Source organism: Pagrus major, chromosome 12, assembly GCF_040436345.1.
Source record: "Pagrus major chromosome 12, Pma_NU_1.0".
NCBI classification, from domain to species: domain Eukaryota; kingdom Metazoa; phylum Chordata; class Actinopteri; order Spariformes; family Sparidae; genus Pagrus; species Pagrus major.
This window is the reverse complement of record NC_133226.1, coordinates 4,714,400-4,847,384: the sequence shown is the minus strand read 5'-3', so window position 1 is coordinate 4,847,384 and position 132,985 is coordinate 4,714,400. Positions and strand designations below refer to the sequence as shown.

General features: G+C 41.0%; 6 protein-coding genes and 2 non-coding genes across 9 annotated transcripts; 6 read left to right on the top strand and 2 right to left on the bottom strand.

The window, feature by feature from the left end:
* Positions 1-917: 917 nt before the first annotated feature.
* On the top strand, positions 918-999 carry trnas-uga (transfer RNA serine (anticodon UGA)). Its single transcript has one exon. It is a non-coding gene; the product is annotated as a tRNA-Ser (tRNA).
* Positions 1,000-25,336: 24,337 nt separating this feature from the next.
* LOC141005866 (E3 ubiquitin/ISG15 ligase TRIM25-like) lies at positions 25,337-27,519 on the bottom strand. The gene has a single exon (XM_073477917.1). It carries the CDS (start codon positions 27,514-27,516, stop codon positions 25,849-25,851), a length of 1,668 nt encoding a protein of 555 aa, XP_073334018.1. The 5' UTR covers positions 27,517-27,519; the 3' UTR covers positions 25,337-25,848.
* Positions 27,520-31,607: 4,088 nt separating this feature from the next.
* On the top strand, positions 31,608-31,690 carry trnas-uga (transfer RNA serine (anticodon UGA)). Its single transcript has one exon. It is a non-coding gene; the product is annotated as a tRNA-Ser (tRNA).
* A 2,302-nt stretch (positions 31,691-33,992) lies between these two features.
* atp8b1 (ATPase phospholipid transporting 8B1) lies at positions 33,993-69,233 on the bottom strand. The gene is made up of 30 exons (XM_073478646.1): positions 68,945-69,233; positions 55,159-55,340; positions 54,779-54,876; positions 51,955-52,068; positions 51,552-51,650; positions 50,723-50,784; positions 50,497-50,569; positions 49,701-49,771; positions 48,909-48,991; positions 47,780-47,938; positions 46,972-47,060; positions 46,314-46,504; positions 45,929-46,013; positions 45,197-45,320; positions 43,386-43,429; positions 42,904-43,060; positions 42,462-42,650; positions 41,057-41,169; positions 40,737-40,901; positions 40,100-40,211; positions 39,835-39,910; positions 39,212-39,344; positions 38,910-39,038; positions 38,649-38,805; positions 38,317-38,540; positions 37,866-37,949; positions 37,096-37,341; positions 36,671-36,809; positions 36,246-36,376; positions 33,993-35,678 (listed from the first exon to the last, which is right to left on the bottom strand). Exons 2-30 carry the CDS (start codon positions 55,319-55,321, stop codon positions 35,445-35,447), a joined length of 3,744 nt encoding a protein of 1,247 aa, XP_073334747.1. The 5' UTR covers positions 55,322-55,340; positions 68,945-69,233; the 3' UTR covers positions 33,993-35,444.
* Positions 69,234-71,417: 2,184 nt separating this feature from the next.
* txnl1 (thioredoxin-like 1) lies at positions 71,418-79,256 on the top strand. Its single transcript, XM_073478696.1, has 8 exons — positions 71,418-71,671; positions 73,861-73,957; positions 75,340-75,513; positions 76,524-76,646; positions 77,014-77,083; positions 77,259-77,431; positions 78,778-78,882; positions 78,976-79,256. The coding sequence occupies exons 1-8, from the start codon at positions 71,574-71,576 to the stop codon at positions 79,003-79,005; spliced, it is 870 nt and encodes a 289-aa protein (XP_073334797.1). The 5' UTR covers positions 71,418-71,573; the 3' UTR covers positions 79,006-79,256.
* A 2,303-nt stretch (positions 79,257-81,559) lies between these two features.
* On the top strand, positions 81,560-83,306 carry LOC141005687 (tripartite motif-containing protein 16-like). The gene has a single exon (XM_073477639.1). It carries the CDS (start codon positions 81,560-81,562, stop codon positions 83,207-83,209), a length of 1,650 nt encoding a protein of 549 aa, XP_073333740.1. The 3' UTR covers positions 83,210-83,306.
* A 1,200-nt stretch (positions 83,307-84,506) lies between these two features.
* On the top strand, positions 84,507-96,953 carry nars1 (asparaginyl-tRNA synthetase 1). 2 transcript variants are annotated; one of them, XM_073477637.1, is made up of 15 exons: positions 84,507-84,705; positions 86,580-86,662; positions 87,172-87,237; positions 87,520-87,612; positions 87,818-87,907; positions 88,579-88,657; positions 88,852-88,922; positions 89,315-89,401; positions 90,927-91,148; positions 92,329-92,528; positions 92,776-92,911; positions 93,021-93,134; positions 93,731-93,862; positions 94,886-95,017; positions 95,236-96,953. In XM_073477637.1, the coding sequence occupies exons 1-15, from the start codon at positions 84,663-84,665 to the stop codon at positions 95,365-95,367; spliced, it is 1,680 nt and encodes a 559-aa protein (XP_073333738.1). In that variant the 5' UTR covers positions 84,507-84,662; the 3' UTR covers positions 95,368-96,953. The 2 variants fall into 2 exon arrangements, with proteins under 2 accessions (XP_073333738.1, XP_073333739.1); XM_073477638.1 differs by having other exon boundaries at positions 84,516-84,684.
* A 3,309-nt stretch (positions 96,954-100,262) lies between these two features.
* Positions 100,263-116,177, top strand: fech (ferrochelatase). The gene is made up of 11 exons (XM_073477859.1): positions 100,263-100,412; positions 102,351-102,441; positions 104,973-105,092; positions 106,392-106,540; positions 106,992-107,126; positions 108,908-109,014; positions 109,348-109,446; positions 110,356-110,463; positions 112,324-112,488; positions 113,648-113,707; positions 114,986-116,177. Exons 1-11 carry the CDS (start codon positions 100,373-100,375, stop codon positions 115,121-115,123), a joined length of 1,212 nt encoding a protein of 403 aa, XP_073333960.1. The 5' UTR covers positions 100,263-100,372; the 3' UTR covers positions 115,124-116,177.
* Positions 116,178-132,985: the final 16,808 nt, after the last annotated feature.

Sequence of the window (132,985 nt, the reverse complement as noted above, 5' to 3'; positions counted from 1 at the left end):
CTTAATGGTCTTTAGAATACAGTTCACTTCAAGGGTGACAATTTTTCTGTGGTTTTGTTTCCAAAGTGCTGTTTTCCTTTAAAAAGCAGGAAGGAACCAGTCAGGGACATTTTCATCTGTCTCCACTCCTGATTCTTTTACTGAGCTCTTCTCTTTTTTCCATTTTGTACCTCCTCATCTCCTCTCTCCTCTCTCCTCATCTTCTCATCTCCTCATCTCCTCTCTCCTCTCTCCTCATCTCCTCTCTCCTCATCTCCTCTCTCCTCTCTCCTCATCTCCTCTCTCCTCCGTCCTTCTGCCTGTGACCTGGAAAAGCGACCTCAGCGTGCCATATTGAAGGATTTCTCAATTCCTGAATGGCATCTTGAGCAGAGAGGAGCGAGGAGAGAGAAGGCTTGCTGGAGGAGCTATGAGTGAGGGTACACAGGTGTATCCTCTGCAGGAGTTTTTCAACAGCCGTGACATAACAGACCTGTGACACACAGCTGGAATATACAGACCATGGTGGGAGCAGGGCTCTACAGATCTGTTCCTTAGTTATAATAAGTGCTTTAACTTTTTTAAGATGATCAAAATGTGATCAGACTTTCTGCCCTTCACTGTTCTAACATCACTCCTTTATGACATTTTACTTTGATGTTATTAACGTCACATTATGACAGCTTGTCAAATGAATTAAAGCAACATTATGTAGAAATTGGCAATTTGTGCATTTTGGCGTCCCCCACAGTTTCTGAGTGTAACACCACTGTCATAAATACAAATACCAGGTCTGTAAACATCTGACAGACATAATGTAGGTGCTAACTACAAACAAAACCCATTACATCATAACAACGTTATGTGTTGAAAACTTGTATGTTGAAGTAAACATGTATGTAACCCTGTGATCCTACCCTCTCACTAAAGTTATATAAGCTGTGATGGCCGAGTGGTTAAGGCGTTGGACTTGAAATCCAATGGGGTTTCCCCGCGCAGGTTCAAACCCTGCTCACAGCGATGTCTCTCTTTACTCATGTGTCTGTATATGTCCACCCCCCAACTGTATATTGCTTAATATAATACAGTCAAAGATGCACATTTCTTTGGGCGTAGAGCCAGCGTCTTGTTAGTCTGAAGGTCGCTGGTCAAGTGTCCTTGATACTGAACCCCAAACTGCTCCTGATGTGCAGCCACCATGGCGGTGGCTATAGTGTATGAATGGACGTTGAATTACTGTAAGTCGCTTTGGACAAAAGCGTCTGCTAAATGTACATAGAGCAGAAACAAGTGCCAGAGACACCATTCACCCTGTTACAAGACACTGTAGCATCAACATGATTTTGAAGCTGTTATTTTAAGGTTAAAAAGTTACATAATATCACTTCAAAAGTAAACGTATAAATTGCTGTGAACACCGTTATCTGCGCTCATCTAACAGAGATTATAAAATACAGCAGAAGACTATGACAAAACAATGGACAGATGATGCAGCTGTGCCACAACTCAAATTTAATTCAAATTCAGCTCTGAAGCAGAGACGTCTCATTTTGTTAAATGCCTGTCACCTTAACTTCTCTCTCCTCGTGTCTCTTCCTTGCGTCCTCTGCTCACATCTCAGGGGGAAGGGATTGACACGAGGAGGGAGGGAGAGGGAACTGAGGATGTACAAACTGAGAAATGACAAGTGGAGACTGTTTACCTTTGTTGAATTTGTTTTGGTGTCATTTCTCACCACCAGGTGTCGCCCTTGGATTAGTTTTCCCTCGGTGACAGCTACAGGCCTTTTTCACAGCTGTTACAATGGAATGAAGCCCTGTTCTGTTCTCTTCAAGTGTCCCAGTAATAATCTGATGTTGTCTTGACAGTCTGACTGATAACTAAATCATTTGACAGTACATTTGACTTTTTATCACAGTCAGCACCAAAATATGTGTAACGACTGCAGGACTTTATTAAAAAAAAATTTTTAATTTTTTTTGTCTGTACTTGTGTTCTTGTGGACTTCTAAATCATCAGTCACAGTCCAGGTACTTTCCCAGTTCAGAGTCCTCCAGCCAAGTGTGCTTCAAATGATGGGAAGTGGTCTTGTGTTGTCCATTTAGTGGAGGATCCTTCAGAAGCTGACTTGTGTGTTCAGAGTTTTACTGAAGTAAAAGTTCTAAAACCAAAGTGTGAAAGTACTCTGCTACAAGTAGGAGTCTAGCAGTCAACACATTACTTGTGTAAAAGTATGTTAACATCATCAACAAAATGTACTTTAAGTATGAAAAGTAAAAGCACTCACTAAGCAGTAAAATGTTCCCTGTCAGGGTTTTACCAGTATATCTGATTTTCTTTACTGCTGCATTCATGTGTATGTTTCATTTTACTACTCTATATGTTTAAGGTTGAAGTAATCTAACTACTTTATGTACTGTTTATGAGGTCAGGAAAACTGTCTGCTTTCTGCTTTGTGACAATGCATTTTCCAGAGGAAAGTCCCGGTTTTTCCTTGGTCGATCTCTGTAAGATAGCTGTGTTGTGCTAATGTTGCTAACCGTGTATGCTGTGTCAAGTAGCCTGCCTGCTATTGAGTTGGTCGATGCTAGCGGCCTAGCTGCTAAAAGCAAGCAAAATGGTAATGTTGATGCTGCTAATTAGTTAACTTAACAGTGTTATATGAGAAGGGGGTATTGAAATACCATGACATGTTCATTTTATTGTGTTATTCTTTTGAAGATGTGAATGGTTAAACATTTTACTGTGAGAGATGTGAGTTATGTAAATGTATTTGTATTTGTATTTTCACTTGAGAGTGGGCACTGCAAATGTCAGCAGAGCCATATGTGGCAGGTATACGGCTTATAATCTTTACGGTAGAATACAGTAACATATGCTGATTGTATAATATTACTGTGCATTGTTTAGATATTGATTGAGATTCAAAGTTGTTGAACTGAAGTGTAATGAAAGGCCTTAAAATGTAATAATTAAGTATTATACTGTATGTTATGCTTAGTGTTACATTGTTGTTTTGCTTTGGAGTGATAGTTATTTACAACAAATAGATTAGATCAAATGTTAAATTCCTGTTTGTAAAACAAAACAGGTCAGGTCTTGTGGACGGAGTGAGAGCTTCTTCAGGAGATCCATTCCATACATTCACTCATAACCCAAGAACATTCATAAGAACACTGAACACTTGAATATTAAGGAATCTTCAGACGGAGGATTTGAAAGACATTTTACTGTCACAGTGATCACAGTACACACAGACTTTATTGACTTTTTGACAGACCAGATTTATTATTTTAAAGGGCCCATTTTTATTTCATTGTCATTCATCTGTTATTCATGATGTGTGAATTATCACATGCAAGTTCACTTTACTAAACATTCAGTTGCAACCTACCTTGTCGTCTGTGTACTTTCCTGTATGGTTATTGCAGTCCTTTCCCTTAGCTCCTTACGAACCTAGATTATCAGTGTATTAACCAGGAGTGGGTTACATGGAAAAACTTGGCGAGCTAGCCAGGAGCTTTGTGGACAGACTGCAGTCATACATGAATCTCACCTGTAACTTGAGTCACAGATCAACATTTTGATCTGAATTGCAGTATTTTGTTGCATATTGGTGTTTATTTTTCTGGTCAAAAAATATAAAACTTCAGATTTAAATAGAGGTTTTGAGTGATACACTTTAAAAATGGAGATTGTTGAGACAGAGAATATCAAAATACCAAACTCGCTCATCATTAGTGGGCTGTCTCACACCTCTGTAGATGAGGAGATTGCTGATTACCTAAAGCAGTATGGGGTAATTACAAGGATAGTTGGTATTGATAACCCTAAGGGCGCGGTCCCACCAGCCTTGTTTAGTCCGGTTAAACCGAACCGTGGAGCGTTTGCCCCATGGTGCGGTTCGTTTGGGTCGGTGTGAACGCTGGCCTCGAACTCTGGTGCGGACCAAACAACTGCACCCTGGTCCGCCTCGTAGAGGTGGTCTCAGTTCGCTATCAAGCGAACTCCAGAGCGGATTATTTCTGGTGTGGACCACATCCGCACCAATAACAAGAAGCGCACCGTTTTACGCGTCATTTCCGGTTCTGGCAGCGGTAAAGTTAGCAACCAGCAGCTAAAATGACTGGCGGCAGGGGACAGACATGGAGCTACAGTGAGGTTAGATGCTTGCTTGACATTTGGCATCTTGAAAGTATTTCATCGCTGCTCGAGAAGGTCCATAAAGATACAGAAGTATTTAAAATTTTCAGTGAAAAAATGAAAGAAAAGGGATTCAACCGGACAGTTGAACAGTGCCGCGTCAAGGTAAAAAAACTGCGTCAGCAGTAAATTAAAATCAGAGACACTCTGCAGAAAAGTGGTAGCTCTTCGGATGTTAAAGATAAATTTGTGTGGTATGATGACCTTGACACTATTCTTAACCCTCTAGGCGCCAAAGTCGCATTATTGCGACAGGCAACATTGCTCATTAAAACAGCCCATATCTTTAACCCTCTAGGCGCCAGAGTTTATTTAGGAAAATATTCCGTTTGGATTGTAAGATTTCAAAAGGCTGTAGCTTGGAAGTGGTGAGAGATAAATCCATAGTGTAAATGAGAAAAATATTCATAATGACCTAAAGTTTGTGATGGGAGTAAATTTAATCATCTAATTTGCATATTGTGACGTCACCAGGTGACTGAAAGTAACTTTCAGTAAAACTGATTTTTGAACATATTTACACAGAAAAAAAATATTTATATTGTCATCTCATCCTCAAAATAAAGGAACAGGAGTTTGATTGGAGTAAATTTACTAATCTAATTTGTATGTCACCAGGTAAAATTCAGTAAAACGGAATTCTGAACATATTTACACAGTAGATTTTTTTTTTTTTCATCCTCTCATCCTCAGAGTAAATGAACAGGAATCTGATAGGAGTACATTTCCTAATCTAACTTGTAAAAAGAAAAGAAAACTCTCGCCGTGATCAGCGTGTGTTGCTTGTGTGACAGTGTGCGCAGCTGCAGCATCGTCAGTCACTCGTCTCTGACGAGCGATCGTCATCAGAGGGCAAATCATCCCCTTCTGAATCGCGATCAGCAAAGATCTGTGCAAGCACCTCATCCACACTGTAAAGTCTTTTGGGCATTTTGTTTTTTATTACAAAAATCGCTATCTGTCTCTCGATCTGTCCAGCACACTTCCGCCACCGCTCCGCGGCTCTCTCCTCTCCCACTCTGCCCGCTTAGCCGCTGCCGCTCCGACAGCGGGTGTCGGGTTTCAAACTTTTTTTTCTCAGGTATTTTGCATAGAAACACACCCCCAAATGACGTCAGGATTGAAGCTGAATCTATTGGCTATCTAGTGGTAGCAAGCAGTAACAGCACAAGGCAGTAGATTTAAAGATATGGGCTGTTTTAATGAGCAATGTTGCCTGTCGCAATAATGCGACTTTGGCGCCTAGAGGGTTAAATCTACTGCCTTGTGCTGTTACTGCTTGCTATCACTAGATAGCCAATAGATTCAGCTTCAATCCTGACGTCATTTGGGGGTGTGTTTCTATGCAAAATACCTGAGAAAAAAAGTTTGAAACCTGACACCAGCTGTCGGAGCGGCAGCGGCTAAACGGCAGAGTGGGAGAGGAGAGAGCCGCGGAGCGGTGGCAGAAGTGTGCTGGACAGATCGAGAGACAGATAGCAATTTTTGTAATAAAAAACAAAATGCCCAAAAGACTTTACAGTGCGGATGAGGTGCTTGCACAGATCTTTGCTGATCGCGATTCAGAAGGGGACGATTTGCCCTCTGATGACGATCGCTCGTCAGAGACGAGTGACTGACGATGCTGCAGCTGCACACACTGTCACACAAGCAACACACACTGACCACGGCGAGAGTTTTCTTTTCTTTTTACAAGTTAGATTAGGAAATGTACTCCTATCAGATTCCTGTTCATTTACTCTGAGGATGAGAGGATGAAAAAAATCTATGAAAAAATGAAATGAAATGAAAAAAAATCTACTGTGTAAATATGTTCAGAATTCCGTTTTGCTGAATTTTACCTGGTGACATACAAATTAGATTAGTAAATTTACTCCAATCAAACTCCTGTTCCTTTATTTTGAGGATGAGATGACATAAATTTTTTTTTTCTGTGTAAATATGTTCAAAAATCATTTTACTGAAAGTTACTTTCAGTCACCTGGTGACGTCACAATATGCATATTAGATGATTAAATTTACTCCCATCACAAACTTTAGGTCATTATGAATATTTTTCTCATTTACACTATGGATTTATCTCTCACCACTTCCAAGCTACAGCCTTTTGAAATCTTACAATCCAAACGGAATGTTTTCCTAAATAAACTCTGGCGCCTTGAGGGTTAACACACGACCCATGGTGAATCCGGTGGACGGAGTCATATGAGGAGGAGGGGTCCCAGAGCACAGCATGCACCAGCTCATCACTGACCCAGGAGAGCCACAGTTCCTCGGTCGATACGGATAGCTGCGGCTCCTCGGCTAATGCTGAGGACTCGGATAAAAGTGGTAAGTTTATGCCTGGATTCATTCATTATATTCGCACATTCATTCTTACAAACACAGCACATTGCCACATACACACACTGCTCTGTTAACACATACCCTATAATCTGCTGCTGTTCACCTGTAAATATCATGAAAATGCTTATACACCTATTTCTTAGGGAAGCACACACACGCGCACACACACTCCACTCAGGGGCGGTTCTAGGGGCGGGGCCACAGGGGCATTGGCCCCATCTGAATGAATGCAATTCCACGCTCAACCATTGGTGGCAGTAATGCCACAAGGGGGCCGTTGTGCCTCCCCGTGCGTGCACAGAAGAAGAAGAAGAAGACCAAAACAAGAAGACGGAGAAGACCGGAAAAAAAGACCGACCGACGACTGACGACATTTGGAAGATATCCTTGGTAAGTCACAATTGTCCATAGCTTGTGCTGTTAATGTTTGAAAGAACATTATATTAGTTGCTTGCTGTCCAGCTGAAGTCCGACAAACACTAAATTAAGAAGCAGCAGAAAGCTATAAGCATGTTACTGTTAGCTCACTTGACTTTACCACACTGTCTATGGCGTTTGTACTGAACGTGAATTTGCTCATCAAAGTACTCTCTCTGCATGTTTGTGTTAACGTAAACAATGTTCCGTAGCAGCTTAGAGTATGAAAAGAAAGGGCCAGTCTCAGGCGGGTATTCAGAGGTTTTTGGCCAAACGTACCTGTGTACCAGAGCCTGAAAATCAGGGAGAGAGCAACAGAGGACCGTGACGGTCCACCAGTGGCTGGTCATGTTCCAGAGCAGGGCAGTGAAGAGCCTTCACTAGGTCAGAAGTAGAGATGGGATTTATGGCTCTTTGAGGGGAGCCGGATCTTGGTGAGCCGTTCCTTTCAAAGAGCCGTTCAAAAAACTGGCTCATTTGACTGATTTTTATATTTATTAAGTTTTAAGAAGCCAGCCTGGTGGTAACTCATTTTATCTTGGAAATAATCACTGGGAGGTATGATGGGGTGAGATTTGGATTTGGATTAGATATCCCACCAATATCTGAGTTTGAATTATTCTGAAATATTGATTATAACCTCATTTGACATGTGTGGACTAGATTTTAAAGTCTGATCTGGATTCATTGTAAATATTCCACAAGGTTGCACCATATCACTGTCTTCCACAAGTGAAAAGTGCATCCAAATGCTGCTCCGTTTCCTTTGGCTCATTTTGTCCAAACCACGACGTCACGACACACGACAGACTGACTGTCCTCCTCCTAATTAAGACCGCTGCAGCTGCTCTGCTCTCCGAGGCAGGGGCAGTCACGTGTTTCTGTTTTCACGCAAAGGCAGCGTGCACAACTCAGGTGGTGTCATGCTACATTTGCATATCTAATAAGCACCGTGCAGCTGAGCTGCGCTCCTCCCCATGTAACTTTTTTCCCTCCTGTTCTCTGTCCCACTCAGGGGAGGAGCAAAGGAGGAGCTTGTGTGTGCATCTGCGTGAAACACAGTGATATATATATATATATATATATATATATATATATATATATATATATATATATATAAAAAGAACGGTTCCCAGCTGCGACTCGGTTCCCATCGTTCATGTTAATGAGCCGTTCAAAAGAATCGGTTCGTTCGTGAACGTCACAACACTAGTCAGAAGTTGTCTATGCACAGCAACAACAACAACAACAGTAACTCTATTGTCTGGTATTATGGTCTGATGATATTATGAAACGATACAAAAGCTATTGCTTTTCTTTTTTCAGAGCTCATGTTCATATTAAAAGGGTTGCATACAAGTTGCATACACATTTGTGACACATATTTTTGTTTTAGCTACAAACTGGGATGAGGACGGCTCTGAAGACGACCAAAGTGAGGCTTACCCCCATTCTGCACAGCCACCAGAGACACCACACAGTGCTCCTCCTGCAAGATCTGATGGTAAGCAGTTATCAGGGAAGATAATTACTGTTTGTCATTGTGAGAGTATGCTTATGAATTTCTGATTATTTTTCACTTGCTGCTTTCAGACATCACCCAGTGCAGTACACAGGGTCCTTTGCAGCAGTCAAAGAATTATTCTGCTCCAGCAGGACCTGATGATATGCTCACCTTTTCATTCTGTAAATGTTCTGTAACATTCATATTTTATTAATGAATGCCAGTTGTTGAAAGTTAAGGGGCATTAACAATTAAGTAAGTTATACATTTCATTCATACTTTACATTTGTTCCTCTTTAGACATTTCCCAGTATAGAGCAGTGGGTCCTGTGCAGGAAGCAACATGAAATGGCAACTCAAACAAATTCATGTATAATAGATTCAATCAACAAAGAGAGAGAAAAGAAATTAAGGAGAACCAGGCATATATCAAAACCATTAGAGAGGTACTGTTATTAACTGCCACACAGAACATTTCCCAAAGGGGACACAGAGAGTCTGAGGACTCCAATAATAGGGGCAACTTCTTAGCTATTTTAGAAGAAATAGCAAAACATGACTCTTTCATAGAGAAGCGTATGAATGCACATGGAAATGCCAAGTACACCAGCAAAAACATACAAAATGAAATGTTGGAATGTTTAGCAGAAATGGTACAAGAGGAAGTAATAAGTGAAGTAAAACAGAGTCAAGTGTTCAGCATAATTGCTGACGAAACCAAAGACCTTCAGAAGAAGGAACAACGGTCACTGGTCATCAGGTATTTCTATGGTGGGGTGGTACATGAGAGTTTTCTTGACTTTGTGAAGGCTGACAGTCTAGACGCAGCAGGGCTCACTAATTTGATCATTAACTCATTTGCGACGGGAGGCGACGCGACGTGGGAGTAAATACCCCCTTTCCGCCGGCAGGGGCGCATGTGTGTTTCTCCCTTTGACGCCGGGAGAGACGTAGACGTCACTCTGGTGTTTCCCGGGTTTGGGGCTTTTTTTCCGGACATGTGAACCAATTCCTGCATCGTAATTCGCTAGAATAGACATGTGGGAATGTCGAAATGCATTGTGGGTGTGGTAGTCCGGTGTGCGCACACACTTTGAACAACTTTTCATGTGACAAAAGAGACGAGAGAGAAGAAAAATACGAAAGAGACGAGATGGGAGATTTTAGTGATGGAAGTGACATTGACGATGCTGATTACAGCTTTGAAGAGGAAAATGGTATTGACCCGAATTATGAGCCACCACCAGAGCCACTACTCAAGGCACAGTGGATGTTTTATTTGTTCCAAAATGACGACGACGACAGTTTGGCGGATTGAATTTCAGGAAACGTGGAAAACCTCGCGGTACCACCAACGCAGAAAAAAATGTTTTACACACGAGCCAGGACTGAAGATCGACTTGCCTGAGGATGCAACACCATTTCAGGTGTTTTCAAAACTCTTTACTGAGGAGCTTTTCATGCATCTTGTAACTGACACAAACAGATATGCACAACAATGCCGCGGTGACGAGCCGCCTGGGGGTCGGACAAAATCCAACAGATGGACACCTGTGACACTCACCGAAATGAAAACATTTATTGGGATGTGTATTGCAATGGGGATCATGAAGCTGCCGGTGAGAAGGGACTATTGGCGACAGAAGAGATGGCTGTTCCAGACCAATCTTCCACAAGCAATGTCAAGGGACAGATTTGACATGATTTGGAGGTAACTTATTATTATTATTATTATTATCATTATTATTGTAATTACAGTTAGAGTCGTTCTTGTTCTTGCTGTTACTGTCTGCTATATACTGTATTGTTAAAATGATGTAATTGCAATGATCATAATTGTTGTTGATGATGACGAAGTGTAAACAGTGCAATATAACATACTGTATGTCTAAGCTACATGTACAGTGCATAATAATTCTGTATGAATAATGTATGAATTATATATACATATACACACACACACACTCACACATATATACATATTATATACACATATATATACATATATGCACATGATATATACATATATACATATTATATGTATATATATGTATATATATATGTATATATATATATATATATATATATACATACATATATATATATATATATACATACATACATATATATATATATATATATATATATATATGTTTTATATATTTGTTTTCATCCAAAGTAACTGACTATGCATTCTCATTCTCAGGTATCTCCACCTCCAGGACAACGAATGTGGTGATGTGGACCATTCCGACAGGTTGTGGAAAATGAGGTGGTTTCTGAATTACCTCACCACTCAGTTCCAGGCACTACGAGGTTAACTGCTTTATCACCATTGATGAGAGCATGGTAAAGTTCAAAGGAAGACTTGCCTTCCGACAATATCTTCCCCTCAAACCCACGAAATGGGGCGTGAAGGTCTGGGTAATGGCTGAGAGCACCACAAGCTATGTCACAAAGTATACACAGGGCGTGAGGAAACACAGGAAAAAGGTCTGGCACACCGTGTTGTTATGGACCTAACAGCACCCTACTTTACGGTGGCCCAGAGGTGTCAGGCCAAATACAAAAGCCACAACACAAATAAAAAAGCCACAACACAAATACAAAAGCCACAAGGGAAGTGAACTACAACGGAAGTGACCTACAACACAAATACAAAAGCCACAACACAAATACAAAAGCCACAACGGAAGTGAACTACAACGGAAGTGACCCACAACGAAAGTGACCTAAAACGGGTCCGTGCATGAAGTATAATGAATCTGCATTGTTTACGTTGTATAATGAAATTCCTATTTCATTGTCGTAAGACGTGTAACGCAGCTTGTTTCTTTATCCGACTTGTACAATGAACATTGAAAAAGGAAGTCGAGTGGTGGAAACAGCCTTTTAAGTAAAAGTTGGGCGTTTTGAAGCATGTTGGCCGCAGCTGTCAGTTTAAGGAGAGCGAAATGAAATAAATACAACCTAACAACAAATAGCCTTAATAATTTAGATAATTCATAACTGTTATACAGTGATATTTCCGCCACTTTCCCACAACTGAGAGAGATGATCACCGGGATTTTCAACGTAAACACACCGTGTTGAGACGGAGACTGAGCCGCTGGACTGCAGTCGTCCTGAAGTACCGGTAAGTCAAACTTTTTTGTTGTTGACCTTATCCACCAAACGTCTCCAACCAAACACTGTTTAAATCTGTTGACCTGCCAGGAACGTAGTTAGCTGTTAACTTCAGAACATAGCCAATGCTAACAATGCTATTTTGTTTGCAGGTAAAGTTGCTAGCTGTTGTAGCTAAACAGCTGTTGTAACGTTATGCTAACGTCACTCGTTTGTTATCAGCTGTTTTGCACGTCATTTTAATATTTGTCCATCTAAGTCTGTGTGAAATGCCTACAGTTATGCTAGAAGTGAGTTAACTGGACCCTGCCCAGTCATATAAGTAAGGCTGAGGGGTGTTTTGATATTAATTTTGATGAATTAAACTGTAGTGTAGTCTGTGTTCACAAATGTATGTTACCAGTAGTGTTTGTGCATGCAGACAGACTGCAAAGTAAAGAAATATTCTAAATAATATAATTAATGTCATGTATCCCTATAATTAGTGAGTAAAAACTAAAGCTACAATTAATACACTGTCCATCTGTGGATGTACAGTTGACACCATCAAAATAAAGAGGAAAGATGAACCTCGGCCATATATTTTCTTTATGCAGTCTTTATGTAAGACATCTGTTTTTAAACCTAACAAAATATGTATAATAATAATATGTATAATGTTAAATGAGTGTAATAGCACTAGACTCTCTAGTGTATGGTTTCTTTCATCAATTTGAAATAAACTTGACATCTTTGTTGTTATTGTCATTACAGCTGAAATGGAAGGTCCTGTGTTGGCCCTGTGCCTGACACTGCTCACTGCACTGGGTGTATTTATAGATGATAGCCAAGGGTGTAAGCTTTCAAATGTTTTTTATTTCATCTTTCTATCTGTTACAGAGCCTGAGAAATTACATTTTTTGTAAACGTTGGCACTTTTTCAAAAATTTTCAGAAAACCTTCAGGTTTTAGAGAGTCATTTATAGAAATGTTCATTCTCATGGTGTGTGTGATTTGGTTATGTATATATAATGATGATGTTTATTCATAGTATTTAACAGTTTTTGTTTTGTTGTTTTTGGTCAGTTTTTATTATAGTGTAATATGTGGCATTCATGTTAAAGCAACAACCCTTGTATTATGCTATTTTGAGCCTAGCTCCACTCTCTTCTCTATTACATTCTCACTCACTCACTCAAGAGCAGTGAGATAGAGGTCAAATCTGAAAAGGTAGTTCATTCTCATTGTGTGTTTGTGTGATTTGGTTGTATATAATTGATGTTTATTTACAATACTTAATAACATGATGTTATTATAGTATACTATGCATGTTAAAGCAAAAAAAAATAGATTATATTTGTCAGATATATTCAGTTTTCCTGTTAGTTTTTTTCATACAATTGTGTTTGTGATGAGATATATTTACACCTTATCATAAATGGGACTGTGCATGTATGTGTACAAATACTTGGCCCCTCTATGAGAAATGCGGCCCCTTAATGGCCCCTTACTTAGAAAAATCCTAGATCCGCCACTGACACCACTCCATATCCTGGTAATTACATCACCAGTATGCTCACCTTCTTAACAACCATTTAATCACTGATCATAATATCTCACTGTCATAGACCTAAACTATAATATATGTTTTACCAGCAGGTGAACGAGCTGCAGACTTCAACAAAGACTGTGGATCGCCCCCTGTGCAGAGCACAGACCAGTCTCAGCAGAGCACAGACCAGTCTCAGCAGACAGGAAAGAGATGGGCCATTCCCGGAGCTACACCCAGGGAAAAAAAGGCAAAGACTGGTCTGGAGAGCAGAATGAAAGAATATATGGCTGAGCAAAAGAAACAGCTTGATGCCTTGATGGAAGCTGAGCAGAGCCACCAGCGGCAGGAGTCAGCAACATTTGAACATTTTCTGAGGGCACAGCAAGAGGCAGAGGAGCGGCGATTCAAGGCTTTACAGCAGCAAAACCAAGAAAATAATCAAATGTTTCTACAGCTCATTGGAACTGTTGTAAATGCCATGACAAGCCAAACATCACGCCCACCTCAGCCTGACTGGATGTCAATGCAAACGCAGACAGCATACTCCATGCCCCTGCTGCTCAGATCCTGGTTTAAAATCTCAAGTTTGGGCAATTTAGGACTTATTTTCTTGTTTTTCTGCTCAAAACAAATTCAAAAAGGAAAAGTTTGACATTGCTGCTCAGATCCTGGTTTAAAATCTCAAGTTTGGGCAATTTAGGACTTATTTTCTTGTTTTTCTGCTCAAAACAAATTCAAAAAGGAAAAGTTTGACATTTCATGTGGGGCATGTCACCACAGTCCATGCCCCACCTCCCCACTCAGTCAACCCTGCTCACTCCACCTTTACACACCCCATCCATGCCCACTCCACCAGCTATACCAACTTCCTCAGCCATGCCCACTGCTTCACCCAGGTCGACGACATCTTTGCCCACTGCTTCACCCAGGTTGTCTCCATGTGTGAACCAAGAGTGCCAGCCCATACCTCTGACTGTTATCCTCGAGGAAAAAAATGATGGTCCAAGTATTTCCTTTAGTTAGAGCATGAGGTCAAAGGCAACATGCCCCAGTTTACAACCAATGTTTGAAAGGCTTAATGTTCTGCCATGTTGAAAAGTTACTGTTGAAAATGTTGAAAAGCTTTATTTTCAGGTACAAATATCAGCACATACATTTAAATGTTCTGCCTTATTGAACTTTGCTACCTCGAAACAGTGAAGGTTGAATTGAATGTAAGTAGTACTCCTTAAAAGATTTGCCATTTTCTTTAAATTGATAAGGATTTTAACAAAACATTAATGCAATAGTTTTGCACTGTCTTACCTCAAAATGATGTAGCATTTTTTTTCTTACTTATTAAGGATTTGCTATGTATTATGCTACCTCAGTTTTTACTTTATACTGTAGCAGTTGTTTGCACATTGTACTAGTAACTTCATATTTTTGCACTTTGCAAAATAAACATTATGTTTAATCAAAACATGATGTGAATTAGTTTGGTGAAGAAGATTCATCAGTAATTTCTAGAAGTCACAAACACACAACCAAAATGAAGTTGAGAGTACAGTCTGGACAAAAACAAAGCATTCTGAACTCCCTTTAACAAGTTAACTAACGACATGAACCAAATCATGAATCAAAACAAAAGTGAATCAATGTGTTACATTGTATTAACTGGATTGATTCTTTGATAAGCAGCTACCTCATTATTAATGTGACCAGGAGCTCTGTCCACACATCTCCTCTCTCCTAACCTCTTATCCTCTCTCCTCACTTTTCACCTCTCTTCTCCTCCTCCTACCCTGAGCTTAAACTCTAGAGAAATAGGCACAAAGGGGATTTCTAATGTCACGGCCAGCATTGGCCTGATTCCGCTGTACTGCTGCATCATCCTCACCTCCAGTCTGAGCAGCCTCTATAACTCTTCCAGAAACATCCTGTTCCTTATCAAAATATTCATTATGTAGTTCACAAAAATTATGAAGTACACAACAGGCCATTATTATTCTGCTGACAAAAGTGATGTGTGTGTCATTTCTCTTGAGTAGGCACCTCCACCTCCCCTTGAGCCTCCCAAATGCTCTCTCCACTGTCATCCTGGCCTGACTGAGCTGATGATTGAACTGGACTTGTTCAGGTGTAATGCCTCTCCCCTCAGGAAAGGGCTTCATGAGCCATGGGAGGAGAGGGTAAGCAGAATCCCCCAGGAGAAGGAGAGGCACATCCACACCCTCGAATGTTTCTGTCCATCCAGGCAACAGGGTTCCAGCTTCTTGGCCGCGGCAGTAGAGTGAGGAATTAGCAAATACTCTTGCATCATGGACTTTACCTGAGTAGTGTCAGGCCGAGACTCAATACAGGACTCAATTGCTGAGGTGTCAGTGAGCAGTTTTTATTGAGTTTTAGACAAGGCTCTCGCGAGAGTGATTTCAAAACAATAGTGCTATGAAAATTACTCTAAGAGAGTCTATCGGGAGGGAAAAAACTTGGCTAAAACAAAAATCACTCCTAGGGAGGAAAACTGGCTATCAAAATCAAAATCACTCTTAAGGAGGAAACTCGAAGTACAAAGTTTATCAAAATCAAAATCACTCACAAGGAGGAAACTCGAAGTACAAAAACTATCAAAATCAAAATCACTCACAAGGAGGAAACTCGAAGTACAAAAACTATCAAAATCAAAATCACTCACAAGGAGGAAATCAAAAGGCTTCAAAACATTAACCATAAACACAATGAACGGAAAATCACTCACAAAGGAGGCTGACAAAAGAACTGAACTAATGACTATGAAACTTTAACAGAAAATCACTCACACGAGGAAACAACAAAAACTCACGAATACGCTGTGGCTTTGATACAGGACTATGGTTAGGCTTCTGTGGTCGGACATGGAACGAGACACTTTGGCACAAGACAAAGGGGAACGCAGACTTTTAAACACATGAGGGAAATGGGACGGCCGCCCAGATACGTCGGCAACGGCGGATCATGGCATGGGCGGAGGGCACCGACACCTCCGGTTCCTGGTCTGCGAAGACAGGTGGCTCGTAACCATATACACATTTGAAAGGTGAGAAACCTGTGGCTGAGGTGGGGAGGGAGTTGTGGGCATATTCGACCCAGACCAAGTGCCGGCTCCAGGTCGAGGGGTTTTGGGACACCAGACATCTGAGACCGGTTTCCAGCTGTTGGTTGAGCCGTTCGGTCTGGCCGTTGGCCTCCGGGTGATAGCCTGACGTGAGACTAGCCGTGGCCCCGATGAGCCGACAAAACTCCTTCCAGAAACATGATATGAACTGGGGCCCCCGGTCAGAAACGATGTCCCTAGGAAAACCGTGGATTCTGAAGACATGGTTAATCATAATTTCAGCTGTCTCTTTGGCTGAAGGTAATTTGGGCAAGGCTATGAATCTTGTCATTTTAGAAAATCTGTCCACCACCGTAAGAACCGTGGTGTTACCTTGGGAGACCGGGAGCCCCGTGACAAAGTCCATGGAGATGTCGGCCCATGGTCTGGAGGGGATGGGGAGCGGTTGTAGGAGCCCCATCCGTGGCCCGGAGGACGTTTTATTCCTGGCGCAGACCGAACAAGCCTCGACGTACTCCTGGACCTCTCTTTCCATGGACCGCCACCAGAACCTCCGAGAGATGGCGAACACAGTCCGCCGAACCCCCGGATGACAGGAAAGCAGCGAGGTGTGAGCCCAGTGGATCACCTGTGGGCGCAGCTCAACCGGGACAAACAATCGATTTTCAGGGCACCCACTAGGTGGCGGACTCTCACCGTTTGCCTGCTTAACCTCCTTTTCTATCTGCCAAATTACCGCTCCAACCACACAGGTTCGTGGAAGGATTGGCTCTGGTTCTTTGGCAACAGGCTCGGGGTCGTAGAGACGTGACAGGGCGTCGGGTTTGACGTTCTGGGACCCCGGCCTGTAAGAGAGGGAGAAAGAGAAGCGGTTAAAAAAAAGCCCCCACCTTGCCTGGCGAGAATTTAGTCTCTTGGCTTTACGTATGTATTCCAAGTTTTTATGGTCAGTCCAGACGATAAACGGGTGCTCAGCTCCCTCAAGCCAGTGCCTCCACTCCTCCAGGGCCAGCTTGACCGCCAACAGCTCCCGGTTGCCGACGTCATAGTTCCGCTCCGCTCGGGACAAACGCCGCGACAGGAAGGCGCAGGGATGCATCTTCCCGTCCTGTGCAGACCGCTGGGACAGGACCGCTCCAATCCCCTCGTTGGAGGCGTCCACCTCGACCACAAACTGCTGCTGGGGATCAGGCATCGTGAGGATGGGAGCCGTGGTGAAGCGGGTCTTGAGGTGCTGGAAGGCTGCCTCCGCCTCCGGGGACCAGAGGAAGCGCACCTTCGTAGAGGTGAGTGCATGGAGCGGAGCTGCTATTGCGCTGAAGCTTCTGATAAACCGCCTATAAAAGTTAGCAAAACCGAGGAATTGCTGGACCTTTTTGCGGCTATCAGGCGTGGGCCACTCGGCCACAGCGCTCACTTTAGCCGGATCCATCTGCACCTTTCCAGGGGCTACGATGAAGCCCAGGAAGGAGATGGTGTCGGCATGAAACTCACTTTTTTCTGCCTTAACATAGAGCTTGTTTTCTAGCAGACGTTGGAGAACCTGAGATACATGATTTTTGTGAGTTTCTAGATCTGGTGAGTAAATGAGAATGTCATCCAAGTAAACATAGACAAATCGGTCTAAAAAGTCACGGAGCACATCATTGATCATGGCTTGGAACACGGCTGGGGCATTAGTGAGTCCGAAAGGCATGACCAAGTACTCATAGTGGCCGCTAGGAGTGTTAAACCCTGTTTTCCATTCATCCCCCTCTCTGATCCTGATTAAATGGTAAGCATTGCGTAAATCTAGTTTTGTAAATACCTTGGCTTGTTGCAGTTGGTCGAAGACTGATGTCATGAGAGGCAGGGGGTAACAGTTTTTAATAGTGATAGCATTTAGGGGGCTGTAATCGATACAGGGCCTAAGAGAGCCGTCCTTTTTCCCCACAAAGAAAAATCCGGCCCCCGCTGCTGACGAGGAAGGACGAATAAGCCCCGCCCTCAGTGATGAGTCGATGTACTCCTTCATGGCTGCCCTCTCCGGCCCGGAGATGGAGTACAACCGGCCCTTGGGAATGGGGGAGCCCGAAATCAGGTCTATGGCGCAGTCATAAGGCCGGTGTGGGGGAAGTGACATGGCCTTAGTTTTGCTAAACGCCTCACGGAGGTGGAGGTAGCAGGGGGGCACGGAGCTCAGGTCGGAGGTCTCAGAGTCTGTGGCAGAAGTGACAGAAAAATGATTAATTGACGTTATGTTGTTTCCCTGGACCGAAACAGGTCTACAGTGATCCACACAATCTTCCCCCCATCCCATGATTGTCCCTGTTTTCCAGTTTATGTGGGGGTTGTGTTGACATAACCAGGGGTTTCCAAGGACTAGAGTCTGAGAGGGGGATTTACATAAATATAAGTTCAGGAACTCCCTATGTTCTTGGATCTGTAGTTCCAGTGGTTCTGTAGTGTGCGTGATCATAAACAGTTCCTTGCCGTTGAGGGCTCTGGCCCTGATGGGGCTGACCAGGGGCTCCGATTTTAACCCCAATGTCTCCGCCAAACCCCAGTCAATTAAGCTCTCGTCAGCTCCGGAATCTATGAGTGCTTTAATGTCAATAGTGGTGGCATGGTGCGTTACCTTAACAGGTGTCAGGCCGCGCGGAGCGGGGTCTGTGGCTGGGGGTTGACTCACCTCCCGGGGTCTTTTGGCCGGACAGGCGGCGACGAGGTGGTCAGTCTGGCCGCAGTAAAAACAGCTGCCCTCCTGTTGGCGTCGTCGTCGCTCCTCCGGGGTCAGCCGCGTCCTTCCCAGCTGCATGGGCTCCTCCTCCCTAGCGATGGGGAAGGGAAGGCGGTGCTCGGGCGGAGAATAACGGGGAACCTGCCTGCCCGGGGCAGGGGAACGTGGATACCTCTCCGTCGTCGGGCCGCTGCTCCGCGATTGCCGGAGCTCACGGACCCGGTTGTCTGTCCGGATGGCGAGGGAGATCAGCGAGTCCAGGTCTGCCGGCAGATCCACTGGCAGCAACAGCTCCTGGATGTGAGCCGCCAGCCCCTTCAGGAACACGTCGTACAGGGCGGCGTTATTCCACCCACTCTCCGCCGCCAGGGTGCGAAAGCGGATGGCGTAATCGCACACCGAGTCCCTGCCCTGTGTCAGTCTGCTCAGCTCCCTGGCCTTTTCTCTGTCTGTAGACACTGGGTCAAATGTTCTCGTGAGAGCAGTTTTAAAGTCTGTGAAGGATGAGCAAAGCGGAGAGTCACGAGCCCACTCAGCGGTGGCCCAAGCTCTGGCTCTCCCCGTCAGGTGGGAGATCATGAATGCTATTCTTGATCGATCTGTGCTGAATGCATGTGGGAGCTGTTCAAAGTGTATCGAACAGTCGATAAGAAAAGCCCTACATTGTCCTGGTTCCCCAGAGAAACGCTCCGGGGAGGCCAACTTGATGCCCATCCCGGTCATGGGAGCACCTTGGGTCGGAGCCGCTGCAGCGGCTGGAGACTCCGACGCCGCGGGCGGCCGGGCTGTCTGCCGCAGATGGTCCGCCAACTCCCTCACCTGGGATGAAAGCTGACCCAGCTGAGCCACCATCACCGTCTGAAAATCCTCCTGACGGGAGATGCGGGCTTCCTGAGCCTGTAGCGTAGCCGCCCACTGGCCAGCCTCTGCTGAGTCCATTCTGGCCAAAGTGTACTGTCAGGCCGAGACTCAATACAGGACTCAATTGCTGAGGTGTCAGTGAGCAGTTTTTATTGAGTTTTAGACAAGGCTCTCGCGAGAGTGATTTCAAAACAATAGTGCTATGAAAATTACTCTAAGAGAGTCTATCGGGAGGGAAAAAACTTGGCTAAAACAAAAATCACTCCTAGGGAGGAAAACTGGCTATCAAAATCAAAATCACTCTTAAGGAGGAAACTCGAAGTACAAAGTTTATCAAAATCAAAATCACTCACAAGGAGGAAACTCGAAGTACAAAAACTATCAAAATCAAAATCACTCACAAGGAGGAAACTCGAAGTACAAAAACTATCAAAATCAAAATCACTCACAAGGAGGAAATCAAAAGGCTTCAAAACATTAACCATAAACACAATGAACGGAAAATCACTCACAAAGGAGGCTGACAAAAGAACTGAACTAATGACTATGAAACTTTAACAGAAAATCACTCACACGAGGAAACAACAAAAACTCACGAATACGCTGTGGCTTTGATACAGGACTATGGTTAGGCTTCTGTGGTCGGACATGGAACGAGACACTTTGGCACAAGACAAAGGGGAACGCAGACTTTTAAACACATGAGGGAAATGGGACACAGGTGGACACAATCAGGAATCAGGGGAGACGGGCAGGTGACACAAGAGGAAGGGCAAGTGATCTGAAACGAGAGGAGAGTTAGATTTTCAAAATAAAACAGGAAATGACCAGACAATAACCCAAGACGAGACAACCTCACCGCGGTGTGACAAGTAGCCTATGTTTATGTCCCAGAACATCATGCGATGATCCACCACACCTTGCAGTAGCACAGAAAAGAACCCTCTACGGTTGAAGTAGTCAGCAGGGCTATCACTCGGAGCCTGGATCCCAGTATGAGTCCCATCAATGGCTCCAGCAACTTGTGGGAAATGCCACTTGTCCCGGAAGGTTTGCACAGTGGCTCTCAGCTCAGCTGCAGATGGAGGTTTTATGTAGTTCTGCCTCATTGTGTTGTTGATGGCTGTGACTACTTCTTGGGTGATCATGCAGGCTGTGGACTTTCCTACCCCAAATAGGTGGGAGAGGGACCTGAACTCTAGGTTGGTGGCCAGCCTCCACAGACTAATTGCAACCCGCAGCTCAACAGGGACAGACTGGCGGTAGTGGGTGTTGTTCCTGGTGAGACTTGGCCGCAGGAGGTCACACAAGTGTATAAATGTGCCCCTTCTCATACGGAAGTTTTGCAGCCATTCCCTGTCAGTCCAGGTCTCACTCACATCCTGCCACCAATGACAGGTTTGTTGTTGAACCCATATGCTCCTGGGGCAGGGATGAAAGGCACAATTGGTAGATGAAATATTAAATGAAAAAATGAAATATTATAAACATACTGTTAATACTCTTAACTTCTAGTTAATATCTAGGCCCATTTGATCATCTGATTTAGCCATTTACAGCAAAATATTGTAATATTATTTTACCAGCAACTTTGTATATAATTAATGTTTTATACAGCCATAGGGCCTTGTATGCATTAATTCACTAATTTATTGTTAAATAGGCATATGTTGTTGTTTTTTAGCCCATAATATATATTACTATTATTACTATATTTCTATGTAGGCTAATAGAATTTATTCTTGATGAAAGGGGAGCAACTTTTGAAGTACTGTTTTGTGTGTGTGTGTGGGGGGGGGGGGGCCGGGGTGTCTACAGTATAGGGGCATTCATTCATTCATTCGTTCATTCATTCAAGGAGATGCATGGATTCTAGCTGCAATTATGATGAGCCAACTTTGTGATTTTTACATGTTTGTGATTGTCTGCTTACCTCACTGGTCCCGCTACGTCATGGTAGGCCATCATTATTGCCTGTTGTCTACTCCGGTACAATCGTCGGATCGCATAGCATCTTCGGCGAAATGCATTGATCAAGACATTATTTAATGCCCGCTGCTCTATGAGGCGTTCGTACGCGCGGTCCATTAAAGTTTGCGTGTAAGCGCTCCAGATCAGCACTAATGTAAAAATAAGCAGACGCTCCATGATGTACAGTAGGCTACTGACCTGATGTATGAGTTGCATGCATGAGTTTTGTTTACAGATTTTGGACCGTTTGAGTTTGACCTTTGTGAACACAAACCGGACCGACTCAAAATTGAAACAATGTATCATCCTCGCGTTGGTTGAGATCATAAAACGGACCTTTCACGGACCTTGAGGTGTGAACCCGACCTTAGTCTGAATTTCACAAACAGGCTATTGTTGAGTTTGAATCAGGTGAAGCAATACAGACATTTGAAGCCATATTACCATTAGATAGGCCAAGTTCTGCAGACCCTAAGATCATTCACCATGTGCAAACCCTGTCTAGTGTCTACAGCGGTAAAGCAGGCACTAAGGTCACTCATACATTCCTATCTGAGCTTAAAGACATAGCCAAACTTGAGTGGAAAGTCCTTTGAGGACATTTTACGAGAGGAGCTAACTAGAATAACAGAAACTATTGAGAACCCTAACCAACCAGTGAGTGAGGAGTTAACGACTCCTTCTACAACTGCCATAGTTCCACCCAATCTCACACAAGCTAAAGAATCAAAACATACAACTGTTGAAACTCCACTTCAGGCTTGTCGAGAAGGCCCCATGGAGAGTTGACTGATTACAGTTGCTCTCAAGAGGAGAGTTTACGGATTCATGAGTTTACCTCACACCACCTGGCTCCTGTGGATGTAGTCAAGGCAACTTGTCAATATCACATTGTGGAACAGGACGAACCATCACTGTCCCCTTGTCTAATTGAGTCACTCGCTATTCATCCAGATGCTATTCCAGCTGCATTTGAAGAGGACTCCTTTAAAGGGCTTTCCACGTTTCCTAAGTACAGTGACACCGAGTTGGCCAGACTACAGCAAGCAGACCCCAGCATCAGTGGTATCATGAAGTTGATTCAGTCGGGAGAACCAGCACCTGCCCGTCTAAAGTCTGAGTCACTTGAGTTTCGGTTAATGCTGAGAGAGATGAGTCGGTTCGAACTGAAGGATGGTCTGCTATACAGGAGGCGACAATGTGACAACAGACCAGTGTATCAACTTGTCCTCCCACATGTGTTGAAGTCATCTGTGCTCACTAGGGTTGGGCACCGAGAACCGGTTCCAAATAGGAACCGGTTGCTAATGTCCTGTTCCGGAACCGTTACGAAGATGTTTGAATTTAGATTCTTTTTTTCAGTTCCTAAATGCCCGCACTAGTTTGTTTCTGGGGTTTGTATTACTCCGCCCGGCTTGCTCCGTTTGTTTACGGGGTTTGTATTACTCCACCCGGCGTGCTCCACTAGTAAGAAGAACATCACTCGTCTGAACATGGACCGCAAACTTATTACTGCCAAAGGAGGATGCACAACAAACATGACAAACACCTTCGCCTGCAGCATGGTATAATAATTAAAGAGTGTACAGTGTTTAACTCATTGCGCCGCTCTCCTGCTCCCGTCGCTTCCTCCACTTCGGACAGTCAACCATCAGCCAACAACTCCTCGTTGCAAATGGAATCAGGTACATGAAAATTATGATTGTCTTATTCTTAACAGACTAGCTAAAGTTATAGACTACCAATTACTAAAACTGTGTCAAATCTGTTCATAGTTGTTGAAAGCTTGCAGAGTGATGCTAATGTTAGCCAGTCTGAGCCTGCTGCTTCTGCTGCTGCTGCTGCTGCTACGTTAACCAGCCAGCGACCCCAGCCAGCAGAGATGTTTCTTCAACCAGCAGAGAAACGACGTGACACCCCATTCACTCTAGCAGCAAGGGGAAAGCTGTCAGCGGAGCAAGTCGAAGAGTGCCACAGAAAAGTAGCAGCTTATGTGGTGAAAAGGCTGCATCCCTTTTCAGATGTCGAATCACCCACATTTAGGTACCGTAAGCAAATAAGAATAACGTTAAGCTAACTAACTTAGCTGGTAGCTACTTGTTATCTACAGCAAAACAAGAACAAACAAAGGTTTGACATGCGGATGAGAGAGTCAAGTCTGGAGATAGGAGATAGAGTTCTGGTTCGTAATCTCCGCCTCCGCAGTAAGCATAAACTCGCTGACCGGTGGGAGACCACTGTTTATGTGGTGCAGCGGAGAGCAGGAGATTTACCTGTCTATACAGTATGCCCTGAAGGTCAGGATGGTCCAACACGCACACTGCACCGGGATCTATTACTCCCACGTGGATTCCTCTCTGAAGTAGAGGAAGAGCCTGAAAAGACCCACTATTAGGCCTAGAACGAGACAAACCCCCATCCAACCCGAGACCGCTGGACTCAGAAGAAGAAGACGACAGTCTGTTATTTTATCCAGTTGAAATGGTTGAGACAGAGGTAAGGGTCCTTGAGCCTGTCAGTATGACTTTGCCTGAGAGGGAAATAGCAACTGAAAGTAAAACAGGTCCTCAAACAAAACTCTCACCTAATCTGAAAAGTATACCTGAAATGGAACCAGGAAACTTACCTGTGAACTTACCTGAACCTTCAACAGCAGATGTGTTGAACTCACCTGTGGAAAAAGAAAATACAAACCTGACTGGAAACTTACCTGATTTGACTCTAAACAACTCTGAACCTGTGGAAAATAACCCAATGGAACAGGAACCTGAAAACAATCCCTGTGCTGAAACAGAAAAACACATTGATCAGATGGAGACACAAAACGATGCAGCTGAACTTCAAAGCTCAACTCATGCATCCTTATCAGAAATGGAAAGGGATTAACAACTAATTGAGAGAGAGCAGGAACAGTTAACCACTTCCAACAGTTCTCAAGAGCAGACTATTGTTGGAGCAGAAGGTACTCCTTTGCCAAGTTCATGTGACTTAGCCGATGCTCCTCAGACAGATCATAACCAGCCAGCTATCACTAAGGACCATGTTGCTGTAGAAAAAACAGATAGTGCTCTTAGTGATCAAAGTATGGACACTGTACGTAGATCTGAGCGTTCAAAGAGACTACGTGGGAAGTTCACTTACCCACAACATGGAAATCCCTTGATTTCCTTTGCTCAACTTAATAAATATATTATTTAAAGAAAAACCAACAATGGCACAGTGGTGTATAATATTAGACTTTGTATATTGTTCATATACACAACTTTGCTGATAACAGGTTTAGACAAGTGCTCAGGGAAAAGCTACTTAAGTGGACTGTTGAGCTGAAGTTATTCACAATTACATTTAAAAGAAGTCTCCACTGACTGAGCATTATGTTATTTATTCAAAGCATCCTTTATCTTATGAAAACCTTGGAGCCTGCTGCATATTACCCACAATGCAACAGTATATTACCAACAATGCAACTCAGTCTCAGGCATTCAGGTGTGTTATGCTAGTTTGTGGAATGAAATTAAGAGAAATACTTTGTTAGTTTTTGGGAGGAAAATCCACTTTATTGATTGAGTAATAAATCCTGCTGGAGCAAAATAAACATTGGCTCAGATCAACTACTTAGAAATACTATTTCTGCTCCATTAAGGGCCATGCAGTGGAACAGAAGGAACATCAAATATTACAGTAACACCAGATATATGAAACAAAAAAGTGATTATATGATTATATATTCATTTATCACCAGTAAAATATTCAGGTTATTTCCATTAAACACTCAGAAATTTGCAAACTCCAGAAATTCCATTATTTATAATGAAATGATTTTCTAACAACAGCTTACCATATTTATACTTTAATTCTATGTCCTTATATTTTCACTCTAAATAATACAGCTGCAAACTTCTAACACATTTCTGTTTCCAATAAATCAAATTCTCTTTCTTTACTCCTCTGGAATTATCAGGTTTCTTACTAACATTGTCTCAAAAATTCTTCGAGTTGTTCAAAGTGTAATATTAATTCAAAGATTCCAAGAGAAAAACCCTGAAAAACATTATATTCTTCATTTAATATTTAACCCACACTGAATGTATGTACATAGCCACAGAATTTCAACCCGTCTACTTGAGCTCACACAATTCAACAGACTTTTCATAACCATAAACATTCAGTCCAACATAGAGCGGCTGAGTGAAGGTGGTCTGGACTCTGTGGAGGAGAGTCATGGTGTCAGAGACACTGTAGAAGGACAGAATACCTGCATGATGATCCAGGTACACTCCTATTTTGGAGGACTGAGGGCCTGAGATGGAAGTGCTGATGTTGTTATGGCTGAATTCATAACTGTTGTCAAACCACTCCAACGCCCAGGACCTGTTGTTTTTTCCAAATTCACTTTCATCTCCTGTTCTGCTGATATCCTTGTATGTGACTGCTACAGCGTCACAACACCCTTGCCACTCCACCTCCCAGTAGCAACGTCCAGTCAGACTCTCTCTGCCCATGACCTGCTGGCTTTTGGTGAATCTGTCTGGGTGTTGAGGATATAACTGTACTTCTGTCATCACTGTTGCTTTTCTGTTCCCATCAGACAACAAAAGCTGTGTCTCTGCTGTATTTGGATCCAGTGTGACTTGACATGAATACTTTAAGAACTCCTCTCTGCTCTTTGGCTGTGCTTGTGGCAGGAAAACATCCACTGATGTCACTGCCAGTGAGATCTTGGTCCATACGTCACTCAGAATGTCCTGTAGTTTATCTCTGACCTCTGACACAGCTGCTGTCACATCCTCAAAGTACTGCAGAGGGTGGATATTGATGCTGGGTGAGTCTGTAGGTTCACTGATTTGAGACAGTGAGGGGTAACTGTGTAGAAACTGGATGTGATCATTTGTGTATGACAGCTGCTCCAGGTCAGCATCTTTCCTCCTCAGTTCAGTGATCTCCTGCTGCAGCTTCTCCTGAAGCTCTCTGACTCGACTCACTTCACTTTTCTGCTTGGATCTGATCTGCTGCTTCACATCAGAGCTTCTTTTCTCAATGAGATGGACCAGCTCAGTGAAGATTTTGTCACTGTTCTTCACTGCTTTATCAGCAGAGTTATTGAAAGCCTCCACCCCCTGCTGGAGCAGCTTCACTTCTTTCTCCCTGTCCTGGATTCTCTGCTGGATGTTTTGTCGACTCATTCCGAGCTCTCCCTGCCTCTTAGTACGTTCTGCTGAAGCTGAGACTGTGTCATGGTCTTTATGTTCATCCATGGAGCAGAGATAACAGATACACTGCTGATCAGTGCGGCAGAAAATCTTCATTACCTCATCGTGACTAGAGCAGATGTTGTGCTGAAGCTTCTTGGAGGGGTCCACCAGCTTGTGTTTTTCAAAGGCAGGGGATTCATAGTGAGGCTGGAGGTGCTGCTCACAGTAAGAGACCAGACACTGCAGACAGGACTTGACAGCTTTAAGCTTTCTCCCAGTGCAGACATCACAGGCCACATCTTCAGGTCCGGCATAGCAGTGATCAGCTGGAGCAGCTTGGAGTCCAGTCTTCTTCAGCTCCTCCGCTAAATCTGCTAACATGGTGTTCTTCACCATGGCAGGCCTCGGTTGGAAGGTCCGTCTGCACTGAGGACAGCTGTAGACTTTCTTCTGATCATCTTCTTCCCAGTAGCTTTTAATACAGTTCATACAGAAGCTGTGTCCACAGGGAATAGCAACTGGATCCTTCAGTAGATCCAGACAGATCGAACAGCAGAGTTTTTCCTGGTCCAGCTGAACTCCTTGTAGCGCCATTTCACCTCTCAGACACACTGAATGTCAAACACTTTCACTTTCTCATACTGGCAACAGGAAACACATTGACTGAATGAGATTGGCTGAACTTGAGAGCAGGAAGAGGAGGGAGGAGTTACCGTGCTTTATACACACCAGGAAGAAGAGTCATTCAAGCAAGTCTCTGTGTTCGTGTAGCTCCTCTTTAGAACATGAAGAGTTTCAGACACCAGACTGGATTCATTCCCTCTTAAAAATAAATGCTGCTCACAATACACAACCCAAGATTACCCTGATCAGATAATAAATCACTTTTAGTTTGATGTGTTGACCCAGTCGCTGACCTGTTAGTACACTTTGGTTTGTTTGGAGCAGCTGTGTGACATGATTTAAGAGCTCTGTTCCATAAACCACTCTCATTAAATATGAAGAGTGACTTGACCTGCTCAAAGAGGAGAATAAACACAATGTTGGTGCTGTTAGTGATCTTGCTTTGAACTCTTTATATTCTCCAGGGCTTATTATCACACCATGGACAGGAGAACAGGTTTTAGGACTTATTCAAAGAGTAACATTTATTCATTTCACTGGCAGAACACATGATATTCTTCCACCATATTGATGCTGAGTGCATCATCAGCAGAGAGAGCAGTCAGATGATGATACACAGAATCATTGAATGGTTTTTAGAATACAGTTCACTTCAAGGGTGACAATTTTTCTGTGGTTTTGTTTCCAAAGTGCTGTTTTCCTTTAAAAGCAGGATGGAGCCAGTCAGGGACATTTTCATCTGTCTCCACTCCTGATTCTTTTACTGAGCTCTTCTCTTTTCTCCATTTTGTAACTCCTCATCTCCTCATCTCCTTATCTCCTCTCTCCTCTCTCTTCATCTTCTCTCTCCTCATCTCCTCATCTCCTCATCTCTTCATCTCCTCTCTCCTCATCTCCTCTCTCCTCCGTCCTTCTGCCTGTGACCTGAAAAAGCGACCTCAGCGTGCCATATTGAAGGATTTCTCAATTCCTAAACTGCATCTTGAGCAGAGAGGAGCGAGGAGAGAGAAGGCTTGCTAGAGGAGCTATGAGTGAGGGTACACAGGTGTATCCTCTGCAGGAGTTCTTTCAACAGCCGTGACATAACAGACCTGTGACACACAGCTGGAATATACGACCATGGTGGGAGCAGGGCTCTACAGATCTGTTCCTTACTTATAATAAGTGCTTTAACTTTTTAAGATGATCAAAATGTGATCAGACTTTCTGCCCTTCACTGTTCTAACATCACTCCTTTGTGACATTTTACTTTGATGTTATTAACGTCACATTATGACAGCTTGTCAAATGAATTAAAGCAACATTATGTAGAAATTGGCAATTTCTGCAACTTTGCGCCCCCCACAGTTTCTGAGTGTAAAACCACTGTCATAAATACAAATACCAGGGGCCTCATGTATCAATGTTGCGTACGCACAAAAACGTGGCGTACGTCATTTTCCACGCCAACGGTCAGATGTATCAAAAGTGAAATGACCGTGGAAATGTGCGGTGCCCCACGCCAGCTTCATGGCTGGCGTACGCACGTTTCTACAGCTATTGTTCCTTTGGCGACACGTTGAGGTGATGCTGGGAAACTGTTAATTATGTGAAAACAATTAGTCCTCAGAGTAATGTGCACATCAGAGACACATTAATGGACAATTAACACACACGTGTTTGCAATCATATGGATGGATATAAAAGCATGCGCAAAGTGATGAAAAAATGGCTTAACAATGGCAGCCTTGGCCTTGTTAGAAGACATCGCAAATGGTAATGTCAGACGTGAGAGGGTGTTTAGAGAACGGGAAGATCTGTTGGCAAATGACGACAACTGGCTCAAGAGTCGTTTTAGGTTGCCGAGGCCAGTGTTACTGGAGCTGAATTGGGATCGTAAGAATGTCATCCAGGTACATCAAATTCCCATACAATGCTGTTGAACAGGCCAACATAAAAGCGCAATTTGCAGCAAGAGCCGGTGTCCGTAAATTTGTTTGTGTCAACAGGAAACATTTTCATTCAATTAATGTTCAAATAATATGTGATGCGCAAATGCAGCTCACCAACATCGTGGCAAGGTGGCCTGGTTCAACGCATGACTCGTTCATTCTTACCAATAGCATGGTTGGTAACAGGCTGGAGGCTGGCACGGTGCGCGATGGGTGGCTTCCCGGTGATTAAATAATGTATCCGTTTAATTGCGCCCCGAATGTAAACCAGCACAATGCCCATTTGGGCACGTGCATTCAAATATATGCATTTGTTTTTCCCTGGTGAAAATAGAGCGGCAGAGCTGTCTCACAAGCCCTTTATTGTCTCCTTGTGTTCAGTATTTGTGTCAATGAACGCATGCGTAAAGTTGGAAATGTCACACTGCAGTAGCCACGGCGCACTTCTGCAGTCATTAATATAAGTGCGATCAGTCTTGTCAATCCTTGTAATGAAGTTGTTTTGTCCTTCTGTTTGTCCCCACTAAAGGTAGCATATATATATATATATATATATATATATATATATATATATATATATATATATATATATATATTATTATTATTATTATTATTATTATTATTATTTATTTTTTTTCCAGTGAGTGTGCGCTGCTCCGACCCCACAGCGTTCACTGCCTCACACACAAGCTCCCACTCACATTTCTTTTTTTGGTGTTTATCCCTGACGAGAGGCTACCAAATGATACAGATCTTCGTGTCTCGACTTCATTTAATAACGTTTCGAGCTCAGACTCGATGAAGTTGCGCTTCTTCCCTTTACTCATGGTGTAAATCTGGCGGTGCAGAGAGGGGAATCCCCGGTGCAGGCCCTATTTAAATTGATTTGCATATTTAAATGGGGGCGTGGACAGGGAGGGGTTTAGCACTTCTACATGTGCGCTCAATTCTAAGTTGATTGGGATGTACAAAGGAAAAGTGCTTGGATCCATGCGTGCGCACACTTTGATACATCTGATTTTTTTTGTGCGTACGACAGTTTCTGGATTCTAGCGTACGCCATGTTTCAGTGGGAAATCCACGCAAGTCTTAGTACATGAGGCCCCAGGTCTGTAAACATCTGACCGATATAATGTAGGTGCTAACTACAAACAAAACCCATTACATCATAACAACGTTATGTGTTGAAAACTCCGAACACATCCTAACATTTTCCTAACAGGTCCGAACACATTCCTAATGAGATCAAAGAGTTTCAAACGAGGTCCAAACACAGTTCCGAACAAGTCCTAACAAAGGTCATGTGATGTAGGAGGGGGCGGGGTTATCTCTTTAGAATGTCGGCCATGTTTTTCACTGACACCGCATAACAGCCGAACACCAAACACGGAAAAAAGGTTGGAAAACTTGATTAATACTCATAAAAGCAACACCATGTATAAGCCGAATGTTAAACCGTGTGACAAAACAATATACGATTTAATTTCCCGTCCCGTTAGCACGTAATTCAACTTGTATTTCAACTTTCTTGTTACGTAGCCGTTTTGCTAACAGAGATTCTGCCCGTAATGGCGTCGCTGTACATATACTAGCACTGTGTGGCGATGGTGGGGATATTGGTGATATGACAGAATCAGAAGACCAATAGTAACTTATTTCTTTGTTTATTTGCCGTATAAACTCTGCCAATTTCTCGGGAAAAGCCTTAAGATGTGAAAGAATTGTGCCAAGTGTCATTGTCCATCAGTGGAATAGTAATATATCGGCTATCTGTGGCGTTTTCTCCCCTCCGGTAATGGAGCCTGGTTATGTGTTTGAGCAGAGCAGACAGATGTGTCCAGGTGTTTTAAACATGCTTAATTGTGCCAAGTTTAATTTTTTGTCGGCGGAATATTATTTTTACATCTGTCTGTGTAATAATAATAATAATCATCATCATCATAATAGTAATAATAATAATTATTACTCTATTTATATAGCACCTTTTAAAACATACATTTACAAAGTGCTTCACAACAATAATAAAACAGTAATGCAAAACATGCCTTCATACAGCAAAATGGATATAGTGTTCGTTTGCCCCCCCCCCCCCCTTCTTCTTCCCCCCTCCCGGGTAGTCCCTTTTGCCCCATTTTTGGCCGAGTGGTTAAGGCGTTGGACTTGAATTCCAATGGGGTTTCCCCGCGCAGGTTCAAACCCTGTTCACAGCGATGTCTCTCTTTGCCCATGTGTCTGTCCATCCCCCAGTGTATGTTGCTTTATATAACACAGATGCACATTTCTTTGAGCAGCTGTGGCTCAGGGGTAGAGCCAGCATCTTGTTATCTGAAGGTTGCTTGTCAAGTGTCCTTGGGCAAGATCCTGAACCCAAAAACTGCTCCTGATGTGCTGGTCGGCACCTTGCATGGCAGCCACAGCTACATTGTTCTCGTCTGTACTTGTGTTCTTGTGGACTTCTAAAACATCAGAGTCCAGGTACCATCCCAGTTCAGAGTCCTCCAGCCAAGTGTGCTTCAAATGGTGGGTAGTGTTCTTGTGTTGTCCATTTAGTGGAGGATCCTTCAGAAGCTGACTTGTGTGTGTGAACTTGGGGTAGACAACTGTACCAGCCATGGTGGAAAAAGTATTCAGAGTTTTACCTAAGTAAAAGTTCTAAACCAAAGTGTGAAAGTACTCTGAGTCCAGCAGTCAACACAATACTTGTGTAAAAGTATGTTAACATCATCAACAAAATGTACTTTAAGTATGAAAAGTAAAAGCATGTCTGGCTTGAAATATGTGGACTGAAAGGTATTCAGTGCAATTAAGAGCATAAGATAAGGGCTTATCAGATGAGACTTTGATTCCTTTCTGAAAGATGAATGGGTTTGACTTGGGTTGTGTTTATAGGCCCCATTTACAACACAGAGCAAAGATAATATTGTACATGACATTTGGCACAAAGGCGAAAACATACAGGAGGGACAGGTACGTGGCCTCTGCCCCTACCATTTCACAATCATCTGTTCCATCAACAACTCCATTCAACTGCATACAAGCAAATGCACTGATATTTAACTGAGGAGGAGAGATACTGCAAGTCCCTGTGTGTAATAGTGATGCACAGATCAGACGGGACAGGTCATAAATAATTAATTCTGATCAGTTGTGGGTGGGATGCAGGGGGGTGAAATACCTTAGGAAAATGATTGAAGACATTACCTGCAGTGATCCTCCATTAACAGAAACAATAAGTATATCTTGCTATTAAGAGATCCATGTATGCATTTGCATACAAGAAACAGCAACTTCAGTGATTATTTAAATCTCCTGACTGGCCGACAGGATCGATTAGCATTTCATGTTACTAATCTTCTGTGTTCTTCTACATGTCCAAAGGCTCACACACAGTCCAGATTCATACAGTAAAACTGTTTGGATTGAAGCAGCCAACCTCCTGATAAATCCATAGTTCCACCAGAAATGTCTCAAAATATTTATTTTTTTTAATCAAATAAAAGTTTAATTCTGTTTCCTCTGTTCTGTCAACTTTATAATTACAGCTTTTAGTTTGGCTGCTGAAATGTGCCGAGACATTTGCTGCAGTCACTTTACTGCATGCATGGAAATGTGCATGATGTGCATCTGACTATCTGAATAATGTGCCCTTTAAACAGCAGGAAAAATACTCAACTTTAGTCCGGCTTTATGTTTGGTCTATGGCGGAGTCGCTTTCTGCTGCTTAAAGATAGCAAAGCACCATCAATTCACCTAACCACAGCTGACTAACACACCCAGGGGTGCACAGATGGGCACATATACATTTGCTTCTTACCCAACAGGGGCTTAAAAATGACAAATGCATCAGACAGAAACTAGCAAACTTGTGCAGTGCCATGTGCCACTTAGCTCCGTGCCAAAGATAGAGCCCTATGTCTTTCGATCACTAATATTTATTCTTTGTAGTCTAATATCTACCTAGAACTGTAGTTATATGAGCTACTGCAGGATTAGCAAGTTAGCTTGCTGACTAAATAGGCTATGCTAACAAGGAGACTTTCCAATAAGCCAGAATATTGTTCACTAAAATTGAAGGATAAATATGACATAAGAGCTCTAATTTTACCGCATTAGCATACTTCATCATTAAAATAAACAATCATTTTGGACATTTGGATTTTTATATCCCAATCAAATCAATTTAGCAAGATTGCAGTGTAGTGTTCCCTCGTTGACCTTGGATAATTTTGTCATGTTGATCCTGGACCATCACTGCCATGTTGATCCAAGCAAGTAATCCAGGGTTAACATTGCAATGATGGTCCTGGACCATGAAACAGAAAGGTTTGGCTTAATTTGTTAAATGACAAACATCATGTCAAAAAACGTAAAACAGAAGTAGCATAAGGAGGCTACAACAATCATTTCGTTGTATAATCCTGGTTGTGTAAGGATTAGAATTAAAGTCACCACATTCATGCATAAAAGGAAAAGGCACGAGCCTCCGCAATAAAATAAAGACATATTTCAGATTGCTAAATGTGCCCTTGGCTTTTATTAACAACCACATGATAAAATACCATCATATGACAGAGACTACACTGTTGCTGGTACAATCAACAGCAGTCCTCATCCACTGCAGTCATTCATTCAGTAATAAAAAGACATTATCTGCAGACAGTAACAGTCAGAACAGGAATGGGTCAGTTTTGGCTTAGCGCTTTCTAGTGGATATCCTACATTTGAATATAGGAATGGAAAAACAAATCATTTTGGGGTTTATTGTAAACAACCAGTGACACACATGCAGAACATCCTCACTTTTTCACCACTTAAGATCGTGCAATTTAACTTCCAGGAAGTTGCAAAAATCAAAGAGAAAGGAACAAACTACTAAGACATCAACAAATGACGATGAACCAAGACCTTTCTGTGTGTTTTTCCCCATTTAAAGTAAGGAGCACTTAGATTTATATTCTGTAAAGTGAAAAGAAATGAAGAGACTGTTGTTGAAGGAAGACTGTGAGAGTGTTTGCATGAGGATACAGCTTGGAAAGAGGCATGTAAAAAATTTGAAGGTTGAAACATGTTTGCAGTCCCTCAAATTAGTAACTCCAACACCCATCAGTAAGGACACTTGGGACATTTGATACAGCAGAAGATCACTATTCACAACTTAGTTTTAAATTAAGACACATTTTATAATATCTGACCACCTTGCATAACGTGGCATGGAAATATCCCGCCATTATTTATAATAAAACATTAAAAGAGGACACCTTGACATGTTTAGTTTTAGCCCATTGTCTTAATGTGAAGGAAAATGTTTTGATTGCATCTCAACGGACAGAAATAAACTAAAGTAACAGATGATGCGGTTTGATTTCATGTTGCAAACGGATAAATTGACTGGAATATATATATTTTTAATTTAATAAAACACTTAACATATCAAGTGCTCCGCAGATACTGGGCTAAAACCGTAAATGTCAAAAAGCATCATGTTAAACAACATAGTTACATATCCAGCCACAGTAGTGGTGTGCAGGGACAAACTGACTAAAAATAAAGCTTTTATTTTAAAAAATCCTGAGTCAAACGACATTGTCAGTCACACAGTCGCTGCATGACCTCAAACCCCGGTAACGGAGGTCTCTTCGGTGAGCTTTTTTTTTCATTTGTTTTCAAGAGTCTGTGCATAGAGGAGGGACGAGAGGCAGTGGAGTCAGGATCACAGACTGGAGCAAAAAAGTAGCTCTAATTTCTAAAGGACAAGTGACTTTAGGAGCTTTTCAAGGCACTTAAATACCCCAAAGGAACTGTGCACTTCACCACCGACCAGGCTGTGGCTTCTGAGCAGAGCTCGAGATGTTGACCATTACAGCAGCGACTCACAGATGATGACGGGGATAAACCCACTGCTCCTCGCACCCAAATATTTACAACCCCTCTGGCTACAGTTCTGCTCCATCTCCTGCTCAGCCCCCATCAGATGTTTTCGGCCTCTCTGTGGGGAACCTCCCTGATGCTGTCCTGGGGTCCGCCACGGACCGGCGGGCGCCGCCGAATGCTCCGCCCAGACGAGATGAGGTCGGCGTAGCCACGGGAGTGAGAGAAGGCATAGGCAGAGCGGCGAGAACGCCGGCCGCGCTGGAAGGCCGATGGCTTTTTCTTCTCCTCCTCTTGCATCTCCATCTCATACTTCTTCCTGTTTCTTTGGACCTGGGGGCGATCGGAGATAAGGAGATTAGAGAAACACTGCTTTGGTGTTTTTTCCACGTTATGGGAAAGAAGGACGGTTACTTCTTTTCCAACTAATTGCATTTCATGACGACTTGTTTAAGAAGTAATTTACTTGAATTGCAGTTGGATTAAACATTAGACGTCTATTTTCATCCTGTCCTATCCAATTTGATTTAGTAATTCTAATTCCATATAGTGTAACAACACATAAGATATATGAACTGCAGACAGATAAAAGGGGCACTATGTAGTTTTGGAGAAGAAATTCAATTTCAGAATATTAATACAGTATTTACAATATAATGAGGTAATAATACAAACTCAAATATTTATCTTTTCCATATATGAATAAACAAGCTGTTCTCAGAGGAAAATAAGGTCCATAGGACACTGTTTAAAGCTGGAAAGGTGGCATCAATCATTGCTGAAAAGCAGCTCATGTGTGAGCCACATCTACATTTTCCTGATAATCTATAATTCCTCATATGGGTGATTATTAAGGCGAGTCCAGCAGCAGGTCTGCATGTTGACTCATGGAGGCCTCACCTTGTCTCCTACAGAGGGCCAAATGGTTTTATGGAGGAACTGTATGCAGATGACAGGCAGCAGGCTGATGCCCACCGTCAGGATGATGGTTAACCACAGGTAGGGCTGCCGCAGAGCGTTCGATGCTGCACCTGCAAACACATAATAATATACGTTAAGAGTTGTGAGGAGGTTGGGGTTTGATGGGGCGTTGCATCCAGGACCAGCTCCCTCGCAATTCATGTGACAGTCCTGACCCTGACCCAACAGCTAACCTGTAACTCCACAAAATAATCCCTCACAGTTCTGCTCTTTTTGGTATTGGAAAGACTAAAGACAAAAAGGGCACCGTTCTGAATTGTCCAGGAGACTCGTGGAACTCTGCAGTTCAGAAACAAGTCCAAATGTGGCTTTTGAAGAGACTGTGGTGATGGTTTGTTACTGACCGGTGAAGGTGAATTGTGAGGGGAAGATGACGTGGATCCCAGCACTGTGGATGTCAAACATGATCCCAAAGTAGATTGCTATGCTGCCCAAAACTGCAAAGCAGTTGACGAAGGTCCAGTAGGCGGTATCCAGAGAGATCTGACAAACAAGAGGCGGAGAAGATAACACCAGTCAGCAGAGGCACTCACGTACATGCACATCTTCTAAACCTCGAGTATCATATGTAGTCTGGATTTCTGAATCATTAAGGATTCAGAACAATTGTTCCTTGGTGAATCCGAGCTTCAATTGTAGCAGATTCAAATCAGCATGTCAATGTTAGCATATTAACATGTTCTTGTCTTATAGTTTATACCATGCCTGATAGGGCTGCAAATATCCCTCTGAAAAAAAAAAACCATCTAAACACTAATGTGCGACTGACCTGCAGGTTGACAGTAAAGACGAGTGACGAGGCAGTGACGACAGCCAAGGACTGGTAGTCGGAGGGGGCTTCTCCGTCTTGCCCCATGGTCTGAAGGAAGGCTCCGTAAGGGATAAAGAAGATGATGAGCGAGACGAAGATGCCGTGGAACAAGCTGATGAAAAAGTTCCTGTAGTTGAACAGCGACCCCTGCTGGCCAGGCAGGTAGAGCTTGGGGAATTTCAGGCTCAGTTTGTCGTTAACATCCTGAAGTGAGAGGAGGAGGAGGAGGAGGAGGAGCAAGGATCAGTTAACAGAGTTCTGGATGACTTATTTTTCTCTCATTGAGCAGAAGATAATGGAATGGATTTTTTTATTGACATAAATAATGTAACAATAAAGAAGGTAGAAGTTTGGGATCAGTTTTGGGGGGATTTATTGCAACATGACATGGGACACTATGAAAGAGCAGGACCATAAAGATAGTCAAAGAATAAAAGCAAAATAAGGCTATATTTCAGTATTAGTTATTAAATCTGTTAAAGAACAGTTTGGTCTAAGGTGTAAAGAATGGTCCATGGTTAAGTTTCAAACCTGAGAAGTTTAAATCACATCAACCTGAGTCTTAGCTACTATATTATACATTAACTTTCAGATCAACCTGTACAGTTTCAAATTCACTATTTATAACCTTTGCCATTTATTATATACAGTTAAAGAACAGGGATGTGGATATTTTTGACTAATATTTATGCAAAGTAAATGCAAAAATACAATATGGCTGTTTTTACCTGGTCAAGAAGTCCAACTAGTAGAACAGGTAAGCTGCTGTAACAGAGATTGTACAGAGTGATGAACCAGTCTTCATAGGCGACCTGCAGACGGGAAGAAACAATTATTCAGTATGTAAAGTAAACCGATGTATGCTGGGATGAGGCCACATGATATTATTGGGAGCAAACTGAGTGTCGGGGTGAATTATAGTCATAGTGGAGGACAACCAACGCAGCATCTAGGATGTCTCACATCCTGACCGAAAGACTTTCATGTTAAAACCTTTTAGACTTTTTCACAATCACATATATCCAAGGTTTTCTAGGTGGTTTCTTTGTCATTATATAACACATATTATAACACAGACATAGAACATATATAGTTATTTACATAAATAAACATGTAAACAGCAGCAACAACATGGTGTTGATAAAGTGGTCGGCATTAGCACGCTGCTGTGCTGCTGACCTGTGAGGAGTATCCGCTGAAGAAGGAGTACCAGAAGTGGACCAGTGTAAAGGCGAAGTTCTTGAAGAAGAAATAGCGCAGGAACTTGCACATTCGGATGTAGGACCAGCGTCCGTGCACCAGCAGGAGGCGCTCTAGGTAACGGAACTGAGCGAAGGCGTAGTCGCTGGACATGACGGCCTGCATCCCCTCCTGACCGCTGATACCAACACCGATGTCTGCGGCTGGAAGGACAGAAGGCGGGGAAGTTTAAAGTAGGTTCACTGGAACATACATCGCATGCTAGAGAAAATGTGTCCTTTAACGCGAGCCGAGAACACTCATGTCCTTACTCTTGATCATGTTGACGTCGTTGGCTCCATCTCCGATAGACAGTGTCACGGCTTTCTTGTACTTCTTCACCAAACTGACAACGTTAGCCTTCTGCTTGGGGGTGACACGACAGCAGATGACTGCCTCGCACTCACAGGCCATGTCCACAAAGTCAATCTGTAGAGACAAATTACCATCTTTGTTATTATGTAAAACGGTCAACACAATCAAATCTCACTTTGATACTTGAACTTTTAAATGTTTAATTCATTTCATTGTACCTGTCTCAACTCCTTCTCCAAGTCGTCCATGGGCTGTCCGTCCTGAGGGGTGGTGGGAGGCGGTCGTTTTCCCAGACGACGGAGACGCAGGCGACGCCGCTTCTTCTTCTTTTCATACAGAATCTCGTTCTAAGAAAATCCAAGCAGAATAAAATCAGCACAGTCTACCATGTTGACTTGTGGCAAAATAAGGATTTAGGGTGATCTTTTTCCACCAGGGCTGAATTTCCAAATATCATAAAAACCTCAAAACAAAAATGGATCACTTGTCATCATTTTAAAACAGTGTTGATGGAACCTACCAGCCAGCCTCCAGTGATGATGAGAGCGTTTTTGCCTGGTTCTGGGAAGAAAGGCTGCACAGGTTTCTTTTTGCCTATACGGACAGCTGGAGGCTCGTGTCTCCTCTGGGTCTGACGAATCCTCAGCTTATCACTGGAGACAGGAACAACAGACAAACTCTTCAACAACACAGTGTGACAGACTTGGATTTCAAAATTAAATTTACAACTTTCCTACCATCAAATGGTAATGTTGTCAAGTAAGTGGTTAAATGCTAACATTAACTGTTATTCAACAGCAGCTAATGAGTATCAAATATGTTTTTTCCACCTTTAAATATGTCCCTCATAATTTTCACTATTCATTGTCTTTACAGTTGCTGATCGATCAAGAGGGAGTGAAATGATAACGACTTTTGTCAGATTTAATCCATGTATAGGAAGCAGTGTGACGTTGAGCTTTCTACCCTGAGTGTGATGTCAGAGGAAAATGGTCACTGTGCTAATTTGGTCAATTCTGATTAACTTTACATTTCTATGAAAAATAATGTGCTCTTTCTTATTTACAAATAGTACATCGATGGAAAAAAGGAAACTTCGGCTGCATAACATGAAAACGAGATCTTAAGAGCTGTAAGACTCACTTGACGTCTTCTCCGTAGTGGATCTGCATGTCGTCTGTCAAAAGTGAACAAGAATATCCAATATTCTCTGCAGTTTCTGGGGAGGAAAGATAAAATACATTAAAAGTTAGCAGAAAAAACATTCTGTTACAGCAGCAGGGCAGTGTTTTTAAGATGCATCTATAAGTTCAAACTTAAAATAAACTTTAACCACCGTTTGGTTTTTTAATATCATCATATTGGTTGTTATTAGAACAGGTGGACTAACGGTATGACTCTGAAGTACCTTTCTTATCTCCAGTCAGGACCCAGATCTTGATGTCGGCCTTGGCCAGTGTGGCGATGGTCTCTGGCACTCCGTCCTGCAATTTGTCCTCGATGGCTGTCGCCCCAATCAGCTGGACAGAGGGGTACAGGTGCTTAGTTACAGCTCAGGGTCACTGTTTTAAACTTTTATGGACTTAAAGTAAAGGGCTTCACACTGCTTTTCAGTTGGATTTGTAAAAATATGTTGCCGTTTTTTGTTGTTTTATAATTTTGACAGTCATTTATTTATTAATTTCCTATTAAATCCTGTATATCTGTAGATGTCAGTGCTGTTAAACACCCAGTGTTGTTCAAGTGGAAATGGACAACTCTCTCCTCCAAGTGTTTCTAAGTGGTATTACTGTTTGCGCAGCTCTCACAAATATAACTGGATCGTTTTCACTTTCCTCAGGGTTGCAACTACCAACAACACAGGACAAAACGTGAGTTTATTCACTCATTTGGTCTATGATGGAGCCATGAATGTAGGTAGAAATGGTGGTCATTATTCTATAGTCATTACATTGTGCAATCAACGTTTAATTCATAATGATATATTAAAACTAAAAACTTGTCTATTGCCGGTTTAAGCATGAAAGTTTTTGTCTTCCTCTCACCAATAGGTTGCTCTCGATCTCCTCATACACGCGGTCGAGGGCCTCATCTCTGTCGACCATGGCCACCTGGGCGTCCTTGTGTTTCCTCGACCAGGCTGCGTACTCGTCCGCACTGATGTCTTTGTAACACAAGCACAGTGTCCGCAGGGTTGCATTGGCAAATTCCTGAAGCACAAAACGCAGATTGTTTGCTTCCACAGAAACAGGAGAAACAGTTCTGTACATATGTCATTGTTTCTACAAACAGTAGAGCCATGCTAAGACAGCACACAGCAGCGAAATACAACAGTACAAATAAGAATAAAGCCATAAAAGCTCACATCCAAGGCAGTCTGGGTAGTTTCTTTGTGTCTGGAGTTGGGGGAAAGTCGTTCATAGATGACAGTGTCGGCTCCTTTGCAGTAGAGACGAACACGACCATCAGGAAACTTCACTGAAAGAGAGAGAGAGACAGAAGCACAGAGGGTCAGAGGAGGGACAGAGTCATTGTTTTAAAAATCTTGACCGTTGGCTATGAATTCTTCAGGCATCTCCTCAGTCCAGACCAGTTTTAAACTTTGTGTTTCAAGTTCTAATCAAGTCATTATTGGTCTGTCTGCTGGTGAGCATCGTCAAACACCTTCCCCCTCCAGCTCAGGTGACATGGAGATTGGCTTCGTTGCCATTAAACATCCTGCTGCCAGTCATCTTTTGTCAGGGCTTAGGCAGCAGAATTCTGACTCCAGCCTAAGTAATGTGACACCTGTGGGGGTGACGTGCAAGACTGTGTTCATATTGGAAAGACTTTTAATTTAAAAGGTCCAGTGTGTAGGATTTAGGAGGATGTATTGATGTATATGTAATATTCATACTTAAATTCATCTGAAACTAACAATTGTTGTGCTGTTGTTACCTTAGAATGAGACTTTTATATCTACAGAGGGAGTCTTCTCCTCTACATTCTGCTATGCTGCACTGTTACTTCGCACATGTTTCTACAGTAGCCTAGAAGGGACAAACAAAACACTGGCTCTAGAGAGGGCCTTTTGGATTTTTTTTGCATTTTTAGCACGCACTATAGGGAAGGGTGAGATGAGGTTGCAATCATACACACTGCACCTGTTATTACTCTTCTGTAAAGCTTTGATAGCCTAATAATGCTTCAGCCTGTTTAAAGTTTGGAAAGTGTAAACTTTAAGTCTGAAGCTAGTCTTCTTGATTGATCGATAACTTATCGCAGGCAGGTCTGAAAAAGCTGACTTCTACTTGAAAAGATGAGGCTCAATTTATTCTGTACTTTTTCTTATGGTCAAAAAAGAAAAGACCAGTTTGTTTGTCAGTCTCTTGATACCATCTGTGGCTCTCAGTACCAGGCCTACTGTCTTCTACTGAGGACTAAATCTAACAGCCCTAAAAAATATATAGTTGTGTGGGTGTGTGCTCTATGGCACAGAGGATTAGGATGTATTAAGCTTTCATAAACACACAACGTTTGTGCTGGAGGATCAATTAATGGTTGTCTTTGGCATTTTAAAGCGGCATTTAAAGCGATTTGGCGCCCGTCCCACAGTTTCTGAGTGCAACACCACTGTCCACTGTAAATACAAATCCCAGGTCTGTAACAATTTGACAAATGTAATGTAACGTTTTTCTGTGAACTGACTTCTCATCTCAACTAATATACAACATGACCAGTGATGATATGTGTGTATGTGCAACAGTGTGTGCGTGTCTGTGCACTCGTACAGATGATAGACATGCGCTTGCGGTCGGAGTTGAAGTCGAGCAGGGCCAACATTTCGTAGGTTGTCTCGTGATCCATCTCCTTGATGGTGATGGTGTCCTGCGTGCGAGACAGAAACACGTAGCCGAAGTTCCTCGCTGCCGTCACCAGGGCGCCCTCATCAGGTGACGCAGCCTGGTACACCAGTTCACCTGAGAGAAAGGTAAGAACCCATACATTGAGGTCATGTCTAATGCAATGTCTGCAGTTTTATAGTAATACACCTTTCTATGCATGTTTTTTTTTTTTGTCATTTGATTCGGATGAGTTTTTTAGGGTATGTTTGGAGTAACTGACAGGTATGGCAGCCTGTGACAGTCAACCCTGGTGGTTGCTGTTTACTCATCACATCTTGGCTCCATCAGGTTTCTTCTCCTTTTTCCCAAATGAGGATTTTAAGATTACCGTCTTTGTTCTCCACCATGACTGTGTGGCAGAGCGAGAGCAGCTTGAAGAACTCCGTAACATCTTTATCCTTCTTGGATCGGATGCAGGCAACAAGGGAATGATCCATGAACTCGAACTTTCTGTCAGCGTGCTGGTTCCAGCTCCAGTCCACCGGCTAGAAATAGGGCAAACAGAAAAAATGGCTTAGAAGACTAGAGCAGAAATGATCTGCAATGATTCTGGTGACACTGCGGATGTGATTTTTCAGGTAACAGATCACCTGTTTTAATATTGTCCACCTAACATTTTCATTCAATATCTGGAAATCTGCTTTATTGAGCAACTTAGAATTTAGAGAAGATGTCAACTTTCATATGTTTAGAATCAAATATAATTTGGCTTTTCTCTTTCAAAATCAAACAATCACTGAATCTTAGCTAACGGTTTGTTTTACAAATTAATCCTCTGTCTTCTAAAGTTAAGTGTATTTGACATTTTACCCTTCCTCGGTCCAGCACCACTCCTTCAGCTGTGGTCGGTTCACCTGTGCAGAGGAGGGCAAAAACTTAATATGTATAAATACACACAAATGGATGGTGGCAAAATAAACAAACAGAAAAAAAAGACATCAGTAGCATGGTATCATGGGAGGTTTAGTCTTCACAGACAGATGGAGTCCCTTCCCTTCCTGTGTGCCCCATGGGACACTGTTGCAGAGAAATGTGTATGGTGCTTAATGGTGAAAGACAAATCATTATTTTATATTCTTTGAACTGTTTCATGAATGACACATAAATTATTAATTAAAAAAAGAAATTCAACTTGTGAAAGTCACATTTTATTGAAAAGATAGTGAACTGTCATTTAGTTTTGTGTGAAACTGCTCGGTGAACTACATCATCACACCAACAAGGCTGTCAGTAAAATTAAATTAAATTAAATAAATAAGATGAAAGTCATATGGACAGCTGCAGTCATGAGAAAGGAGAGTTCATCAGTTCTGTGAGCTAGCTAATATATACTGGCTGTTGAGTCCTTCTGATTACATATTCTCACAGTCCTACAGTTAAACAGTTTGTGACATGCTGCGACTTCCAGTTTGAAAGATTATCTTTTAAATTGCCAGACATAAGTATAATTCATGACACAATTGAAACAGGATCAAAATATTATTTCTCTCTCTCTCTCTCTCTCTCTCTCTCTCTCTCTCACTACTGTATATATATTTTCAAGGTCCTCTGGTGGTCCAATGGAAGGGGAGGGACTTTGCCTCTCTATTGTTCAACAGTCACCACTGCTGATGAAAGTCTGTCTACGTGAGTCAGGCAGAAATGTTCGCAGTTGTTTTAAAGTTATATTCATGTCATCTTTAGTCTTGTTCGCAGACTTCCTTCCTCGCTCTCTGACTCTCTCTCTCCTGTCTCTCGTGACAGGCGACCAAATGAAACACAGTTACCTTGTACAAAATGATATATTATATATAACAAAGATCTAGTCGTTAATGCAGAACATTTCTCAATATTATACCTTGAAGCAGAATCTGATTCTTTGATTCAGATCTTTGTTTTGAGACCAAATGAAGAATATTGCCTGGTCGTGGGTTGGTTCTTTTCACTGTATTTGTTTATTTTTATCTGCTGCTGATTTACCTGAAGTTTTACATGATTTTTTGTACCTGCTCTAACCAAGCAGTAGTGGCTGTTCTGCTTTTTCCTCTGTAAAGCACTTTTGTACAGCATCAGTCTGTAACAAAGTGAAGCCATTTGCAAACTTTCAACCTGCCTTTATATGTTTGTTCTGCTCTTATCTTAATTCCACTTCTTCCTGCTTCAGGGAACCAGTTTCCCCACAGGGATCATTACAGGCCCATTTTTCATCTTTCTGATAACACAACCTTGTCAATAGGTACGGGCAGAGATAAAACACTGAACCTTTTATTCCTGCAGACACTGGACATGTGTGTACAACACCCAATGTAAAATCCAGCATATTCAAGTGTGCTATTAACATTTTTGGTATCAAGATGATGGTTATCATTGCAATATAAGGCAGCAGGTGTCTCACTCTCACTGTCTTTTTTTGTCTTTACCTCCACAGCTACGTCTTACTGGTTTCCCTTCCTGTATCTTTCCATTTCCCCTCACAGGTTACTTTATGAAACAGAGGGTGAATTCCCATGAGCAAGGCCACAGGTAAGGAGAGGTTCAACACCTCTGAGTAAGGTACTAACACTGTCAGGGTTACAGTCTCAGTTCTCACTCGCACATGTATCTCTCTCTTTATGTTTGAGTGAAACAAAGCAGATCAGTACCGTAGCTGCGTCCAGCAATGGTGCACTTCTTGAACTGCATGACGTTCTGCGTTAAAGTTCCTGTCTTGTCGGAGAAGATGTACTCGATCTGACCGAGCTGCTCGTTCAGGGTGGTGGTTCGAGCCTGCACAGGGGAAAGAACTGAATGAATGGAAAGTTTGGATCTGGACTGTTTAAAGAGTGAATAAAGTTTGCTTGACCAATTATTTTCATCTCAAGGTCCTCTTACCAGCTTTTACTGAAACTTTAAACTGCACCCCACAGTCTTTATCAGCAAATGCAGTTCAGTTGTCATTACATAACCTCAGTATTGAATTTTGATTGCATGATTACAAAAGACTGAATATATGGAAAAACGCAATTTGCTAATGAATACCCAGAGATACGGTTAAAAGCCCTGAAAACAGCCATCAAGTGGACCGTGAGTTCAGATTTTGACAAAAAAGGGGTAAAAAAAGATTTTGTTCCCTTCTAGTTGAGAAAAGTAACATCATTAGAAAATAAACTGGTTGTAGATTATGAAATGAAGTATTTGGTAATACATTATACCATTTTAAGAAAAATATACAGTGTCTTTATCACATTAGTGTAGGCTATCTGCAAAATAAAAAATATATAAATGAACATGATCTTTACATTAATGACCTAAAGGTGTAATAAGTAAGAAAATCTAACAATTCAAACATTATAAGGACTAAAAAATAAAGAATGATAAAAGGAGTGCTGATGTACCTTAGCCGGTGTGTCTTTCTCTGCAAAATACATCTGCAGGTCCCAGTTGATGAACTTACTCTGGCCCAGACGAATCACCTCCACACTGAGCACACAGCAGACAGACATGAGATGATATGATATGAAGTTTCATTTTCATTTTCTCAAACCCAAACTGTGACCACATAAAGCTGTTCTGTGTTTGAGTCGGTTTGTTGAAAGTTTAAAGCTGCACTATGAAAAATCCTGAAACATGTTTTCCACACTGCCAGAACAAAGCACCATTGCATTCTCCAAGTCATAAAACATGATGCCTCTGGCCACAGCTATTGCTGGCTCGGAGGCGTAATAAAAACCAGATGAGTAGGAACAGAAAGGCTGAATATGTGGGTATGGTTTTACTGACCTGACATATAGTGAAATGGGCACCATGGTGTTGAGGACGATGATGTATCCCCAGAAGCTGAGGAAGCCTCTGTAGGAGGCGCCCTGGTCTTTGCCGTCGTACAGATACCAGGCCTTAGCGCCGATCTCTTCGTACCAGAAGGAGTGACCGATGGCCAGACCTGCCGCCACCAGGATTAGCAGCGCAAAGATCTACGAGGAGGGAGAACCGAAAAACAGATATACAATACAATAGAACAATGTCTTGATTTGCAAACAACAGTGTTATGAAGTGTTGCTGAGCATATGATAAAATATCTTTTCAAGGCTGCCCCTTTCATACCAAATCATCATACTATCACCTGTTACCAATGAACCTGTCCACCTGTGGAATGGTCCAAACAGGTGTTTTTTGAGCATTCAACAAGTCTTTTATCACCACTCTCCCAACTTGTTAGAAAAGTGTCGCTGCCATCAAATTCAGAATAGGCATATTTTTACAAAAATCAATGAAGTTGATGAGATTAAAACATTAGATATATTGTCTTTGCACTTTTTTAATTGAGTAAACGTCAAAAAGGATTAGCTGTTCTGTCCCAGCTTCTTTAGAATCAGGGTTTGTGTATGATGAGAAGATGAAAGGTGATAAGACAACTAAAATGCATGTGACTCAGACTTACTGTGTAAACCATGTAGTTCATCAGCTCGTCAATTTTGGTCCTCTTGAACCTCGTCTTCCCACCATTCCTCATGATTTTGGTGTCGGCTCCTATGGCATCATATCAAAATGGTGAATACAAGCCACTGCTATCAGTCATTGTTAGTTATCACTCATCAATAAGACTCTAAATAATTAACTATCACCATGAAATTTAATTTGGTACTGATGAGAAATTAATGTCGATTAGGACAGCAACTGACATTTGGTCTATTTTTTTTATTTGATAGATCGTAAAATGTGAGAGGATGATGATACATGTCCAATAAGATGTCCTCAAATGGATTCTTTTGTCTGACCAACAAACCAAAACACAAAGATATTCACCTCACTAACACGTCAGACAAAGAAACAGCAGATCCTCACAGAGAATGTTGGCAATGTTTTGCTTAAAGAATTTAAAAATCAAATAATTTATCAAAATTGCTTGCGATTCATTTTCGTTGATCAGTTATTCATTAACTGACTAATCCTTTCAGCTCTAACGTGGATTTCTTTTGCATTAGGTGTCATCTGATCCACATCCATATCCAAGTCTTTTCTTTTACACATAATGATTAACTTTAAATAAGATTTAGAAATTATTGGTTACATTAAATACATTTGAAAAAATTTCTTTTACTTTGCAATCAACTAAATTAGAGCCATGTATCAGTACAACAAAGATGATGTTGTTTATCCATATCTTCAGCATGCATTGCGAGTACAGTTTTGAGTCTGCAGTGGTGTGATCTCATGAGGAGCAGTGATGGGGTTCAAAAGGTTCACACCTGCGAAGATGACCAGTCCGTGACACTCCTCAGTGTTCCTGACCTTGCAGCCTCGGAGCAGCATATTATCCAGATCCAGAGGGTAGCGCTCCCTCTGCCATAGCATCGTCCCCGTGAACTTATCCAGGCGGTTGTTGGGCTCCTCACACTCGATCAGAGCTTCAGGAGAGAAGAAAGTACACGGGGAGGGCTTTAACTTAGGTCGAAAAGTCAAAACAATTCCTTAAACAGGAACTTTGCCCGTTTTTAACCAGCTTTGTATCACTGAAATGTTGGCAGTTTATATAAATGAATAATGTTAAACTTCTCTTCATTTTGCCTGCACATCGAGCCTTCTTCTTTAAGTCCCCTCTGCCACAGCACATCAACATCCTTTCGGCTACAGTGGCCTGTACCTCAACACTACAGTCATTTTTTAAAGATTTTTTCCCCCCATTTGCTTCAATACAGAGAAGAAATAATTGTGAAAAAGGGTATATTTAACAGTGAACTGTGTGGCTGTGTCCTTGCTGTACTGGCCCAGGGTTCGGTTCCAACCTGTGGCCCTTTGCTGCAAGTCATCCTCTCTCTCTCTGTTTCCTGTCCTATCAAAATAAAGCCATGAAAAGGCCCAAAGTTTACTTACTTACTTATCACAAATACCTCAAACTAAAAAACTGCCTTCTTAATTTCCAAAGTACAAAATTAAAACTGCCTGAAAAAAATCAGAACATTTCACCTGAAAACTGAAGTATCAAAGTTACAAAACACACCAGTGTTCTCTTGCATATGACATCATACACATTGCATAATGCAAACAATCATCTTAATTCTTATCTTCGACTACTGCCATTATCAGAGTGAGTGTGTGATTATCATTTATTCATTGGCACAAAAATGTCGTGTAGTTCCTTTTCACACTGGTGTAGATGAAGATAACGTCAACAAGTTCTTGAACTACTGTTATGATTACTATTCCTCTCAATAAACCAAGTATCTTTTTATTAAAAAACATATTTTTACAATCATTTAGATTTTAAATTTTCAGTTTAAAAATAAAAAAAGGCTTTTGTGCTCATGTGAGTCTGTTTGAGTGATAAAAAGTGATTGCGGTTTTGGCGAATACACTTGTAATGTGAACCGAGCTCACCATCAAACTCAGCCAGCTGACGTTCCTCCTGCAGCCCCTCATCGGTCACTCGAAGGCCCAACTTAAATTTCAGGTTAGTCTCTCTGCAGAGGAAAAAGTAACATACAAAAAGAACTGAAAAACCAAGACCAAAGGAAGGCAGAATCACAGCTAAAGAGGTTCAAGATCATAAAATGTCAAATGAAAACTGTTTGGAGGAAGGATTTCACATGTTCTTATGAATAACTTTGCCTGTCTGGATAAAGAAAATAGACTCAAGATTCAAGATGTTTGTTGTACACTTGTGTGATAATCTTTTGCTTGGAGACTACAGAAATGAAATAAATAAAAATAAAATAAGTCTGTGATCATTCTCTGATGTCAGTTTCAGGCCACACAGCTCTGAAAAACATGAAGACAGGAGATAGTGATCTATCAGATTAGCTGCCATTGATTGTACAATACCTCCATTACAGACAGCCGTGCAGGCCCGTCTGTTTGATTTAAAGGCGTTTCTCACTTAATCGCAGAACAAACAGTCACACAGGTCACATGGCTGTGCTTGGCTAAGATTGTTTAACTGTTGGCAAAAGCTCCTTACACATTTGGTCTCCTCTTATCAATGATTAATTTGTTGACGGAACTCTTGAGAAAAGACAGATCAAACAAAAAACTAATCAGAGTAAAGAGCGCTGCTCCAGCAGTCACGCTACAAAAGATGTAGTCCATTTGTCAAGCGATCAATACAGACACTACAGTTCAAAACCAAGTGGGAACAACACTGGAATATGGCAGAAAGTTAGAGAGCCTTACCCGTCGAGCTCTGCTGTTTCTACATAACACAGGCTGTTTGGGTTGGAGCTAGATAACAGCAGGATGTCAGCCTGAAGACAAGAAACAAATATTCATATCAAAAATTTGCATTTAACACTCAAACCTGGAACAAAATCTGCTTCTGGTGTCTGATGTCTTCAAAACTAGATTACTCTCATATTTAAATGACTGACCCAGTTTCAAAAAAGTAGTGTTACAAATCAGCTGATTCTAAAATTAAATGGTCAATTAAGTATTTCTAAATATTTATTTAAACATTTTTTTAATTATTTGTATCTGGGTTTGTACATCTTCAGAGTATAGAAACTGCTAATGAAAGTCACAGCTGATCTCTTCATGCCAAGAGATGCAGGGAGTCAATTTTAATCTTTCTGGTTGCTAACACAGCTTTTGACTTCATCAACTACAAATAGGTTTTGATCATTTAGAGCTTTATCATCGTGTCTTCACAACAAAAATTTTCTGGAGCTTTCAGCTCTTTTACCTCAGTTCATGAAAAAAACTTTTTGTTTACTTGATTATTTGTTACATGCTGAAGGAGAAGAAGAAGTAATACAAGAAGAAGAGTTTTTTTGTTTTTTTTTATCTCTGTCTTGTGTCGTCTCTGTATTTAGAAGATACTCAAGAGAGTTTTCTCATAGTTTCAATGTATACTATTGGGTCAGTGTGAAGTGGCAAGAGGTCACATATCCACATTTAATCTGTCAATGTGTGTCAGTCAGTCAGTCAGTCAAGTAACCATCACACAGTCCAGCATTAAGTATGCTCATCTCACCGGAACAAAGTCATTCTTCTTCAGACGAACCACATCTCCAACCTGGATGTTCCTCCACTTGGACGACTGAAACCTGAAGCAGACAGAGGACCCATCCTAGGTTTTATTCATTTGTGTTGTCATCGATTTTTCATGACGTTCAAGAAAGTTGGATTCATCAAAATTGTGTCAGATTTTAAAGATGGTGAATATCTTCCTACTAAGAGAAAACTAATTTTGCTCTGACCTGCCTTCCTGCAGCACCTCACACTTCCTGTTGTTGATCTCTTTGTCCATCCTGTGACGTGCCTTATTGAAAGAAAATGTAAGAGGTCAGTGCAAACAAGATAACACAATACTTAATGTATAATCCCATGACAATGTGCTGTGCTAAATGAACAGCAAACACCGATCTGTGTAGCACCAGGGGTGTGTGCTGCAGGCTGCACAAGTACCTTAAATGTGGTACACTGTTGAAAATGTGTGTGTGTGTGTGTGTGTGTGTGTGTGTGTGTGTGTGTGTGTGTGTGTGTGTGTGTGTGTGTGTGTGTGTGTGTGTGTGTGTGTGTGTGTGTGTGTGTGTGTGTGTCTGCAGCCTTCAAGGACGCGGCCTTTGCGGCCCACGAGGGCCGGGTCCTTCGGAGAGACCTTGAAGGCCACATCCACCGTTGTTAAATGGGACGGTCTAGCCTTCGGAGTATTTCCTGGTTGCGTCACCAGGAAATACTATTAACATATCTGGCGTTGGATGTTCAAATGAGTAAAAACCGAGTATAAACCCATTACTTAAATTTAAATGTCATGTCTGCGCTACTTGATGTCGCCATTTTCTCTTGCTTCCTCTTCTGTTTCGGGACTGAGCAGCGGTGCGCAAAGGATCTTGGGATATGTGAGGCCGCGAAGGATAGTAGCGGTGCGTCCTCCTAAACGAGGGTGGGGAAGGCTGCATTTGTGGGCTGCATGTGGAGCAGCCTTCGAATTTGGACAGCCTTCGCGCAGCGTTGTGACGTAATTGGCCTTCAAATGCGCCCTTCGTGGGCTGCAGCCTCTGAATTTGGACACAGCCCTTGTCTTACCAGGTCGTCCACCAGGTCTTTGATGGCAGTGACTCCCAGCACCACAACCAGAGGAATCAGCGTGGTGTACCAGGGCAGGGTGGAAATGTCTGGTATAATCTAACAAAAAAAAAAAAACAACAACAACAAAATAAATTTAAAAAATGATTATATATTTTATTTATATATATATATATATATATATATATATATATATATATATATATATATATATATATATATATATATATATATATATATATATATATATATATATAAATAAATGTTATAATTATATATAATATTAATTTTATATAATTTAATATATAATTTTATTTATTTGTTTTGTTTTTTTCCGCTTCTTGCTCCTTTTTTTTTGTACCACTGTAAACCAGAAGACAGATGGTTATATTTTTTGATGTACCTGTAGGATCAGCAGAGCCAGGAAATAGAGGTTGGCAACTCTCTTGAACTGTTCGTACAGGTTCAGGGGGATGAAGGTGAGGACGTTGTACTTGTACGTCTTGATGGCGTTTCCCTGCAGATGAGAAACACAAAGCAGCCAATGATAAGTGCAAGGTCAGCTAGGATTTGGTCCTTTGCTGTTAAAGTGCAGAGAGGCACTCCGGTGATTTACCAGATCAGGGTTATTGCTCATTAGGGGTAATATTCGACCTGTGGAAAAGGTTCCATGATGTCACCTGTGACTCTGGAAGAGCTTCTGAGAAAATAATCCTGATGATGTCATAGTGATGTCATCTGGGTTATCTCAGCTTATGCTTGGAGACAACAAATGCCAAAAATGTTTTGCTCTGTAATGTTTGGTTTTCCATTAGCAGTAAATTAATACAGCGATCTTCAGATCTTTTCTTGTAAAAAGTCTGGTGTACTGGGTAACAACGATGTCACAAACTTATTAGCTGGTGGGAAAATCGCATCACTGCAGCAACCCTACTACTAGAAACTAACTTTATAGTTCTGCAATTTCCTTGAGCTTTGAAATAAAACTCCTCTGCAGGTATCAGTCCAGTTATCATGGTGTCAGTACTAAGGCAGTGCTGTGTTTCAGTAGAGGATAACCATCTGAACTCCGTCCATTACATCCTGGTTTCCACACAGTGGTGAGTCTTGCCCTGCCACAGTGTCCTTGAGCAAGACACTGAAGCCCTACCAACTCTGTGTCTGTTCTAAGAGTTTGATTTCACAGAGTAACCTCAACTGTGCCATCTGTGGTCCAGTCTGCGTTTCACTTGATCTCAAAAGGTTGAGGTCAGGATGGTGTGCAGGCCAGTTAAGTTCTTCCACACCAAAGTGGAAAAACCCTTTCTTTATGGACCTAGCTTTGTCAATAGTGCATTGTCATGTTGAAACCAGAAAGAGTCAAACATAAACTGTACAAAGTTGGGTCACACTATAGTCTAAAATATCATTGGACAGTTTAGCTTTAACATTCCCCTTCATTGCAACTAAAGGGGGCCGGCCCAAAGCAGGAAAAACAGCCCCAGTATGTGAACATGGATTGGGGTTAGTGAGAATAAGTGGTTTCCAACTTCACAGTCGGTGTTCTGGTTGACTGTGCAAGCAGTGGCCCAGTTCATGGGGACATCAGTAATGTGACAGAGCTGCCTGTCATTATAGATAACCATCTGAACTCTGAACAGTTATAGCCTTGATTCTACAGAACAAACGGGTAGTCAAACATCCATCATCTGTTTCACCTTCTCTCCACCAGCTTCCTGTTAGATCTAGGTCTCTAACGTACAGAGGATCACTCTTTAAGTTGTCTCTAACACGTTCTGACTTCAGTCCCACTGAGACTTGCTGCGTCTAATGTGTCCATTAGACAGATACAGGTCGGCTCAGCTGGACGATCAGGTTTCAGCCTCCACAAAGACCGACGACACAAAGGTTCATAAACAAAACACTCCTCTGTTCACCAGCTGCTAAAAAAAACTGTCACACCAGCAAGTCACGACATTTGACCAATCAGCTAGAGCTTTAGATTATAGAGAGAATACTTTAAATTATAGGGCTCTTTTTCAAATGTAGGACAGACAAAGTTAACAAAAGATGAATGATATAAAAAAAAGAACAGAAATCAACAAAAGCCTTGATCTAATTAGGGTATGAGCTCTCCAATAACACACCCAGTTGACATTCATCCACATGCTGCCACGTCATCTTACCTTTCATCTACATCGTCATGCAAAAGAGCAGTGTACAACAGAACAGTGCTGTAATAGTATAAATGGCTCTTAACATATTTCAAACGTGACCTTTCAGCAGCTCAGTGAGCCCTGAGCCCTGTCTGCAATGACTCAGCAGAAACAGACAGATGACATGAGGAGGAACAAATACAAGGAAAACTATCAAGTAAACAAAACAGGCTTCCTTGTTGGTGTTGGAGCCTACATCACATTTTTCCATTTACCTGGGCTAAATGTTTTAAATGTTTCCACCGCTCACATTTTTTTACAAAGCATACCTTGAACCATAAAAGGTTATCTCAGGTGCAAGTGATTTTTTAGTTTAGATCGACCTACAAAAGACAAGACAACGGAGCAAAGCTCTTCTGCACCATTGAAACCTTTCCACAAAGAATCAGATTCAGTTCGGGTTTAGAGCAGGTTTGAGGTGGATTTCCTTCCTCCAGGGGGCCATGAGTTCAAATTTGTTTCTATGGAAATGTTGAGACTCTGCAAGAGAAACTAAATCATAGTGAATGACGGCACACCTTGGTTTTTGTCTTGAATCAAAGCTGCATGATCATCAAGGACTGTTTTTTAAACTCTTCTTCATTGGCACATCCAAGTGCTTGTTGGAAATTGTGTGACCGTACCCTCATAGACTTTTAACCATTAGTGAGGTGACTTACATTTCTTGACCTGCAGTCCTGCAGGCCAGTGTTTCCATGCCATTGGCTCTCTTAAGTAATCATACGATTAGACAATATAAAATTAGACACGATCATCCAGCCCTACTGCAGGTTAATCGTTGAGAGAAAAGAGGTCAACAGCCTTGAAGGAAGAAAATCAATCCAATGATAGTTGGTTGAGTCTAAGAATAATCAGCACGTTGAATAGCTCATCTAAAATATGTTAAACATCCTGCTCTTTGTCCAGGGTGTGTCACCTTCACTCAGCTATGTGCTCAGGATTAGTTTCTATCAGGACCAACAAGGAAGGTGGATAAAGGCACCTTCAGGTGAGTCCATTAACAAGCAGTTTCATGTAAACAGCTGAACTTACAGAGTATCTGCTCTTCTTGATACACAGGAAGACTTTTTTCTCGAACTCTGGCAAGTGGTGATAAGGTCGGTCATTGGCTTTCACCTTCCATCCCATCTCTGAAAAAAAAAAAAGTTTGTAAAATGGTTTACTTAACATAAACTACAGAATATATGATCTAATAATGTTGTCGTGGTGCTCAGCCAGCAGTTTCCACCTGCTTCCATTCTTTGTGTTAAGGACCCATCTCCATACTGGGTACACAAAAATGGAACTAATATGAAGCTTGTTATTGGACCTAGGGAAAGATGTCTTGAAATATGGGTTTCCCTAAATAATAATTTATTAAAATAATAATAACTTTAACGTAAGTCATTATTAGTATGTCTGTAGTCACTCACCACTGGGTTTAGTTTCTACTGGGGGTTGCGGGGCTCCTGGTGGCTCTTCCGGTTCCTCTTCCGAGCTGGCATCCAATTCGTCATCTGTCTCATCATCACTGTATGGCATGACCTCATCGTCAGGCCCCAGGGAACCCTGGGAGTCGACTCGTCTCCGACTCATCTTAGCGCCTCAGGTTTCTCTAAGAAGGAAGAAGAGTTTGAGTTGCTCAATAATTGGTGCATGAAATATTTGTTGATGAAGGTTCTCAGTCATCCAGGACCATCCAAGTCAACTATTTTACCAGAATGGTTCTAGGGATGGCAACGTTGGTCTGTTGAGTTGCCCACTGCAAAATCTGATAGACAAGTATTCCTGGGGGATGCATCCTTATAACTTTAGTGATGACATTAGTGACCCTTTAACCTTTCATCTTTGATCATGTCGAAAGAAAGATCAGTGGGGTCCAGCCATGAGGAGACTACAGCAACAGACTTTTTGCATCCAGCTGTTTTGGAACTAGTATTAACAATTCTGCCTTTGGTATTGGTCGGACCACACATCATTAGGACTGCACCTAACTGTTATTGTTTAATTACTCAATTAATATCACAACGAATTTACCCCCCAAAATAACATTTTAAAACTTGTCATTTTTTCAATAATTTTCAATCATCAACAAACAAATATGACAAAGTGTGCACTGCAGGGCGTTATTCCCAGACAAAAAATAGCCCAGTTTTAACTGGTAATCTGTGTAATCCCAACATATATTATGTTTGGGTGGAGACAAAAAGTAACTAGTAGTAGTAACGAGCAGCCAGCATGCTTAACCTACTGCGGCAGAGGCATGACCGGAGGTCATAAGCAGAGTAGAACGGGCTAGTAGCAGGGCATGTTATTTAGCATAGATACTAAATACTACAGAGGAACACAACAGATATTTCTCTGTGTAGCGTAAAGTTTCACTTTCACTTCGGTTCAGTTCTTGTCCCCCAGTTTAAAACAGCAATGATCTGCCTCATCCTGGTTGTTTACTATTATTTATAATCCGTCAAAGAGGACAACAACATAGAAGCCTCGTCTTTTGGCTTCAGTGGGGGTTCCCAAAACGTCACACACATGGACCATGGAGTGACACTGCCTCACCACCACACCAACCTGCGGCGTTTAGCCATTGAAGCATACTGATGCCCTCAGGATTATGTGGTTTTAGCACTGAGCATACAGTACACCTAAGGTCCAGCGCAATCATGTTTTTAAGGCCAGCAGATAAATGGACAAACTAACTCACCAACACTGTAATGGTATAGACTGAACAAAAAAAATAATGAAAAAAGGATCCAAAAACAAATGCATGCACAGTTTGAAAAACTGAACACTGGAGATGGATTAATGAATCCTCAGGCCTCAGATGCTCAAAAGGAAAGAAAAAAGGGAAAAGAGGCACTAATGAAAAGATATAACAGTTAACTGATGGCTGCAACAACAGTGAAATCAAGTCCAAAATGTTAAGAAATGAAACTACATGCATTTGTACTTTAACAACAAAAACTATCCTGAAATGTTTAACAGCAAGAAATTCATGTAGAAAAAAATAACAAAAAGAATCAACCCTGACCTATTGTGTTCCAATCTTCAATACTAGAATAGATACAGAAATAAAAAGCTGCAGTTCAAGTTTACGATCAGGTTTGACAGGCAAACCTCCTGATAATATGATGCATGTGGGATGATGCTGCAGCATGTGTTTGCGTGTATAAGTGTCACATGCATGAATATGAATATGAATATTCATGTATATGCATATTTGACTCTAAGGAATGTGACTACACCCTTCTGCTCACTGTCACTCTCTACTCAGGACTCGTGACAGACGACATGTTAGTGTGAACATGGAACCTAGTGTCCAGTTTAAGTTTGAAAGACTGAGAGAAACTCAGTTAACACACATTATAATGTCAACCTTTGATCAGGCTTACCAAAGTCTTTTGATTCTGGGATGGTACAAACCAAATCAACAATGACTGTGTCCTACTAACAAGAATTGTGTGTATCGAAGGCTGATATATCTTCTTCCTCTGTGCCATAGAGCTCCATTGTAGTCCATTAAAAGCACATCAGTGAGCCACACTGTTAGACTGTCCAACATGTTCTTACCATGAATACAAACATTGTAGTTGTGATGTGATCTTACAAATCCATCTTTCGAGGCTTCAGGTAATGCACTCATGGCCGAACACACCAGCATTGGACCAACTGGCGTGTGTGACAATCAGTGAGAGAAGCAAATTTTCGCTTGAAAGGAAACGATGGCCGCTTAAAGAAGTAAGCGTAGCTGCTAAAGCATCAGTTATATCAGAACTGAAGATAATATATCAATGAAAGATGAGCAAAGGATGCAGCTGAAGGCTTTTCTTAATGGAAAAGATGTTTTCGCTCTCCTCACGACTGGCTTTGATAAGAGTTTAATTTACCAACTGACTCAACTGGTGGTATCGCTCTCCAGCGGTTGCTTTGATTGGTTGAAGTTAGCCTGCGATAGATGGTGATCGACAGACGGTTCGTCAAATTACCTGCCAAGTATTTTAGTGCTTGCCCTTTTCCAAACAGTTTTTAACAGTGCCTTTCCAGATGGTTCTGTGCAACTAACCATCTAAAAGCTCCTGGTTAGCAGGTGCCAAGTTTGGGTTGGCACTTCCCATCAGCTTAATGTTTAATGATGTGGAGGAGTCCATTAGCACAGCTGATAAGCTTCATTAGTCTGGTTTCCTAGAACAAATTCACCTAAAAAGTGCTAAACAGGACTAGACAGAGACTTCAGGAGGACTGGGAAGGAGGGATACAGATAGTACAGACAGATATTTCTATGTCTGGGGTCTATATTAATTATACATTTCCCCCTCTGTTTCAGTCCATCTTCAGTCTCACTCATGCAACCATCTCATGGTTGGTTGAACATTTTATTTTTATCTTCAAAATCCATCTGAAAAAAAAGAGGGACATCAGACACTCCAAGAGGATTTTATTCGTCATTCGTATACAGTTCAAAATGTTGTATACAATACAATACAACTGTTGTATTGGACTGCATTAGTTTAAGCTGGGTGGACCAAAAAACAACTGAGTGTAAGGACTGTAAAGACTTGGATCCTGCACTGTGAGTATACAGTTGTTGTATAGTGTACGCCATCATTTTTGTGAGCTACACAAGGATGAAATCCAATCCACTTATTTGAAACTAGAACTACCACCTGTATGCCTCTGCCAACTAATCAGGTTGCAGTTTACACCCGCGTCTGTCCAGTCTCCTAATATAATGTAAGTAATGAGGAGTTTCAAGGAATGTAATAAAAAGGTATCAAGTGTAGTTGACGGTGACATGAAAGTTAACACAACATTGACTGAAATAATTCCCAAACATGTTTTCTTCTCTTAGAGACCATTCTCACAGGAGTACAGAGGACTGATGGAGAACTTAATCACATGGAACGACAATTACCTGAAGCTCAACATCAGGAAAACCAATTAGCTTGTGTTGGACTGCTGCAATTTGTCTATTAGTGCAAAAGTTCATTGAGAGAAACAAGAAACATCCAAATTCCTTGGATGTGTTCACATGTTGCAAACAAAGCTGATTCTGATAGAACACAACGTTGAAGCCATGAAAGTAGACTATGTTTCGTATATGGTTGTTCAAATTGTGAGAATTGGATTCTTCACACACATCTTTAACCCAGCAGCAAAGAACATCTCTAAATTCACCAAAGTTTCAAGGTGGACACCCAAGATGAGCATCACCAATTTAGTATCTGACCAAATGTAAAACATGGTCACAATCTGCCCTCTGTTCCTAAGTTGGTGGTGATGGCTGGTGTTGAATAACAGACAGGGAAGTGTTCATGCAGAACTTTATGATGCCTCAGTGAAGTTGACTCTTTACAAGTTGAATTCAAAATGCCATCACTTCATCATTTAGTCACTATTTATAGATTTATGGAGAAGCAATTAAACAGAAGTGGAACACGTGACTTCTACATGTTACATCATAATACCATTTTGTCAAGTTCCTGCACTAGAAAAGATGTCAGCAGGGCAGCTTGAACTTTTTGAAGGTATCAATGCAATACAAAACAATATTTTACATTGTTTGTCTATTTCACAAATGAACCCAAATATCACACACAAAGCAGCTGTAGCCAGAGGACATGCCTGTAACTGTTCCATTTCAAGACAGAGCGGTTTGATTGAATGAGCTGTTCACACACAAGTCTGCACATGAAAACTGAGTGAGGAGGGTGAGGAAAACAAAGACTTAGTAAATACTATGAGAGGAGAGAAAGAATGAGAGGAGGGAAACCTGAAGTGGTGAGTAAATAAGATGACGGCTAAACACTCAATATGTATTTTAAATAAGAAGTACTTCAAAGTCTCTAAACACTCACGTTTATAACCGTTTAAAAAACAGAAAATACTCCTTAGTTTTTTATCTTTGAGTCAACATGGAATAAAAAGTTCTCACAGATTTTTATTAAACAATGAGACAAAAACTCATAATTTCCTTCTCAAAAGGAAGAATATGTTCAAACTTCTAGATGACCCAAAGCTGTCTGCGTTCAGTCGGTTTTCTGATATCAGTGTGTCTGTCACAGTTTGAGTCACGATGGACTAAAGGAAACACCTCGACATCGGACATCTACATCTGACGGTAAATGTTACCATTGTCAACATCCTGTCGAACAACATGCCACACCAAATGAGTACACAACACGAACTAAAGTCTGCGTCATGCCTGCATTCATCCACAAACACTATTTAGAAACCTGTTATCACTGAAGGCATGCATACTATTTATAAAAAAGTTTCCTTGATTGTGAAACAGACAAAAGAAATGCGTCTTTTTACTTGCAATGAACTTGCTTGGCATGAATAAGACGGTTAATAAGACACCGTGTCCCGTCTGGTTTTTATGCCAAATGTTAAATGTTGTGTCTTAAATCATTGACGTGTAACTCACAAATCTGGTTGGCTCAAGATGTCAGGCAGTGCAGTCGTCTAGAGTAGTTTGTAGTTTGGGAGTTCTGTATTGCAAGACTGGTGACCCGACGGTCCTAAGCATCAGAAAACTATTTTAAAAATGAATTTTTAAGATGTGTTATAAACCAAAATGTGTTCTACAAGCAGCAAACTCCTTGAAGGAATAACTTGTGCATAACTTTAGCGAGTGTGTGTTTGAGAAAGACAGCCGCATGATGGTGAGTATGAAGTTAGCAGTATTGTTGTAGCTGTGAACGTAGCATCGCGTGAAAACATGCTGCGTCTCGTCAAGACCAAAGCCAAGTGTCATCTGTTAGCGGGGTCAGCGACAACTTCCACACAGGCTAGTTCTAGGTCTATTTTCTTTATTTTCGTTCTCCCTTCTTTAAAGCTGAATATTCCCTGGTTTAACTTAAGGGGATCTATAGGAGATAAAGTATAGGAACCACACCCCCACGCCCAGGGGACGTAGAGTAATTGCAGGGGAGTGGGGTGGGGGTTTGCATGACTGGAGGGGGGAAACCTGATGGATGTGGGAACAACATGTAAATGAGAGTGCTCCGATGTTGGCAGGCTATCAAGTTTCGGTTTTGCAAGAGTTATTCAGATAGCATACTGACACATATACAAGATGGCGAGAAAAACTGATCTTTATCCAGCAGACCTTTCAGTCAAATCCAGAATATGAAGTCTATCAACGGCACAGCATGAAAAACATGTTAAGAAAAGAAAAGTGTAGATTATATTCAGAACATTGTTAGTTTAGTTTGATCAATTTAACACTGGCTTCATTTTTCATTTTATTTAGTTTTACTAATCTTGTTAATCGAGTTGCAAGGCCGCTGATTCAGGAAGTGTTTTTTTCCCCCTCTTTTCTGTATTCTCAATTTCTTTCATTCAAAACAAAACCCAAAATCCAAACAGATCAACTTTAATCAAAACTTTAACATTTTGGTCAATACTTTCTCTGCTTGATTGGATGATTGGGTTTCAAAGACAATACTAAAAACAATGACAGATGGTCACTGTCATTGTCAACAATGAAGGGGGAAAACCTGTTTAAGAAATTTACTTAATTAAGTTTGACAAGACTTGTCTGCACCACTGCCTGAGACATCTATGCCTGACAACAGGCCCATTAGAAAAGACAAATTCATACATTTCCGGCCTGAGAGCTCAACACTCGCTGCCGTGCCCGCCTCACAAAAAACAACCAATCGGAGGATCGGTAGAGAGGATGGCACATCTCAGAAAACCAGTTTTGGTGTGCGGCCCAGGGCGTCACTGTGGCAACAACAAAGAGCAGGGAGGGCAGAGGGGGGAGGGATTCCCAGACTGGGTCAGAGGAGAACATACCTGGGTGACGACGGTGAAACCTGAGAGGAGGGAGGAGGTTCAGCTCTAACAGAGGTGAGGAGGAGGCTTTAGACAAACAAAACACAATGTAAAGAGAGGCTCCGTTTCTGCGCTTGTGATCAAAATACTAAAAAAAACACTGTGGATCTGTAGATATTTCTGTTTACTCTTCTATTGTCCTCTGTTCCAGCTCTATCCTGGATAAAAAAGAAGTCTATAAAATATATATATTTCATGTTTGTGGTAAGACTTTCCTGTGATCAAGGAAGGCCGCGATCTTTGCACATGCACACTAACTAACGAGCGCAGTACCCGATCAAATAGCCTCTGATATTGCTGCTTGCAATACTTAGCTAATTTGATAAGCCTTCGTTGTCACAGTGTGGAGTGTGATGTAGCTTGATGACATCTCATTAGGTATGACCTGCATTGAGGGTGAAGCCTACATGGTTCTAATCAAATAATATAACAATTATTAAATGTAATCATTTAATAAATCAATAATCTTTCAATATTTAATTCAACCATCTAATTACCATCATCTAATTTCCACATCACTGGACCTCAAATTCAAAAGATTGTTGTGACACGTAAATTAATTAAATCATTGAATGTCACAGAAACCCTTTCAATGAACTGAAAGGGTTGAACTTAAAATGGTTAAGACGTAGATCTAGTTTAACACTGGAGAAATACGCATTCAAGACAATCACTGCAAATGTTTTTGTGCGTCAGTGTGCGGCAGGAAAACAAGTGAAGCAGACCACAACTGTCTGTCATGTTAGTTTGAGCCATTTTCTCACTCATACGTGGTCGTTAAAATAAACAGAAAATATAAAGAGCCAAATTACAATGTTAGATGACACAAGGTGTAACATAATGTTACCATAACACCAGCGATGCAGAAATTAATAGTAATATGATGAGGGTACCTGTATATTTAAGTTTATTAATAAGGAACATATCACATGTATGTACGTACGTACGTACGTATGTGTTACAATATATCACTGCCTCCGCCTCGTTATTTCTATCCTGCATGCGCAGATTGTTCTTCTCAGGCAGTTTAATTAGCGCCTTTGTCCTACTCAGCTAGTGAGATCCCTGAAGCCCCGCCCCACTGTGATGTGACAGTGTTTATATCAAACCCCAAGCTGAATTGCATGCTGTTGGCCTGTTTATTCAAAGTATATTGACTTATTATTTATTTATTGTACAACATGTTGCGTGTCCAAACAACTTTGTGCCAAATGACCTGTTCAGAAAAACACCTGACTGGCTGCTGTATGTTGTAGCTATGTGTGGTGTTGTGCGGCTGCCATATTGGAGCCTTCAATGGTAAATGTTTTTCTTTTAATGATATCTTTAACAATTCTCATCCAAACAACTTCACACTCAACACTGTACATCCTGCAGTCCCCAGCAATGTGAAATGGCAATATGCAAGAGATATACAAACAGAAGGAGACAGACAGACAGAGATTTCTTCCTTTAAAGTCGGATCAAACTAATCCTGGCAGGAAAACTTTTTTTTCTCGAGTTCTATGTTTCTGTTTAAAAGGTGCTGTAAGCGATATACTTTTATTAAAATCAGTATTAAATAGCTTTATATTCCACAATGAATCACTGTTATAGAGTGTTTGTTCAATAACCCATGTCTCTCCTCTCCCTGCTCACGCAGTAGAAGAGAATAGAAATTTTCTGGTATCCCTGCCCAATTTATCCAATCAGGACAGAGAACTCCATAAAGAGGTGATCGTGTCTGCGTGGGCTACAGCAGAGTGCAGGATCCTCATGTTGTGGTACCTACACCAGCAACAGTGGAGCAGGGAAAGCTACCAATTCCAGCGCTCCCAGTGAAAAACAGGCCAAAAGAAAAGAAAGAGGCAAAGAGAGCTGCCTTGAAAAAAGGAAAGGAGTCGTGCAAGTGTGGTGACGTAGAGAGGAGGGACGGGATTGCCAACTACAAAATCAACAGGAAGTTAGCTCAAACGACGACAATGCTTCCAGTTGCTTTAACTCAAAATTCATCAGAAATGTGTATATTTGAGTCCTACTCTATAAGAACAGGAAAGTGTTGGTTTAATGACAAAAACTCATGGCCACCGAGTTACAGTCATTTTAATGAATCCTATTTTAGTGCCACCTATAAACAAAATGCCCTCAGATTTTACAGCATTGCATGCAGTAAGGATATGGATTATTTTCTGTTTATTTTTGTGTCTGGTTATGCAGTGTGGATCCTGCACAGGAACGCCACACACCACTGTCAACAATGAAAACTATTTATAGACAGGTGACACATTGAACGGCTATTGCCAAAGTAAATAGTATCAAAACTTCAATCTTAAGCAATATGCTTTTAATAATTTACCTATAACAGTGGAAATGAGGTTTGGAGAAACTGTCCTTTTTTCAATGCTCGTCTTAAGTTCTTGAACACAAAAGGTATCACAATCACACAAGCCAACACATGCCAAAACCCCCACAGTACCCAGAGGCATTTTTTCCAGGACATGGTAGAAGATTTTGGCAAGGGTATCTTTACTTGGAATAACAAAAATGCCTCTTCAGTGTATATGTTCTACACTGTACTACGTTTGGCTAAGATCAGATGACATTTGCAGGGGAAAAATTGTAATTAATCAAATTAAAATATCAGAAAATAAAGAGCATAGCCTACATGGACTGATTTCTGGAAAAAAAAAGATTTTTGCTTCTATAAAAAGGCTGTATGGCGGCTTGTTTCTTGTCTGTGGCTGAATTTTGAGCCAAATTTCTCTGAAATCTGTGAGACTGTTTTGAGATCTCCTGCTGACAAACTGAGCACGAGAAAAGAAAAGAAAAGAAAAGAAAACCTCTGGGGCAATTGTCACAGATGTCATAGCCTTTCTGAAGTGATGGTGAAAGTGAAAGATATTTTACTCATTCATTATTTTTTTGGAATCAGTTCATGGTGTGACAGAGGTCTGGGCCACAGCAGAGAGTATTTATGTCAGTTACCGAGCGTCCCGGCTTGAACTGATGCTATCAGTCAGATTAAGGCAGAGTCGGGTTTCTGCAGCACCTGAGGGGAATCTTTTTGAGCTGTCTCTGTAACAAACAGGTGGAAAACAAAAAGAAACAATAGCTGCCTGTTCTCTGCTGGACTGCCAATTAATACAGTGACTCTGCATGTAGAGCAGCACAAACCACAAACTATCCACTGCTCTCTGCTTACACCTGCATCACCTTCTACTGGTACTACTACTTCCCTCACAGCAGCTCACTTAAGTGATCACCTCCAACATATAAGTAAGTGTAGTATCAGTTTAAGGTGTGTGTGTGTGTGTGCGTGTGTGTGTGGGCTGTTAGTGGAGTAATTAGGGTTAATGAGTTGAGTGTAAATTGAGATTCTTCAGTCTTTTACTCACAGCTGGAGTCCAGACAGTGAATCCATGAACAGACAGCCAGTCCACGGAGATACCAGCTGCTATTTCAACATGTGACCCCCGATGAAGTCAAATCGTATTTGACTCCTAATTTGCCTATGTTGTATATCAAGTAGGTCTGAGTGGTGACTGAAACAGGTTTGTCAGAAGTGGTTGTGTCTGGATTGAAGTGTCACTGGTGGTATTATGGATCTATACTTAGATGACTGGGTCCTTTTTCTATCTATTTTATATAATTCTACAAGTCTTTCATTTCCTCTTGAAAACATACAAAACACCTTAATCTGGACAGAAACTCCTTAGTCCAAGATGAAAACCAAACCTCTGAGATGGAGCTCAAGCCATGTAGCTATACACTGCCTTGCTCCATCTCCTACCCATACACCAGTATCAGCCCCAACAATTACACAAAAGTCGTTTTGAAGGTTTTCTTAATGGTATTTTAGAGTGTCATTTGTCTGGATTATGATACAGGAATACAAATGTTGTGTCCATTAACGGTGTCTTAATACTTATGATGCTGTAACTGTTTATTCACTGATTTTGGTGAAAATGGATCATATTTTATGGATAAATATCTATATATATAGTTTTCTCTCTGCTGTCCTCCAGGCTGCTCTGCCTCAGCTGGGACAGATAGCTTTACTTGCTGCTAAAGTAACTGCTACCTACTAAACAGTAGTAGTTAGCTGAGCTGATAACTCGATGGAGGCCAGTTACAGAACCAAGGTGATTCATGGAATTTCTCGAAGGACAGATACTGGTAGATTTATTGCTAATATAACCACTAGCTGCTGCCAAATGTAGCTTCTGATAGGTAGTTAGCCTCAACTAGCATGCAGCTAAACCACCTTGGTTCTGTTCTCCCGGTCATCAAACTGACCCCCGTCCTCTCAGAGGCTGGTTTTCTCTCCCAGTCCGGCCATGCTCACTGGGAGCTGGCACTTTGGGCAGAGTCGGCGGACTGATAACTCCACGGCGTCGGGGCGTTGGTTAACGCACATTCAGCACTATTGGCAACTGCAAAGTCCTTCTCTAGCTGCCTGTTGTTACGGGAAACAATATGCCAAAGCCCTCCAGGAGCCGTTTCATGAGAACTGTATCACTTGTATTATTCACTTACGTTGAGCATGCAACTTACCCCGTTTCTATTATGGTTTGTGTTCGGGCTACACATGTTGATCAGTTATGTTATTAAGACAATTTCAGGATAAATGCATTTTAAAAAGGACATCTTACCTCATTAGGATACATTCAAAAACAGGCTGCAGTTGTAACAACACTTTCAACATGTGAATCAACACAAACTGGCATGCCAACAGAAAGCTACGGCCCAAAGCACAGCCAGTACCTGAACCTGTCGTGACGTCTGTATGGAATATATTCAGATTCTGCCATGATGCCTTCACCTCAGCGTGACCTTCAATCCATTTGCCTCTCAAGTCACAATTCAAATTCTCAGTCCTTGAGGTCAAACATTTCCATAAGGAGACAAACATTTCCCTAATCAAAAGGACTCAAACTTGCTTCGTCTGCAGAAGAAGAGCTTCACTGCCTGTTTATGGAAAAACAGCCATGGCTGGTTGGACACGCGTGACCAGGAGCGGCCCCTGTGTTCACACACAACACCAGCTATGACTGAGTGTATGTGGGTGTGTTTCACAACCAACCTCAATACTTACAAGCTTATTTTTTCCGTCACTCTTGTATGTGTTGAAAAGGTCAAGTGACACTGCACCTTAAATCTATTTTATGGCAGATATAGCCAACTGACTAGACGAATGGTGAAAAGTTTTCACAGCAGACAAAAGACTGAAACTTCTCAAACCACTCCTACAGGGACCCACTTCTCCAAACACTCATACTGCCACTAAAATCATTTTATAGTGTTGAGGCTTTTCTTTCCCATTTTTGATGAGTGGTCCAACTCGTAAGATGGGGTTTGGCTAAAATGTCACTATAATATTAACATTCAAGACAAACTGAGGTTTCAAGACTAATAAAATCTAGCTGCTTGACAAAAGTCTTAATCAGAAGGCACATGGTGGAAATATGTATTTGAAATTCAATTTGTGCTGATGTCATTGTGCATTGGTAATCAAAAAGCAATCGCATCATGGAAACTTATTCAAATGTAACCCTTGTATCGGACGGCGGTGGTTCCCACCCTTTTTTGCTTGTTTCCCCTTTAACCAAAGCTATGTCTTCTTGCAAACCAGATGTACAGTCAGTATTCTGCCTGTCTAACAGTTGCTACCAGTTTATCAGTAAAGAAACATCTTCGTCTTTGGTAAATTTAGATTAAAAAAAAATATATATATATATATATATATATATATATATAAGATAAAAAAACGCCATATAATACCAACAGAAATCATATATAGAAGCAGAACTGATACTGGATGTTGGGGCCAAAGCCCATACCAATGTTAGGGAGTGAAAAAAGTTTGATATTGATATATCAGCTGACACACACACAATAACAAAAAATTAGCTCAAGCATCTTTTTCTGCATAATGTTCTGTAAAAATATATATATATTTTTTAAAGTTTTGATATAGCCGCATATCAGACTACATATACACAGCTAACAATATATCTGTGATAGGCCAATATGATACATTAGTCGGGCTCTAATTTATTTTCCATGTTTTTATGGATTTTTTAAATGTCATGCAGACAAAGCTTTTATTCTGAAGGACATGGGTCAGAAGTTTTGCTGTTGTTGCTGGTATAGCACAAAAATAAAAATCAGTAAAAATCAAAAGCCAATGCAACACATTTTGTGAGGGAAAAAAAAGCAATATCTCTTCCCCCCCATCCCATCTAAAATATTTCCCTTCATGTCACTTTCCAAGCCTCCATACAAACATCCATTCATGTCACAGATGTTAAAGGGAAAACTGAGGGAGGTTTTCTTAAATATCAATAAATAAGTTTTACGTTAACATCCCTCAGTTTTGTATAACAGATCCTTATGTTTTGTGTTACTTTTTTGACAGAAATCTTCCTCAGTCATCATGGTGAGACACTTGATTATGCAATGGAAAGACGCAGACAGTGGTGAGAAGTACAGGGGGTGGGATGTGGTTGAGAAATGGGGAAGATGAGAGGGAGAAAAGCATCAGCCCCAAGTCGCGACATGTGTGTATCACTACTATTTCTGCACGCCTTTATGTACACTCATCAACAGGTGTATTTCACCCATCAAGCTAAAACTAATGAAGACTACTACAGCAGTCTTATAGTAAACCTCCTTTCATGAAGGTTAGAATATTGGGGTTTTGTTATAACTGTTTTAGAGAGGTGCTGATCCGACCTCATGATCACCATGTGGAGGGTGTAACCTGGCTTGTGCCGCCGCTGAATTTTAATAACTGAGGTGTTTCTAATATTTAGTCTACTGTAACTGATCTCAAATGTATGGACAAAATACAAGAAACTATTATCCTGACATAATGCCAATGAAGCACACACATTTCTCTGGTGATTTTATCGTGTGATGTCTCTATTGTTTTACTGTAGGCTATATTACATATAATAAAACTCCTGTTTTGAGTGTCTGTAACCCTCAACTGTGACTATAGAGACCTTTTTGTAGATGTGGCAGAGAGTCAGAAGAGTTTGAGCCGTTTTAAGGACTCTGGCAGGACTGAACTGGAGCACCTGGAAATCTTCAGGACATCAGGACTTTTTTTAACTACAGGGAACAGTCCAAAAGTTCTGAACAGAGGCAGAGCCCGGACACTGAGGAGAGTTTAAGTACCAGAACTACAACACGAGCTTTAAAGTGAACGTTTTGAGCTCATATCAGCAGTGTGTTCAGAGAGGAGAGCTGAGCTGAGCCCAGCCGCCCAGGTGAGCCACTCATCTGCTCGGTGTAGTATTACAAACACTATGAAGCCTCATAACTCACAGTGAAACACACTCAACACACACACACACACACAGGTACGTTTCTATATTTCATTAAACTTACCCCGTGTCCTTTGCAGAGTGATATCAAAAGATGAACCCTGTTCTCAGTCGGTGTCCGGGCGTTTTTGTCACCGCACCATGTTTCCTCTTCTTCCTGCTTGTAGAGAGCTCCGGCGGCGGCTCCCCGCCCTTTCTTCCCCCCGCAGCCTCACCTGCTCTGTCCCGCACAAACCTGCCGGACCGGTCCGACACGTCAAACAGTTAAAACAACAACAACCCAAAAAAAAGGAGCTCGTTAAAAACAACGCATGGCATCCAGGGAGGCTGTCTCTGCGGAAGTGGGCGCGTACGTGCTGTGGTCACGTGTCGCACAGGTAAAGGTGTGTAATTGGAATTGTTAATTGGAGCAGGTGGTCGTTTTATTTCAGTGTTTGTACCTTTTTAATCATCTGTGAAGAGCCTTTAGGTTTGTCATGGAAGTGAATCATCAGTCGTGTAAATATGTTACATAGCTAATTCTGTAAACTTTTAATAAGAGTTATTTAAAATGTGGAATCAATTTAAGGATGTTGCTAACTGTATATTATTATCAAACAACATCAGATAACATTGGATGCTCCTGAAATACTTTATGAATAGATAAAAATATAGAACTTCCTGCTTTAGAAGTAACAATACAGATTATTAAGACATAAAAGATGAGTAAAAGAGATGATAACAAGACACAATAAATAACTTCTGCAAGGAATGACAAGTTTAGTCATAGCCAAGATTCAAAATAGGCAGAGAAAATAAAAAATCCACTTTATGAAAGTGATGTGGGGGTACCCCAGTAGCTCAGTTGGTAAAGCTTGTGCTTCATGTACAGAGGCTGTGCTCTCGCCGCAGCGCTTGGGGCCCAAATCCAACCTTTACAGCACTTGTCACATTCACCCATTCACACACACATTCATACACTGATGACTGAGGCTGCCATGCAAGGTGCCGACTGCTCATCATAGGAGGAACTGCTGTAAGAAGTAATGTGATCCAGTCTGGATGGGACCCCTCCAGCTTTCTGGTCTCTATGACAAAGTCATTCAAAATTCAGTTCCGATGGACTCCGTACTCTATTTGTTAGCCAGCAGTGCCACCTAAAGATGTTTGTGCTGCAAGTGCCATTGTGAAAAACCTGTTGTGCTAGTTATTATAATGGGGTGTTTTTGGTTGAGATACAGCAGACGTGACGCGCCACACAGCAGTCAACCTTTGATGGAGCTTATTTAAAGTAAGTTTGGTCTGCCAGGGCCTTAAGAGGTGTGGATGGATAGATAGATAGATAGATAGATAGATAGATAGATAGATAGATAGATAGATAGATAGATAGATAGATAGATAGATAGATAGATAGATAGATAGATAGATAGATAGATAGATAGATAGATAGATGCAGAAAACTTGTTCTTAAACTTTTTTTAAAAAACAACCACAAACCCCCCCACACAACAGGTTCCATGCAGCTCGTCCTATGTACGTTTTTTTTTTTTTTACACCTCTTTTAAAGCCAAATCTTTGCTGTTGCTACTCGGATACAAGCTTTAGCTGGCACCCCATCTGAAGTAGATGCACAAGCTTTGACACTGGGTGTCAAGGGTGTAAGTTACATCTTTTTAAATAAATTTGGGATCTCTGGGTTTCTAGAGATACGCTGCATTGGCATGACGGTGAGTAGACAATCACAGAATTTTTCTTTTTTGGCTGAACTTTTCCTTTAAATTAAATGAACTAGACTGTGATAGCTTGGGATGCTCTCCTCTGTCACCACGGTGGAGAGGAGGTTGGTGGCTCGGGCACCACTTGGCGATGCATAGGCCTGCTCAGTCCTCTCCTGGATCCACACACTTGTATCAGATATTCTGTCAGTGCAACTTGTAAACAGTGATTTTGTTGTATTTTTCTGTACATGCGACATCTATTGCATGTCTGTCCATCCTGGGAGAGGGATCCCTCCTCTGTGGCTCTTCCTGAGGTTTCTTCCATCTTCTTTTTCCCCCTGTTAAAAGGGTTTTTATTTCTTCAACATGACAAGTTTTTCCTCACTCGAATCAAGGGTCTAAGGACAGAGGATGTCGTTCACTGTACACATTTTAAAGACCATTGAGGCAATGTGATTGTGATTTTGGGCTATATAAATAAAATTGATTTGATAGCTTACTATTGTATAAATCTTTACACAGAAAATATCCAGCTGGGTTATGAAACTGTTGTAGTCCTGAGAATGTCCAACATTATTTTTTCTAAACCTCAGGAAAGAAAACATTTAATGTAGTACAGTGTGAAAGACGGTTTCAAATTTTACGTGTGTCCAGTTCTTTTGTTTTTTAGAAATAGTGATTTTTTTTTTTTTTTTTTACCGGTAATGTCTTTCTTTATCCTGTGGAGGGCAGTGAAACGCCTAGAAGCGTCTAAACTCTCAAAAATCACAGAAGAAGAAGAAAACCCCGCCTTTCCTGTTGTCTATTGGCCAATCAGGAGCCCACATCCTGAAACAGCTCATTGTCACTGTAGTGTGGGTCAGAACGGGTCTGCTAGTTGGCTAATATACTGACAGAAAGCTAAAAACACAACACTTTATATTTGTTAGGTTCCCCAGTTTCCTGTGCTGAACATCACCAGGATAACCAGCTCGCACCACAGCCGCTAACTGTACCATGGTCGGTGTTAAAGTGATCGGGAGCGACCCGGACTTCCAGCCGGAGCTAGCGGCCGCCGGCTCCAGGCTCGCCGTGGTGAAGTTCACAATGGCTGGGTAAGCTTACTCAGCCGGTTTCGAGGCCGCGAGCTAGCCGGGCTTAGAATGTTAGTTAGTCTCTCATGTCAAAATATACTCGGCAATATTTAGAGCTCGTCATTTAACTGTTTCGTAGAGTTGACACGAGCTCAATAGCTACGTTATGGAGTAGATTTCAATGCAAGGAAAGCTAGGTTTGCATGCTGTCGTTAGCAGGTATTAGCTAGCTAACTAGCTGTGTTGCTTACAATGACATAGCAGTATTACAGTAACTTGGCTGCTGAGGTGTCCTAAGAGTTATCGATGCGTTTCGTTTATTGAAGTGAGTGCGGGCCTTCGCCTCTACTTTGCGATCGTATCCAGGAAAAATCAGCAGCATTAATACCGATAGAGCTGTAAATGTCAGACAAAAAAAAGTCTACTTTACTCCACACCAGCCAGCCAGTCCTCGTAACGATGTGTGTTTACTCTTTGATTTCACTTTAATCAGAGTCTGAAGGGCTGTAAAGTGGATGAAATGACAAGAAATCAGTGAGAGTTTTGAGAATTGGTTTGTTTTAAAACACCAGTCTGTGTGTATAGATTTGTGGGATTTCTGGTAGCTTGAAATATTGTCAACACAAAAAACCTTGTGGGAGAGTTAGTCAGAGAAATTAAACCTTTTCAAGATACAATTCTGAACTCTGGTAAGCTGTGATGGGCAAGGCATTTATCTAAAATAGTCTTTAATTTTATAGGCTGAATCAACCATGTTATAGTAGCCAAACCTTAGTGTGTGTAGCTGCAGTATGTCTTTATGGAACTGAGGAAGACTTAAATTAACACTTGAGAGGATCCAACTGTACAGCAGTAGCTCTTGGAAAGTTTTCAAAATATGAAACACAAATACCAATTGTAACTGATGTGTTGTCAGCCAATGAGTAGTAAGAAATATCTGTACAGAAATGCCTTATATGTATCTCTCAGTTACATAGTCCGTCCACCAGGGAGCACTGTCAAGTTAATTTAGACTGTATAGCATTCTGCTCAGTACATATCTTGGTCTTTATTTAAACCATCAGTAGAAGTGTTTTGCTGTAACTTATCATTACAAAGTAAATGTTCATTGCACAGTGTATTGGCTACAGAATAATGACACCATCGGCATGAAGACTGGTTCTCTATTGACCGGATCACAATTTTTTATCACAAAAGTTTGTTTATTTTTTATTATAATAACAAAACTTTTACTAACGTTAAGTTGGAGACCTAATTTATCTGATGGGCCAGAGGCTAATTAAAAGGACAGCTTGAGTCTGCCCAAAACTAGCAGTTAATCCAAGATTTCACTGTTGTGATAATATCAAAGAAGCCAGCAAAGCAACATGAAATGAGCTCAGCAAAACGTCAGATAGGTCGGGCCATCGTGTTTGACTATATTACTTTAAACTTTACAGTTATAGCTTAAAATGACAACAGAAATAAACAAGTCTCCACAATGGAAATCAACTGCCAGTTTTCTACCTGGAATCGTTTTAATAAAAAAACTCTCTTGCACTTTGCTATTTCATCTGCCACTGAGCATTAAAACTCCCAATATTTTGGCCTGAATGAGTAACCTCACGTTTTGTCCTGCGTTGTTGGAACTTGCTCTGAGGGGAAATGGAAAGCATTCCAGTTGTATTTGTCACAGCGGTGCCAATAATAATACAACTTAGAAACATGAAAAAAAGTCATCCTTATCAAAATGTTTGTCAATCCTCTGTGTTGATGTAGAAATGGATGAGAAACAGATGTTATCAGATGTTTTTTTGAAAGCATGCCTTAAGAAACAGTCAGTATGCTGTAGTTCTAGTATTTTTTTATGCAGTTGCTAAATTGTGTCCTTTTTTTAAATTGTTTATGTTTATTAGAGACTGTCAGATACTAAAAGCTCGAAAGACAGTATCTAAATATATATATTCTGTTATATATAGTTGTTTTTAAAAAAAAAATCTTTTACTTGATATTCATAAAATCACACCAAGAGGGCAGAAACCTCAAAATGTTCCGTTTACTACTACGATGTACAACAGAGACGAGCAGAAAATCCTCACATTTGCTCAGCTGGAACTAGTTTTGATGTCAATTTCTTTTAAGTTTAACAGACTTTTTGATCAACTGACTGATCGTGAGAGTACTTGAGAAACCAGCGCAGACCAGTAACACACTCTCCTCTGCCACCTCAGGTGTCGGCCATGTATCAGAATAGCTCCAGCCTTCAACATGTTGAGTAGCAAGTACCCACAGGTCGTCTTCCTTGAAGTAGATGTTCATGTCTGTCAGGTAAGCCTGATCTGCCACATCCACCACATGGTTTTCATCCAACATAGTCCCTGCATGACTGGACAAAAGATTCAGGAATAACAGTGGTTGTAAACTAAGGTGTAGCACTGATATTAACATTTATTATATTAGGATTGTATCATTAATCTAGCAGTGTCAGAACTGAGCTGAAGTCTGTTGGAAACCTTTTGTTGTTATACTAAGTAATATTAGTCTTTGTCATTACTGAAAACCTTTATGAACCAAAAACACAGTACTTAAACTTCACTCACTCATTGTAATCAAAGCAAGTTGTACAAGAAGCATAAAAGGGGAAAAATGTCATTGAAAGGTTGATTTCTTTTTTTCTTATGTGACTTTTTTGTCTATTAGAGACATATAGTATATATGATTGTGGTACCAATCGTCTCATTACATTTTGGCTAAGGTGACCAGTGGAGCAAACTCCCCCCAAAATGTTTTTGAGATAGAAGACAAGGCTGGTCTCAGTCAAAATGTTTCTTATTGTCAGCAAATCCCACGAAAAGACCAAAACCATCAGTGTGTGTTTGTCATTCATTACTTTGACTTTCTTACCGTCTGTGGTGCTGAGCTCAGTGTGTCATTTAAAAAAAAAAAATGCTCAGGCATTTCCTAAAACTGCTGGGCTATGTAGTTTTTATTAAATGTTCCTCACATATAAGGAAATAGTGCATATGTTGGGAACTATTTTCAGCAGCGGACAAATTCACGTTTGTATTAATGAGACTACTTGCTGCTGCAGGATTTGTATGTTAGGTTGAGTCAAAATGAACGACTGTGTGTGTGTTCATGGTAATGAAGGAACATGTCGCTCACTGCAACAGTGTGGCTGTTTGTTTTAACTGTTCTTGACAACAGTAGAGCTCTTCAGCACAGAGAAAGAATAAATATCAAGATTTACCTGCACCGACGAGACTTGTTAGTGAGATCACTTCATTGCTGGCTTTGGTCTTTTATTGATAATAAGAAAAAATGTAGAACTTCACTTGTCTCACAGTTTGAAAATAGACAGGAAGTTTTGACTTTACTAAGATGTTGCCAGCAATAAGTTGACATGGAAATTAAAATGCTTGGTAAGCTGCTAAAACAGTGAATGTTGCTGGAAGTTTGGCTTTGTGGAAATTGAGTACCAAAAATATCAATCTCCTGCTGCAGACTAAGTCAGAGCAACAGAAACCAATCTTCATGTGGAGACAGACATGTAAAATAGACACAGGTCACCACAGATGCTGGTTAAAAATGAGAAACAAGAAGCTGCAAGCCAGGAGACCCAGCACAGTTTTAAACCAACAGTCAGGTAGAGACAAGTTTTCCGTAATGCAGAGTTTATTTTACAAAACCATTTCTCATGTTTTCCACAGGCGACGGCTGCAGCCAACAACATCTCAGCCACACCAACGTTCTTGTTCTTTAGGAACCGGGTTCGGGTGGATCAGTATCAGGGGGCGGACGCTGCAGGTCTGGAGGAGAAGATCAAACAGCACACAGAGAACGACCCAGGAAACAGCGAGGACTCTGACATTCCAAAGGGATACGTGAGTAGAAAATAAAACACTGTCATGAAGTTGGAAACAGAGAAGGCAATAACTTTGTACAGCAGTGCTTCTCAAAGCCATTCCTCAAAGGTCCACAAATGACTTTTATTCAAGGTCAGTGGTCCAAAACAAAACAAACAGGACAACAAGAATATGGTTGGGTTTGCTGACAAGAAGAAAAACTTCTTTTTTTTTTTTCACAAGGTGTGTGTGTTCCAACAAAGGAAAATAAGAAGAAAATCTAAATCTCCCATTTTACACAACCTTCATGGTCATGTCAGGATAGATTTCTGAGTTTGAGGTGCACTTGAACACACCATGATGCCCCTGTCTATAATCGCTTCCCTGTACAAAGTGCTGTAGATTTCAGACAGCAGAGGAGAGACACATAAGAAGCTCACCTGTAATTGACACCAAAATGTAGCACACTCTAGGTAGAGTTTTCTTATACATGACTTATGACCTATATTTACCTGCCATTGTGGCGGAGAGTCTTCACAGATTTACAAGCTCAACGGAACGATACCCAGATTTGGGAGACTGTGTTTCTTCATAGTAGAAACTGTGTCGTGAAGAAAAACGCCGCACATTATGTACCTGCTTTTTTTTTTTTTTTTTAGAGGATAGCAGGTTCTTCGGTGTAACGTTTATGCATGAAATTGGCAACAACACACAACACTCTCTCCAACAGTTAACGGCACCACGACAAAGATGTAAATGACAGTGAAATAAGCCTCATTAAAACCACATTCAGCTGTTGACAGGATCATTGTAAATGATCTCTCCGTATTCAATGTCACTAACAATTACTAATGATTGACTTGCCTTTAGAACTGGATGCAGACCAGGATCCAGACTTTGAGAAGCCCTGATGTACCGTGTTTGTGCAAACTGTTGAGAATGTGAATGGGGGAGTCTCTTCCAAAGGACCTGTGTACTGTATATGTGAATGATGAAGGGAGGCTGAGATAGACAGGTGGTTGATTTTTGTTTCTTTACTTTGTTTTCAGATGGACCTCATGCCTTTTGTCAACAAAGCCGGCTGCGAGTGCCTCAACGAAAGCGACGACTGTGGCTTCGATAACTGCTTAATCAAAGACTCCTCCTATCTGGAGTCTGACTGTGATGAACAGGTATGAGATGTGAACTCTAATAACATGTCCCCCGCCCTGATGTGTGATGTTGTGTCATTTCTTTCTGCGCAATAGAGCAACCACCAACCCTTTAGTTACTTTTGCAATAGCTGTCAAGCTTTCTGTTCTTACATGGCACACATGCAGTTTATAATGATAACGATGGTAAATTTACACCTGAAGTTTATTCATCCAAGATTTTAGTCAGCGGGTGTACTCGGTTCTTCTCATTTGTAGCTGACAACTGTTGATCTAGCCGACAGAAACGACAACCGTCTGTGTTTTATCAGCTGAACTCCCCAGGTACCAGATAAGTGTAATTTGATGTAATCTGTCTAATATGTTGGTGTCCTCTTATCTTGTCTAGTTGCTGATAACGATCGCATTCAACCAGCCCGTGAAGCTCTTCTCTATGAAGATACAGTCCTCAGACTTTGGTGAGTTTTTTTTTATGCTCCTCCACCATTTGGTTATTTATCTGACTCTCATCTTTAGGAATTTCCTTATAGCTAAAATCCTGTCCTTTGCTTCCTTCCCTCCTTCCTGGCTTCCTTTCCTGCTCCTTGCCTCCTCCATCCTCCTCTGCTTCATTTTTCCTTCCGTCTCTGTCAGCCCAAGCCCCTAAGGTGGTGAAGGTGTTCATCAATCTCCCTCGGTCGATGGGTTTTGACGACGCTGAGCGGAGTGAAGCCACGCAGGCTCTGGAGCTGTCAGAGGAGGACTACAAAGATGACGGATTGATTCCTCTGCGCTACGTAAAGTTTCAGAACGTACAAAGTGTTACGGTAAGGACCACACAAACAACTTCACTGCTGAAACGTAGCCGTGGTTAGGCTTGAGACAAGATGTCATTGTATGCTCACATCAGCAGCAACAAGAGGCACGCTGTAGTCGGCATCATTTCAAAATGTGCAAATAAAATATTCACCTGCACCAGAAATCTGTGGGAGGAGAGAAATGTATATAGGAGAATGAGCTCATCAGAGGATTGTTTAAGATTTTTTTTAACACCTTGTGCAGAATGCAATAGAGTGAATACGCTCTCTTCATAACCCAAGGTCTTCACAACCTCACAGTGACAGAAAAAAATGCAGCTTTGCAACAGTAATGACAGTTACAACCGACAACTGCTGCAACGTGTAAAAAAACAGGCTGCATCCAGTCAGATTGAGGATTTATTTATTCATTCATATCATTGTAAGATTGTGCGATTGAATAGGGCTGATGAGGATATGTCACAAATCTGAATCAAATTACAGAACTGAGGATACTCAACTTTACCACCAGGTGTCACAAGTGACTCAGCTGCTCCTGGGTGGAACATAATAGGAGCGCATGAATGAATTTGTACCTGAAGAGATGACAGTAGCTACATGTTATGTGTGTATGGGAACCTTTCAGTTCAGTGAGTTTTCCACAACACACTCCTGCAATTGTTTCACAATAAAAGCCTTGTTAAGAAAAGTCGAGTTGCATTACTAATGAGAGTTTTCTTTTGTGGACAGTCAGAGTAGTATAGTGGCACCGTGTGCAGAACCCTCAACTCTGACACACCACATCAAAACAGGGAGGCCCCACCATGTTGCGCTGAGCTAAATGGCTATCCTGGAGCTCCTGCTAACTAGCTACACGCTGCTAGCCCTCTGCACCTACACCCGACAAATGCCAGTTCAGTCTGTTTGGATTAGGGCTGAACAATTAATCAAACGATTTATGAAATCACAATGAGGCTAACTGCAATATCACAATTGCAGGAGCTGCAATTTTGTGATAATGGTAAAATGTGTACCATTATAGATGAAGCATTGTTGTGGACCCAACCTTAGTACCCACCAGTATATGAAGTAGTTAAAACTACACTATCTCTCTCTCATCTTCAGTACTTTTTATTGTTAATACTAACAGTATTTTGTTGCTAATACTTGAAAACTCTGATGTATAACGTTTTTAGTGCCAGGTTAACTAAGTATATGAGGAATCCTGATAGGCTTGATAAAATGGGCCCTGATCATCCACCCCTCATGTCTGCTATGCTAACATTGTGCCAGCAGAGTCCTTAAGTGCTTAAAACGGGTTTAACTGACTTGGCTTGTTCATTGATGGTATTTCTCCTTTGTTTTTTCCTCATCAGATGTTTGTCAAGTCGAACCAAGGAGACGAGGAGACAACAAAAATCAACTACCTGACGTTTATAGGCACTCCAGTACAGGCCACCAACATGAACGACTTCAAAAGGGTACGGACCAGTCACAATAACCTTGTTTCTTTATGTTCAGGCTTATTTTTGTGTTGTACTCATAGATGATGATTTTAATTTGTTGCCATGTAGGTTGTGGGAAAGAAAGGAGAGAGTCACTGAGCAGGAGAAGCAAGGGGAGGACGGGAAGAAGAGGAAGAGGAGGCTACACATACATCCAAGGACTTTCCCCTCTGCCAAAGCTGCCACACACTCTGTTGTCACATACACACATACACACACACACAGCCTCCAGCTGACCTCCTCAAGCTCTGAATGAATTCTCCATCTGTGGAGAGTTGGTCTATAAATCGTTTGTATTGTAATTCTAATGAAAACCGCTGTAAATAAAACACGATCCTTTTTCAAAGGCATGTGCGTCGTGTCAGGTTTCTGTCGGAACTATAGGTGAAGGAAGAGTTGGAGTAGTGGTACTAGCAGCATCATGTGGCGCTGGTAACAGTTCCAGCATTGCATAAAGGCAGTAGCATGTGTAGACGTAGCATGGACATCTGTAACGATATAAGCCACAATAGCAGCAGTGTCGGTAACGAGACTGACGGAAGATGATTGCGTATGAGCACGTTACATGCAGTATTTGCATTTTCTTCATGGCATCCTGAACAGTGCTTACATTTCCTTGGCTGTTAATTTTACCACCAGAAGCTCAGTCTACTTGGGCTACACTATGGCATGTAGCAGGGAAACATGTACAACCCTAAATATACTGTCCATACTCAATAAAGTCCAATATCACAATTTTGCACCAAGGTTTTACACTCTTGTACAGTACAAGGAGGCATTTTTCTGTCCAACCTTCTGTCCAAGAAAGTAACTGAGCCCAAGTCAAACTAAACAAACTTTTTTACATCCAAACACAACTCAAGCCCGACGTAATGTAAGATGAATAACTGAGTTTACACAGATTAGACATTTACAGAGTAGATTACTATGAAAAAGCATAGTAAAAGTAGTCGTGGATGACTGTTTTTGGTTTTAGTTTTTTCAGTGGGTCCTCTTTCATGGGGTCGGCCATGTTTCTACAGTATACCAGACTGGATAAACCAAACACTGGCTTTTTGTGTTTTCCGTTTTTGTAGCGAGCACTGTAGGTTCTCCTACCTGCTTGGAAGAGGAAGGTAAGGGGAGGGACATTCGGTTGGTTTGCGATCTGCAACTTCACCCCTAGATGCCACCAAATCCTACACACTGGACCTTTAAGTTAGTTGAGCGCTATCGCCGTGGTCACAAGAAACCACTCCTCTTCCTCCCCTCGTGCAGGCTCTATTTTGTCAAGATGTTTCCTGCTTGAACCACATTCTCCACAGATCAGCAAGTAAAACTGAGAAGAGAAATTGTCCTGGTTTGGATCAGAGGGCAACTTTTATCAGGAAGTGAAACTATTTGACATTCAGTGTCTGAGCGGTGAAATGGCGCCGCAAGGAATTCAGCTGGACCAGGATAACTCTGCCGTTTGATCTACTAAAGGATCCAGTGACTATTCCCTGTGGACACAGCTACTGCATGCATTGTTGTGGGTTAGGGGGTAAGGGTAATTGACTTGTTTGCCAATTACTAGAGATCTTTACAAAAAAAAGCTCATAGTAACTTTTTTTTTAAATTATAGAATGTGAAACCTGTTTTAATGTCTATATCATTATTTTATCTGAGGTATATATTTCTATTGATGCTTTGATATTTTCTGCTGTTTCTATTTCAATGCATGGGTCTTATTTCAGCAGCAGTATACCTCTCCTAGTCCTCTCTTTTTTTTATCACAGCTTGGTAGTTGATCGCATGTTTATTTGGTTCCTGTTACTTTGCAAATGTGTTCAGAAAGTTATACTATATAATTTCTTTGATCATCAACAGGGGAAACCAGGAAAGGACAACACTTATGCTGTATCACAGAGACCATATATAGTGTCATATCACAATAACACGTCTATCTATATATTGCCCAGCACTACAGAATATTTCTACATGAGGTGAGGCGTCTGCACAGATCCCAAAGAGGCTTAAGGACAACACTCACTCCATCCACAGTCTGTTCTCCCTGCTGACATCTGGCAAAAGATACAGAAGTATCCACTGCCATACCACCAGACTACAGAGCAGCTTCATTCCTCAGGCTGTGAGACTCCTGACCTCATCCTCAACACTCCACTATAAATAGTTGATTTTTCTGGCTTGATTTTTATTTGATTAGTAAGTCTGAATAGTTTTTTTTCATTGTGTATAGCATTTGGGATTATAACATTATAACATTTCATGACACAGTCTTGTGTTGCATAATGACAATTAAATTAATCTTGAATCTTGACTGAGAGGTGTACAGTGTATATGTGGGTCCTGTTCCTTATCGAAAAATCATCATCATCTGCTTCCATTTGACTGCCATAAAGATCATTATGGCTACATATCCACATTTACTCTGCTAGAGGACAACATAATATGCATGTTGTCAATAAGGGCCAAAAAAACAGGCTGCCACCAGGCGGCTGCCACACTGAACTGCTCCTGTTCCTAGAATAAATCAAGCTGTCATAGCCCCTCCCTCTTCTTCCTGCTTTCAAGCCATTCCCCTCAGTCCACGTTCTCTCCACGTACACATGGGTGTAACTAACATGCTGTGTTATCCGGAAGTACATTTATTAGACTTTAGTCATCAGGTGAAATGGCGCAACGAGGAGTTCAGCTGGACCAGGAAAAACTCTGCTGTTCGATCTGTCTGGATCTACTGAAGGATCCAGTTGCTGTTCCCTGTGGACACAGCTTCTGTATGAACTGTATTAAGAGCTACTGGGAAGAAGATGATCAGAAGAAAGTCTACAGCTGTCCTCAGTGCAGACAGACCTTCCAACCGAGGCCTGCCCTGGTGAAGAACACCATGTTAGCAGATTTAGCGGAGGAGCTGAAGAAGACTGGACTCCGAGCTGCTCCAGCTGATCACTGCTATGCCGGACCTGAAGATGTGGCCTGTGATGTCTGCACTGGGAGAAAACTTAAAGCTGTCAAGTCCTGTCTACAGTGTCTGGTCTCTTACTGTGAGCAGCACCTCCAGCCTCACTATGAAGCCCCTGCCTTTGAAAAACACAAGCTGGTTGACCCCTCCAAGAAGCTTCAGGACAACATCTGCGCTCGTCACAGCGAGGTAATGAAGATTTTCTGCCGCACTGATCAGCAGTGTATCTGTTATCTCTGCTCCATGGATGAACATAAAGGCCATGACACAGTTTCAGTTGCAGCAGAAATGACTGCGAAGCAGAAAGAGCTCGAGGTGAGTCGACAAAACATCCAGCAGAGAATCCAGGACAGAGAGAAAGAAGTGAAGCTGCTTCAGCAGGAGGTGGAGGCTGTCAACGGCTCTGCTGATAAAGCAGTGAGAGACAGCGAGAAGATCTTTACAGACATGAAGCAGCAGATCAGATCTCGTCAGAAGACTGAAGTGACTCACATCAACAAGCTTCAGGAGAAGGTGGAGCAGGAGATCACTGACCTGAGGAGGAAAGACGCTGACCTGGAGCAGCTCTTACACCTCGAGGATCATACCCAGTTTCTGAACAATTACACCTTGCTGCCGCGTCTAAGTGAAGCTTCAGACTCACCCAGCATCAATATATGTTCTCTGTCTTACACTGAGGATGCCACAGCAACTGTGTCGGAGGTCAGAGATAAACTACAGGACATTCTGAGTGAAGAATGGACCAAAACCTCACTGACAGAGACTGAAGGAGATGTTTCACTACCACAGTCAGAGCCAAAGACAAGAAGTGAATTCTTACAATACTCATGTCAAATCACACTGGATCCAAATACAGCACATGCTTGTCTGTCTTTTAAAAGAAGCACAGCGTACCATGGCAGTCATCATTTATGCAATCAAGAATCTTGCAGACACCCAGACAGATTTATTAGCTGGTGTCAGGTTTTGTATAGAGAAAGCCTGAGTGGGCGTCACTACTGGGAGGTGGAGTGGAGTGGGCGTGGAGTTTTTGTAGCAGTGGCATACAAGGATATTAGCAGAGAAGGAAGAGAAAGTGTATTTGGGAACAATGTAAAGTCTTGGGCCTTACAGTGTTTCAACAATGGTTATGAATTCAGACATAACAGCATCAGAACCTCCGTCTCAGGTCCTCAGTCCTCCAAAATAGGAGTGTACCTGGATCATCCTGCAGGTATTCTGTCCTTCTACAGCGTCTCTGACACCATGACTCTCCTCCACAGGGTCCAGACCACTTTTAGTCGCCCACTCTGTCCTGGACTTAGTTTGTTTTACCATTCTGATCGCGCTGAAATCTGTAAAGCTTTAAACATAGAAGACTGAAAACGACGGAGACAGAGACACTTATTCAGAGGTTTTGTATACAGTGCTCTTTCTCTTGTGGTGACCACTGCTCACAGTAGCTGGTGAGTTTTCATCTCCTTTCATCTATAAAAATGTTATTGTTAATTATTCTTTAAAGTAAAATGTTTGTATAATATGTAAACAGTTGGAAAAATGAAGATCTTAATATAGATGGGTTAGAAAATAGGCTGAAAAATGCGCAAGGAATAATAATGCAAGAAATACACATTCATTATTTTATAAATTTGTGTAACTTTTTATGTTTTTTCCTGTAAATGATGGTTTGTTGTGAGAGACCTGTGATATTTGAAGGACAGCACAGCAGAACAGGATTTTAAAACCATGTCTTTGTGATAAATGACATAATGAATATGTACAGCATGTTTAAATGGACTGCTTTGACTTGTCAGATTATTAAGCACTTGCATGTTGTAATGATGTGCCTGTTGTGATTATTCAGCCTGTAACCTGTTGTGTATGTTTGTTTTCAGTTCTTTCTTTCTGTTGCATGCCTAAATGGTGTGGCACCAAGTCTTCACTTTTTTATAGGGGGCAACCATCACTAGGGGTGTCGCGTTTTAATACATAGAATAGTGAATAAATATTAAAACTTTCTCTGAGTCAATCAATATTTGTTTTTTATTTGGATTTCTCACACATCATATAGCCTACATATTAAACATAATCATCTTCCACCCTGATTTTTGTTGTAGTTCTATATATTATTGTCTCAAATTCTACGCTTCTTTGTACACCGTCCTTCGTAATTTGTTTTGTGTATTTATTCATTTTATTTTGCTAAAGGGGCACTATGTAGTTTTGAGGAAGAAATTTGTATCACAAGAGAAAGATCTTCATTGACTGTTTTGTTTATACCTCAACAAACTAAATAAACAAACTCTCTTCATTTTCACGACTGAATAAACACAATATCATACTAATTTTACTTTGTTTATATGTGGCGGACCCTGCCACCTTTCCAGCTTCAAACAGTGACCTTATTTTCCTTTAAGGACAGCTTGTTCATTCAGTTATGGAAAAAGTAAATATTTCTGAGTTTGTATCATTACCTCATTAATATTTGAATTTCTTCTCTAAAACTACATAGTGCTACATTACAAGATGTATTGTACGTGCTGACTGGCGTGAATGGGGATTTGTTTTTTAATTGACCAACCAGTGAATTGATAAGGAAAACTGCCAATCGGATTTCCTGTGTTGGAAGTGACGTTTCCACGCTGGCCAATCAGCGCTGGTGAACTGCAACTACCGCTTCCTCCTCCTCCTCCGTCGGTCCTTGAGATTACAGCGAGCAGCGGCAGGCTGATGTAAGGTTGCACCTCCGCAGCGGAGCAGACACCACCGGCAGTCTCTTCTGGGGTTTCATTACAACACGGTTATTTAGTTGGACTGGCGCAACACCTGGACTGACATGGCGACGGAGATAGCAAAAGGTGTGGAACAAGTCTCAGTGGGTAAGAGAAGATATTAGCCTAGCCTAAGCTAGTGAGCTAGCTCCCAGAGACATGTGTGTCTTGCGGATTGCATCAGTTGCTGTGATATTAGCAGTTAGCGTGCTAGCTAACGCTGGTATCTGTTTCCGTAGGTGTCTGGTTCGGTGTCCATTCACACGGAACATATTTGCACAGTCACTGAATGTATGTGCTGCTGCCGAATGATCGACAGACATTGATAAAAACTATGAGGACGATGGAGGCTAATATTTAGCCATGACAGCTGTCAGTCTACAATGCAGCAGCTAAGGGGCTGCGTCAGTCACCTAGCTAACCCAGCGTATGAAGCCGACCTCGCTGTGTAATTTTACTGTATTTTAAGGCAACAGACGTAAATGTAACATATTTCACTAATATGTGAGCCGTTATAAATACTGCATGTGCTTTCACTTTCATCTCCCTGCGTCACATTACACGCAGGGTCAAAATAGTCTGGTGTCTGTGTCCCAAGCAAAACGTCCAAGGGTGATGAGCATCAGTCCTTAAAAAAACGGAGAAACAATAAGTCTAGAGACATCTTCTAAAATGTAGAAAAGGCTTCCATAATGCTCTGATTTTCCTGTTTTTTGGGGGGAAATATGAGATGCCAATTGTGCTTTCAGTGAAAGCACACTGAAAGTGAAACAGTGAAAACACTGTATCAGAATGATAATGTCGCCATCCATAAAGAAATCATTATCCCAGTTTGGAGTGAGTGACCTTAACGCAGCCCTGGCATCAACCCCATCCAACACTTTGGAGGAACTGGAACACCTGCTGTGAGCTACACACCTCACTGATGCTCCTATGGGCTGAGGCTGTTGTAGCAGCACAGTTAACATCACATTTGGTTGGAATGTTCACATTGTCCATAAACTGTTTGACGAAGGCTCGGCTTAACTAGATGTCCAATAATCGTGAAAAATGCTCATCACAGTTTCCCAGAGCCCAAAGTGATGTGTTCAGATTGCCTCTTATGTTCAACTACATGTCCGAAACCTTGTGGACCTAAAGACCCTATCATACATGACAAAGCAAAGCGGCAAATCCAACAATTAAGAAGCTAGAACAAGCAAATGTTTGACAAATGTGCTTGAAAAATTACTGATTGGTTTGAAATATTTGGCTCTACCTGTAAACCAAAACTGGAGGCTTCAAACCTCCCCGCAGAATCCTATTCTGTATGTCAATAGCACTACATTCATATTATCTGTCTGTGTCCAGTCTGGGGATGCTGCAGATGAGTAGGCACTTTAAAATGTGTGTTTCAATCTTGCTTCAGGAGGCAAAAGTTCAGAATGTGACTCATCATCAGGCAGTCCCTTCTCTTTCACTTATCTTGCCAATTCGTGCGTTGGAAGGGGGGGGTCAGTGTACACTATTCTTGACTTGATGCTGTAAAGAAAGAGAAAAACAAGGAGAGCATTCCCATTTAATTATTTAATATTGCCACACGGACGTTTTGGGCAAGACACCCATCCTCAGTGTGTCTTCTGGCAAATTCCCAATCAATCTACACAGGTGTGTTAATTTTAGGTTACCACAATCAGCTCAACATGTACATCCCAATAGGGAGAGTTCCACTGATAATCAGTCACTCGCTGCGGTCGCAGAACACATGCTATGAAAAGCCAAAACCATCAATATGTCACTCTCTCACTACCGACTAACCGAACCTCAAGCTCAAGGTCTCCTACTGAATACGTAAATCTGTGATCTTTCCTAAAACAGCTTGATGCTGTAGTTTGTAGCAAATGTTCATACAGGAGTAAATGATAAAAGCCCAGGGTTCCCACCGGTACTCTCCATGACTGAGAGGGAGTGCTGCTGTGTCTCACTCTGCCTCTGTTTCACAGGTGAGCTGTATGTGTCGGACAAATGTGGCAGCGACCAGGACGGAGACGGCACGGAGCAAAAACCCTTCAAAACTCCTCTCAAGGTGAACCATCATGTGGCTTTAAGTACTTCTGTTGTTTAGTTCAATTGTATCCAGGCACGTGCTCTTTAAAATGCTTCATGCAACAGGATTTATTCTTCTCTCAAACAAACGAAAACAAAAAAGTGCCACACTGGCACATTGTATGTTGGGAAGCTGTAGGGCAGTCTGTTATGTGTTTGTATGTGTGTGTTGGGGAGCAATAAGGGGGAGTGGTTTAGAAATAATAGAAATGGCTGAAGGGGAAATAAGAGGGAGATAAATAATGAATGAATGAATGATAATAAATAAATTAAATTAAATATATTAAATAAAATAAAGTGGGGAGTGAAATGCGGAAGGGAAAAGGAGGGTAAGGGAAGACAGACAAAAGGAAATGTTTAAAAAGGAAATTACTTGGTTGAGTCTTGGTGGAGTTTTTTTAATTTATTTTTTTATTGATCCACTGTTTGATCCAGTTGCACTGATACGTCTATCAGCATCTCATTGTGTTTATGAACTAATCCTCACAGGCTCTGATGTTTGCTGGGAAGGAGCCATTCCCAACAATTTATGTAGAATCACAGAAGGAGGGAGAGGTTGGTATGATTTCTCATTCCTTTATTTGTCACTTGAGTTATTTTTCACATCTCCCTGCTACGTGCACACAAAAAAGTGGATGTGGAGAATTGTTACACACCGAGTTTGATACAGTAGACAAACAAGAGATCACCTGGATTAAACCTCAAAACACGTGATACACTTTTTCTGGATGGCCAATTTGAAACTGACCCCTTTTAAATGTTCCTCTTATTTGATGTTAATTAATTAGATATTTCGTAGTATTTTCATTTTTGTGTTTCTCATCTTTCATTTCTCAGCGATGGGCAGTGATCTCTAAGACGCAGATGAAGAATGCAAAGAAGGCCTTCAACCGTGAGCAGATAAAGAACGATGCCAAAGACAAGAAGGAGGTGTGTGTTGTACCATTCTCTTCACTTCAGCTCCTGTTAGAAACAACATAACACAGATAGTTTGGTTTTTGCCTTACTTAATGTTTTGTCCTGTTTTGTCCCCTCTATATACAGTTTCACATTGTGTTGTTCTAGTTGAGCTTTAATTCATACATCTATATGACCAGTAGGCATGTAACATGTTTGCTCCATGTTTGCTGTACAGGCTGAGGACACTGAGAGGAGAGAGAAGAACCTTGAAGAAGCCAAGAAGATCGTCATTGAGAAGGATCCCAGCCTGCCTGAGCCCGAAACGGTTGGTGTTTCACAGTTTATGTTGTTTCTGCTACTAATTCTTCCTTATAAACTCACTGGATGTTGGTGCAGATAACCACTATAACTTTTCATATAATATATACAATATATCATGTCAATAGATGGTTTATATTACGCTGTAACACATGTGGTTTACATTTAAGTGTTTAGGGTACTCCACATACATAAAAAGCATTTGTAACTGGTGTATAAATAGTTAATGAATGCTTCATAACACAAAACATAGTTTAGAAATGTTCTCATAACTCACTGATGTAATCACTGTACAATATTACAACTATGCTACATTGTCATTTAACACGTTACTGACACATTAATTCATCATAAGGGCTAGCCTAGTTCTGGAGGTAATAAAATCCTTCTATTAGCTTCCTTAATGCTCAGTAATGAACATGATACATCTTGTGTTTTAAATCAGCACAAAACACAAGCTGTCTAAAATTGGCCCTTTTTTTCTAAATGAAGAACTGTCTGAACAAACATTACACATCTGGCCAGAGTCGATGCCAACTATCAGTACTTGACATTTGTTTATTATCTGTGCAACAAGCATATTTTTGCAGTCCCAAATTAAAAGGACCCAACCTTAAAAACAGTTCTACCTGTTATGATGCTAATGACCTAAAGATGAGTGTTGACTGTGTTTTGCAGGTTAAAATCCATCAGCTGGAGGCCAAGAGAGGTCAGAGAGTCAAAGTGTTTGGATGGGTTCATCGCCTCAGGAGACAGGGTGAGGAGCCTCATACATGGAAATAAAAATACATCCACGTGTCTCACTTGTAGTTGGTCATAAGAATTTTCTTTTTTAAATGAATCCAAAGCAGACTTTGAAACAGTTTTTGTGGCAACAATTCATTTCAATATATATCTTTTGAACTTGATTGACACTAACTTTCCTCCTCTGTATTTTCTTGCCGCCTACAGGGAAGAACCTGATGTTCATTGTGCTGAGAGATGGAACTGGTTTCCTCCAGAGTGTCCTGTCTGATAAACTGGTACAGCGTAATAACTTTGCATTTGACACTTTATACAGGTTTGCACGTTTGGCTGGGCAAAACAAGTTTTTAATTTCCAGTTTTTGGACAACGCAACCATTGCAAAGCTACTCTGTCAGTAATTTTATGCTGGAATGGAATAAACTTTTGAATGAGAAATGTGAAACAATAAAATTCAACCCAAGAAAATCAACAACAAAAAGTAGAAAGTCCCTGCCACACTTTTCATCTGACAGAGCCTTCAATACTTCTATAATCTTAGAAGCTTGAGTTAAATTATTTAAGCTTAAATGTTTATTATGGTTATGATATAAAGCTTCATGTTGACTGTCATACTGTATTCTTCTTGCCGATGCTAACTAACACTGACTTGTTTTCTTTCTCATCTTCAGTGCCAATGCTACAACGGGTTGGTGTTGTCCACAGAGAGTACTGTAGCTCTGTATGGAACAGTCACTCCAGTTCCTGAGGGGAAACAGGTAAACACACCTGCTGCACGCTAGTAAAACCTGCAGTACATGTTCAGGAAATCACACAACGCACTCACATGAACTGTAGTAACCTGTTCACTGTGAGATACACATACAGCAGCTCAGTAACCTGATGTTTGTAAATGCACTTTAACAAGTTATGATACTTGTTTAACTTCAACGTGATACTAGTTTTTACTAACAGGGCAAATCTGCCTGAATGTTACAGTCTAATGTTCAGCTGTAGAAAGTGATTTCTCTAAATAACTGGCGACAAAAGTGGCAGTTTCATGGGATGTAATTAAGGATGGGATTGTAATTAGTGAATGTAATGATCTCTTTTTTCATCCCAATACACTTCTGTCACAAGTCTTTGTCCTGCACACACTCACATAAAAAAAAAGGTTGATTAGAAACCAGCACTCTCCAAGAGAAAAATTAGGTTTCTCCACTCCCCTACCACAAAAATGGGTGTATATTAATAAGAATTGTACAGAGGCAACTGATCACAAAACTGACAATTCAGAATGTATCCTGATTTTGAGTCACGACGGGGTCATTTTTTAGATCAGCAAAAAAACAAAATGGAGCAAATATAACTTTGCGTTCCATTAGGACAGAACTTCAAAAGGGATTTGTGGAGTTAAAATGCGTAAAAATTCTCCAAGTCTAAACTTTGTGTATATAAGAGTTTTTACTGTACTCCGACTGAACCACACCTTCTAAAAATTGAAGATATTAAGTGGTGATCTATGAGCTGTGTCACACTTGTGACAGGTTAGCTCTCTGGTAGCCTGTAAACTAAGCTAACACAGGATTGGTTTCTCCATGTTTTGGCTAACATAGCACAGCAGCTGTGCTCACTGACAGGTTATGCTACTGCTACTTAACACTACTATTCTTCCAGTGCATGCGTTGGAAATGGACTTGAGTGACAGCCACTAAAACACAGCACATTTAAGATACAGTTAAGAAGAATATGTCCTCACCACAAAAACACTGAGTCATCCCAACAAGCTTCACTGGCAGCTCTCAGATGTAGCGCACAGGTTTAACTGTGGTACAAAGTGTAAATTGCATCTCAGCATCCAGATTCAGGGAATTATGACTTTAAACAGTAACAGCACAAGTAAAACTGTATTTTAACCTATAATGGTTCAATTTTTTGCAATTAATCTACGAGTCACATGCAAGCCAAACAGTATGGGGAGGAATTATTACATTCTGTCACACCACTAGAAAATTGATTTGTGCAACAAAGCAAGCTAATTGAAGACGTCATAATTTTGATTGGCGTTTTCAACTTTATTGTAACTTAGTCAGAAAATAAGGTAAACAGACGATTTACCGTTAAATCGAAAAGATTAATTGATAATGAAAGATCATTTGTTGCAGCCCTAAATTGAACCACAACTTAGGAGATGGACTTGGATCTTGTTCCTGTTAAGATCTAACAGTTATATATCCAGAATGCTTGGCTGCGCTATAAAATCGTGTGGAAGGTCTTCAGTGGGCTCTCGTCTTCCTCTCCCAGGCGCCTGGAGGCCATGAGCTGCACTGTGACTTCTGGGAGCTGATTGGCTTGGCTCCGGCGGGCGGGGCCGACAACCTGCTGAATGAAGAGTCAGATGTGGATGTCCAGCTGAACAACCGACACATGCTGATCAGAGGAGAGAACGTCTCCAAGATCCTCAGGGTCCGATCCACCGTCACACAGTGCTTCAGGGACCACTTCTTCAGCCGTGGATACTATGAGGTGAAGCACGCAACCTGAATGCCTTTTTCATGTTCAGTTTACTTTTAAATGTGTGGTTTTTTACTTTTAATGGAAGAAAAACGTTTATTAGGGTTGCATTCTGATGCCAGGGGTCCTGTTGGATTCAGTTCCAGGTTGATAAAATAAGCAGATTTGTAAAGCTCCAAGGCTTATTCATTTCCTTTTTTTTATCACATTCGCCTAACTGCTCTTTATTTATCAGAAGGAGCCATCTTTAAAACATTCAGTTGAAATGAGGAATGTTCCACGGATATACACATTATATCAGCTGCAGCCAGGGCTTGAATTGAAATAAAAGAAGGTGCCAGGTTGCTTAAAGCTGAAGTGTTGATCTTCACTTCAATAAAGAAACACAAGCTGAAGAACCCCTTTACCTATTACTGAATTCTAAATGTGTCCTAAAATCATGTTGTTGCATCAGTGCAGGGTTAACCACAGGCAGCAAGCCCAGTGGCTTTTTTTCTCTTGTTCAGCTTCTTAGTTTGAGCTGGGACCATATCTAATCTGCAAATGTCTGCGTGTAGCCTGGGGTTTGTAGTCTTTAGCTGATTGTCTTATCTCATATCCTTTGAATTAGTGAACAGCAGGATTTGGCTTTAGTAGCATATTATCAAATTTAAATGCAGTGCCAAATCTTATCAAATCCAAATCCATTCAAACCCCTTATTGGCTATGTACAGACTTAGTAGTATGTAGACTTATCTTAAAGTTGTAACCATTAAAGCTGTTGTTTAGTGATTTGTTTTTATTAAAAATAAAATAATTAAATAAATAGCTCTATATTCCAAAAGTAATCACTGTTATAGACTGTGTCAACACTTGAGCAGCTGCTCTGTCTAAATTCAACTGAAGAAGAAGCTGGTGTGTCTGTTTGTCAGCCAAACAAACTCACATCATTTTAATTAATAAGTCAGTCATTAATAGTTTCAGCTGCAATCTGATTTCATGCTATTCACGGTGTGAGAATTTTTTTTCCATAGGAGGGCACAGAAATGAGGGTTGGTTAACTTAGTGAGGAGTTGAAGAGCTGAAGGTGTACCAAAGAGTTAATGAGAATCCTGCTACTTGATTGTTTCGTATGTTGATCTGTGGAAATCAAGAGAGGGGACAAAAGACCGCTCTTTGTTTATTTGTTTGTTTGTTTGTTTTCTGTCTGCAGATCACTCCTCCAACCCTGGTGCAGACTCAGGTGGAGGGCGGCTCCACACTGTTTAACTTCAACTACTTTGGCGAACAGGCGTACTTGACGCAGTCCTCCCAGCTCTACCTGGAGACCTGCATACCTGCCCTTGGTGACACCTTCTGTATTGCCCAGTCATACCGAGCCGAGCAGTCCCGCACCCGCAGACACCTGTCTGAGTGAGTATGATGTTCAACACCTACGTTAGTAGTCCTTGTGTAGGGACTGACAAACATGGAGGAAGACTGATAAACACTGATTCAACTGTTAATTGTGGTAACCGTTTATGATATTGGTCAGTAAAGTTAGAAAGACATAGGACTGCAGAGTACAGTAAATCTATGGAAAATGGAAAATATGAATTACATTTCAACTGGGCTTGTAAGCCTCCTGCATTTTGATTATTTACTTATTTTCTGTATTCAGGTACACTCACATCGAGGCCGAGTGTCCCTTCATGTCCTTTGAGGATCTGCTGAACAGACTGGAGGATCTGGTGTGTGACGTGGTGGACCGAGTGCTCAAATCCCCTGCTGCTGAGCTGCTCTACGACATCAACCCCGTACGTCACATATCTTGGGATATATGTGTGTGTTCAAACTATAATGTTCACACAGTTTGAATCCTAATTAACAGTTAATCACTCCTTTTGCTGGTGTTTTTTCTCCCAGAACTTCAAACCCCCCAAGAGGCCGTTCAAGAGGATGAACTACACTGAAGCCATTGAGTGGCTCAAAGAGCATGACATCAAGAAGGACGACGGCACCTTCTACGAGTTTGGAGAGGTGATTATTTAACATGACAACACATCCCCATTTAAAATATCCAAAACACACATTATTCTCTAAATGAGTTATTGTCTACAGACAATCACGACACAGAGCCAAGAGTTCACTTTATATCAGCAGCCATCTTGTAAGAGTTGTTAGTTTGTGACTAGTTGTGATGCAAGTAGTTAAAGAGCTGATAGTTGAGTCTCAGTCTGAAGTTTAGTTGTTTACTTTGTTGACCATCTGTGGAGTTGCAGGTCGTGAGGTCCTGTCAGTAAGAAAGGGCTCAGCTCCCCTGCAGTTTTTTGCACTCACCTGTAGGGGGTATGGCTGTCCTGACTATCAGCTGGAGATAAATCTGATGACTGTCAGAAACATTTGACCAACACTGACATCATGTTTTGAGCTGTGTTACAGAGCACAAGATGTTGGAACATAGATTTTGTAATTATTAGTCAGCTAATTGAATAGAGATTTGTCTCAGGTTTGAGTGTCATTAACATGAACAACTCCCAACACAAAACTTAATCTTGTAAATTTGGTTTCATGTCTTGACTTCATTGGGTGAAACTTTTCTGTTTTGACCTGTCTGTTGTCTGTCTCACTCTCAGGACATCCCCGAGGCTCCAGAAAGGTTGATGACAGACTCCATCAACGAGACCATCCTGCTCTGTCGCTTCCCTGCTGAGATCAAGTCTTTCTACATGCAGCGCTGTGACGATGACAAACGCCTCACTGAGTCGGTACGAACATCAGAGCTCACACTTGAATCAAGTTCAACTTTGGGCACAAAACGTAGAGGTCTCACCAAAATGTCTTTGAATAAAAAGTCATTTGCAAAAGCTGATGAATGCCATATGTTTTTCAGGTACCAGTAGTTGGTAAAGAACTAAATCATGATGGTGATGGTGGGGCAGAGGAAAAAGAATCTGATCCCCAGTTATGACTATTCATCCCGTCACTATCAAACGTCATAGCAGTCTATCAAATAGTTGTTAAAACAGCTCAATCAAAACCACGAATGTCTGCCTCATGGTGGTACCAGAGGAAAAGCCACAGCACCAAGTTTAATCCATTCAGCAGTTGTTTCTATATTTCAATCTGGACTGAAACATTGCCATATGTAAAGCCAGACGAGCTAATAAAAACAGCTCAAAGATATATAATTGATTTTTAAAAACTTCTTCATAATTTCCTTAAACAGCTGGTTGTTGTTGTCAATGAACATATCTGCTTTTAATAGTTTCTTGAAAACAAAAGAGCTCTATAGCTCAGAGGAATAAGATATATCAGGATTTGATACACACACAATACTTGTTAGTAGAATACATTCATTGTGGGTTTTGTTTTTTTTGTGGGATTTTAAGACCATAAGAAATATCTAAGATAATACTTGATGTGTCCCTCATATACCTAAACCTAAGATTATGCTCTGTCCATAAAATATCCAGAATAGAATGTTTAGTTTTTGTTAATCCAGCCTGCTCACTGATATAAAACTCTAATACAACCAGATGGAAGTATTAGTTGTGCAGCAACATCTGTTACACTTGACACATTCCCATTGGTGTTCGTGTACATAGCTCAAACCTAAATGAGACAGTAGACTTTAGAGCTGATGTTTGGACTTAAGACCGGAACTCAGAAACTAGGGGCTTCAAGTGATTAAAGACTTAAAGACAAAATTAAACCTGTGCAGGAAGCTGTCATGTTGTTTTCTATGTGATGAGCTGTCTGAATGTCTCATGATTGTTTCTGTGCTGCAGGTCGACGTGTTGATGCCAAACGTTGGTGAGATCGTCGGAGGCTCCATGCGTATCTGGGACTCTGAAGAGCTGCTGGAGGGGTACAAGAGGGAGGGCATCGACCCGACCCCCTACTACTGGTACACTGACCAGGTAACACACAACTTATTTTCTGTTTGACTTTATTTGCTCCTTGGCCCAGAAAGGAATAACAATAAAAATAATAAATAAAAAAAATGTAAGGCAAAACATCTTAAATAGACTTTTAAAGATTAAAAAACATGAAGCTTGATGTGGATGACATTAAAGTGTGTGTGTGTGTGTGTGTGTGTGTGTGTGTGTGTGTGTGTGTGTGTGTGTGTGTGTTTCAGAGGAAATATGGCACATGTCCTCATGGTGGTTATGGTCTGGGTCTGGAGCGTTTCCTCACCTGGCTGCTGAACCGACATCACATCCGAGACGTCTGCCTGTACCCACGATTCATCCAGCGCTGCCGACCCTGAACACTCTGACACACTGACCTGGCATGTGGCAGCGCTCAATTTGCCATAAAATGTGTTGCGACAATATTAAATGAAAAAGAATTCTGTATTCTGTCCCTTCAGCTTTTTTATTTTCTGTATCCGCCTCAATTCTGAAGAGTTAAAATCATAGTGTACCGTATGACTTGGAAGTCCCTCCTTTTATCCGCCTCACTGCCTTCTCCTGGTTTGTTCTGACTTGAAACCTGAATCTGATCCTTTGTGCATCCGTTCATGTGGCCTGATTATTTAACCAGTTATGAACACTGTCCTGTTACTGTCTGCAAGTCCTGGAAAAAATGGAAAACCTTCTCAAATGTGGTCCTGAATGCTGCTTGATAACAGCTATGTAAAATACAAAGAGATGTAGTTGCAGTGCTGATCATTTTTAATCATACATTTTAAGTTAATATTCCTGTGGAAAATTAGAAAAAGGAATAAACTGTAAGTTGAAACATTTTGGTAAACTGTCCACCAGCCATACGAGTTGTCCTGATATGTCAGCAGCTTTTCTTCAGTAATTGTTTATTTCTTAAAATGTAAGGACCATTTAAAAAACCTTAGAATCTTAGACAATCTTCCAACTGATGGCCACTCTGGTTGGTTTCTGCGTCACAGCTTAATTGGAAAATATAACGAAGTAGTCACATCCACTCTCAGATTTAGGTTAATGAGGTTCGGGAACCATATAGTTTGTCAAAATACATTGAATACCTGTTGTGCATTCACATTTTTCTCTGATGTGGAACAAAATGCTTTCAAATAAATGAGTCTGTGAGTCTTAATACAGTGAGCCTGTATAAAATGTCTTCTGGGGCCAAAAACCACAACCTTCAGACACTCTGTAGGTCAGAGTCACAGGAATAAAAAGAAGCGTGGACTAATCGGTGTGTCCCTCCTGCTCAGGAAGTCGGAAAACTATTAACTAACACGTTCAATTTGAATACAAAAACAGACTTTTTTCATGTTATTATGGCGTCTTTCTCACAAATAGTAGATCTGTTCTCATAATAATGTGATATGGTCTGTTTTCTTTCTTTCATGAATGCAGTGCTTCTGTATAAAACATCAAATGTCAGTGATGGTGACAGAACGTTTGTATCTGATGACCACAAAATGAATTCTCAGTCGATCAGTATGTGGACACAAATCCTATGCTTGTGACTTCATTTTGTTAGTTTTGATGTAAAGAAGCTAAAGTACATCCGAATCATGATTAATGCAGCACTGACACACACACACACACCATACTGGAAGACCACACTCCTCATTGTCTCTTAGTGGTTTGGTGATGGTTATACTGTCACTGGTTGGTTAAAACTCCAATCACAACAACAACAACCTCACCGCCCTGTGTACTTCTCATGCGTTTGAGAACATTTCACACTTTACCTGAAAGAACAAAGCTGGGTCTGGAAGTGAAACGTGGACAGCAGCCTGTCCATCAAATGATTGTGATTGGTGGTTTAGACATGCCTCCAGCTCTCACCATGTTTGTCTGCTCTGCCTCTTATGAAATATGACAATACTACTCAGTAACTGCACTTGAATAAAATGGGATTCAAACAGATGGTTGTATGAGGGTTTTTCTACATCCTTACGTTTCCTGTCTCTGAGTGATGGCTAATGACAAAACCTGTTGATCACCTGCTGAGGATTTTAATGTGTTTTTTCTTCTCATGACAAACCAAGTTCATTTATATAAGGCCTTTCAAACATAAAAGTATTTTAAGTGCTTTACAAAAGGCATCTAACATTAACATTTTAATTTAAAACACTAGAATGAAATGAAAAAAGAGATGATACGTTTAGTTCTAGTTATACCTGGTAGAAATATACCACCATAGCAAATACAATAATATACACTAAAGAGAAATGTACTTTCTTTACACTTTACACCAGGCACATCATACAATTGGAAACAAAAGACATGACTTTTAAAAAGGTGTCCTAGAGTATAGCTTAAGCCAAGTATACTTTCTTCACGATTACTATTAAAGCACTAAAGACACTAGGTTTAATAAAGATATACAAACACAACATAAAAAACTTGACCCAAGTGGAAAATAAAAACTAGTACATCTTAGAATAAACAATGTAATTGGTATGCTGAAATATATCGTTATGGGGCTCTGTGAACTTCTGTGTTCTGCTGGAAGCCGGTTGTTTATGTTAGTGGACTCTGGCACTGATAATGGCAGAAAAAGCTGACCTGAGTCCTTCACAAGGAAATCCACAGTCCAGCAGCATTAAACAAATAGTCCTCAGGCTTGTGTAGGCAACCGAGAGAGACGAGGGAGGTCTCTTTAATCATGTCACGTTACAATCTGCTCACATGTGACCAATAAAAAAGTCATAAACACATGTCAATTGCTAAAAATTGTTACATAAAGCCCCTTTAAATGAAGTGTAATTTAAAGTGAACTCTTAGATTTACTGTCAAAACATATCAAAAATGTTTAACTTGTGCACTATAACTAGTACATGTATTAACCCAGGCATATACAATTATTTAATTTAAATAGCAGACCACAAAGCAGTACACAAAAATATACCTTAAATGATGTTGTCTTGTAAGTGTGCTTTGTAAGAATGACATTATCTTACAAAAGAGTAGTGTCACATTATCACATAAGAAATTCTTATGTATGCACACCCTCATTATCAGCATCCCACACACGCAAATAACATTTTTTAATTTATTTTCACAGGGACGGCACACAATTAAAGTAACTGCACTGGAGTAAGCTAGCAGCTGATTTGATCTGTTGTCCCTGAACAGAACAGCAAATATACTGCCTGAACACAAAACTGACTGTGATAGCATGACATGAAAAGGAGAACTTCTCTACAAATACAAAGCAAAAGAAACCGTGTTGACACTGAAGCAACATTGTCTCTGCGGTGAAGACAGACAGACAGACAGAAACATGCTGGACTATGTTGAGACTTCCTTGTTTGGCCACAACCACGTGAATCATTCCTTGTTGCCTTTGTGCCTCATTCTGGCGACCTGTTTTTAGAAGGAAGAAGGAAGCAGTTTAACACTTCGGTTCTAGAAAAACTGGTCTGATTTAAAGGAAAGCTGAGCAGTTTGAAAACACCTTCCTTTGTTTCAAAAAAATCCATTCAAAGAAAAGTTTTCAAGGAAGACAAATGACTTCTCTTTTATAAGCTGCCTTGTGTCTGACTTAAACAGTCGCACAGATGGAATGAAGTCCTGACAGCGCTGCTTTTATCTTATTAAAGGGGCAATTTATATGATGTCACCACAATTACAGCTTTAACATTAAAAAATCAACCAACATTGTTAACAGGGTGTGAAGAAACATCAATGTTGATGTTATGTACGAGATGTGTGTGTTCTGTGATGTCTTTCCTGTCTCATAATACCACTGTGTACCACAGGAGTTGATAGTCTGATCGCCCCTGTAGGTTCGGTGGGGAGATGTAACAGTTCACTGCTTATATATATCGAATCAATAAGTCAGTGTGACTTCAGTAATGTTCTCAAATCTCATTCTCATAAAGCAGTTTGAATTCAAAGTTGCACATAGTGTTACTTAAAGTTCATCTGAAACCATGTTCCTTAGCACTTTGAATTCTTATCGAATCTAATCTGATTGCTCATCCTCCTTTAATGTATTCAGCTACTTGCTACTACTTACTTTTTTAAATTAGCTAGATTTGAGGGTAGAAGGTTGTACACACTGCAAGGCCAAAAGTATGTGGATATAGCCTACAGACTGTCCCTGTGGACAGAGGTGCCCATTCACTTTTGGCCATGTAATGTAGCCCACGAGGAAGGAAATGTGAAACAGAACTACATTTAATAGCCTAAATGTTCAGTATTAAGTTTAAGGACAAAAACACAAAGATGTCAAACATTTCATCTACTAATTTTTACAAGCACTGTAATCAGAACACTGCATCTGTCCCCCTCCCTCCACATCTGTCCCCCTCCCTTCACATCTTCTCTCCTCACATCTCTTCTTTCTTTCTGAACCACACAACAGGATTACACAGTGACTGCCACGACTGATAAACAATATCTGGACACACACACACACACACACACACACACACACACACACACACACACACACACACACACACACACACACACACAATCTGTCATGTGGGCGTGACCGGCACGAGCGGGGGCGGGGCTTTCTTGTAATTTCGACAAACGTAGATGTGACGCCATACTGAGATAACAGCTCTGCATCAAGCAGCCACACTCATGACCGGAAATGTGTTACAGTTTTCTCCACAATAAACGCATACGATTATCCATATCCAATGAAATACAAAAAAACAAACAAAATATTCTCCAAAACCATAACATTAAAGTTGCAGTAAAACTGTGAATACATTTTAGTAATTATTCTGGTATAAGAGATCTAAAAGTGCATTACTACACCCACCAGTCTTGTAACATTAAAAGCAGAAAATTCATGGCCTGGATATATTTCAGTTTGAAACTATTATTTTTGCATAATGAATGTGTCATCTTGATTTTTTAATGTCTTCTCTTGTTAAGTTATTTACATTTTTTTTAACCTGTAAAATGACTTAGTTAAACTGAAAACATATAGATAAAAAAATATGTATACTTACTATAAGTATATATATATCTATACATATATAAACTTCAAAATCTAAATAATAGGAAATCAAAAATGTCATGTTACTATGAATCAAAAGTCTCACGAATCCATATGATTACAAATGTTGCATCATCCTATGGTCATCATCCGTGGTTTTATTTTGAACTTGTAAACCGGAAGTGTTGACGTCGCCCTTAACGAACTTGACAGTGTTTGTACTGCCAGCAGCCGGTGGGAGCTGAAGGAATCTGGCTGACACATCGGACTGGGCAGCGACTCACTCAGTGAGGGGAAACACTCGTGGAGCCAGCCGCGGGGAACACGAGTATCCAGCGTTCATCTGAGACTTTTATCGGCAGTGGGCAGACAAAGTTACCATGATGGCAGTCCTAGGCAGCGCCGGTCGCTTGATACAATGTGAGTGTGACTGTGCAGCTAAGTTAGCCTGATGGAAGCTGCACAGGGAAAGCTTTAAGTTTCATGGTTTAGCTCAGACTTCAGTGTTAAACAGTACAACGTGCCGCTCTGTATCCGTACTGCAGTTTAATGGCAGTCTCGAGTGATGGAGCGGCTCGGTTTGGGTGGACGGGCTGTAAAGTCTACACCACGCCGTGACATTGGCATCATCATTTCGTAAACGGGCGTTAAGCTAGCAGGAATACGGAATTGCCACTTCCTCTCAGTACTTTCACAATGTAACCCTTGCAGTAACTTTAACACAAACTCACTTGTATTGTTGACTATTATAGGAACAACATGTCTTTCTGTGTACTGAAACTTGTTAATTTTTGCCATTTGGCTCACGGTTAATTCTGATATTTGATGAAAGGTCACCGTTGATGTGCTTTTATTTTACACACCAATGGCGGTGTTTCCGTAACTAGCCCGCGGCTAAGACCAGTTGTCTTGACGCAGCCCAACATTACTGTAGGTTGCTGTTTAATGTTAATGTTATATAATGGGCTTATCCCGTACCTGTGCTGCATTTAGTAACAGCCAGAGGATCCATAATTAACGTGTCTTAAACGGTCCAGGTTTCCACGGCCAGTAAGAACAACTTCATATTAAGACGCAGTTACACAACTCCACTATTGTGAACTTGCATAATCACAGCAGGCCTCCTGGCGGCGGCTCGGGGTACTGCAGGCCGGGTTATGAAAGTAAAGCTGACAGTATACAGTGTTGTGATCTGCTAGATTGTTCATTTACGTAAATCAGAAGGTATTTGTCTCTATGTGCACTCTGAAGTTTGTTGCATATGTCTCTGGTGTTTATGTTTATCGCAGTCATGTTCATTGTTAAAGTGCTGGTAGGGGCACAGTGTGACCTCATGTTAAGAGGTCATTATGTAGCCAGGAACACATTATATTACATAAGCTCTTTATGAACTCATGTTTACAGGCCAAATATTGTTATTTTCAAAGATGCCAAATTTACCTGAAATTTGGTATAAAGTGGCAGATACCTGGAATATCATTATGGTAAATGGACTTGTATTTCTATAGTGCTTTACAACACTTGTCACATTCACACACTGATGGCAGAGGCAGGAGCAATTTGGGGTTCACTGTCTTGCTCAGGGGCACTTCGACATGCAGCTGGGGGTCTCGAACCCGCTGTCTTCCGATTACTAGATGACTGGCTCTACCTCCTGAGCTACAGCGGCCTCCGGATATCACACATTACATTTGATAAAATGGTGCAGGGTGTTCTTGCTAGAGTTAAGCACAGTAAAAGCAAACCTTTGAGTGGGCTGTGGATGTGCATGATTGTCCCACAATGCAGCGTACAAACGACATTAAGTAGCTGCTCACACTCAGACTAATGATGGATGGTAGTGAGAACATTTTGGGGGGATTTTGAGAATACCAGAGTGTAACAATACATCCTGTGGGGGTTATGAGTGTTTACAGACTTTCATGGCGAGCCATCCAATCGCTGTTGAGTTATTTAGGGTATGGAGTTTAGCTCATAAGCTCCAGTGAATATGTGATGATACACAATATGCAGTACTTGGTGAGGATTTCTTTTATTTTTCTTTAAAACAAAAAAAAGTTACATTTAAGGAGAAAGTCAAGAGTTCAAGAGGTTAAACTCTCAGTGCTGTTCAGTTCTGTACGCCAGCAAAACACATGAGTGGTATTTACAGCTGATGATTATGACTTAATTTTGTGCTCACAGTAAAAACTGAGAACCTGTTTGGTTCTACTGAAATTTTTGGTGGCAGGAAATGTATGAACTTAAGGTGGTTGTAAATAACGTGCATGCCCAGGAGCTTATGTTAATTCACCTGGGTAAAGTAATGCGTTGTGAGTGACAGATGCATGAATAACCTGTTTTCTTCATCTGCTTTAGTTGCCAGGAGCAGTGTCAGTCTGAGTGTAAGGAGACGCTCCACTGCTGCTGCTTTAGCCCAGACGGCCACTCCAGAAACACAGGAGAACAGGTGATACACACACACACACACACAGATAAAACTCTAGCATCACACTGTGGCAGTTTTTCCACCAAGTGGATGTAGATGTACAGAAATACACCGTCCATCATCAGACCCCTGACACACACCCTCCAGGACACCAGCTGAACGTGACATACTCTCTTAGTCTGGAGGTGTCCCAGGGCGATAAACACTATAAAATGGCAGCAGGATCAATAGATAATGTAGTAGCAGATATAAATACAAATACAAAGCTGCAGAAATGTCTGTGGAAGAATAAGAGACGAAAGCACTTGAGCTGTGAGTTTGAAAGTAAAAGACAAAATAAGTTGGAATTGTCAGTTGAGGAGTAAGAGATTAAATCAGCAGTAGAGTGGTAGAGCCCCATGCAGACTACAAGACTTCACACAATATTGCATTTTTTGTCCCAGACTGTTGTCATGTTGTAAAAAGTGTGCACAAGCGACACAACGGGTGCAGTGATTAAGAGATTATCCCACTGAGAGAATCCAAGACTGGATTCAGTTATCAGAATGTGTGTGACTTATTGTGGGACGCCTCTGGTTTCAAGGTCGTTCTCATCAGATACTGCTCTTTTATAACTATAAGAAAATCAAGCATGTTTGAAAACCTTTGTAGTGTCTTGGACAGCGAAAGAGATTTTTTTTTAAAGGCAAAGCAAGAAAGAAATATGTTTTTCATCTGTCTTTCTGCAATGTCTCTGCCTTAGAACACAGACAGCTGACATGTTATTGCTTCTCATACAGCCCAAGAACATTTGCACGTCCATAGTTAGCAGACTGTTGGCTGTATAAAATATTTAGTTTTCTTTTCCTCTACTTATAATCATCTTATTAACCCTTATAGTTTCATGTTTAAACCAACAGGCGTGGAACCATTGAATGAATCTAGATCTTCTAATAAATGATACATCACGACATTTATAAAATGTAAAAATGGTGCCAGATGTCCATCGACAGTTTCAAGATCCCAAAACTGTGAACTTCTGAAACAGAAAGAAGCAGCAAATCCTCAGATTCTAGAAGCTAATATTTTAACTTGATGAATGACAATCAATCAGCCAATTGTCAAAGTTATCATGAATCATTAAGCTGTTAAAAATCAATTGAGAAATGTTTCAGGTGTAAAATTTGTGGAGTTTGTGTAAAGTCGTCTGAAGAAGCTGAATGGCGCTCACTGAGCAGAGTAGCTGATGGACAGGTGGCAGTTTGTCCTGATTTAACCTTTCAGTTTTTAATAGAAATGAATGAGCAGATCGTTGCCAGCTGACTGTAGGTGACCTCTGCTTTCTGGCGATGTCTGTTCACACATGATCCTTCTCATCGCCGTCCTCTCAGCTTTTTGGCTCTATGAAGTCCTTTGAAGATGACGGCCGAACAATGATTATGAATGAGACAGCAGATTCTTCAAAGGTGTATAAAGAAATGGGAGCCAGAGCTGTGCATTTTTCAGCTTTACAATGGTTGTGAGTCCAGTGGTGATGTAGTGTGCAGCACCCATAATGTTAGCTGACTGACAAGCTAATATTAGCTGCTGGCTTCAAAAGCTGACAGGGCAAGTGATCATTAGCTTCTTGGGCCAAAGTTATTTGTAACGCTACACAGGGACCGAATAGCTGTGTGAGGTTACGTTAAATTCACAAAGTGACACGAGTGAACATTAGCTACTTGAGCTAACACTAGTTTCATAAGCTGAGAGGACAAGCTCACACATACTCGTTAGTCTGACAAGCTGACTGGACAGACTGAGATCAGTACCTGCTGGAGCTAGTGTAACATCACAAGCTGTCAGCTCTCACAGTTCTGTGTAGTCTCTGTATAGGTTTGTTTTGGGGCTTTTATATATGAGGAATGTTTTTGTCATTATCTGTCTGCAGACCTGCTTGAAAACAGTTTCTGGACTGAATGACAGCGGACAGTGTCTGTCATCGCTCTGCCGACTTTACCTTCCAAAAAAATGTTAAGTTAAAAAAAGGAACATTAGTAGGACAAGCTAACTAAAGCTGCTTCCAGTCGGACTACGTTTTGATGTTTGAAGTTTAAAACATTCTCACGATGTATATTATAATGCATTACTCGATAGTTAAATGATTTTACACTGACTGAACAACCTCAGCACCTACACACTCCGATACAGTGGAGAGCGGTATGCATCTCTAAAGTGAAGAAGAAGAAGAAGAAGAAGAAGAAGAGCAGCATGTTGTTCTCACTAACAATGTCCAACTGCTGCACCTGGGTAGAGCCACACAGTGCAGACTAGAGCGCTGAGCTTGCAGCGCATCTGTATCGTGCATCCCTAAATACATCAGGTCAAGTCATCAACAATACAATGAATCTGTGCACAAAGATGTAGACATTAGCAGACAAAATCAAATATTTCAAAATCAATGTACTGTGAGATTTCATTATAGAGAGGCCCATTAATTGACCATCGTTAATCAATAACCTCAACACATTTTTGTGGGGAGTTAAGGGAACGTTGGATATGAATTATTGAGTCTGAATCTCTCGTGCCTGCAGGAAACCTAAGACGGGCATCCTGATGCTGAACATGGGAGGACCCGAGAAACTAGAAGACGTCCACGACTTCCTGCTGCGGCTCTTCATGGACACAGACCTGATGAAACTCCCTGTGCAGAAGTATGCACCATGGACACACACACACACACACACACACACAGGCTGTGTCCCAGTTCAAGGGCTGCATCCTTCGAAGGACCCCACCTTTGCGGCCTTCGAAGGCTGCGTCAACTGTTGTTAAATGGGACGGTCTAGACTTCGGAGCATTTCCTGGTTGCGTCCCCAGATGTTCCCGCCCTTTACCCTTACTTAGCGGTGCGTCCTCCAAAAAGAGGGAAAAGAAGGCTGCATTTGTGGCGTGCATTTGGAGGAGCCTTCGAATTGGGACAGCCTTCGCACGGCGTTGTGACGTAATTGGCCTCCAAATGCGCCCTTCGAAGAATGCAGCCCCTGAATTGAGACACAGCCACAGTCACACAGATATTGTCTGCTTCTGTGTCAAAGCAGCTTTTTTAAAATTGTAACTCACTAAGTTACTTGAAGTTAAGCAGCATAGTTATGCAAGCATGTGTCTGTTTCATTACAAGAGATATCACACTTATCAGCAATTAGTAAATAAACAAGCATTACGTTCAGTCTGTGTGTGTTCAGGGATACAAATGCTGGCCCCGGACTTGTGCTAGCTGTTTTACAGCTAAAAATAACATTGCAAATGCATTCTGGAAAGCACAGACGATAGCCTCCAAAGTCATAGGGTATACACACGCACGCACGCACGCACGCACGCACGCACGCACGCTAACACACACACACACACACACACACACACACACACACACACACAGTATGAGCAAAACAATTTGTCTTTTTGGCCAAAACATTATTTTGATGCAACACATTAATAGTGATACATATTCTCTTGTAAAGCACACACACATACACACACACACACACACACACACACACACACACACACAGCAAATGGGGAATGGGGAAGGTTGTTGGGTCAGAGTGCTCTGCTGTGTCTGTTTGTTTCATAACTGGTGATGAACCAACAAAGTGTTTCTTGTTGCTGTAGAGAAGGAAAAAGCTGTTAACATGCGCAATAAACAACGAAGGTCCTTGTAAAACAGTCGTTCTCAAGCCAAAAAGTCTTGTGACCCATTAAAATGTGACCCAGCATCACAGATTATGGCCTCAGTGTGGCTGTGACTTACAAACAGATGTGAAAACAACTGAAGATTCTGATTAAAGCTTTGGGTAAATGACGTGTCTCTTTCTCAAAATAATGTTGGTTTAATAGAAACACAGTTACATAGCCATTTGTTCTTTTACTTTTGGTGTTTTATGAGTATATTAATCTATTATAATACAGTCTATGAGTTAGTCTAACCCTTCATCCTCTCCTTGGCTCTGCAGTAAGCTTGGTCCATTCATCGCTAAGCGTCGCACGCCAAAGATCCAGGAGCAGTACAGTAAGATTGGAGGGGGATCACCCATCAAGCACTGGACCTCTATGCAGGGAGAGGGCATGGTGAAGCTGCTGGACGAGATGAGTCCTGAGACAGGTGAGGCGGTTCAGACTGGGAGTTTGAGTGTCCTGTAGGCTTTTGATAAGACTGTGTAAGACATGTCAGCATGTTAACAGTGCTTTCAACAGTGCTGCTGTGTTTCCTATGGGTGGACTCGTGAGTGTGTGTGTGTGAAGTGTAGATAGTGACACAGTGAAGGAGTGTCGCTCCACACGCCTGCACTCACCTCACTGATAACAAGCAGCTGTCTGAAAACTGACCATATCTAGTTGTTTCCAAACACCTCTGACAAAAATCTCAATAGCAGCTTCCTTTTACATTCCTGACTGAGTTAATTCGATATTTCAGATATTTCAGTTAACATGTAAGAGCCCGATTTGTGTTTTTTTCAAAGCCAGTTGTACTTGAACGGTCAACCTGTTCGTGACTGATGAGTTTGTTTCACGTGGCTGTGAGTTACCGACTCTCTCCGCCTCTCTTGTTGCAGCTCCTCACAAGTTCTACATCGGTTTCCGGTATGTTCAACCGCTGACGGAGGACGCCATCGAAGAGATGGAGAAAGACGGAGTGGAGAGAGCTGTGGCCTTCACACAGTATCCTCAGTACAGCTGCTCCACCACAGGTCACAGTCACACACAGCACACAAACAAAAAGGTCCAGTGTGTAGGATTTAGAGGAACCTATTGGCTGACATGTAATATAATATTCATATCATTTTCTGACACAATAATCGTTAAGCCTTTTATATCTACAGAGGGAGCAGGTCCTCTTTAACAGAGTCTGCCGTGTTGAACCGCCAAGTTTCTACAGTAGCCCAGAATGGACACACCAAACCAAGCACGAGCTCTAGAGATGTTTTTCATGTTTTTAGCAGCCACCGTAGGTTCCAAAACACACTTGGTTGCAATATACAACCTCACTGCTAGATGCCACTTAATCCTACACACTGGACCTATCAATAAATAAATACCCAATATATGTAAGAATAAAATATGTAAAAATACCCAAGATGGCACAAAATATTCTTTGCAGTATAGGTGCTTGAAGAGTAACTAAACCCCAAAACCAATTTTTTTCAGCAGAAAAACAATGTAGTTTGAAGAAGAAGTAGTGTTGTCGATTGATTCAGGTCCATATCTCCACATTTAGTGCAGTACTATTTAAATTCTACATATTGTGTTATAAACATACATAGCGACTTGGGATGTAAGGATATATAGCAAATTTTGTTCACGGATCTAACAAGGGAAAGCAGTATAAACTCTTCAAAGTGTCAGTAATGCTGGTTCTGTGCACTGAAGCTGTTCAGAAGCAAGTAACAAATTGTCCAAAGATCACGTGTTGAATAAATTGCAAAGTAGATAAAAGGAAAAATTTTAAGATAAAGAGGTTTGTGGCCGTTAGTGTCGCCACACCCTGAGTGGTATCCACCCTGTTACCCTCTGCCGTCAGTAAATATCAGCAGAGTCAATAAGACTGCATCGTGCTGGATGGAGGAGTCTCTGAATCATTAATCATCTTCGTGAAACGCTGTCTACAGCACATTTTTAACTATTTGGGCCTACTTGTTCAGTAGGCAAACATTATGCATGAAGATATTTCTGTCTTTGTGTAAAAACATGTATCTGTTTGTTCCAGTGGTGTATGTGTACATTTGCATCTATAGTGGAGAAATGAGATGCGATCACAAGAGGTCACTCGAGAGTAAACCGAGAAGCTTTTAATCCAGGTGTGAATTAACGGGCTCGTAGCTGTCCACTTGTGATTGGATCACCTGGTACGGATGGTAAAACCGAATGTGAACAGCCTCAGTGTTCGACAAAAGGCCTCAGACCTTTCAGTGACATCAAACAGAGTACGCAAGTACACAATCAAGTACACATGGGAAATGCAGTTCCCAAATGTAGTTCCCAAGGTCTAAATGCACAGGTAGCTTGGAGGCTAAATCAATACAGAAACCAAATTGAAGTTGTTGGAAAGTGTGTTCTGTTAGCCAGAGTGCACACACCGCAGCAATCACAGCCAAGTGTGGTGCTTCATATTGCTCGCAAGGTGCCGTTTTATGTCTTTTATGTGGGATCATGACAGAGAGGATTTGTTTAGAGTTTCATTTAAATTCACTTTAATTTGAAAACCTCTGAGATTCCTGTTTTACTTGCTGATCAGGGGGATTACTCAAGTGTTGTGGTGTTGTGCAGTCTGTTTTTGGAAAGACTGACCCAGACGATGCAGCTTGTCTTTGGGAATTAATTTATAGCCTAAGCAGTCCTGCCTTTGAGCAAGGCACTTCACCTCCTTCCCTCCGGTGGAGCTGCTCAGTGATCAACAGAGAACACTGGCTTCTGTGTTTTATATGAATTAATATTCATAGTATTGATGTGTTTTTCTTGGTTGTCTTAACAGGCAGCAGTCTGAACGCCATCTACCGTTACTACAGCAACAGAGGCGAAAGGCCAAAAATGAGCTGGAGCGTCATTGACCGCTGGCCCACACACCCCCTGCTGGTGGAGGTTAGACACACACAAACACAGACACACACACGTGCACACACACACACACACGTGCACAGTTTACCAAAGAGCCCATCAGGCACCTCCTTCTGTCAGAAAGACCAAAACAACAAGTTTTGGAAAATAAGTCGTCATAGCAACTAATGAGCTGAAAGTAGCTATGGTTGGTGACCATGGCAACTAACAAGCGTGACTGTATTTTTAGATCTCAACATGTTGTAACAGAAAATTTAAATAAAATGCATAAAATACAACCATTGATCAGTTTTGTGTGTGTGTATGTATGTTTGTGTGTGTGTGTGTGTATGTTTGTGTGCGCGTGTGTGTGTGCAGTGTTTTGCAGAACACATTAGTAACGAGCTGCAGAAATTTCCAGAAGAGAAGAGAGACGATGTCGTCATTTTGTTCTCAGCACATTCACTCCCGATGGCTGTGAGTACCCAGAGTCCCGCCTGCTGCTCCTGCTCTGTCCCAGTTGTACACATGCTCATGATGGGTGCAGTTACACCAGCACTAGTCTCTGTAAATGTTCCCCCTGCCTCCCATTCACCTAAATCTAAACCTGTGTGACTAATTCAGTGGCAGGTGCTCACCTGTGTTCAGCATTTCCTCTCAATGTGCATTTTGTTCTTTTTCTTGGCTCAGTGTGGCAAAGATAAAAGCAATAGCTATAACAATGCATTTATCTATGTATTGTTTTTAAAAAATCTTTCAAACTCCACACCACAGCTTTAACCACAGCTATAGTGGTGAAAGATCTCGTTAGGATCACCTTCAGATTGTTTTGACGCATGATAGAAACGCTGACAGCCAATCAAAATCCATTCCAATTTGTGGGGCCTATAATTGGCTAAATTTAGGGACATTTTTCTCCAGAATAATGTTGCAGGAGTGCTTATAATATTGGCCTCTTACTGTGTACGCTAATCGATGGCAATTATGAAGCATTCTCAGATGCTCTCATTTATACAGCTTACTAAATGTTCATATAACAAAATATTAAGCTTCAAATTACGATTATATAAAACCACGTCGTGCTGTGGGGGAGTGCCTGTTTGTTTGTGTCTCTGTGGAAGGTGCAGCAGTAACAGGCTATCAGTATCAATTTTCCTAAGCTGCCTACACAGCTGGAGCACACATCATTATAGTTATCGTTATAGTGATCGTTCTTGGACAGCTCTTAAGACTAGAATTATTTCTATTATTTTACTATTTCTGCTAATGATGGTATTAGTGGTACTGCTACAACCACCAGTACTACTGCCAATTTTCTTACATCTGTAACTAAACTTTTACTGATATAAATGATAAGATGGCGCTCCTGCTGTTCATTGTGTGCAGGTTGTAAACAGAGGTGACCCATATCCTCAGGAAGTGGGAGCCACAGTTCAGAGAGTCATGGAGAGACTGGGGCACTGTAATCCTTACAGACTGGTGTGGCAGTCAAGGGTGAGTACGCACACACACACACAGACCCACGCAAGTACAAGAAATAGACTGAGGTGTCATGTCAGTGTCATCTAGTGGTTGTTTGCTGAAACTGAACAGCAGGGACAAAGACAACCAGCAGCACTATAACAGTCAGTTTGTCATGTAAGTGTTATTAACCTTATTTGGTCGCCCTTTATAATACACCCTGCGGTTTACAGTGTCATTTCATTGTATGAACTGGAACCAATAAAATACGTACCAGTTCTTACTGGTTCTTACTGGCACTGCTGTCATGGTGAGAGTGAAAGCTGTGGACCAGACAGCTAAATAATGAAACTCCATAAGGTGATAAGGTGATGAGTCTCTGTAGGTTCATCACTGCCAATACAGATTTCACAAAATTACACTGTAAATTGTAATTGCACTATTATAAAGTTTTTTTTATTTACATTTTTTGGTGTATTTAAATGTTTCTTTTTTTTTTTCTTCTATTTTTGCTTCATTCTTTGTGGCTGCCACACCAGAGAAAGAAACACGGATGAATATTGTGTTCAAACGTTGGAAGTTTATTGTTAAAACATGATGTTTTTCATGTTATTATGAGAATCAAAAGTATTAGTAGTGTTATTATGATAAACTATTTATCTTGTTACGACGTGAAACATTTCATATATTAGCGTGATAACTTGTTATAACATGAAATGTTTCCTTTTATAACGTGATAGCGTCTATTGCCCTTACAAAACATTTCTTGTTATAACAATATACTTTTATCATTTCATAATGTGAAGTTTTATAAGAATCAGTTTGTATTTCGTAGCAACATGAAAATATCTTTTCATAAGAACAGACTTTATGACGCTATAATGTGATACAGATCCATTTTTCCTTTTCTGGTTTGGCAGCAATGTATCCTTCTGTTATTCTTCAAACAGAAATACTTTTCTTATTCTGAGAATAATCTCCAACTTAACCTGACATCTGATCTTTTTAAGTATATCTTCTGGTACAGCAGGAGTTAAAAGGATTTTCTTTGTATGTCTTTTATATGATTTTTATTTTTATATATGAAATATCTACAATATGTCTAGCTGTGTAACTACAACTACAAACTTTGCATCACAGTTCCCTATTTATCAGAACTCAGTGAGGGTCAGTGAGTCAGTATCATAGAATATTTCATCTTTTTGGTCACCACAAGATGGAGCCACTTGTCTGTCTAATACTGCGGTGGAAAAACCCCGAAGCTTTTAGTTGTCAGGTCAGAGTGGCTGACAGCTCATCACACGAATTGTACCCAAAGCCATTCAGCTGTACACAATAGAAGAGGACTGAGAAGTGTTGCCTGCTCCCTGTAGAGCAGAAAATAAACCAAATGTGTGGACATAATACTGGAATTACTGTGTGAAGAATTTTTGTGTCGTTATAGCATCGTAGCGTTAATTTTTAAGACGTACATTTTGTTTCTTGCAAAATAAGACCCTTTTTGTGTAACTCAGTGATGGAGCAGTCATGTTAAATTAAGGCGGTGCATTATGAGAATACCTGGATAACCCTAGCAGCTGCAGTGTTCACTAAAGTCACGATATGAAAGTATTGGACATAATGGGCAAACAGATGTTTTGGCTACTCTAAAGCCTTACCAATAATGGAGCATAAATTGTAAAGTTTGTCCTGAAGGTGGCGGTAGAGGGAACATCACAAAGTCATAAAAATCTAAAGGGACCATCTTCTGGGGACCTTGAACATCCACACGAGATGGCATGGAAATCTAAGCAGTAGCTGTTGAGAATTTGAACTGTATTAAAGAGTTGTACCATGTTCTGTCGACACCCCACCTCGCTGAAATTAAACTGTTATCTTGTCCTTGTCTTTCAGGTGGGACCCATGCCGTGGCTCGGCCCCCAGACGGACGAGGTGATAAAAGGTCTGTGTGAACGAGGGAAGAAGAACCTCTTGCTGGTGCCCATTGCCTTCACCTCGGACCACATAGAGACTTTACACGAGCTAGACATCGAGTATGGACAGGTGCTGGGGGAGGAGGTAAGGAAGCTCCAGGCTGATCAGTCGGCCTCTGTCCGCAGTTTAATGTACAAAGTATCACATGAAGGTCTCACGGTGAGGAGAGGCTAAATATTACCTGAACGTTCCAGATGGTAAACACTCGAGACTCAAATGTTGGAGTGACCCTGAATGCACCAACAAGGAGAGTTTTGAAAACAATTGTTTTCAAGCTTGTTACCACACGTTGGTCGTGTACTTGACGTGACAAAGACATAAAGTTGACTAATCATTGACGTTGGTTGAGCATCTGTGTGCAAGTCTCTGCACATCAGATAGTCAGATCAGGTGATCAGAGAACCTGAAACAATGACAGCCTGGAAAGAAGGAGATCAGAAATCAACTAGTCCTGCATTGTCTTCACTGGTACTGGAATCTGTAAAGTTATGATGGTTAAACTTGAGACTTGATGTCCAGTTAAAGTAGCAAAGGTGTGTGTGTGTGTGTGTGTGTGTGTGTGTGTGTGTGTGTGTGTGTGTGTGTGTGTGTGTGTGTGTGTGTGTGTCAGATGTGTGTCCTTTGTCCTCTGTTTAAAGGCACCAGTGAGGTGACCACCAATCAATGTGACTGGTGCCACAAAGACACATAACACAGACGGACAGACAACTGTCTGTACTTCTACGCTTCTGAGAACTCTGACATAATTAATTCCCAAATCTTTTGGTGTACCTCCTGTAAGGGGTCGTAACACTGACCATAACCCAAACACATGTCACCACTTTGCAGATAGTCCTCACTCTCCAAAGTGTCCTCGTTTTCCAGAACAATTGTCCTCACTTTTCAAACATGTCCTCACTATCCAAGCACTTGTCCTCAGTGTCATCACCTTCAGAGTTTTAAAATTCAGACTGGTCCTCGCAAGTACAGAGGTACCATAAGAGAAACACACACACAAACACACACACTCTCTGGACCATTTTGAGTAAAAAAAAAACAGTTTGACATAATTGAAGCTGAGATGAAATGCTTTTCTCTTTTTAAGGTCCTTGATTGACAAATTAGCAAGACTTAGCGGACATCATGTTGAATGATGAACTTCACCTGTTTGATTTGGTTCATGTGAACTGTGGTGCGTTTGCATGTCGGGTTCAGTAGAATAAACGTGTGACAGATTTGTGTCTTTCTTCCTTTCTGTCTTCAGTGTGGAGTGGAGAACATCAGGAGAGCAGAGTCGTTGAATGGGAACCCTCTGTTCATGAAGGTATGTTTCACACACACTGAGCTGACTCATGTCTGCAAACATCACATGGAACTGTCCAGTCATTGAAATGTTTCCAACCAATTTAAAATTCAGTTTAAAACTAAAAGTGTCGATAAAGGAGAATGACTTATTTTAAACATAGAACAGATTTTCATCCTCGGGAGAGAGGAATATATAGATTGAAATGTAAAAATATATTTGCATGAAGGGGAGGTGACAAAAGACACCAAGAAGGAAAAGTAAATGATAAAAAAACATTTAGGATTGAAAGAAGAAGAGGGGGAAGACTGCAGGAAGGCAGGCAGGGCTCTAATAATAGAAAAGGAGATGGCAGCAGAAGGTTCTGTGAAGTAAGTGAGCTCCAGGCACGAGATGGTCAATAAATGGATTCCTTCCTTCCTTCCTTCCTTCCTTCCTTCCTTCCCTCTTTCTCTCCCTTGTCTCCTTTCTTTCCTTCCATCCCACCTCCTACCTTCCCTTCCCTTCTTCTTCAACCCTGCAACCATTTTCACACCAGGCAACTCCTACAACTGTAACAGCTTTTGTGTGTGTGTGTGTGTGTGTGTGTGTGTGTGTGTGTGTGTTGCGTGTGCAGGGTTTATTAAAGGAAGGGGGCAGATCAATGGGAACCTTTAGAGCTGACTACAGTAGAACTGAACCGCCCGGCTGGCTGGCTGGTCAAACCCGCCGCGCTCAGAGACCCCTCGCCAAGTGTGTGTGTGTGTGTGTGTGTGTGTGAGTGTATAAATCAATATCCAGAGGATGATTAGTTGGTAGTTACTGAAGGATGGTTTCCTCGGTGTAGTTTTAGTTTCTCAGTGAGCTGCATCCGTCTGCTGCCGTCTGCAACCAGCAGCTGATGGAAAATAAAGAAAAATACATTCATCTGAATTTCTGCTGCAGAGCCTGCCTGCTGGTGGTAGTTTATTTTTTTAAATAAATCCTCTCGACATCGTGACATCTTATACAATCTTTTTACTCGTGTCACTCTTCATGTAGACTTTCCTCCCGAATTACTACTTTCATTAACATCTTTGCAGGAAGTGTTTGATGTTATTTACCACAAGCAGCAGAAAATAATGAGTGAACACAAACAATGTTTGTGTGGTGATTTGTAAGAGTAACAAGTTTCTAACTGAAGGAAAGTTAAAGGGAGGCCGGGGCTTGAACCTCTGTCTGACGAGCCGAGACACAACCAAATGTTCACAGAGCTGAAGAAGGGACAGTCTCTCTTTATCTCTGTCTCAATAATAACCGTGTGTTTTTCATCCTGTCCAGACTTTAGCAGACCTGGTCCAGGCCCACCTCAAGTCCAACATGCCCTGTTCCCGCCAGCTGACCCTCCGCTGCCCGCTGTGCACCAACCCCACCTGTGGAGAGACCAAGGCCTTCTTCGCCAGCCAGACACTGTCATAGAAACACACAAACACAAACACACACACACACACAGGCACACACTCGTTGGTGCCCTTCCTGCAGCAGTGCTACCCATGCAGAAACTGAAGGCCTTCTTCAATAAGACACATACATACTATAAACAATAAACACATACCGTCTCTCCAGCAAGAGTGTCAGTTACATAGACAACATAACATGAAGAACTGGCCAAATGGTTTCTGCGAATACCACCTGACGTTTGTTTTATTGTACCTGAGTGCCGGGGGGGAGAAGTTAAGCCACTGCAAGTACTTAAACTTATGGGAAAAATACATTTACAGGTAGATAATGTGCAACACTCGATAACAGTTTTGCATTTTGGAAATCACACTTAAATAATCAGTGGAATAATTTATATCAGGCGTTTGATAAACAGACAATGCAATTTGTTGTTTACGTGGACTTTTCATGGGATTCGTAGACAATAAGACAAAACAGACTTCTCTTTTAACTGGATCAATCAACTCCAAGTTTGACTGATTATTGAAAAGCAAAACAACATACTATATGATTTCCAAATGTGTGAATACTCTTAATACAACACAAAATGCTGATCAAATTTAGAATAAACCTCACGTTACCTGAATATTCTGCAGTCTGACCGGCACACCACACAGAAAACAAACGTCCCTGTAATGATTTACAGATTCCATTTGGTTCAGTCCGTGCAGATAAAAGAACTGACACTCTGCAGAAGCATCTGCTCACATCACATCTGCTCACATCACATCTGCTACAGAAAAAGCCTTTCACTAGTTTTTTGTTGTTGTTTGTTTGCGTTTTTTGAAATTATAGCTCCCCCGCTTACATTCCATTCACTTGGCCCCTGCAAACTCCCATCAGAGACCCTGTTTCTCTTCTTGCCGGTGCTAAATGAATCATAGTCTGCCATGGCGATGACACCACACATAAGGGACCCTGTTGGTCGGCTGTTTCTCTTCCCCGTCGTCACATCTGTTGCTTCATGCCATTGAGCCACGAGCCAGTAACCCCGTCCCATCCAGCTGCAATCCTCGCAATGTCACTGGAGGAGGTTGGTGCTCCTCAAAACACTCTGCTTGATGGATGAATTCGAGTGAGCTTAATGGGAACGGTCCCACATGCGCAATTCAGGGTGCGAACATTGCCTGCTGAGGCGAAAATTGCATCGAAGTTCAACAAAGTTGAATTCCACGTGAGGCGAACACACTCGTTTGCTCACGCGATACACTTATTTTGTGTGTGTGACCGTACCCTGATAGAGAGAGAGAGCGCGATTTGGAAGAAATTGCGGCTACATGAGGGATTCAACAGATTTTACTTTGACTGTGTCGAGACAAAATTTAAGTTAAAAACTGAGAGTTAGGTAGTTAGGAATAAAAAATGAATGCTGCGTCTTTTTTATGTTGGTGCTATACATAGGTAACATAAAGGCTTTGCGTGGCTTCTTCAACAAACTAGATTGCAGCTGTAGTCCAGCTAAGTTAAAGAGGGTCTGGGGTTGAAACCTCTCAGGGTGTCGTGAAATAATTTGTGGGGTATTGTGACATGGTTTATATTGTTATGATACAAATTCATTAACAAGTTTATTTTTATACTCTGTGTTTGCTTTTTTCTGCTGTATTATTAACCGTTTTGAGCCTCTTGGCCTCTGCTGATGACATCAAAACCTAAAAAGGGAAAATTGTACATGTGCAGCCTGTGAGGTAGTTGTTCCAAACGACACAAACAAGGCTGATTTAAGGAGGAGAAGGTCAATTATCAGTTGTATTAAAACCAACTTGGGGGTTTTTGCAGTAAAATAAGACATAATGAAGAGTGAAGGTTCCCGTTTAAGTTCCTGCACTTCAGGAATGTAAGCGTCAGGAAAAGGGAGTTAACAGTAAATGCTATAATCTTTTGTTAGAGAATCTATATACATCAGGCCATTAGTGTGCAGCTGACCAGGGAAAAACAAATGGGGGGAAAAATGCTGCTGGGTATTGAAATCCAGATGTCTGTTTTTGGTCATATGTCATCACCACATCTGGGCCCGTGAAAAGACAGCAACGCTAGCTAGACCCCAACCTTCCTATAATTTCAGACAGAAGCTGCCAATGTGCTAACATTAGCAAGTTCAGCTATTAGCCTCTACTTTCCGAATAGAAAGCAAACCAAACAGTACAATGGGTCCTCTCAAATGTTGAATGTTGTCAAGAGGCAGACAGCTTAAGGCGCTAATGCTAATGCTAAGTGGACTTGCTCACCAGTCAGTGTTGCACGGTGGAAGTTGACATGGTGTCTCAGCTGTCAGTTAAATGACTCTGTTGGAAACAACCACTCTGAGGTTTGAGGCTTATATATTTTATTTTCCCTGCCAACAACCCTGTGATGACATCAGTAGTTTTTCTTTAAATCGTCTCTTATTATTTAATAAATCAGTGATAGTCATTTTTCAACCTCTAAGCTAAATATGTGCAGATGCTACTTCATTATAAATGCTGATCTCATACTTTTAGATGTGTGATTTTGTACCATATTTAGTGATTAGCAGAGGCCTTCTGTTCCATTATGTTACTCTATATAGATTGTACATTGTCTCCTAGAGGCTATAAGACAAACGTTTTTACATTTAAAGCATAAAATATCACATCTTTGGTAGGTGTGATGAGAGCAGAAACATTTTGAGGGACAGCACAAAAAGTGTAAAAGAGCGTAAAATAACAATGATGCTGGAATTGTCCTTCTGTGGCAAGATGCAGTATGTGTTCTTTAAAAAAATACTGTGTAGAAAAGTAGCAGAGATGTGTCAAAAAGTACATACATTGAGTGTAGGACTAGTGTTTCATTTGAATGTCAGTTAACTTTGATTTCTGTCTGCCCGACCTTCAATGCAGTTCATTGTTTCTTTTCTTCCGCTTACACCCGCTAATCCCAGCACACTAACTAAATGTGAAAACCTAACTGAATTAGTCAGTGGGTTGAACTAAAGTACGCTTTATTTTGTTTCACCTTCAGGTGCTACAACTCCAGAAAATGTCTCGAAGGTCAGAGGTTTGATCTCATCTACTGTCCCATCCGCTCTGATTATATTGAGAGACATTATGAGATTCCTAATATAATGTGTAAATGTCAAAATAATGACACTTTTTATGGGTAGTAACTTGACCTTTGACCTCAGACCATGTTCCCCCTCTCCTGTCTCTGTCCTGTTACGCCATGAGAATGTGCCTTTTACACTGGCTAACTAGAAATACTGGACTTGTGCTTTATGTCGATTTAATGTGTGCTCAACCAAAATGCTAACAGGAAAAATCCTCCCTGAAATCTGAATTTACATGTGCCTGCTGTGATCTGAGCCATCAACAGCTCTCTCCTCACATAGAAATCCAGAAAGTCGTTTTATATTTGAAACACTTGGTAAATGAACTCGGTTCAAGTTTAGCCAGTGGTCTAATCCGCTAACAGTGAGCTAACTAGATGTTGGGTGAGCTAGCAAGCTACAGTAAGTAGCGCTTACCTTTCAGCCGCTCAGGGTGCAACTCGGTCCAAGACAGTAGATCAGCCTAAACATCTGAGCAGCTGTACACTGTATCTGGTGTCACTGGCTAACGAACCGCTACAGTTATGTAACGTGATTTACAAAATGGCTACTTCTATGCCTTGAGTAGGCTACAAGGCTACCAATGGGTAGAACCGCTTTGGAATACTGCAGGAACACTCCAGGTCACTAATATCAGGATATTTTCCCAATCCTCCCATTTCTGCTGCCGTGGTGCACTGTTAGCTCGCTCGCTAATTAGGTCTACTTGCTTATGCATTGTCCTCAGTCACTAATTAGTTAGTTCAATACTTTACTAACTGCAGCCATTCTAAAGATGCTGTCAGTACAAGATGGCTGCTGACTTAATAATCATCTGAGCTTGAAGTTATTTTTCAAATCCAGAAAAAGCAGATCCTCAGAAAGACCTGGAATGTCTTATATAATCCAATTTGCTGTCAGTGGAGCTACTTGGAGACATTTGAAGTGTTTCATTTTGGATAGGAGCTTATAACAACTCAGATCAGCCTCTTTCTAGTCACCACAGACAGTATACACGATATCTACGGCTGGAAATTGCTTGTGGATGTGGTTGCCTGATTACCAAACAGTAAGTCACCATGTTAGAAGAGATTTAAGCGTAGCTCTGTAACCCCTCCTGCCAGCATTTATATGTCCCTCTTTGAACATGGTAATATGTTGGAATCACTGGCAACCGACACCAGAGCTTTCACGGACTGTACGGTTGTTTTAGTTTGTACAGTTTTCTGCTTCCACTGTGCAAGGCCTCATTCAGACCCGATCAGGCACTGTGACGAAAACACCATTTACACTAAATTTATAAAATCACGCTATAAATACAGCCTACTACTATAGTACTGACAATGGAAGATTTTCATGTTGTCTAATAACTGTCATACATGTCCAATAAAAGACACATGCACAAACATTCAGAGGTCCACAAAAGTGCTCCAAAGTTCTTTTGTTGCTTGGTGCCTCAGAAAACATCAAGAGAAACACTCAGTAAACTTACTGTGGATGGAGAAAACCTCTCCAGAAGAGTTAACGGACCAAACAATGATACACTTCCAGTTGGGTCCAACCACAACGCCACACAACCCTGTGCTAAAAACACCACAGTGCCTGACGTGGTCTGAATCCAGCCTAATGCATGCAGCGATGCACTTTACAACGCATTCTCATTAAATCCAAACCGCGTTATTTTGTACTTCCAGTGCTCTTCCAGACTTTTGAAAAGGATGGTTTTGTTTTTTGAGGAATTTACTGGACTAATTCTGTGTCTCTGCATGCACGACTGAAGATTATTAGCATAGCTTAGCACAATAACTTCTCATCAGTGGGTTCAAGTGGCAACTCAGCTTTTTAGGAAGCTGGCAGACTCCACAGACATGGTGAAAGGGTTAGGGGTAGGGGTAAAGTCCTGTAGAAACCAAACTATCACTTGAATACAACTTTCCCTGGGTAAAAGTCCAGTTTGTGCAGAAATGGCTAAATGTTTACGTCACAGCAGGAAGACATGCTAATGTCTGCGATGGGCGGGTTTTTCCTCCACCAACATGTTCTCTGATTTATTTTTGAATTATCATCTGTGAGTCCGTTTTGACAACTCTGAGTATGTACGGATTTTTGTTGTGTGTGTGTGTGTGTGAAAATGCATTGGCGCAGAGTTTGTGCTGTATATATGATAAAGATGCTACAGCTTCGTTGCTGCTCCAGCATACTTTCTTTGTTGTTTTTGTTTATTTATTTTTGGTTTTTTCCATGTGTTCAAGACAACGCAAACCACCTGTCTCAACTGTTTGAATCTTTTTTTAATATTTGGGAGACATGGTTAACAGTGCGATTACACATAACGATGAGTCTTCCTTCAAAAATAAAATACAATAAAAAAATTTAAAAAACAACGACTGGTTTAAGATGAAGTGTCTGTGTGGTTTCTTTATACAAGGCATCTATACACTTAGCAATTTTGGGCTATCTTGGGCGGAAGCTGATGATTCGAAGGGTGATGATTGTGTGGTGAAATCTTTGGAATTGAAATCTAGTGGCGGTCTCAGATCTAATGTGAGATACATCCAACGACAGCTGAGCCAGAAACGACAGAATAAACACATAGACTGTAGTGTTGTGTTGTTCACAAACATTTCATTCAAAAGAACACATGTTTTTGAGTGAGCAACCTGAGCTGAATCACTTAGATCACTTAAATCACATAGTAGTGTACAATGTGTGGTGAAACCTGCAATATAAAAACAAAAACATGGATGTGTTATGAGGGTCGGCCGAGACTGAGGCTGCCTTATTTCACTGTGAGGAAATGGTTCCTGTTCTGTGATTGGTTCACTGAAAGTACTACACGGTGAAAGTGATCCCTGAGTAAGACACTCGCTCAAGTCTGCCCTCTCCCTCCCTCCCTCCCTCCCTCTCATGTCCTGAAATCTAAAAGTAAGATGAAACAGTAACAGAGTGTGTTCTGGCCGCATTTCCTCTCCAAACCGGGCCGAGTCCAAGTGAGTTTTAACCAAGTCCGACCCAAGCTCGACAGGCATTCCTCAGAAGCCAGCCCAAGTCCAACGTAGTTAAAGTGAACTGAAGCACTGAGTTTGGATTACCGTGTCACACAGATGATTATTTGCTTATCCATGCATGTACTCCTAAAGAACTGGAGTAAATCACGACAGCAACTACTATTCTTATTCCTTTAAAAAAAATAAAGTAATGATGAATGAATGAATAATATTAATATTAATAAGTAATAATAATAAACTTTGAGACTTACCACTATTATGTCAACAACTTCCTGAACTCTTTTGGAACATCGTTGTTTATTTTGAGTCGATGTGGAGGAAGAGTCAGTGTCCTGTCGCTTTACACACTTCCTATATCCTGTCAGAACATGGAGAGCATCTTGAAAAACTCAAATAAATTAAAATTTCAGTGACGACTCAGTTTGACAGACCAGTAGAGTCTATAAAACCATGCTCCCATCACAGACCATCTTATAATACACCATCACACACTTATAACATGATTCACTTCCCTGATGAATGAAGTGATGATGTTCGGCAGGGGCCCCTGAAGGTACTTTATATTTTGCTGATGATCTTAACGCTGTTCATTTTTTACAAATTAAACATCGTCTATGACTAGAAACCGAATATATAATTGAGATCACAGAGAAAAACCTTGACCACATTTCAGAGTTATTGTGTATTACACTAACACTACCCTACCAGCTACCCGGCATAATCAATCAGGAGCTGCATTTAATCATTAAAGACCAGTGACATTAGTGGAGAATGTTAAAATGTGAGTCCAGATGACGATGGTGGAGCTCAGTGAAACATCTCAACAACTATTTTAGATCAGACATTTGTCCTCCTCAAAATAAACTAATCTCTTTCCCCTTAACTCTCCTCCATCTGTTTCTCCACTCTTCATATCTTTCTCCTTTTTTCTCCATTCGTACCATCATGTCCCGCCCCTTCCTTCTACGTCTCCTCCTCTTCCTCCCCCCTTGCATCTCTTTTTTCTCCCCATCACCCTCCTCTCAATTTTCTCCCTCTTATCTTATCCAATCTTCCGTCCTGCCCCTTTGTCTTCAGACCTTCTCCTCCTCTCTCTGTCCTCACCCCCATTTTCCCTCCTTTTCCAATCTTTCCCTCATCTTGCCCCCCCCCCTCCACTCCACACCTTCCCATTCATTCCTATCTCGTTCTCTCCCCCCTCCCTCCATCTTTTTTTTTTTCCCAGCAGTCCCCTGCGGTGTTGCAATCACCTCTGCTGCTGTTGATTAAGCTGAGAGAGATTGGCTGTCCACGACCCAATAACCCCTGAGGGCGCCGGGCCGGGTGCCTCCTCCCCTTCTCTCCCCCCTCCTCCACCCCCCTGCATCTGAGCCAGCTACAATCTCTCCTTTCATTTTATTTTATTTTCCCCCCTCACCTTCTCTTCCTCGTGTCTCCTTTCATCTCTTCCCTTTTCTTCTTCATCCCTGCCTCCTCTCCCATTGTTTTCTAACTTCTCTCCTCTTTTATCTCTCCTCTCTTCATTTTCTATCTTCTCCTACCTCTCCTCTTTTAACTCCTCCCCCTCTCTCATCCCGTTTTCTCCTCCCTCAGATCTCCTATCACCTCCTCTCTCACTGTGCACTTGTCTCCTCTTCCGCTCCCTCCTTGGTTCCTCTCCTCTCTCGCTTCCTCCGACCTCCCCTTGTCCGTTCCTCCTCTTTTCTGCCCTGACCTCTTCCCTTCATCTCTCCATCTCTCTTATCTATCGTCTCTTTTTGCCTCCCACCTCTCCTCGTGTTTTGTCAGACCTTTCCTTGTCCCCTTTCTGTACGCTCTCCTCCCGTGACACACAGTTGTCGCGTGGCAAATCAACCTTAAATCAAAGGTCCACCCACTGGCTGACATTAACTGTGAGATTTCACACACCACACTGTCTCACTGTTTATTCCTGTTAAATGTTTGTTCATATCTGTTTAGGTGTGGTAGGATACTGCACAGCACACTGTAAAAAACGTGAATACATAATTCAGCTACATATTACGTAATACATATTATTCAACATGTTTTAAAATGTTTTTCAAATCACAACTGAAGCTATAATTACATGAATTGATTGTTGTAGTATGTGTAGAATTTTACTGTAATTATACAGGAACTGTTGTGCAGTATTTGACCATTTTTCACTTTTTTTACAGTAAACTTAACTGTGATTTGAACATTATAATGAATATATACAGGGGAAAGCAGTGGTTTCACAGTCCTTTACTGTAGAATTACATTTGGAAACTTTTGCTGCCGGACATAAAAATTTTTTAAAGTCACGTCAAATACATACAGGAAATGTTTTGTGGTTGTTAATTACATTACCTAACTGACATGCTTGTACCATTTACATTATGTGAATTACGTCACTTATGAAACTTCCGTTATGTAAGTTACGAGACTGAACATAGTTATTTTAACCCAAGAGTGATCCCTTCCTAAACATAACCAAGTGGTTTTCGTGCCTTAACCTAATCAAACCACGACAACATTAACAGCAGTCAAAAAGTCATAATATTTTATAATATGTGAACTGTTTGTCAGCGAGCTTTATTTTGAAAACCTTACCAGACTTTACATATTACATATTATTGCTAAACTGACACCAGAGGGGAAGGTAGAGCGTCATAGTTTGAAGCTTAAGTTGCTGTATTTGACAATTGGGAGTGAAAACGTGTTAAAGTTGACAGTAATTAATCATTGAATTATGTATGTAATTATGTATGTAATTATGTATGTAATTATGCATGCCTGTAATTTTACTTTTGCTGCCTGACACCTTACCATTTCCTTTTTATTTTGTTTTATTATCTTTGTTCTTTATCTGTGAGGTTAAAAACTCAGAAATAAGAAATAAGAACACGTGTGCACCCTCATCACAGTTCACTAATGAAATCCTACCATGCAGTGTCTCTCCTGCACTGCCTGTCAGCCACACTGCCGATCACACGGGACGGCAGCAGAGGCACTTCTCTCCTCTTGTCTTCTGCTCCAGCTCCCACCTCTCCTCTTCTACAGGCCTTGTATCCTTTCCTTTCTCCTCGCCTTTCATCCTCTCATCCTCCGTTTTCTTTTCCTCCTCTTCTTATTCTTTCTGTTTTCTCTCCTCTGCCCTGTGTTCTGACTCCCTCTGTCCCTCTTTGCTCGCTCTATTCAACATCCAAACTGTTCTCTTTAATTTTGAAATCTTTTCCTTTGACTCATTTCTATGTGTTGGCCCGTCAGCACAGGGGGGGAAGGGCTGTTCAGGACGAAAGGTGTGTGTGTGTGTGTGTGTGTGTGTGTGTGTGTGTGTGTGTGTGTGTGTGTGTGTGTGTATGTGTGTGTGTGTGTGTGTGTGTGTGTGTGTGTGTGTGTGTGTGTGTGTGTGTGTGTGTGTTGTGGTGACTGCAGGCTGCTAGTAATTGAAAAGCCTGAACGCCAGCGACTGCAACCCCTGTGACCTCCTATTGAGAGAACGACCATTGATTTCTACAGAGAGAGAGAGAGAGAGAGAGAGAGAGAGAGAGAGAGACAGGGAGAGAGACAGGGAGAGAGAGGGAGGGCGTGAGGACTAAGTGAAAGAGAAATTTGAAAATAAATTTGGGAGAGCAGAGAGGAAAAGGAATGGAAGGCAAAATGGGAGAAAGGAGAGAATTAAAAAAACAACAACGGGAAAACAGAAGTCAGGAGAGGAGGAGAGAGGAAGGATGGAGACAAAGAGAGGAGTGGAGGAGGCAGTCAAACAGAGAGGATGGGAGAATGTAAAAGAAAGTAGCAGGAGAGAAAGGAAGTGAGGAGAGATGATAAACGAGGAGGGAGAGAGGAGGATGAAGAGAAATAAACAGCAGAAAAGAATGAAATGAAAGTTCAGGCAACAAAAGAGAATGTGAGGGAACGATAGAGAGAAGCGATGGGAGAAGAAAAAAATGGAGGAAAACAGGAGGTTAGAGAGGAAAACTCTGAAGCCCTTGAAGAATTGGAGGAAGGAGGAAACGTGTTGAGGGTTGAAGCGGGGATGTGATATACAGTATAACTGAATACTGAACGCAAAGATGGCGTCCATTCAGTCCAATGAGAACTGCTCACCTAGCACACAGGCGCCTTCCTGGCTACTGTGTGCCGCCCACCTAATATATGCAGCCGAGTGTCTCCCCCCGGCCCGGCCCGTGACTTCCTGCTTGGCCGTAGACTCTCTGTTGTAATGACGTCAAAGATTTTTAAATCACTTTTCTCGTCTTGAGGAAAGTTTTTGGATATCAAACCGAAAAATGGCCGAAAAATCGATAATAGAAAAAGTGATAATTGACCTTGTTTGCTGTTCAAGGTGTCCTGTCAACAGTTTAACAGACAATGCTTTTTTCACGTTTTTCCTTATTTTTCACCTCCACCTCTTCACTAGTGCCATTTGCAATGTTTAATCAGACATGTTCTCAATTAGAAGTGGTAATATCAGTGAGAGTGTCAATTCTTTCATTCTTTGAAAAGTGAAAGTGTGTCTGAATTGTAGAAAACTGACTGGTAGTCTGCCATTCTTCCAGGTATTAAAACAGTAGCAGCTGTCTACTGAGACACACAGATATTAGATTACAGCATCTGTTCAGGACAAGTAAGCATGCAAACAAAAATGTCAATTTGAGAGTGCTCGCCCTGCTTATGAATACATTTCCCACTGTTGTGTTTGGGTTGAGCACAAACTTTACATCGGCTGCTCGCTGTCGCTGAGGCAGTTATTTCCTGCCACTGTACTGGTGCACAGGGTGGTTCTGTCTGAATTTATTCTACATAGTTGTGTTGAGTACAAAACAGCTCTGTGCTTGTGTTTCACAGGGGGATCAAATGAGTGTGATCTGTTGTCGCCTGGTTCCCCCACACTGTGCCTCTGGGTGACTTGAGTCTTTGAGCAGTGATGGACAGAGCCAGCATTTATTTTTTCAAGGCTCAGTTCACAGTGAATGGTCTCCTGCTGCGTCTCCTGCGTCGGAGATGTGTGTTCGGGGCCTATTCAACGATATTTATTATAAAGGCAAAACAACAGCCTGTCAACAAAAACTGACCATCAAAGGCAGTATTTCCTGCACGTCTGCTGCTCTGGGTTAGCTTGTTTATATCCTGCAGAGTGTGTATGAGTGTAGTCATGTATGTTTACCACAGTAAACAGTTTTTTTCCCTGCAGGCTGTCCTGTCACTGCAGACTTCACTCGTGTTAATGAAGACCAACATTTTACAAACGTTTAAAGTGAGTCGCTCTTCGGTTTCCCACCCTTTGTCCTCCTTATCAGGCATCTGACCTGCAGGTAATAGAAAGACAATGTCAAAAGATTAACAGCTACAGAATGGACTGTTGTTTCCCTGGCAACGAAGAGAGGCAGAGGAGGATGGGACGGAGTGATTAAAAGGGGAGAGGAGGAGGGGAAGGGGGAGTCTAAAGGGGTGAAGTGACGAGGTGGATTGATGAGAGGAGATGGATGCCGGGATGATTACACAGAGAGAAAACAGAGGAGAGAGAAGAGTGACACAGAAAGAAGAAAGGAGTGAAGGGACAAGAGATGCAGAAGGAGACAGAGACAGAGATCGAGTCATTAAAGACAGAGACAGAAAAAATAGATGGATTGAGGATGGAGTGGTTAAGAGGAAGGGAGGGAAAATGAGCAGGGAAAGAGAAAGACGTAGAAAAGAAAATACTGCAAATAGAGAAAAAATATCAAGAAAGAGCTGAGAATAACAAACATGTTGCCTGCAGTGTCAATTGTGTTAACTTTACAAGTGTTCTGCTGTTGTGTCGTTCCTCCCCCCTCAATATTATGTTCATATACAACTCATTTGTTTTCCCAATCACACTGCGGTGTCATGTGTAATTGCTGGTAGATTACGTCCACAGGGGATGACTGAGAACCTTCATCAACACGTTCGCTGGCAATGTTTTTTTCAAATCAATCACTACATTTGAAGTCATAGGGAGGAAAGCACTGGGTCAGGGTTTGTATCCTGACTGCTGCAAGTGGTTAGGTGTAGGGAACATGAGCACTGTGGTTCAGGTTAGGGGAAGATGGTGCTTCACTTAAATATTATAAACAAGTTGTATCTGAAGTATATGTGGAATTTTTCTTATTAAACAAGACAACGATCTTTCCCTTGAAATGCTGTTCCAACAAGCAGATATTGTATTGCAAGATTTTGCCAGCAAAATATACTTTGCTAGCATCAAAAGTAAAAGTACTCATTCTGCAGAGAAATGGTCCCTGACAGTGCTGTAGTATCATATGCTTTAATAATATAACTGCAACATTAATGTGTGTGTTTTATGCTATAGATGTATTAGGTTGATCTCATCCATTACTTTATATACTGTTACTACTATTTTCATAAAATCATCATATATTTGTAGCATCGCTGCATCCCTGTGTCTTTAAAAAGTCATGTCAGAAAAACAGCCTGTTGGCAGCTTTGTGAGTCTGTTTTAATCACTTGTGGGGCCATTATATAGACTTACACACCAAGTGTGTGTGTGTGTGTGTGTGTGTGTGTATGTGTGTGTGTGTGTGTGTGTGTGTGTGCTTTATCCCTTGATGCCTGACCCACATGGTGAATGGATGGATTCTTATTGTAAACATTTCCAAAGTTTTATGAAACCTGCACTTCTCTTGCTGGCGGCAATGCTGTTGGTAGAATACGATATATCCATTAACAATGTGCTCAACAAAAACATTGTTCTGTGAAAAAAACAACAAAAATGTGCAGGATGAGGGCCACGTCGGAGGTGGCTGAGTTACCAGGTGCACTGGGAAGCTGATCTTGGTGGCGAGCAGTTGTGGAATGTAACTAAATATATCTACTTCAGGGCTGTAGCTACAGTAACTACAATTTTGAGGTGCTTCTTTTTTAGTGTTGTCATTTGAGGTTAGTTCATAGTTCTTTCTTTGCTACTTTTCAGATGGAAATATGATATAATAGTTTTCATTCTCTGTTCAAATCCCCAAATATGAAATCTAATCATGTGCGCTTGTGATTGTGTTTCCCAAAGCAGCATTTTTTTGAGAGAAAAAATAACAGGAGGATAGGTCGTACATGGATAAGACCATTGTGATTTCTTTATTGTTTTTTTTTCTTCTTTTATACATAGAGTGGAACAACATTAATTCTTCAAATATCTCCTTCATGTTTGATCATCGTTTTATTCCACACCACAAGTTTTCAGTCACTTCTCTTTTTCTGTTTCAACCAAATGTAAAAAATAAAAATACATCACTTGATTTTGATTACTGTATGACAGCCATGAAAGGAAATGATAAAAAAAAAAAGAAAAAAGAAAATAAAAGCGAGAAAAGGGTCAGTAAACAGAAAGGAATGAAAGATTGTTTTGGGTTTGATGAGGTTTCGGCAGCAGAGTGTGTTGTTCAAACTTGATGTTTGGGGAGGAAACTGCTGGAATAATTTCTCGGGTACAGTTTAGCTCAGGAGTCGCCTGCTGTGAAGCCTTTAGATGCCCACAGTAACTTAAAAGTGAACTGATTGTGATTCTGATTGTTCAAAAACTGATGTTATGGATCTGCCTCTTTGACCTTTGACCCTCACAGTCATGGTTGCTGATGTCTGAATCAAAACCTGTTTTGGTTGCTTGTTACTCTCTCTACATGGGATTTGTTTCTTAGGGAACCCCCGAAGTTCTGAAAGGTACTGATGATATTGTAAGTTAATATCTTTTGTGTACAAGTTAAAAATATCCTCTTATGGGACTTGAGGTGTTCCTCAATTGAGCAACTTTAAAAGCATGTTAAGACATGATTGTGATGTCATCAGATATATTTCATTAAGCTTCAATGATTTGATAACAGAAAGAGTCTTTAAATGAAGCATGAAAGAACTGTCCTCTAAGCAATTTTAGAAAATGTCTGAGCATTTTTCACAGCATTTATTAGTCTTTGTGCTGAAATTCATCTCAAAATCTAAACCCATTTTTTTTTTATTTTAAAAATATATTCCAATCGAAAAAAAAAACAATAAGTTCAGATGTTTTTTGATGCTCTGAAGCTAATCGTTTATGGAAGACATGTAAGACTGGAAATGCTCTAAAACTTTGGTTTCCCTTTAACTAACACTGCATGAACTTTAATACAAACACAAAACACTGATGATTTTATTTTGGTCTTGGGTCGAGCTTGTAGATCCTGAAGTTAATTAAGTGAGTTAGCGGACTGAGGCCCATTTGTGATTTTCGCTGAAGTAACTTAAATCTATTTGAGAAAAAAAAACACGTTACTTTTCATTTTGTTCATTGCCCATTTGTTCTCTAACTCTCGTTGTGTTGTTTGATTGCAGAATACAACCACCAGTTCAGACTAAAGCTGCCTTGCCTCTCATTCACATAAGGGTTCCTCGTATTAAGAGTGGAGGGCTTAGTTTTAATTGTTGTTTTAAAACTGATTTGCTAAACCACTAGAAAACATCAGATTTGTAAACAAAAATTAAAGAAAAAATAATTGTATTTGGGATTTTTAGGTTTGGAAGCTGGTATATACAGGAGTGAACCTCGCTAAAGCTTGAACAGGCATCAGTGTGGAGCCAATTCTGCAGCCAAAGAGCGCAAGCAATTGTCATCTTTAATTGGGTAGCAATCTTTTCCTTTCTCACTTTGAATTCTGCCAGAATCGTTTGTACACCTAATGCCAACTGTTGTATTTAACTGTCCAAATTAGCTAACAAATTGACTCGTAAACTATCAGTAGCTCATTGAAAGCCTCACAATCCCCTCTCAGTGTAGATGCTGATGCTTCACCCTCTGAAACTGATTGAAATGAAAGCAAGTTCACAAGTTTCATATCTGCGGGTCAATGGTCTTACTAATGTGAGATGCAACACAAAGTTCTGTCAGTATTCCATACATTATCAGAAATGAGATGAGAGGATGATAATCATAAGGTTAATAATAAGAATCACAATGCATTACACGGCTAGCTAATTGTAAATATACTCATGCATAAAATCTGGCCTATAGCACTGCAGTATGGATAATGTAACTGTGATGCTAGCATTATAACGCAGGAAAGCAGGAGCTGAAACTGATGCATAAGAAATAAACTGAAATGTGACAGGATTTAAAACAAAATGGATGGATCAAAGAAGCCGGCATTATTCTGGGCTGAAACAAGTAAATTCTGGCATCATTCTAACAATGTTCCCAATCCCACAAATATCAACATGAGGGGACAGTGACCCCTATAAAAGAACCAGAGACCAAAAAAATAAAATAAGATCTTAAATCATACATCTCTCAATCCTCGGCAGATGGGACAGAGAGATAACAGTAATACATCAACAAGAAAGAGAGCATAGAAGACAAGCATTTTTCATTTTTGGTTTTAGCGCACCTTTTTAACTATTACAAAAAAAAAAAAATCACAACGTAAAAATGTGTAAAGCTTTTTTTTTTTTTACCAACATTTGTTTCATTTTAAAGTTACAGTTACCAAAAAAAGGAAGAAGAGCAAGTGAATAATTTATGACATACGCTATTATAACATCATCCTAACACTAGTGTCTATGAGGTATATCTGCAACAGTTTGGTAAAGAGAGCACGGTCTGCGCACAACTCCCACAGGTTTGTCTCCATGTTTTTTTTCACAATTTAAAGCTTTGCAACCATTTGAAAGATTAAGAGAAGAAGGAGGATGATGGAGGAGGAACGAGCTGTGTTTCCACCAAAGCTGGGTCTCTAAATGTATCTGCATTGTAGGTTTGACAGCATACTATGTGCAGATCACAAAATAATTATTTGCTCTGGCAAGATAATGGAAAATGTCAATGTTACCTTGTGATAACAAAGTCAATATTTCAAGCAAATGTGAAATCACGAAACTATTAAATAATGAAAGAGAGAAAACAAAGATATTTATTTTTTGTCTTCTTGGCTTTCCATATATATGGAAGGCCATGGTGTCAAAACTTCTCATTTCTTCTTCTGTCTAATCTTGTTTTTTGCGACTCAAACCAGCTTGAAACAAACATACAATTATTTTTCAAATGATCTCCAATGCCATTTCTTATATTTTAGACTTTTCAGTCAGTGTAGCTGCAGCTTCATCATCTCAGATCTGTGTGTAAACACAAGTAAAATCAGATTTGACTTGGGTTTTCTTTTGAACAGCTGTGAGAAGATGATTGGATCTGAGCCACAAAGAGCTAAAAAACAGACCTTTCCAGTGGAAGCCCAGCTCAGAAAAAAGAGAGAAGAGAAGAGTTTAAAAGAACAGGAAGCCTTTGGTATTCACTCTGGATTTCTTTGTGTTGATTGCATTGCAAAGTACCAGAGTTCAGAGAGGAAATCGGAGAGGTATTTATTTTTCACAGGAATAGAAAGTTTACAGCACAACAGAGAGGTCTAGACTTTGCTTTGGTTCAAGCAAGGCACTCATCCAAGGTTATCTCATACTTTACAACAAAAGCGCTCTCTATGTCTTATTTTTTTAAGCGGCCCAGTTTGGGGGAAAAAAGGGAACAACGGGTGTCTAAAAACTGGTCTAACCCTTGACTCTAACCAGAACAAGCCATTGATTTGTCACTATTTGACTTTCCCGGTCAATTTCTAAGCCAAACTCTTGTAAGAAGGGAAGCAAAATAGCACAGCTGGATGTATAGATCCCGGGCATCTAATCCTACCAGCATGTTGCTTCTTTTATGAAAAAACAATGCTGTTGTATTAGTTGAATCAAATGACTACAAAGATATTTGCATATCCTCTAAGTGGTATGACTCTTTAACCTTTGATACATGAAAAGATCAGTCACCGTCCTTCACTCTCCTGCATGATGTCAACATGTTTTGCTCTTCCACCCAGGCATATCTGAAGGTCCGTGGAGTATTTTAGAATCATCTTGTATCTCAGGATTGTGTTTTTGGTCTTTTGGAGGCAGTCTAGGGCCAGCAAAATGGAACTAAGAAGGTTACCAACATCTCAGATTGTACTGAGGGTTTTTGTTTTTCCATTTTGAGGTGATCTCTCAACATCAATCAAAATAACTGCTGGAGGATCTTTAGCTATGCTCGTACTGTGCCTCTAGAGGTATCAGCATTGGTTGGTCATTTTGTTGATCGGTTCAGCACTTTGGTCCAGACTGTAATATCTTAAAAAAAAATTTAATGGAAAAAAATTTAATGCGTTTCCATCCATTAAAAATTTAATTTAATGGATGGAAACGCAATGAAATTTAGTACAAATATTCAACATCCACACTGTGTCATTGTAATAAATTTGGTGATTCTGACTTTTAATGTAGCACCATTATCAGGTCAAACTGTTTTGTCCAATACTTTGGAAATGAGTGATACTTCCAGGGCTCTGCGGAACTTGCAACAGTAGTATAATAAGTGACGCATCAGCAAGACTCTTAGGGCTTAAGAAGTGTTAGCTAAATGGGCTAAGCAATAATAATAATGTTAGTAGTATTTACTTGATGAAGTCGCTGACCTAGATCTTGATGAATGAATGATACACCATGCCAGTCACTCTAAGAACAAGGATTAGTGTCCTAAGTGATGGGACATACCAGAAGCCGCATCCATAATTTGCGCAAGGCACCATGGGGGCTAATGATAAGGTGGATAACCATATCTCTGCAAAACTGATGACATTTCCATCAGCATCAGCTGTACTGCAGCTGTCTGTAGTGCAAATGATCATTGCTGATATTACAACGCTGATGTTAGCATTTAGCTGAAAGACCCTCATAGCAACAGGAGAGCACTTTCTGGGAGGACACAATAATGTTAACTGTTCCTCTTTCAATTTACAG

Excerpts from the sequence above, each read along its gene's own strand:
- txnl1 (XM_073478696.1), top strand. The coding sequence starts at position 71,574 with ATGGTCGGTGTTAAAGTGATCGGGAGCGACCCGGACTTCCAGCCGGAG. Across the intron at positions 71,672-73,860 it reads GTGAAGTTCACAATGGCTGG|GTGTCGGCCATGTATCAGAA; the intron begins GTAAGCTTACTC and ends CTGCCACCTCAG. Across the intron at positions 73,958-75,339 it reads TAGATGTTCATGTCTGTCAG|GCGACGGCTGCAGCCAACAA; the intron begins GTAAGCCTGATC and ends TGTTTTCCACAG.
- fech (XM_073477859.1), top strand. The coding sequence starts at position 100,373 with ATGATGGCAGTCCTAGGCAGCGCCGGTCGCTTGATACAAT. Across the intron at positions 100,413-102,350 it reads CGCCGGTCGCTTGATACAAT|TTGCCAGGAGCAGTGTCAGT; the intron begins GTGAGTGTGACT and ends CATCTGCTTTAG. Across the intron at positions 109,447-110,355 it reads CACATTCACTCCCGATGGCT|GTTGTAAACAGAGGTGACCC; the intron begins GTGAGTACCCAG and ends CATTGTGTGCAG.
- LOC141005866 (XM_073477917.1), bottom strand. The coding sequence starts at position 27,516 with ATGGCGCTACAAGGAGTTCAGCTGGACCAGGAAAAACTCTGCTGTTCG.
- LOC141005687 (XM_073477639.1), top strand. The coding sequence starts at position 81,560 with ATGGCGCAACGAGGAGTTCAGCTGGACCAGGAAAAACTCTGCTGTTCG.
- atp8b1 (XM_073478646.1), bottom strand. The coding sequence starts at position 55,321 with ATGAGTCGGAGACGAGTCGACTCCCAGGGTTCCCTGGGGCCTGACGAT. Across the intron at positions 54,877-55,158 it reads AGTAGAAACTAAACCCAGTG|AGATGGGATGGAAGGTGAAA; the intron begins GTGAGTGACTAC and ends TTTTTTTTTCAG. Across the intron at positions 51,651-51,954 it reads TGGCTCTGCTGATCCTACAG|ATTATACCAGACATTTCCAC; the intron begins GTACATCAAAAA and ends TTTTTTTGTTAG.
- nars1 (XM_073477637.1), top strand. The coding sequence starts at position 84,663 with ATGGCGACGGAGATAGCAAAAGGTGTGGAACAAGTCTCAGTGG. Across the intron at positions 87,908-88,578 it reads GCCTGCCTGAGCCCGAAACG|GTTAAAATCCATCAGCTGGA; the intron begins GTTGGTGTTTCA and ends TGTGTTTTGCAG. Across the intron at positions 95,018-95,235 it reads ACTACTGGTACACTGACCAG|AGGAAATATGGCACATGTCC; the intron begins GTAACACACAAC and ends TGTGTGTTTCAG.